At 45.2% G+C, this 142429-nt stretch overlaps 10 protein-coding genes across 13 annotated transcripts; 4 read left to right on the top strand and 6 right to left on the bottom strand.

The window, feature by feature from the left end:
• Nucleotides 1-42713: 42713 nt before the first annotated feature.
• Nucleotides 42714-46077, bottom strand: emx2 (empty spiracles homeobox 2; the record flags this gene model as incomplete). Its single annotated transcript, XM_079730996.1, has 3 exons — nucleotides 42714-42881; nucleotides 44234-44418; nucleotides 45684-46077. The coding sequence occupies 3 exons, from the start codon at nucleotides 46075-46077 to the stop codon at nucleotides 42714-42716; spliced, it is 747 nt and encodes a 248-aa protein (XP_079587122.1).
• Nucleotides 46078-48354: 2277 nt separating this feature from the next.
• Nucleotides 48355-61388, bottom strand: eif3s10 (eukaryotic translation initiation factor 3, subunit 10 (theta)). 3 transcript variants are annotated; one of them, XM_079729442.1, is made up of 22 exons: nucleotides 61238-61388; nucleotides 60602-60792; nucleotides 60372-60508; nucleotides 59989-60152; nucleotides 59649-59848; nucleotides 59319-59527; nucleotides 58801-58972; nucleotides 58577-58681; nucleotides 58370-58468; nucleotides 58143-58259; nucleotides 57635-57820; nucleotides 56929-57276; nucleotides 56125-56229; nucleotides 55907-56020; nucleotides 55626-55748; nucleotides 55154-55307; nucleotides 54379-54563; nucleotides 53520-53644; nucleotides 52687-53051; nucleotides 51328-51463; nucleotides 50141-50319; nucleotides 48355-49288 (listed from the first exon to the last, which is right to left on the bottom strand). In XM_079729442.1, exons 1-22 carry the CDS (start codon nucleotides 61284-61286, stop codon nucleotides 49056-49058), a joined length of 3696 nt encoding a protein of 1231 aa, XP_079585568.1. In that variant the 5' UTR covers nucleotides 61287-61388; the 3' UTR covers nucleotides 48355-49055. The 3 variants fall into 3 exon arrangements, with proteins under 3 accessions (XP_079585568.1, XP_079585570.1, XP_079585569.1); XM_079729444.1 differs by having other exon boundaries at nucleotides 51328-51451; XM_079729443.1 differs by having other exon boundaries at nucleotides 53520-53641.
• Nucleotides 61389-62166: 778 nt separating this feature from the next.
• Nucleotides 62167-66024, top strand: dennd10 (DENN domain containing 10). The gene is made up of 10 exons (XM_079731093.1): nucleotides 62167-62319; nucleotides 62421-62475; nucleotides 62733-62929; nucleotides 63041-63120; nucleotides 63207-63355; nucleotides 63471-63582; nucleotides 63711-63811; nucleotides 64389-64496; nucleotides 64868-64962; nucleotides 65354-66024. Exons 2-10 carry the CDS (start codon nucleotides 62430-62432, stop codon nucleotides 65519-65521), a joined length of 1056 nt encoding a protein of 351 aa, XP_079587219.1. The 5' UTR covers nucleotides 62167-62319; nucleotides 62421-62429; the 3' UTR covers nucleotides 65522-66024.
• Nucleotides 66025-66178: 154 nt separating this feature from the next.
• Nucleotides 66179-69357, bottom strand: sfxn4 (sideroflexin 4). Its single transcript, XM_079731025.1, has 14 exons — nucleotides 69217-69357; nucleotides 68963-69028; nucleotides 68828-68884; nucleotides 68711-68737; nucleotides 68286-68340; nucleotides 68151-68176; nucleotides 67970-68023; nucleotides 67821-67883; nucleotides 67464-67532; nucleotides 67205-67295; nucleotides 66972-67087; nucleotides 66807-66892; nucleotides 66484-66601; nucleotides 66179-66400 (listed from the first exon to the last, which is right to left on the bottom strand). The coding sequence occupies exons 1-14, from the start codon at nucleotides 69253-69255 to the stop codon at nucleotides 66323-66325; spliced, it is 945 nt and encodes a 314-aa protein (XP_079587151.1). The 5' UTR covers nucleotides 69256-69357; the 3' UTR covers nucleotides 66179-66322.
• A 264-nt stretch (nucleotides 69358-69621) lies between these two features.
• prdx3 (peroxiredoxin 3) lies at nucleotides 69622-72112 on the top strand. The gene is made up of 7 exons (XM_079729884.1): nucleotides 69622-69662; nucleotides 69983-70055; nucleotides 70361-70502; nucleotides 70713-70848; nucleotides 71020-71123; nucleotides 71452-71617; nucleotides 71945-72112. The coding sequence occupies exons 1-7, from the start codon at nucleotides 69627-69629 to the stop codon at nucleotides 71993-71995; spliced, it is 708 nt and encodes a 235-aa protein (XP_079586010.1). The 5' UTR covers nucleotides 69622-69626; the 3' UTR covers nucleotides 71996-72112.
• Nucleotides 72113-72188: 76 nt separating this feature from the next.
• Nucleotides 72189-84261, bottom strand: tm9sf3 (transmembrane 9 superfamily member 3). 2 transcript variants are annotated; one of them, XM_079729109.1, is made up of 15 exons: nucleotides 84092-84261; nucleotides 82950-83145; nucleotides 82748-82870; nucleotides 81662-81822; nucleotides 79343-79420; nucleotides 78825-78968; nucleotides 77649-77815; nucleotides 77448-77542; nucleotides 77165-77295; nucleotides 76899-77038; nucleotides 76273-76341; nucleotides 76000-76146; nucleotides 75407-75490; nucleotides 74218-74294; nucleotides 72189-73918 (listed from the first exon to the last, which is right to left on the bottom strand). In XM_079729109.1, exons 1-15 carry the CDS (start codon nucleotides 84182-84184, stop codon nucleotides 73851-73853), a joined length of 1773 nt encoding a protein of 590 aa, XP_079585235.1. In that variant the 5' UTR covers nucleotides 84185-84261; the 3' UTR covers nucleotides 72189-73850. The 2 variants fall into 2 exon arrangements, with proteins under 2 accessions (XP_079585235.1, XP_079585236.1); XM_079729110.1 differs by having other exon boundaries at nucleotides 78837-78968.
• A 3770-nt stretch (nucleotides 84262-88031) lies between these two features.
• Nucleotides 88032-92632, bottom strand: LOC307091896 (protein ABHD12B). The gene is made up of 13 exons (XM_079758742.1): nucleotides 92317-92632; nucleotides 91979-92097; nucleotides 91744-91849; nucleotides 91525-91644; nucleotides 91400-91430; nucleotides 91265-91310; nucleotides 90540-90669; nucleotides 89191-89228; nucleotides 89030-89109; nucleotides 88853-88926; nucleotides 88528-88606; nucleotides 88317-88438; nucleotides 88032-88223 (listed from the first exon to the last, which is right to left on the bottom strand). Exons 1-13 carry the CDS (start codon nucleotides 92415-92417, stop codon nucleotides 88190-88192), a joined length of 1080 nt encoding a protein of 359 aa, XP_079614868.1. The 5' UTR covers nucleotides 92418-92632; the 3' UTR covers nucleotides 88032-88189.
• Nucleotides 92633-93652: 1020 nt separating this feature from the next.
• mocos (molybdenum cofactor sulfurase) lies at nucleotides 93653-99399 on the bottom strand (the record flags this gene model as incomplete). Its single annotated transcript, XM_079758993.1, has 15 exons — nucleotides 93653-93763; nucleotides 93965-94069; nucleotides 94222-94363; nucleotides 94482-94575; nucleotides 94748-94872; nucleotides 95209-95296; nucleotides 95407-95569; nucleotides 96313-96714; nucleotides 96816-96932; nucleotides 97495-97694; nucleotides 97825-97901; nucleotides 98112-98771; nucleotides 98880-98946; nucleotides 99120-99209; nucleotides 99288-99399. The coding sequence occupies 15 exons, from the start codon at nucleotides 99397-99399 to the stop codon at nucleotides 93653-93655; spliced, it is 2553 nt and encodes an 850-aa protein (XP_079615119.1).
• Nucleotides 99400-105668: 6269 nt separating this feature from the next.
• LOC307071638 (poly(rC)-binding protein 3) lies at nucleotides 105669-112038 on the top strand (the record flags this gene model as incomplete). Its single annotated transcript, XM_079730687.1, has 12 exons — nucleotides 105669-105749; nucleotides 105908-105931; nucleotides 106200-106232; nucleotides 106338-106454; nucleotides 106639-106770; nucleotides 107115-107243; nucleotides 107628-107714; nucleotides 108538-108588; nucleotides 109053-109128; nucleotides 110368-110420; nucleotides 111179-111348; nucleotides 111699-112038. 12 exons carry the CDS (start codon nucleotides 105669-105671, stop codon nucleotides 112036-112038), a joined length of 1293 nt encoding a protein of 430 aa, XP_079586813.1.
• Nucleotides 112039-122598: 10560 nt separating this feature from the next.
• On the top strand, nucleotides 122599-136979 carry vwc2 (von Willebrand factor C domain containing 2; the record flags this gene model as incomplete). The annotated part of the gene is made up of 3 exons (XM_079729018.1): nucleotides 122599-123258; nucleotides 125046-125175; nucleotides 136828-136979. 3 exons carry the CDS (start codon nucleotides 122599-122601, stop codon nucleotides 136977-136979), a joined length of 942 nt encoding a protein of 313 aa, XP_079585144.1.
• Nucleotides 136980-142429: the final 5450 nt, after the last annotated feature.

Raw genomic sequence — 142429 nt, 5'->3', positions numbered from 1 at the left:
TTTTTAATCTAGGGGTCAGCGTGCGTCTCCATGTCTCCCCCCCCCCCCCCCCCCATGTTACAGGACACAACCTCCAGCACCAGAACCACTTACTCTACCACCACCGACACCGCCCCCCCAGCAGAAATGTATCAGGGGTAAGATTGTGTTGCAGTAATGCTGAGTTTTGAAATTTTGCAGACCAAATGCTTCTTTATGTTTTTGTGGCTATCTGGTTCCCTCATCAGTGCATCAGGGGGGGGGGGGGGGGGTAGGGTTAGGGACGGTGAGTAATCTTGCTCCTGCACGCCTCTCCTCGCTCTAGCCTCGCCGTAATGATGGCGAGGCTCCGGCTGCTAAGCCAACCCTGTGCTACAGGCTACGGTGATAATTACGGTATTAATTAATGTTGTCCAGGCAAGGCAGACTAAAAGAGATCCCATTGGGGCTAATAATTAATGTTTTCTTATTCTTCTAGCTCTTACCCTCCCTTTCTTTTCCTGCTCTCTCTTCTCCTCCTCTCAAACACACACACACACACACACACACACACACACACACACACACACACACACACACACACATACACACACAAACCCCTCCCTTTCTGCTAAATCATTAGCAACACACGTTGACGCCGCCAAACTCTAAAGAAGAGGAATAGTGGCGTCTGGAATATGTTTGCCGATAAGACACAGTGGACCGCACTCAGTGGTGTTTCAGCTTCATAGGATGTTTATTTCGATGGTGAAACGCACGGCATCGTGCCGCTCAGTTACCAGTCATCTGTTGGGATTCAGGGTTCTGATAACAACCGCTAATTATCCTCAATTAAATTGAATTATAACACGGCCCGTGACGAGGCTAAGTGTGTCCAACACAATGAAATCCAATGATAGGTGCTCCTTAAAACACCAATGCCATGTATGCTAATAGATGCTTAATATTTACCGGCCTGTTAAAAAAAAAAAAAAGAAACGAAACAGACAACCCAAAACCCAAACCCTGACTGACTGTTGTGGTGGCTTCTCCGAGATCAAGGAATGCACTCAATGTTTTCAACGTCTCTCTGGTCTATCCACTGCGCTGCGGCTCCTTAAAGCAGATGGCAGCCGTGTTAGTGTGGAACCTCGCGGTGCAGCAACGTCTGCTTAATTTGCCTCGTTAAGTCGCCCGCCAGGCTAAAGCAGTAATGTGCTATGGAACCCAAAAGCCCTGTGACTCAGTCTGTGCGCACCGACTGCCAAAAGCAGCCAAGAGGAGAAGAGACAACCATATTATAAACAGGCATCATGCGGCAGCTCACAGTGCCGCTATGAAGTCGTCCACCTTCAGGAAACGGGATAATTACAGGCTGCATTATGCTGTGTGGCGTCATGTCAGAAACTGGATGGGGACGGCGCAGAGCAGATGAATGCCCCGGTACAGCAGGGGATTCATTCGTGAAATGATGATGATACTGCGTGATCCTTTTAATGGCAGATATGGGGATTTTTTCCTGTTTTCACAACCTGGTATTTAGCACATATCTCAGCTACTCTGCTTCACACTAAGATATGTGAGTCCTGAATGGGTGAACGCTGACAAAAATATGGCAACGTGTTCTGGGAAATATAAGGAAGAGATTTTTATATTTTGTTGGAATCTGGAAAAATGCATGTTCCATTTTTTCCTTTTTCCTTTCATTCTTGATTTCTTTCTTTCTTTCTTTCTCTCGTTCTGAAAAAAACCTAATCAAGGAATTGAGAATTCCTTGTAAAAGCCTTTATCCTGTTTTGGAAAAAAATGATTGAAGGTCATTCAAACACTAACAACCTGTTCTGCAGAGATTATGAGCCGCTGTATTACCAGGCTTCATTACAAGTCCTTTAAGGTTGGATCTGGCGCGTTACAGAGCCCGCGTTACCGAAACATCCTCCCAGCTGTCCTCTCCCAACTCTATTTACTATGAGTCTTAATTGGACCCACAGCCAAGGCACCAGGAGAAAAACAATGGCCAGTCCTGCGCTAAACTCCTGCGAGGATAGGGGGGAGTTGGCCTGGGGAGGGCTTGGCTGGGCTTTGGCAAACAGGCAGGGAATTAGGACCTTGTAGTGGCTCTACTTTGTTAATCGTCTTGACAGGGTTATTTGACCATCTGCCTTAATTACAGGTACCGGCACACTCAGCAGCTAATGCTTAGGTGTCAACCGTGTGGAGGTGCAAATTAGTTTCCACTTGAGAGGAACCAGGGAGTGCCACAAATCAAACTAATGGCCTCAATTGTCCTCCGGCGTCAGGTGCAATCAACTGAAGTGTCTGTGTTAATCAATTTTAAGGACTTTTGTTTTAGAAAATAAAAATAAACACTACTTCCTGTGTCCCTTTCAAACTGCTGCTTAGTTTCATTGATTGTATGTTGTGTAACGCCAAAGACGCAACAGCACCCATGGACGTCTCGTTATGTGTGTGTGTCAAGATACATGGGGTTTGGTGAAACACCTCAGACAGGACAGCCCCACCATGTTGGTATTTCAACGGAAAGGTTTATGAGGCCTATAGGGCAAACAAACAGACTGCATTCCTGGCGGGCCTAGTTTTTGCAACACACCGGCAGTAAGCTTTTATGGAATGAGTTCCTGTGGGTGATTCTAAAGTAGGGGGCGATGATCCTCCTTCAGTTGGTCTTGGCCGCGTTGTAAAAAGCCCAGGTCAAAACGAAGACTCAGACGGTTAGTCAGTTCGGACAGTTTTTTGGCCTTTGACATTGAAGAACCCCTTGGCGTTACCTCCCTTAACATCTGCAGCTGTTACGACACCAGGGAAGTCCACAGATTTCCCTTTACTCTCCTCACTCCAGTTCACCTCATGGGTGTTACCGCCCTTAAAACCGCTAAACTAATCAACTTTTATTTGTATTCTTTTTATTTTTCCCAAAGAAATACCTGTCGTCTGTGGCTTTGGTGTACACTTTCCCGAAACTTTGTCGAGCGTGAGGTGGAATTGAGTCAGGTCTTCGGGGCGTAAGGTCTCGAACACGGCCGTCATTAGCGGGGAAATCAGATTTTGGTTTCTTTCAGACCCCCTTCGGTCCTCTTCACATAAACAGGTCTGAGTGCTGACATGCGATCCCTCTAACTCACACAGGGCCCGTCATCCTGACAAAGCAGGGGAAGGAAGGTAATCAGGACGAGGGAGTCTCGTGGATAACACATTAGACTACACCGGATCAACTTCAAGGAAATACACAGCCAGTCCTTTTTGGCTGGGCTCATTTACTATTTATGCCAATTGGTCGTTTTTTTTCCCTGTTAGACGGCGAGAAAAAGATGTACAAAAAGAAAATCCTGTTTAATCATCTGCACTCTTAACAGGGAGAGAAATCAAAAGGGGGAGGATCTTGTTTTTTGGCAAACGCGTACTATTAATGTGTTTTTATCCAGGCTAAACGGCTGTCTTTATGATCTCCCTTTACGGGAGCTTGGTGTTCTATCAGCCAGGCAATAACTGTCATTAATTAGTCTGATAAATTACGTCCAAAACAATGACTTGTTTAAATGGTCCAATTTAGCTCCAATCCTGAAAGAGATATTACATCAAAAGCCATCCGTAAAGAGGCACACTGCCTCCCTGAAAGCATTTTAAAGGTTGTGATTTCCTCAGATGATACAGCCGTACCTTTTAATGAAATTCTAATTAGTAATTTCATGGACTTTGTTGCTAACCGTATCTGATTAGTGCACATTTTCACAGTCTACTTTAATTAAACGCACTTACGGCAAAGTTTCAAACACAACCCACTCAAAGATGGAGTGTGGGAAAATGTGTACACAGAAATGCGTCACAAACTCACTTTGATAATAAATATTTCGAATATCCGAATGGTTTTGAATATGAGTTGCGTATAAATGATGCCAAACATGCCTTTGAACAAAGAAATTATTGTTCTTATTGCCTAACATAACTTTTGATTCCTACAGTATAATGTTAAATAGATAATACGGTTAGTGCCCTCATGTTCATGCATATGCACACATGTATATTGTTAAACAATGTGCAAAGCACGGGGCCATTACGCCGTTTCTCGCAACGCTGTTTTTAATGGGATTTCTGCTCGTTTTTCCCATCCTATTTTTGTCAGAGTCAATTAGCCAGCCTCTGCCGGGAGACTTTGGAGACCGCAGAGCCGCGGGACATAATCTGATTTCACTTCCATTCAAATTATTTCCCACTCCGAGATCTAATCCTGATTCCACAGAGTGAACCCTGACCCCTCGGATCGACCGGACCAGAGTTGGTATTTAACGCTCAATGTTGGAGTCTTCAGCCTCACACTGGAGTGCTTTTGACACAACCCGCGCCCCGCTGAGACTCCCCCGTATACTGCCCCCACCTCCGCCAGCCCCCCCTCTCAGGACCCTAACCGCACAAGTGTTTCCATGGTGGCGAAACCGCTCCAATCTGACTGACTGACATCCCTGGTGTCAGGCACACAAGGAAAGAAAAAGCTGCACAAAGCGTGACAGACCACCTTGGCCCCTACCTTCCATATCTCTGCGTTTTCTAACATGGAGTCCACCCTGTCAACTCACATGCCGGAGCCGTAATTTAGCCTAATAATTACCAGACATCACCACAATGAAACATCAGTGTCTGAACTTCTTTGGACCAAACTGAATTTTAATACGTTCGGAAAAGGTTGGCCGGAGGCGGGGACCCCGTGCGCTGGGAAAGGCGAGGGGAACATGTGGGAACACTTTGGGAAGTGATAAATGATTTGGAATCCACAGCGTCCCCGAAAATGGAAATTAGGGCGAACAGGTGTTAAATGGGAACCACCGCTGCATTTTGAACAGGGAGAAAACGTCCCCTGGTCTTTGGGGCCAGTCAGGTCCGTGGGGGGGGGAAGGCGGGGCTGGATGGAGGTGGAGGTGGAGATGGAGAGGTGGGGTTTGCTGGTGAGTGGTCGTGGCCTGAGGCATGGTGTGCTGAGGCCCCATGTGTCTGACCTCCCCCTCTGAAGAAATAACCAATCACTTGTGTCAGCTGTTCCGGGGGAGAAGCCCCCACCCACCCTATCACTGCAACCCCGCTGCAAGGCACCACTTCACCGGGGCGCAGGAATTGCATTTAATTTTTTATCACTTTTGCTTTTATTTGCCTTTAGAGATAGCGTGTTTAAACTAATTTTTAGCCTTAATAGACTTTGCATGGGAGGTATTTGAGCAGGAGACTAAGATAACAGCCCCTGCTCATACATTCTCATCACCCCTGGCATTATTGCTAATTTGTATGGGTGCCGTCTTTAACATGGATAATTGCCATAAATTGGAGCTTTATTCACAGTGGGTCAGGAAATGACCAAGTTTAACAGCCATCAAGACAGGAAGACTAATTTTCCCCAATGTTGTGTGTTACTAGAACCACAATTTCAGGCCAGGGGAACTTGGCTGCAATGTAGTGCCTATGATTTCATTTACATCATGCTGTGGTGTCTGATCACCTTAGGGAGCCATTTTAAATGTGATGAGTCATTAACATTGTCAGAGATAATGAATGAATAACAGAAAAGTCAGGTCAGTGGTACTAGGTTTTCAGAAACTATGCCAATGCAAGTGGTGGACAGACGGACGGATAAGGTTCCACCTTGGATTGACAATGATTTTTCTTCCATTTGAGCCCACTATACCATCACACCACATGTGCACAGGCTTGCGCTGGATGAAGTTACGGGCATACACGCAAACAGAGACACACGTGCATAAGCATGCCCAGACACATAGTTTGCATCCGCTGGATTCCACCGTTTTGTATCGTTTCCTAGATAAACGTCTTTTCTTCCACTCTCCCTGTCAATCTGTCTTTTCGCCGTTTAATGTTAACGGAAATATTCCGTATTTTCTCAGACACAGCTGAATTAACCGTGTTTTTTTTCTATTGCAATGCTCAGATTGTTTTGCCCCAGCTGTTAAAACAGGAGAAGTCAACATTAGGTCTGTTTGGTTCTCTCTGGTGATGTTGACGATGTGTTATTTATACATTAACGTAGCTGGAAAAAATCCCAGCATGCATCAGTATCAGGCAGCCATATATTGAGGCAGAGAACAGACAGCTGCTGGGGAAGTTTGATGTCAGATGTCTATAGACTAGGTGCTCACAGAACAGGCAACCTGCCCAGATGGACTTTAATCCTATCTATACATCAACATAAGTTAACCATTTCATTAACCCCGCTGTGCAAACCATAGCTGTGGGAAGGCTAACCAACGCCATTGTTTTGCCATGACACCATCGTATGGGAGTTTAATTGGCTGTTCCATTAATAACACAAGCCAAACTAATTTAGCAGAACCTGTCCTCTTTTAAACCGCGAGAACAAAGAGTAGGAGGGTGGAAATCAATCTTAGCTTTGTGCCTGAGCCGCTGACCCGTTCACGCTTTGAAGATTGTTGCCGTAAAAAAAAGAGAAGAAGTTATTTGACTACAAACAGAGCCTACCTTCCCCATTCCAGCTGCATAATCAGGCATAATAAGTGACTGCAAAGGTCCACTTAATGTATTTCTAACACTGGAGACCTGCTAATCCTGTCAGGGGGAATGAAATGGAAGGGGTGGGGCAGGGAGGGGGGTGGAGGAGGAGGAGGGGTAGTGATGTTGGGGTGGCATGATGAAGCTCAAGCCATGGAGCAGAGTATTTAACTCCATAACCATGCAGGCAAATGCCTGGGCGCCTTTCACACAAAAAGAGAAAAGGGAGAGAGAGAATAAGCCCAGCTTCATATTTCAGCCCAAAGTGGGGATCCATTTTTCCGCTTTAGTGGCCATCAAGGAACAGTGGGAATAACAACAACAGCAGCGGTAGCAGCCCTGGCAGTGAGAGCCGCTCTCGCTGGGCTGAGTCCTCGTAAACCAGCGCCATTATCGGTCTCTTTATGGGCCCTTTAAAACATGAATGCCAGGTGGCCCTCCCCGATCGGACCTGGGCGGCCGCTTAGGTGTACATTAGCTCCCCTCTCTCTTTTCATGGAGGCCACCGTTTGTCACAAGCCCTACACTGAGAATTGTTGATACTCCTCCTTGTCAATTATCCATTTTAGGCGGGAATAAACGGTTTAAAACACTCTGAAGCAAGTCGTTTTCCGGCATTATGTTTCCAAGATTATGCCGCTCCATGCAATTATGAGACCGGTTCATAATATTTATGTTTACGATATTTTACAATCTGTTATTCTTTTTTTAATTAATTGCCTTCAGGTTGAACATAATTAAACACGCTGTCGGGCATAACTAGAGAAAACTATGTTTGCTTCTGTGTGTCTGTGTGTGTTTGAGTGTGTGTGTGTGTGTGGCACAAACAAAGAATTCTGAATCAACAAACGCCCCAGCCCATCTGATATCACATTTTTCCCCGGCTGTTTGTCAAAACACCTTTTATGGCGCTCGCATGAAAATTCAGGGGGGCCTATTAACACTTCAAGCATATAATCACATCTTGGTAATGAGTGATTAATTAAGCAAGGGGCATCTATTGCCCCGCTAAACAGCCTCATAAACAATTGACAGGAGATTTGCGATTTTTGACTCCCTGACACCATTAAACAAATCAATATTAGGTTTTGCAGACATGCTCTACGGCTGGCACTCTCTCTCTCTCTCTCTCTCTCTCTCTCTCTCCCTCTCCCTCTCCCTCTCTCTCTCTCTCTCTCTCTCTCTCTCTCTCTCTCTCTCCCTCTCTCTCTCTCTCTCTCTCTCTCTCTCTCTCTCTCTCTCTCTCTCTCTCTGCTCTCTCTCCCTGGTCTCTCTCTGGTCTTTGCCAATCAACCCTGTGGAATACTAATGAGGGAATTAGCCGACTCGTATTCCACATGTGTCCCATCAAACAGATCCTTATCACACAGCTCTCATTTGCATGGATGAAGACTCCGCTTTGTAGGTAAAGATTTTACAATATGTCACTCATTGTACCACCTCCACCACCACCACCACCACCACCACCACCACCTCCACCACCATAGACTACCCACCACTTGTGTTTGTCACTTTTAAAAAAGCCAAACCCACATAAATACGCAAATACAAATCAAACATACACACACAAAAACTAACATCAGCTGGATAAACAAATACTTCATTTGGCCCATTTATTCTTTTTGCCCTGGGAAGAAACCATTGGAGAATTTTTACGATGGATTTGCGTGTGCCGTGCCCGGAATAATGACACGTTTTCCTTGGTTTGTTTGTTTTCTCCCAGCGTCCACGTTGCATTTTGAGATGCCTCTGGTGCTGTTTGCTTGAGACTTAGATGCCGTCGGTTGGCACAGCACTCCTTCTGGAGTGGTGGCGTAATCTTGTTTGATGAATATTGCACTTGGAGAGCTTAATGATGTTTGCCGTTGAAATTACAATTGTGAGTCTTTGGAGCCGTGCGTTTCCACTGGAGTGCTGTCCAATCAAATCGAGTCGTGGCCAGCACCACTGGGACTGACGTGGAACAAACACCTCTTTACCACCGCGATAGCACGGGGGGGGGGGGGGGGACAGTGTTATTTTTCTTTCATTAGCAATGTCCTTCCTGACCTAATCTTCGTCCCTTACCATAGTGCATCTTATTCTCTTGACGGCGAGTCAAGATCCCATTGTGATATAGGGTGCCCGCCTAAAATAATAGATAGCTAGGGGAACACACCTTGTCTTCGCTGAAGAAGAAGAAGAAGAAGAAAAGGAAGTGAGTGACAGCGGGCTAGGCTGTCGTCTCAGCGCTGTGTGTGTGTGTGTGTGTGTGTGTGTGTGTGTGTGTGTGTGTGTGTGTGTGTGTGTGTGTGTGTGTGGCCGCGGGGCACTGAGTTAATGCTGGAGATTGACTCTTAATTGCAGCGGGGTTCGCTCATCTTTTCTCATTAACGAGCCAGAGCTGGAGCCTGGAGATTTCCTCATCACTCACACACACACACAGACACAGACACACACACACACACGCACAGACACACACACAGACAGACAGACACACACACACACACACACACACACACACACACACTCTCATTCACCAGCACCGGGTTAAGTGCTGTTCTGATTATTGGCTTCCCAGCGAGCTGGATTCCCTTTCCATGGCCGCTGTCCACCACAGGCTGAGCACACCCAGCCGGACTGGAGGGCCGCGCTCAGGCAAGGTTGAAAGGGGACAGTGTTGTGTGTGTGTGTGTGTGTGTGTTGGAGGAGGAGGAGGAGGCGGAGGAGGAGGAGGTGGGAAGGGGTCACGGGGTCTCTGAAGTGGGGCAGTCACATGTGAGCTGTGAGTCCAAAAAAAGGCACAACTCCCAAAAAGGGGGCAGGAGGGATGGAATAAAAGCCCCTGTGCCCGGTTCCCAGCGACCTCACCAGGCGGACCAATCGCACCATTTATAGGATCATATTTCATTTGCGTTTAGTCCAACCGCCGGATCAAAAGACCGCCCTTAATTCGAGTGCTTCACCAATGGAAAGTGAGTGTTTCCTGACGGATACAGATGTTGGGGGGAGGGGGTGGGGTGAGGCGGAGTGCAGCAGCACAGTGAAAGCGCAGGGCTGTAATGTTGTGTGAGGTGGTCCGTCTGTCTGTGTGTCTGTCTCTCTGTGGTTCAGGAGGCCGGGTTGGGGGGGGGGGGCTAACCTCTACCTTTAGAATGGACCAGCGGCTCCCCATGATGCATAACCAGCAGGGCTTAGGCAGCACAAAGCAGCAGACTGTTTGGGGGACGACTAAAACGTGCTCCTCCGGGGCTCATTGAAAAATGATTGCCGATTAAGTGTTTGAAGTCTGCCAAAGACGAGTGTGCGTTTTTCAGTGGGATGGCGATGAAACTCTATCTTTCCTGCTTATGCAGGCAATTTTCCTTCCCTCTCTCTCTCTCTCTCTCTCTCTCTCTCCCCCCCCCCCACTAACTGTACCACGATGTGTGTTCTCTCGTCGCGCCTGGAGAGGAGGTTGCCAAACTCATTTCACCTCTTCGACCCCGGTTTGACGGGAAGCCAGACAACCAAAAGTGATAAGAGTGAATTAAGCTGTGACTCTCCAGCGGGAGTGTTATAATACTGCCAGAGAGGGAGGCATTGATTTCCCTATGAGAACAACAGGTGAGCTCAGGGAAAATAACTAGGAATTCACCCCTAAATAGCTAATACTGGGCCCTTAAAGATAAAATTGTGCTTATGGAACTAAAGGGGATTAGGTTCCATAACTCAATTCACGTGTGATAAATGGGGTCAGGACCTGGTACGATATTTAGAACGGCGTAATAGTGGTAATTTCGAGGAAGCACTATTTGGACAACAATTGGGAATGAGCTTTTTTTGTTGGTGTGTATCTAACCTGACTTATTATATTTTCGGCCCAGAATCCAGCAAAAAACATATTATAATATGTGCTTCTCATTCTTTTGTTCTATGATATTTGTCTTAATATCAGTGAGGTTCACTTATTATGTTCCAAGGAGCAGTGAACTGATGTCGGAACAAGCCATCCAAAAGGCCTGTGGAACTCGGCCTGCCCTAATTCATTGAGCCCCTAAGAAGACTAATACTCTGAACTGAACCGTAGGAAATCATTTGCGCAAGAGACAATGTTGGGGTTCGGGGGGGGCGATGACAAACGTAGCTTAGCGTTTACCCGGTTGCACATCAATTGGCCGCACCGTGGGGCTTTGAACCCGCGACGCTGGCCCGATGTATTATCATGTTACACTCATTTGTTTTCATTATTGCATCAAAGAAGAACTGGTCATGCAGCGGCCATTTTCCCCTTTAAAGGGGGGGGGCTTGGAAAACAAATGTGACTCTGGAGTCACACCGAGGTTAGGAAAACAATAAGGAATCTGCACTTTAATAAAGGGTTAGAGTCACATTCTTGCCGTCCTGTCTAAAGAGAGCAATAGCCACTGAAGTTCAGAAAAAGGAAAGAGCCACATTCTTTGGAGGCCTGTCGCGGCTCTTTACCACGAGTAGGGCGCTACGTGGCTATACCCACGGGGTCCTCCGCCGTCTCTGTTGGTAAACGGACGGAGACGTTTTGTTAAACCGGGTAAGCAGAGCCTCGGCGGGTACGTTAAGTAGTCTCGGCTCGGAGCCGGAGGCCAAGGGGTGAAGGGAGAGCCCGGTCCCGCGCCGACAGGTGGAGGTAAGCCGAGCTCCGTACCACCCAAGGAGAGGATGAACTTGAGACGAGTCCATCACCGTCCTGCGGGGGCGGAGGTCAGCAGACGGCCGTGCCCGGCGGCCGAGATGGGCCCAGCGGCGGAGGCGGAGCACCTCTTCCCCAGGATGAAATGGAACCAAGAGCGGTCCAGGTCAGCCACAATTAGGACTCATAAAATATAATCAAAACCTCCGAGGCCCTGCCTCCAGCACTCGGGTGGTCAGGACGGAACAGAGGCCATCTTTGTGCGGTGGGAGTGCTTTTACTCAAGCGTGAAAACAGACACACCTTGTTCCGATGGCCGGAGAAATATCTCTCAATCAAGTGAACTCGCTTCACTTGAATACTTGGGAAAACAACCCCTGCACAGGTAGTTCCACCGCGGCAAGGCGCTCATAAAAGAGGGGGAAGGAATTGATTAACTCGCTTGAACCTTGTCAGGTGCACCTCCTTAAGTGTCACAGTCTATGTATAGGCCCGCATCCACAATATAGGAGACACGGGTCTTTTGTCGCTAATCTGTCTAAGACATCGGAATATGGCCATAACGGTTTGCTGGCCTGGGGCCTCGTGGTTTTCCAGCAGCATCTCTATCTAAGGCAGATTTATTGTTTGTTTTGGAAATCCGGTAATTAAGGCAGCTGCAAATTTGTATTTCTGTTGTCTGAGGCCTCTGGGCAGGATTAACAGCATTTAGCATTGTAGACTGTACCCAGCCCCCTTTAAAAAAAAAAGCAAGATAAAAAAACATGGATAGATGAGCTTGTGGCCTGGAAAAAAAAGAAGACAAATCTGTTGATGTAAGCATTAATTGGTCGAAAATGAATACATCTTAAATGAATCATCAGGACACTGCTGAATTGAGACATGTGTTACATGGTTGCAGCCATAGCTACATCCTTTTTGTATTTCCCATGAATAGTATGTTCAACAGAAAACAAGTCCATCCAGTGACTTATTTTCGGGACGTCTCGCCATTTCCTGCACTTCTAATGTGACAAAGCAGCATAATTCAGTCGAGTTTTAAGAGCAACAGCGACAACAATGCCTGGGTGGGACTTTTGAGCTTGACACACAACTGACAGACGACGCCAACAGGTATTTGGAATGGCTCTGCTCCTTGACACTCATTACTCTGAATTACATGAGCACGTCAAGCTCCGGCATATTTCCCAGTTCTCCCCTAAACTTTGAACAAAGCGTTACAGTATAACTCGACACTCCTCGCACCCTCACACGTTGCCATATTGGCCCGAGGCAGACGCCGCGGGGGACGTCCCAACCGCTTGTTTTATTACACATGCCTATCAAGACTCACGTCGCCAAGTTCTGTGCTCTTGACCCGACACGATAAGAGCAGCGCTGCACTGACTCGCTCACCGATGGGAAGTTTCCTCTTTATCGGCTACTTTCAGATCTCATACGGCTTTAGAACAATTAGACAAGCCGTTGTGTCCGAACAGACGTTGATGCTGTGTTTACTGTGTATGTTACACAAAGAAAGTTCAAATGTTTGCCTCAGGGCTCAAAGGCGTTATCAACACCTCACGATGTGCATACTCGAGATGGTGCAACTTCACTGACGTGATGAGTGATTGAGCTTTTTCTACCGCAGACGTCAACACAAAACCTGTTGTCTGCCGCTCCACTTCCTTAACGATATCTTGTGAGGTGTTTTCAGTTGTTTTGGGGAAATCGAGGGTGTTGTACGGTCCTCTCAGTTTTGTGAACCACACGGTAAACAATCAGAATGGTTGCTTTCAGATGGTTTTCGATGTCAGTCTCTGTCATCATCTCTGTCATACATGGAAGATTTGAAAGTGAACCTATCATTCAGTATGCTTCAATGCTACTTGTTTTTGTGAGACCCTTTGAAGCGTAATAAATGTGTGCTGGCAGACAGCATACAGGTTATTCTGGATTACAATTTTAGCATGCCTTAATAGTCAGGATGAACTAAGGGTGGGGGGGACACAGCCTTGTAAATTCCAACTGCAGCCAGAGTAAAACAATTGAGAGCAACTTTAGGAACGGTATAAGCCCATTCACCATTCACATCATTTAGGCTTTATCCATAGTTTGAACAATTCATTCATCATTCGACTTACTGTAATAGGTGTAATATAATATCTTCCATTCAGTGTAGTTTGGCAATCCAACCATCTGGATGAAGAGGAAGGATCTGTAATACGAGGCCTTTCTAGCAGACAGGCGTACACAGTGGATGTTCTGGCTATTGTCACAGACTGATGGGTCTGATCAGGTGAACTCCTTAATAAGGGTTAAGGACTTACTTTGACAGTTCTACATTGTCAGATCCTTAGTCATCACCTATCGTTAACTCTTGAGACTCAATTAGATAAAGAATTCACATTAGTTGCCTACTCTTAGAGAACAGTTATTACGTGACACGACTCGTGGCTATGTTTGCTTTAACCTCAGGAACATGATCTGCTGCCTTGTGCCTCATAGCTCCTGTAAAACCCACATGAACCAGACTACATATCTTTTTTATTGAGTAAATGGAGGAACAAAAAACAACCTTGCATATGTTATTCACATACAAGCCTGTGAGAGCAGCTACATCGAAGCATACCAAATAGATACAGCAGACGCACTAAACTAGCCTGCTGAACTTTTAAATGTTTATCGTCCGTAACGTGTAACAAGTGAGGCCTGCTAAACTGAAGAGTGGCTCACACACTGTGGATTGAGTCAGGGTTTTATGTTTCATGGAAATGTTTTTAATGTTGAGAACTGCTTGAAGGTCTCAATTCCTGGTCCTGACCTTAGATAGTTCTCCCCTGTTCTTTTTTTTTTTTTTTGCCAATCTTTATGTCAAATGTAGAAAAAAAACATGTTTCACAGCTGTTTGACATTGTGGCGGCTGGTGTGGGGAACTGGTTTTTCACACAGAACCAGTGAGTGACATGACTAACCACAAGCTCATTCTCACTCTCCTGACCCGTAATTTCTCTAACTACTAAAGTTAGAATTTCTGACATGCACACACACACACACAAGATGGCTACAATTAATACCAATATGTGTTGAAAAAGGCAAGGCAGATTTAGGTAGCGATTTGATTTTGGACCCTTAAAAAGATACCTTTTAGCATAACATCTGGAACGCTTGTTGTCATGGTACTGGTCTTTGACATCAGGGCTTTGAGGGTCGGCCTAAGGTTCCACAACACAGTCCGACCTTGTAAGCTGCCTAATGCTGCTGTAAGTGGCTTTTAAGATCGTCTGTTCTTCTTCTGTGAAGAGCTTCATTCAAGGTTTCATGGAGATCATTTAAGCTCCGTGCTGGACATTGCCAAAGGTAACGTGACGCCTCCGGAGTTTGGCCCTTTTGGTTTGCATAGCAGGAATGCATTTAGTATCAGGGACACTCTATTTACCATGGGCTATCTATTGACGTTCGCATCTGGGATCAATGTTCAAATTTCTTTCGCACATTCTTAAAATCAGGAAAATCTTTTTTTTTTTCCACCAGTTCAAAACCTGAGACAATATTCTTTGAATCTATGCATAATATTTCCATTAAACCATACACTACTGCACACTCTTGTTTCATTCCCCCAGTGGGTAAACGTTTACGAGTGGCACAGCAGCGCGGTGAATCTGCTAAAGGTATGACAGAATGTGTGTGTGAGGTGAATCTGCTAAGGTATGACAGAATGTGTGTGTGAGGCTGAACGTTTATTTTCCCTCCTCTGCGTTCCCCCCCGCTTCGTCGTAAGCTATTTTCTGCTCCAGTGCAAATCCTAATTGATCGAGCTCAATCTTAGCTTTACATTACATGGGGGAGATGACATCATTTGATACCGATAGTTTGCGCCGCTCGCTAATGTTGTTTTGCCGGCTTTTATGGCAACACCCTGTCACGTCAAGACAACGGGGCTGGCAATGTGTACACGGACAAAAAGTGTATAAATGTTTAGACAATCATTATTCTAATTTAAAAATGTTCAGCTTGACTTAACGTTAGAAGAGTGCCAGTCGTTGGCTGGCGGTGACTCTGGGGGGGGGGAGAAACTGGGCGGGGGGGCAAGAGCTCAATGCACACAGGCTTCAGGACACAGCGATCAAATATGAAGAGACAATGGTGCAATTTAGGAGAAAGCCCAGGATAAGCACCTCTCTCCACCTCAAACACAAATCTGAACAGTCTCATTTATACACCTGAGTGAGCGTGTGTGTGTGTATGTGTGTGTGTGAGCGTGCATGTGTGAGTGAGTGTGTGCGTTCTGGTGAAAGCACGTTTCCTTTCCCTTATTCCATCCGTTCCTCTCTTCTTTTTGGTAACGTTAATATAAATGTACTGTTACAGCAAGCAGCTTTTTTATTTTGTCCTCGCATGAGTCATATTGGGTCACTCTACACGCCCATCTTTTCAACATCCAACAATCACAAAATCAGCACTGTAGTCTGGAAGTTTCTTCTTCCATGTGTTGCTTTCGAGGGCAACGGTAGTATCCCAGAGGGTTTTTAACTAAACCTATAGAGTCAACACTACCCCTTCAACCTACCCCCCCCCATCTCTCTTTCTTCCACACCCCCAAGCTAAAACAACAGCTCACATACTTGCTAATAAACACCAGGTCAGCACCTGTGGTGGCAGGTGATTTACTTGCCCTGAACAGGGCAAGTGAGTAGTTCGGTGGAGAAGTGTGTCTGTGTGTGTGTGTGTGTGTGTGTGTGTGTGTGTGTGTGTGTGTGTGTGTGTGTGTGTGTGTGTGTGTGTGTGTGTGTTTGGAGCCCTCGGGCCCTGGAAGTCAAAGCCCCCGCCTGCTGTAAAACACTAACCAGCCAGCCTGAACTGCTTTTTCATCTGACTCAACCGCCACCCGGTCAAGAGACAACTGCATCATTCCTAAGCACCACCGCGGGCTCATAAACAGCCCCAGAGGGAAGCCTTGTGAACACGCCCCCCTCCCCCTTCCTGTGTGAGCCCCTCACCCCCCCATGGACCCAGTACCGTTGCTGTGGCGCTCCGCTCCAGAGATCAGCGTGATTAGCACCTGATCTTCCACGGCCTTCCAGGTGGACGGAGAGAAGCGTTTACGGATGTTGTCTGACGAGACCTGACGACGGCCAAATGATGGAGGGACAGGAAATTAAAACATTCCTGCGATGCCGATCTATCGGTAAAAGTTGTTTCTTTTAAATCTGCAGTGGCCCCCACACTCTGAGTGGGTCGATATCAAAAAATGCTTTTTTATATTTTGGTTCAGATACAAGTTCCTGCCAGCTCGCTTGTGGTAGATTGTATCTAGCGTTATTCCAATATCGTACAAAACACTGAGGAAACACGTCTTGTTCCCTTACCCTTGTGTGTGCGCGCGCACACAAGGGTAAGGGAACAAGACATGTTTCCTCAAATACACACAGAAGCTTTTTAATCTTGGAATATAATGCTTAGCATTACGAAAAAGGAGTGGAGATTCAAGAAAGAGCCTTTGTTAGTTGATGTTTTCTATGAATGTATTCTTTAATTTGCCAACTACAGGAAGTCTTTAGTATTGTGGATATTACTTTAATAAAACATGGGAAGTATGTTTCATATTGTATAGGAATATAGTATATGTTTGAATATGACCCTATTACTTATACTTGTCACTAAGTATATAATTATCATCATTTGATTGTACTGCGTCAGAGAAGAAAGGAACATAACGACAATTGGCATCTTATCACTGTGATATGTGTACAGCGCTTCTATAAATAAACACATCTCTAGGATGACATAATCCCGAACAATAAAGTGTACGTTTCAAAGAAAATGGAATTGGATTCCATTGATCAAACGACGTCGTGTGACTGCAGAGCGCGGCTGTCGACCAGACTTTGACACGTTCCTAACACCAGCCGTTCTCAGGGCTCGTCTGCGTCTCTGGAACCGTAAGCGGGTGTGAAGTGAGACTGTGCAGAACACCGCTGCTGTGACCACAGCCTCTTAAGACGGTAGCCTTCCTCGCATGAAGAAATGCATAACGCGCAGACCCTGATTCCCACACATTGACCTACGGTGGAGGAGAAATACTACAGGTGTGCTGCTTCAGATCGGCCAGCGTATGGTAGCAGTTAGCAGGCGGAGGCCATGCTGTGGTGGCGAGCTGGCTGCTCTCGTTAACGGGGACAGCAGCAGCAGGTGGGCTGGGTCACTGGGTGACGGGGGGGGGACGTCGATGGATAACCATTTGTTCAAGTCTTTCAGCACTCCCCACCATGCGTCGCCGTGAACTTAGGAAACAGAGTGTGCTCCGTCCGATGGCAGTGCAGCTGGGATTGTGTATCCTACTGTTTCCATCACGCCGCTGTTACCTCGCCCTGACCCCAAACACATCGGAGGTGAATGGCGAGGGGCGGCGAGGGCTGAGCTTGTTTGTTATTCTTGAGCCCGCGTGGACTACCGCGGCAGTGTCCGTTACTTGATTAGGACAATCAATATCCGACCCTGCGTAGGGAAGAATGTATACAGCAATTTATGTTCACCTCTTGGTTTTTTGTAGTTTTTTTTCTCTGGAAAGTAAGGAACTGGACTTGTGTGTCATATTCCCACCCAGCGAAGCTCAACATGTGTTTTTATTTTATTGTATGTTCTTATTGGGACACCGATTCATTCATTCATCCATCATCACACCATAAGTACCAATCACTATAGAAAAAATGACCAAAAAGTTGAATTTATTATTTTGTCTGTCTGTCTATTCTAAGTGTATACAAATCGTAGCAGTGTATACTTGTCTACAAAACCTCCTTGTCTACATAACCTGCATAATAAGGCTGTCGAATAAACGTTATAAACAATCCCATCATGTGTCAAATATATAATGCACCATGCATCTTTTCTGTTCTCCCCTAAACATACTGGTATTTGTATGTGTGTGTGTGTGTGTGTATGTGTGTGTGTGTGTGTGTGTGTGTGTGTGTGTGTGTGCGTGTGCGTGTGCGAGTATGTGTGTGTGTTTTTGTGTGTGGCATATGTCTGTGTTTGCACGTCTATGCGTGTGTTTGCGTGCGTATGCGTGCAAGTGTGTGTGTGTGTGTGTGTGTGTGTGTGTGTGTGTGTGGGCCTCACTTCTGAAAGGTGAGTCTTTTCCATTTGCCTCCTCCTGACGAGCAGACAGGACGGGTTCAAAGGGAGACACTCTGACACGGGGAGTGATAGCTGTGCCCGCTCTTTATCTGCAGCGGCCGCATTAGCACGTAAATGAGGCCGCACTTTGGGTTTACGAAGCGGGGAGCCCGCGCAGTGTAAACAGGAGTTGTACTGTTATCATTACTGGACAGATTGCCGACATACTAACACCTCTGATTCATTAGCATTCAAAAGGAGGGCTAAGTGTTTGACACTGACTCTGTTTATACACATTTTCCTAATACTTCTAGGGATTGTATGGAAGAAATAAATAGTGTACACGTTATAAAGTCCCCGTTATATCTTCTGCCGAGCAAAGTTATACGTCTTAATCGGATGATATTCACTAATTGGGAAAGCACTGAGTTAGGTGTTAGATTTTACTTTGTACGTTATCAATTCACTCATTCACAAACTTTCCAACAACAATCAGAGTGTTTACAGTGCTTAAACGGGAACTATGCAGGCTGTCCGTGAGTAGTCTCGAGGACCCGGCTTTCCTGGTGGCGAGTGTTATCGGACGCGCGGTTCCCCGACTAATTAGCGGAAGTGCTATGTTTGGTGAATGCAGCTCGCTAGCCCATGCTAGCTGTGTGTGTGTGTGTGTGTGTGTGTGTGTGTGTGTGTGTGTGTGTGTTTGCGCGTGTGTGCGCGCGCACGCTGGAGTGTGTTCGCCGACCGGCGGCTCTCCCGAATACCTCCATTGTGAGTCGGGCTTATCACATGGAAGAGGGAACTGGCAGCCTCTTAAAAGGTATTATACATGTGCCTCTCCTTCCCCTTCCCATCTCTGTGTGTGACGGCAGCTCTTGGGATGAAAGGGGGGGGGGGGGAACGCGCTTGGAAAAAAGAGGCATCGTTTCCCTGACATGAGGAAGTCTTTGTTTCTATTCTCTCCGTCCCCAAGTCTCTCCAGGAATCCTAATTTCCAGCATTCACCCACCTATCGGCAGATAAAAGCCTGGCTGAAGAGGTGGAGGGACGGGGGCAGGGGGGGGGGGGTGGTCTCTCAATGGAGACAGCTTGTAGCCGGTCTGCATTAGGGACCGCCACAAAGCAGGGAGTGACAAGAGGTTGGAGCGCAGGTTTCTACAACCGGCGCTTTGAATTGGGAGGGAGGGAGGAGGGGGGTTTGGGGTTCGGGGGGCGGGGGGGTCGCTGTGTAAAGCTCCTTATAGGTTCCGCCTCCTTTTTCCTCCACCCGACATCGTTGCGGACACTTGGCCCCCAGCCCCTGGGACGAACCCGGCCTGGGGGATTCTGGGGGGTGTAGTTCAGGGGGAAAGATTCTGAAGAGGGTTTTGAACCGTGCCTGTGAAAGACAGACCATATTTGTTTGCGTGTGTGTGTGTGTGTGTGTGTGTGTGTGTGTGTTTGTGTAGAAAGGGAGAGTTTTATGTCCAGGATCATGGAAGGCCAGGCGTGGTGAGCGGCAATTTGGGCGACGAACACCATGGGGCGTACATCGGGTCACAAGGTGTCAGAACGGGCGAGCATAAGGTCTATACGGGCCCCTAGGGGAAAGGGAGGTGTTAAGTTATAATGACGCACACACACACACACACACACACACACACACACACCTCCACATCACACACACGCACACACCATCCAAAAGGGGAGTGGGGCCCTTTCTAAAAAAGAGGAAGAGGGAGGAATGGCGCTGAATGCAGGAAAGGGCTGGATTAATCAGCACATTAAGGGCTTGCTCAGGATTGGAAATAATTATGGGGTCTGACAAGGTGCAGAGGTGCCAGAGCCAGCTCCTTTCAGGATTGCATTTTAAAAAGCAGTTTAAAAAAGCCCTCAGATGTTGGCATTATCTTGCGTGACCAAATTAGGAGCAAATGAGAAAAGTTTATCTGGCATTTTGGAGTATTGAAAGGGCTTAGGCTTTATATATTATACAGTGTGTGTGTGTGTGTGTGTGTGTGTGTGTGTGTGTGTGTGTGTGTGTGTTCGTGCGTGCGTGTAAGAGCACATGTCTTTATATGCAAACTCATGCAGATGCGTATTCTGCAAAGCGTGCACAGGCTACGGGAATTGTGGGTAAATCCATTTTTACAAAAAAAAAGAACACGGCAAAGGTTTAGATTAAAAGTGGGTGTTTTTTTGTTTTTTTTATGCAAAACTTTGAGGGGGGGGGGGGATTAATTCACCCGGGTGCTTGAAACTATCACCCTGTGTGCCTAAAAATGAAAAGGAGATGTCTTAGCACTCAGACGGTAACGAGGCAGACGGTAAACTGATTACTGTTGACCACCCATGAAAAGCTTGAAGCGGGAGGAGGTTTGGGGTGGTGGTGGGCAAAGGGAGAACGGGGGAAGGGGGGGGATGATTTAATAAGCGTCGTGTTTTCAGCCTTTCAGAATTAATCCTCTGTAATTTCTCGGGGAAAGTGATTGGGCGTGCGTAACACTTATCGTTCTATATTCCCCGCACTTCACACAGCATCTGCCACACAGCCGCGGATGTCTGCGTCGTTCTGAGCTGTATCAAGGTAGAGATAAAGATAAGCCCCAAACACTATCGCTCATCCGTTTATTTCCTTTCACGTAGAGGGAGCGTCCCACAGGCGGACTAATAACCATACAATTTAGCGTTAGATAAAAATTAAAATGATATTTAACTGGAGAAAAAAAATGTATATCTTTCTATCGGTCTGTCTTTCTGTCTGTCTGTCTCTCAGTCTGTCCATGCCATTCATTATTTGAATTGCGAGTGATGAGGTTTGTTTCTGCATTAATTTGTTTACTATACATTTGACGCGGCCTGTTGGTTATAACCCTTTGCTCTGACCTAGCTGCTGCCGTGGATAAGGACGAGTTCAAGAAGTCAAAGCCCCGACCTTAGCAACAATGCCCCAACAACGTCTTAAAAAAAACACCCAAGCATGTTCACTTGCACCGCGAGGTCAACTGCCTCTTCTCCACTTCCTCCAGACTCGTCAAGTCTGAAACGAAATAAAGAGAATTCTTGTTTTCCAGGAAGGGTTTGTGTCCAGATTGCATTGTAGAACACATCCAAACTGATTAGCTTCAGCCATCGCATGTGTCGTCGTGGCGATACGCAGACAATAGCCTTGAAGGGGGGGAAGCCACGCAGGGACATCAAAAGAGCCTTGGTGTGGAATGCCAAACGTTTGGTGGGCTGTTTGATCTTTAAAGCCCCCTCGATCAGATACGTACCCCTGGATAGAGATCTCCCATTATGGCCATTATTCTCCCCCAACACAGTAGCTCTCCAGGTAATGGCAACACACTCGACAGCAGGCTGAAGGGGCTCCCTGGTGGCAATCCTCCTCCGAGATCTCTGTTGTGCCGTGGTCGCAAAGAGCCGCAAAACTTAGGGAACTCACTCAGGGGACACAAGAATGCCGGGGTCGGTGTTACGACGCAGGGCTGCTTGTCGTTGGGGCCGGTCTATGAGTGTTTTTTTCACTAATCAGGGGTTTGGCTTCTCCACGTAATGACAACGAGCGCGACTTGGAAAATAGGTGGTTTCGCCGATACGATCAGTGTTGTGATGGACCCAATTTTTTACTAATTCTACGAGTAATGTATGAAAACACGATATTACCAAAAAGGCAAGTAAATTGAAAAAATTAATAGGAATGCGATGATCATAATTGCCTTGAAATTAGAGTCATATTTCACAGTCTAGGTGGCAGAAATTGACATAGGTTACAGATTTTAGCTGTTTATTTACCAGTTGAGTGAATGATTGCACTCATAGATTGCATGTAATTTTCACATTTTCATATACCATATCCGTGAAATTGCTCATTGTGGCTTCAAGATGCTGAAGATAATCCAACCAAGGTGTAAAATGAATATGATCTGGATTACTAAATAACGCTCAAGCTCTGCCAATGTAAATTGAATGCTATTGTACATCTGTGTGTGTGTGGGTGTGTGTGTGTGTGTGTGTGTGTGTGTGTGTGTGTGCCTGTGTGTGTGAGTGAGTGTGTATGTGTGTGTGCCTGTGTGTGTGTGTGTGTGTGTGTGTGTGTGTGTGCCTGTGTGTGTGAGTGAGTGTGTATGCGTGTGTGCCTGTGTGCCTGTGTGTGTGTGTGTGTGTGTGTGTGTGTGTGTGTGCATGCACCATGCGTGCATTGTGTGCGACCGTGTATGTTTGCACATGGGCGTGGATGCATCTGGTAGAGGCTGTGTGTGAGGGACTCCTCTGGCCTGTAGCCTGTGGGTGTAAATGTCTAAACCCCCACATTTATACCAAATCCAACAGGATATTTACCACATGTAAATGCTTACATCACATCAAACTCTAATTTCCCCAAATTCATTGCTGAGTACCCTGAGTCTCTGGTTCTCTGCCTGCAGGGCGTCGGCCGGGCAGCGCAGCTGTCCCCGACGTCACAGAACGTTCCGGAGAGATTGGAGCGTCACTAGTGGGGAAACCAATGGGCCCTTTCCTTGTTCCTTCATCCACCAGCTCCTTTTCTTTCAGGGGCGAGTAGATGGACGATAAAACTCAATGCATCTTTATTCTTTATTATTCGGGGGGGGGGTGGTTGGTTGTTCTTGGAAGGGGCGTGTTTGGTGCCCTGCTCCGTTCGCCCCGAGGCTGTGACACACTTTACAATAAGTGGCTAGTCATTAGGCCCAGCTCACCCTCCACTTCCTCCCTGTGCAGAGAGGACCCCACCTGAACCCAACCCTCCCTGGCCCCCACCAGCCCGGCCTCGGGGGCCTGCTGGAGGAAGGCCTTCCGGCCCTCCTCTCTCGCCCGCTTCAAAGGTTGTTTACGCTCCTGGAGATATTTATGGGCCTCGCTCGCTACGAGTAGAGTTTGGTAGAGGGCTGCAGACGTGACCACGCTGAGACCAGGTACGCCCTACACACACCTATACTATACACACACACACACACACAGACCTATACACACACACACACACAGACCTATACACACGCACACACACACACACACACCTATACTATACACACACACACACAGACCTATACACACACACACACACACAGACCTATACACACGCACACACACACACACACACCTATACACACACACACACACACACACACCTATACTATACACACACACACACACACACCTATACACACACACACACACACAGACACACACCTATACTATACACACACACACACAGACCTATACACACACGCACACACACACATGCACACATGCAGACACACGTATACACATATACACACACACACACACACACACAGACCTTTACACACACACACACACACACACACACACATTTAGGCACACATTGATAAATAAACTCACTTACAAAAATATCAATGGCGAAGACGTGGACATAACGTGCATTGCCTGTTTTTATATTGATAATTGATACTGCTTTTTAATAAAAAAGACATGCACGCATGCACTTGATGAGTGGAATCAATACACAGCATTGGATCAATTAGGTAAGGGTAGCAGTGGAGGAAGAAGGAGTTGCTCATAGGACACAGAAACAGGAAACGTTAACTATGGAAAGTTGACAGATAATAGTAGTGCTAACACCCTATTTGCTATTCGTTTCACACAGTGTTCGCTATGACGCAACGCCAAAAAAGCAGTTTAACAAGCTCACCTTGTAGCCTTCTCCAGCCAACGCTAATGGCTTTCACAACAACCCAGGACTCTTGTTTACTACCGAATAAACTCAAAAACACCAACGCTGTTAATAGCCAAAAAAGCAACACAAAAAATTGGGTGTCAAATTGGAGCTCACTGGATATGGATCACCTCCACAGTCGGAACCCTCGCCAGAGAAGAACGTGTCACGCAGACACAGGGCCTCATGGGTAGTGACAGCGGGCTACAGGCTTTTTTCTCGCCTCCTCTTTTTCGCCGTGTTAGGTCGCTGATGACCGGTGAAAGTTGGGCTGCACTCGGAGGAGGCAATCAGGACACAGTCCGGCGTTATAATGAGGAGTTGGGCAAAGCCTTGGAGGAAAAAAACACAGACACCGCCATGGCAACTCGGAGCCACTTAACGTCCGTACTCCCTGCAGAGCTGCTGCAATACATCACAATTGGCCCGGACCTCCGTGTGGCGAAATATCCTGGCAACAGTGTCTCACATCCGTTGACACCAGTTAGCGGTCTGCCACCAACTCCAAACAGAGAGCCATTCCAAAAAACACATCCAATGGCCCGCAGATGAGAAGGGAAAAAAGAACACCGATCCATTTCCTGGACTACGGTGGATGTTGATTGGTGCTAAGGTTTTCCATAGTATTCGTGGGTACTGGCTTGCTATCTTTAACTCTTTATCCTCAACTAGGTATAGAGATTTAGTAGAATTTATCTGAGAAGGCATGTTGGTATGTTTTCAACGTCAATAGGTACACAATTGCACAGCGGTGCAGGAAATAATATGTGTGTGTGCGTGCGTGTGTGTGTGTGCGTGTGTGTGTGTGTGTGTGTGTGTGTGTAAATGTGTGTTTATAAAGCAGTCCCAATTGGCCCTAAACATGAAGTGTTTATCCGCAAGAGCCTTTTGCAAAAACCTTTTTGGTGCATTCTCCAATAACAAGCCATTATAAAGCATCAATATGTGTGACCCGTGTAATTCAGCCTGCTTTATTCTCCTGCATCTCCCCAACGGAAAGCTGCACTTCAGCAACAAATACCTGCATGCATATACAGGCCTATTCTGTTGAGTTGTTACACTGCGGCCGTCTCACCCAATGCCCTGTTGGTGTTTGAACGGTGCCTAATTAGAATGGCAGAAGGGGTCTAGCTGGAATGTTTGATACCACCAAACATGAAAAGAAATCCGTGCACCTACGCACAAACATACAAAGGCACACACATGTACACACATTCAGACACACATACACACACACACACACACACACACACACGTACACGCCTTCAGACAGACATTCAGACACACACATACACACACAAACACACGCGCACACACACGCATACGCACGCACGTACACGCACACACACACACACACACACACACACACACACACACACATATATACATAAACCCCCATACATATTGTATAAATGGCCTGGCGGCGGAGAGGGACTGCCGAACATATGGAAAAGGGTTTTCATGTATAAATTCAAAAGCATTAGATTCCAAAGCACACTTCCAGCCCCCCTCAAAACAAAACATTCCACGCTGGAGTCCGGTGGTCCTGGGGAAGAGGGTCTTTTGCGCATTGTGTTTGGCGTTCTCCGACAGTTAAAGGTAATGCATCTAGCAGGAAACGTCAGGGCAATCACATTTCAAATGCAGAACTCCTCAAAAGAGCGTTTGGGACAAGTTCAGGATTAACTCGTTCACAGAGAGGAACACGCATCTAGAACACGCATCCATCTGTGAGCTCGGCCTTTCGTCTGGGAAAAGAAAACATATTGTCCCCGTCCGGCTAATAATTCACAGACCGGCGTTCCCACGGACGGATGCCTCAGTCCCAGCCGGGACCGTCGGGGGGCGTAGCACGCAAGGTCTGGAACGTTCTGTTGCACCACGGTGTGTGTGTGTGTGTGTGAGTGGCCGCAGCTACCTTCAGATGCATCCTGGGAGCGTGTCAATGTTCTCTGTATGATACAACAGAATGCATTATGGGAGTTTTTGTTGGTGACATTCTGCCATAATGAGAGGATCGAAGGGAGTTGTGGTACCGTAAAATCCTAATTCAATGTAAAAATAACTAATTCGATGTAAAAAAATATAACCTAGGCTTATAAAAACAATGTTTCGCCACGTCTGGTTTGAGAAACGCTTTGGCATTTCCCAACACAATAATGTCCCCATATAATGACTAATCATTTCAAAATTAATTACTAAACAATTACCAAAACAACCTTTCTACCAACACAATAAGTAACATATTAATGCTCCTATGCTTCCAAAGTGGAGGCGGTCATTGTTTTGTGACATCACGATGTACAAACTCTAGAGTATCCCCCTAAAGCCCCACTCCTCACCCAGAGGAGAAGGGGGATACCTCTGCCAAGCATGTGCACACACATACACGTGTACAGTGTGTGTGTGTGTGTGTGTGTGTATTTATGCAGCATGCATGCAGATGGGAGACAATATTTGCCTGCATTCAAGAACAAAGGCAATTTCATGTCCGCATATGAGCTACACATACATACATATGAACAGATGCATACGGAAACACACACCCACACATATGGGCGCGTGCACAGATATACATACACACATATGGAAACACACACACACATGCGAAAACACATGCACAAACATAGGCAGACAGAAACACACACACACACACACCCCCACACATATGGGCACGTGCACAGATATACATACACACACACATATGGAAACACACACGCACACATACGAAAACACATGCACAAACATAGGCACACAGAAACACACACACACACAGGAAATCCGTTTTCACTGTGCAAAAACACCCACACACACTCACTCACAGAGTGAATCATGCTCCAGCTGATTCATGCCCCTCTGTCGGAGTCCAGGGGAGAAACATGCTCACGGACGATCCCTCCTCGCTCGCCCTCCCTGGTCCATCCAGATGTGCAGATGTGCTCCCGGCAGCGTCTGGGCTGTGAGGGGAGACAGACTGCGACAGCGCCAGATGAAGCACAGAGGAGGCCCGCAATGATTCCTGTTCCAATATCTTCTCCTTTTTTTTTCACCGCCGCGTTTTACTGGGGGCCACTACTTGGGAACACAGAGATATGTGCATTCAATACTTGGGGTGTTTCTCGCAGTGAATACAATCAAATAATGATTGTTGAATGTTAACTAAACTGTAGCCATCACCGCCTCGGACAGGGTTGCTGTATTTGCTTGTGTGCATTGAATGGAACATCCTGCTGTTGTACAGTAAAAACCGGTTTTGTTCCCTGGCTCTGAATGCTATTGCTTTAGCTGTTTTCTTTGGTGAGGGGACGCTTGTTGTATCCGTGTGTTTGCTGGTTCATTTCCACGGTGATCACGCGGAGCCCGGTCGTGTGGCGACCGGGTTGTGCTTTACGGGTCCCATGCAGGCGTTCGATGCTGCACTGGTTTTATAGTGCTGCGATTGAGCCCAGAGGCCAAAGAGGGAGACTCTTGAGTGCCGGTGCGTCAGATTTCTCTCCAGGAGGATTATGGGAGAGCTTTAATACATACACACACGCCGGTGGAAAATAACGAAAGGAGACGGCGGTGAACGAAGCGCTGAGTGGCTCGAAGACGTTTTAATGTTTCAACTTTCAGTTTTGTTTGATTGATTTATTTTGACACGGACTAAAGCGCGTATAAAACTCTTTGTCGGATATCGGGACAGAACATTGGAGAGAGAAATTGGAAATCTGTCCGAAAGCAGAGAACATAAGAGTGGAAATCACTGTTGTTTTATAGACAGTGTGGAACGTCCACAACAGCTGTGTAGTACGCTGTTCGTGTTTAGAAAATCCCAAACAAATTATTTTCTAATTCCTCAAACAAACAAGCACTTTATCCCTCTCCTTGAAAAAAAACGAACCTGAAAGAGAAAAAGCGCCAAAGGTAACGAGACAAATCAATGCCATCTTCCTGCGGTGGCGGTGAACGCATACAATGAGCCTCCAGTGAAAACAAAACAAGGGGAAAAGTAGAAAAAAGCACCGATCACGCCCCTGCAATTGGCCCCATCCCCGTTGACAAATGGAGGTCTGGGAGAAAAGCTTCTCTGAGTGAGCTGTAACTTGCGGCAGCCCCTCGCAGGTGTGGGTGATCTTTCATCCTCCCGGCCCACGCCTCCTCGCCTCCCCCTCCAACCACCACCACCACATCTCCACCTTTGCGTCCTATCTCTGGCCTTCATCAAAAGTGAAACGTGGTGCCCTGGGTTCAAATGAAGTCCTCTCTGACACACCAGAGGCCTCCTCCTCTCCCCCCTCCCTCTCTCCTCTCCCTCTCCTCACCCCTTTCCAACTCCACTCACACATCTCCTACAAGAGGGGAAATTAGGGCTAGTGTAGCAGATCTTACACCCCAGATCACTCCCTCCTCGCCCCCCCAACCTCCACCCCACCCACGCTTATCTCTGCCTTCGGGCAAAATGCAGCCTCTCTCCTGAGTCCGCTTCCAATCGCTCTCACAGACACGCACGCAAGTACGCACACACACGCACGCACACGCATGCCTTAGAACACGCGCACAAACACACACATACACGCACGCACACAAACCCACAGATACAAACACACACACTTTGCGGCTTATATAAGTGAGTCATTGTTGTGTTTCTAACAGGTTCTCGGTGGATTGAAGAGGCTTACAAACCGTTGCTGTTACTCTGTCAGCGCGTCTTTGTTTCACTTGCGTCGAAGAACAACAACGATTGGTTAATGTTTCTCCTGATTGGGTATTCAACTTTTTGTTTATAATAAACCGTCGCTTCCCTTGGGGCCCAGAATCCAAGTCTGACTTTGAAGTTAACCACGTTTGACCGGCATCGAGAGCATTTTTCGTCGGTTAGTGTTTCCTGTAAATGTAAATGTCCAAATGTGTGCCGTTCGAAAAAATATAAAGAAGTCGGTTCAAGAAGGGAATCTCTTAAGACCTCTATGTCGTCTAAAGACTTCTGTAATTATTACCGTTGGAGCAATTATGTACGATGGACCTCTAGCAACGTGCCCAAACACCCCGTGGTCGGAGGGGGTTGAGCCCCATCATTTGTCTCTCTTGTCAGTTTCCTGTTTTCTTCAGCGACTCCCCCCTTGACCTGGCAGGCAGGCCTGCCCAGGAAACACTTTCCCCCTCTCCCGTGTTGGGTGCTGGGTGGAGGGTTAGGGTGGTGGGGGGGACAGAGGGAAGGGTGGGGGGGTGCAGGTCTGGAGGAGATCCAAGCTAATGTGACCCATGGTTCAGGTCAGCGAGCTGCTCAGCGGGTCTAGCCCAACACACGGGGGGGTTGTTTTGCTAAACCCGTGGAGAGAGAGGTGCCCTCGTGAGTCAACACTTTGACTTCAGAGCGCTGCGGCACGCCGGGTTGGAACCCGTGAAACCGCACGGCGCACGGCACCGTGGGCTGGCCTGCAACCAGCGCACTCCCTTTTTCCTCCCTTCTCTCTCTCTCCCCTCTCTCTCTTTACTCCCGCTTCCCCCGAGCCCCTGGCCGCGAAGGTGAAATGTGAAAAGAAGAGGTTTTACAACCCCGGGTTGGATTAGGATCCATGAATTCATGGGAGCATGGCTGTCAAATAACAATTTCCATTGAATCGCCTCCACGCTCTCCAACAGATCACACAGTTCTGTTTAGGGCCGAGACCCACTAAGTGCTCTTCCAAATAACAGGAGAGAATTGGCTCCTAAACGCGTCCATCTGGGTCCACTTAACTATCTTCTATGACATACTTTCACAAAGAAGGCTTCACCCTGATCTCATCACAACCATGGGGTGCCGAGAAAGGTTGGATATGACGTGTTGGTTGTCATCCAACCCAAAGGGTGCTCAGGGGGTTGGTCATTACAGTGCGCCTCTGCTGTCCAGGTGTCAAGTCCTTTGAAAAAGTGAGCGTCAAACTAACCCATATCTGTTGTTCCGGTTTGACGGAGTGCTTGTAATGGCGAAAGGGGAGAAACCGTTCCCTTCACCTCACGGAGGCCTTTGAGGAGGTTTGAAGTCCTTGTAGGACTGGTGGGAACACTAAAACATCTCGTAACGCAGAGGATCAGAGGCCTACTTTTGATTGAGGCGGTGAAGTGCCGTTTGTGTCAATCTTTATAGGTTCCTGATGGCGTTTCACACAATGGGGCTCAAATGACGTTTTTTGGAAAGGCAGGGTTACCCGACACCAGTAGGAGACGAATTCCTACGACCTTGTACGGCTCGTCCCGCAGTGGCTTCAACACCTGTGTGGAAAAACTGGCCTGTTCTCTTGCTGAGGTCACAAACCCTGTAGCTTTGACTGTAGCTTTGACTGCAGTCAAGTTGAACCCTTTCAATCTCATCAGAGCTCGCCCTGCGCTCCTTGGGTCACTGGTAAAAAAAAGGTTCTGACGGTGACTGTAAACAAAGGCTCTAATCTGTGGTCCCAGTCTCCGCAGTGACCAGTCTCAGTAGCTTAATTATCGGTCTAATTTGTTTCAGCGCTCACTATCCTCCCCGGGATAATTACGCATATGTAGTGCACCCCTAGCTTAGTGAGGTTACCGTGAGTCGCTACGCGTAATAAAGGTTCACTGACCTCATGGAGCAGAGAAAGAGGAAGAGAAAGAAGAAAATGTGTTATTCCCCACCTCCTCCTCTTCCTCCTCCTCCTCTTCCTCCTCCCCCTCCCCCTCCCCCATCCCTTCCTCCCTGGAGGTTATCACTACCGAGGTTGTCCGTAAAGGCGGCTGGTCGCACAGCGAGGATGTGGCGCCGTTTCCCCGTTCTGCCGCCGAAAGGTGTCGGCGGCAGAAGGCTAGAAACGGTGACAGTTCAAACAGCTGGGGTGAGGACTCCATCGCGGCTTTACCCCGCTGAGCACACCGAACGGTGTCAAGATCAAATCAGAGAGTGCCCTTATCTGATGGGTGTCACCTGCCCGCTGTTCCCCGCCGCCGCTGCCGCCTCAGCCTCTCTCCCTAGTGTCCTCAAAGTCGCACTTCCGTCTCTGCCACTTTTCACACGCCAAAGTGTGTGAGTTGGAAGTCAGGTTGGATACGGGGCTCGGCGTCGAGACCCACGGCAAACGTCTTGATCTAATTTGGATCCCGCCGAGATAGAGCCCATCGTACACATGGATGATTTAATGCACGCGGTTGCGTATGAAAGCCTACGCATTCCCGCTCATGATTGAATATATAGTCCGTGTCTAAAGATCACTTATGTATTGGCTGGAACCTCTTCCAGTCGCTTGCTAAGTATCTGGCAGGATTTCATTTTTTTTCTACTGGAGGTTAAGAAAGGAAACCATCTTATCTGTGACTTGGGGGATTTATTAGTGCGAAAAAGATAATTGCTACCCATAGGCCATTGGGGCCTGATTTACAACCACTAATATTTAGGATTCCTAGAGCCCGTGTGCAGCTCTTTATCTCCAGTCCTGCCTGCAGCACTGGGAGCAGAGAGGTCAGCGTGAAGGATGAAAAATGGGCCGGGCGAAGACTCCACTCAGAGCAATTTGGCTAAAGACTAATGTGAGAGGAAGTAGCCCACGCACATAAAGAGAAAAAAGTGCTGTCGTCCTTGTAGGTCTGGCCTGAAGCTGACAGGCACCTGCTCTGTTAAACCAGCACACAGACACACACACTCAGTCTGGAACGAGATTCCTCTTGTTGATATTAGTTGAGAAAATCGTAATAGACAGGAAGAATAAATAACCGAATAGCGTGTAAACCTGGTAAACCGTTGAGGAAGTCCTATAGCGCAAAGACAGCCGAATATCTGCTGCTGCCAAACCTGCCGTAGACGGTAAAGACTGTGACAAATGTGAGGTTCTCATGCTCGCTGCCCGGTTTCCAGGGGCCTCGCCCAGAACTGACCACTGGCTCTGGAGTTTGCAACAACAACATGACATTTAAGGTCAGAGTCAGAGTCAATAGTCAAAAGGCTGCTCTTGTGTGTGTGTGTGTGTGTGTGTGTGTGTGTGTGTGTGTGTTTGTGTGTGTGTGTGTGTGTGTGTGTCAGTGCAGATGGTGTCTGTGGATTCTACAGCTATGCCCCCGGTGCACCTGCACCAGTCAGAGCGCCGTGCGTCGGGGCATCGTGCGTGGAGCGCCGTGCGTGGAGCGCCGTGCGTGGAGCGCCGTGCGTGGAGCGCCGTGCGTCGGGGCGCCGTGCGTGGAGCGCCGTTCCCCGCGGAGGTCACGCTTTGGTCACGCTGCCGACGTGATGGTATTACCTCAGCGCCGGTCACCCTGTTCTCGGGGGGGTTATCATTCTTTTGTTTTATTCTGGTTGGGTGAGGGCCGCTGGAAGGCGCAACAGGAAATGAAGACTGGGCCCTGTCTGTCCGCGCTGATCCACCGGGCGGGAGGCAGCCGGGCTTCTGTTCAGAACACTCACATGTGAGGTCACGGGTTCAAAGCCCAGGTGTTGTCCCTCGCAGCAACGCACGTTCGGCCCATCAGCGGTGTCAATTATTATTTTTCCGGGGGGGGGGGGGGGGGGGGTTTCACAGAGAGGGGAGAATGCTAGAGTTGAAGCCTGGGATCAAAGAGAGCCATGGTCCGATAACAGGTCGTACTCCGTATCTGTGGAAGGGATCCCTTTGTGGAACTATCCAGTTTAGCCCTGTCCTCTCCCCTGCTTCTATAGGAAGTGGTGATTGCATCTTTTAGAATCTCTTTCTTATTTGTTGTTTTATAGAAAAAAGCTAAAATATGTATTCTTGGTTGTTTTTTTGTTCGCAGACACATACGCTCAGCAATACGGCTGCATTGAGCATGTGCACTTGCCCCCGATTATAAGAGGAACATCCTGCCAAACCTTTTGGTTCCCCTTCTGCGGTGATTTAATTTGACTCACTAAAGAGACGTCACTTTGTCCAGAGACCGCGTTCATCCCGCAGATTCACCGCCCAATGACGCTAATCTTTTTCGCCAGAGCTGAAATCTCGCGCAAGTACGATAAGCCGAGATAAACATGGTTAATTGAGGCCAGGTGAACTTCCGTTATCGCCGCTACAGTCAACCAATCTGAAGTAAAAGATAATTAGCATGGAGATGTCCCCCCCCCCCAGCCGGAGTCCACACATCAGATCTGATCTCGGTGTGCGCCACAGATATCCAGCACATCAAAAACACACACGTGCAGATTGTACAGTCGTAACGTACGTTATATTGTGGAGCAGGAACGAGCGAAGGACTATTATATGTGGCCCGGAGTAAAACTTAAGGAAATATCACACACCATTCTTGTTCTTACATTCTGCTCTTGCTATCCAGTCCCATATGCTTTACAGTATTTTCCAGTGCATATTGGTAGTATGCATCAAGGAAAACCTTTCATGAAACATTCTTCTGAAACAAGGAGTGCTTTAAACAAGAGAGAAAAAGAGGAATGGATGGAGGGAGGGAAAGGTTGTGAAGAGAGTGAAAATCCCTCCTCTTCCTTTGTGTGGCCCCATGGCACAGTATGAAAGGTGCTCTCTCTCTCCCCCCCCGCCTCTCTCTCTCTCCCTCTCTCTCTCCCCCGTGTGTGTGTCTCTCTCTCTCTCTCTTTCCCTCTCTCTCTTCCCTGTCTCTCTCTCTCTCGCTCTCTCTCTCCCTCTCTCTCTCTCCCTCTCTCTCTCCCCCCGTCTCTCTCTCTCTCTCTCTCTCCCCCCGTCTCTCTCTCTCTCTCCCTCTCTCTCTCCCTCTCTCTCTCCCTCTCTCTCTCCCCAGTCTCTCTCTCTCTCCCCCGTGTCTCTTTCTCTCTCTCTCCCTCTCTCTCTCTCCCCCGTCTCTCTCTCTCTCTCTCTCTCTCTCTCTCTCTCTCTCTCCCCGTGTCTCTCTCTCCCCCATGTCTCTCTCTCTCTCTCTCCCCCGTGTCTCTCTCTCTCTCTCCCTCTCCCCCCTCGTGTCTCTCTCTCTCTCTCCCCCCCGTGTCTCTCTCTCTCTCTCTCCCTCTCTCTCTCTCTCCCCCGTGTCTCTCTCTCTCACTCTCTCTCTCTCACCCCCGTATCTCTCTCTCCCCCCCCCCCCCCCCCGTATCTCTCTCTCTCTCTCTCTCTCTCTGGCCATGCAGGCGACCCTCTGCTCCCCAGTGCCTGACCACCACTAACACCCATGAGAAACCACGTCCTAATTACTCGTTCAGCCTGACAGAATCTCCTTAATTACAAACTTCATTAGCTCCCAGGACTTTGTTTTTCTCCAGAAAAAGGAGGGTGTGTGTGCGTGTGTGTGTGTGTGTGTGTGTGTGTGTGTGTGTGTGTGTGTGTGTGTGAGGGCGATAGGGGGTGGGGGCGGGGCCGGCAAGGGGTCGAGATTCAGCACCTCTGTCCTCAGTACATTTTTTTTTCCTTTCTTTCTTTCTCTTTTTTTCCCCCCTCCATTTTTTTTTCTTTTTTTTTCATGCCAAAGAGATGCTAAGACCCCGGTCGAGATCTAATTAGATTCATGGTGAGAATCACACACATTTTAACTAGCCTCTGAGGCTACCCGTTAAAAGGACAGCGGGAGCTACGCTACCAGCGCCACCGAGAATTAAATGGAGTCTGCTGCGGCCTTTCAAGTGTCAAGCGCTCTGATTGGCTGCCGTCCGCGCTTCCAAAGACCAGTACACAGACCTACGCGCTCCTACTTAAGGAACCCTGCGGTCCTGATACGGCCCCCGTCCTATATGAAGGAGTCAGAGGTTAGTGTATAACATGATGGATCCTAGTCGGCGCTTTATGTCATTATCATTGTTGTTCCAGTGGTCGCGTAAATGACCGTGTGTTTCAGTGTACCAGACTTTAGTTAACAAGTTAACTTATAGATATATTGCGTATTGCAATGTTGGATGTAACTTTATTTTCTTGTTTTGACAGCGTTCCATGGGAAGGTAGTGAATCAGACATGGTACGCCCCACATTGGGTGTTAATGGTTTACTTGAGAAGCCCAATCCTACTAGTACTGGCACTGGCTTGGAAGATTAAACGTCCAGCCACAGTCAATTGTGTCAAGTTAGTTATATATACAATGCACAGAACAGACCCTGGCAATGCCCAATATCGCGATATTGATAAGTTATAATTCATTTGTTTTTATGCATACAAAAACAAACAACCATTGTAATGACTGATAATTAATAGGTAGAAGTTTATATTGTTGAACTTCCATAAAACAAGTTGAACAAGTCTTCTCAGTTCTGACCACATGAGCACTACATAATGCAGCCTTTAAAAGAACGACAAACCATGAAACATATTATGAATTGATATTACGAAAATCCAGATCATGTATTTTTCCCTGTCCACACCACTGATTTCAAATCAATTTCGATTCCATATCAATGTGATGGCTAGCTCTAGCATAGCCTACTTTCTGCTTCTAGCGAACCGTTTTTTTAACCATTACAGGTTAGGTGGAAGCTAGCCAACATCAAAGTCCCAGAGTCCAGCCACTGCAGAAGTAATCATTTTTCATGTTTAAACGGAAACATTAAACCCTTTCCAGTTAAGTTATGCTTGTTACCTCCTCTTGAGAAGTCCATTTTAGATTGTTGAGGAAATGTTCTCTAGCAAATGATGTTCCCTTCCCTCGGAACACTCTGTGGGAGATGAGTGACTAGGAGAGAATGATTAGCAGCTTCAATCTGAGGTAGGAGAGGGATGGGGGGGTTACTGATTTTGCGGAGGCCCCATGGTGTTCGCTGATCAGTAATAGATGTCATATCCAGGATCATCAACACAAATCATTTATCATAACAGATCATTTACACCGTCTGGGATGAAACACAGTCCTAAAGTGTGTGTTTAGAGAGTGTAGAGACACAAACCTAAATACCTTCATTCGCTCTGCAATTCTTTTGCTTGATATGAAAGATAACATTAACATCTTGGTTAGGTCGCAATAAATGTGTCAACCAAATCAACATACACGTACACTTTGTTGTGGTTCATCAAGCAAAGGGAAGTTGGCACACATGCACCCAGACAAAGTCATCATAATCATGTAACTATTTGTTCTTGTGCTCCAACTGATTGCAATCTCTGGCCCACATAGCTGTGGTGCATATGCAGGAGTTCATGCAAGACCATGGCTATTATGACGGCTTGATGTGAACTGGCGTTGTGGTTAGTCTCATGAACTGTAGGACTGAAAGTCTACTAGTACTACTATTAGAGTACAGCTATATTGGCCCTCTCACAAGTATGCTGCATCATGCCATTCAATAGTTCACCGACATTGGCTGAGATAGTGCCAATTGGATGAATAACTACATATCATGATGTACTGGTATTAGCAGTTTTAGAATCTCTCAATTGTTAATTGGGAATGACCAAGAGCAAAATTTGAATAAGAATTTCAACAACTAAGTATCCACGGTCCACAATTTCAACATTAAAGATTTAGTTGTTTGCTTTTCTTTGTTTATTTGTTGTTGCCTCTTGCTAGTTAAAGTTACCCTTACCTGGGCCTAGTCTTTATAATAATGGTAATAATAATTAATAACAAGTTATTATGGGACAGCTGTTTTAAGCAAACCAATACTAAACCAGCAATTGTAGTATAGCATTTATAAAACTGAAAATGACTATTCACAGGCACCTTCTCTCACAGTCACTATTCATATCACACATTCAAACATGAGCATACTTCAAGAATGTAAGTCCATTTCATATTCTGCGAAATAAACTGAGCCCAGTTCTCGAAAAAAAGCATTTCAAGTCCGTATTTTAATGCAAAAAAACAGCGTGAACACCTCCAGCAGAGCGAGGGGGGCACCCTGCCTGGCCCCCAGCGAGGCAGCACTCCTGGACAGTCATGAACGGGGGCCACAGCCAGCCAGACGCTGGCTCCTGTCCTCCTCTCTCCCCCACTGCTCTCCTCTCCACTAGAGCCGCCAAGAGGGGGAGACACTGCAACATGCACCGTCCCAGCGGCCTGCCAACAACAAGAGGCCGGCCGGCGGGGGGGGAACAGGTGCCCATAGTTTCACCTGTCTGCGGGGGGGACTCGCGCCCCGACAGGATATACATTTCACCTCTAATCGTTGCCACGTTTGCAGCACATGGAGGAGACGTGAGACCGGCTTGTGTGCGGGGAGGAGGAGGGATGTGTCGCCATCACGGACGTGGCACACCAGATAAACGATACACCAAACATTTTTTTATATGTTTGCCTTATTAGCGGCAGGTTATTGTGTGTGCACGCCTGCTGCCGTGCGTGTTAATGTGCGTGCGCGGATGCATGTGTGCATGTGTGTGCACAATGCATGCATGCGTAGTTTTAACATGGAGCTCTCGAGAACAACTCCCCGTGCAGGCATGTGTTTATGTGCATGCATGTGTGTGCGCATGTGTGTGTGTGTGTGTGTGTGTGTGTGTGTGTGTGTGCGCCTGCATACGTGTGTTGCTTTAACATGGGAGTTCTCCAGCACAGACCTCTGAGTGAACCCGGGTCCCCACGACCTCTTGAACTGGACAGGGCCCCTGCAGCAGGTGAAAGTGAAAGCTCATAAAACCTGTGCATTATTGTCCAAAGTACCTGCTGGATCTCCCATGGCCACTGGTGGGGAGCTGGAAAGACCCGTATCATGGCTGGAAATGTGGGAGGGGATTCTCAGGTCAGGAGACACAGAAAGAGTTCAGCGGGCACATGGGATATATTTAGGGAGGCCGATGTTTGTTTTATTTAGGGAGCGAATTGAGGATTTTCCAAACTGCAGGGGCCCTGAGGTATTTGATCAGGTGTACAGTCCGCCACATGCTACCCATTAGTGTACTGAGGAGAACGCAGGTTGCAGATATAACCTATCAAATGTTCACTGTTTCAAGTTGGAGACTTCAGAGGTTCTGTTGCCCTTCTGAAGTGTTTGTAGGCATTGGGGGGGGGGGAGGGGGGGTTGTCAGTAGAGCAAGCAAGATTCGAGCCCTACCCGGGTAAATCTTGAAGCGAATGCTAACGTAGAATATTATAGTAAAGCATACAGCAATTAATTTGATTTATAGAGTAGAACAGTGTTGTTTTATTTACTATTGAGGAAGGAAGAAAGAACCTTGCCTTTAGATCTGAGGTGTTTTTGAACCCTGTTTTAATGAAGGTAGGCTATGTATGAATATTTAATTAAGAAATGGCCATTTTATCAATGCAGGCCAGAACATGGCTTTCACTTAAAAAGCCTTCAACGCTGCCTGGGTCGGCTGCGCAAATAATCGTGTTGCATAAGTGTAACCTTTAATGTGATTCATCAGCTCCAAAATCTAGCATTTATGTACCACCTTCAATACAATTGGCCGCATTTGGTCTGATTGGATTTAAGATGCAAAAAGCCAATGCGTTAATTGTGGCATCTCTTTAAAGAAACGGAGTCGGGTATAGGTCTGATGAAAGAAATTACAACTCTACAAATGAAGACGTGATATAGGCATACAGGCCTGTCTAGCAATATACATATTTGCTAGCACTATACAAAATATGGGTCATCAATAAAGGGAATTATTTAATAATAAAAAATCCACTGAATCGTAATTATCAAAAAGTTCCTGCATTTAAGTAAACATGAAATGCGTATTGTAGGCTATGGTGCAGAATTGAAAATTATGAGACCTATATTATAAACTATTAGTTAGGCTATCATTTCTTTATAGACGGAAAAATACGCGGCGCTATAAGCCCACTTAACCCACTTAGGCCTGATCCACATGCATTCATGTTTAGAGTGTGTGTAGAAAACCTAACTCGGGTGTAATATACTATAGGGCTGGCTATAGACCTACAATTAATATTCGAGTTACATTGAACATCTCTTTCAATTCATAAAAGATCAAATACGATAGGGCCAAAGTCTGTTATTAGGTCTTTATGGGGGACGGTTACAAAGTGCTTTCATAGTTTGTTAATCCGTAACAAGAAAAGCTCCTTGTTACAATTGCCAATCATCAATGGTCGTGTGGTCTGCGCACATGATGGTCAAACGGCCCGTCCCGCCCGGGTTATTAATAATAAAGACAGAAACTCCATCCGGGCCACCAATGTTTAATGTATTATTATGTAAGCTATTTGGAGGGTGATTATATGGTAATTGCTCATTAGTCTTGTATATTTATCGCTGTACCTTATGTCAAGGCCAAGGGAATTGTGTAGGGTTCATTCTCTCGTTTCAAGGATCAATTTCAAATGCAATTTGTGAAACGGGGAGATCAAGTTGTTGGTGACGTCACCTTCCGACAGCCCAGCGCGAGGCTGAGACACATGTGGCATATTTAAAACGTTTTTAACTTGACATGATTCAATTTGGCAAACAAAAAAAATTGAAATGATAGGCTTCTGTATAGGCCTAGGTTGGGACCATCGCCTGTAGCCGCTGGCGTAGGCTATGCGGTTCCCCCTCGGTGCAGCCCGACAGGGAGATGGAGCAGAAGTCTCTCTGAGTCGATCCTAACGCACGCCACAAAGTAGCCTTTTCACCAACTGAAACACTCCAACATTCCCTTGAACCATCATCTGCAGTGTGGATGGGAACTATTCAGTGATAACGTGTTGTGCCTTCGATCGAGTTGCTGGCATAAGCATTCACATGACGCTGTACAGCGCACGTAATTATACCAACTAATTGCAGATTAGAGGTTTTGGGTCAATGAGGTCATTTGATATGATGGACTCGGATACTCTGCTCGGATAATCATTTCATGTGCTATACGATCACCAAAAAGGGCTTGAATAACTTCAGGTCCGCATGTGAACAGTGTGGGCCTATCCACCCCTAAAAGCGACATAATCTAGGATTATAAACTTGGCCACTAATCTATTGTCTCGTTTAATTTCCTCAGCCACCAATCCTGAAACCGTGTTGATTGATGGCTTCCTTGCTCTCAACACGTCTGGAAGCGCAGAGTTTAAGGTTAAGATAAGCGGGTCACTGTTGTGAGGCCCTTGACGCTCGTTGCTGCATAAAATCCCGTCCGTCGTATTTAAACCTCACATCCACATTTAATTATTATTCTTATTTTTAGGTTACCCTTTAGTATTCCCCATGTTTCACATAGGCCAAAATCAAATCACACACCCATACTGGGCTGCCCAAACTTGGGTTGGCTTTGTTTCTGCAGACGCTCCGACCAATGCCGGCTCCGACACTGGCTCAGTGTTTGATTTGAATTGACCATAAAACCTATAGGGCGACAACGTTTAAGCCTCAAACCGACTCCATGGAACCAACATTAAGTGGACGACAAGAATAACACTCTTGTGCTAAACATTAGGTTAACAGAACCATAAAGTCATGAGTCAGTGAAAATAATGTTTTTCAATTTGCCCGCACCACAAACCCATAGATGAAGGATTTATACTATTTTTGAATAAAGGTTCTTGTTATGTTTATGCCTTGCCTTGAAGCATTGTAATAATGGAAAAAATATTACGGGTAAAAAAATAAAATAGGCCTACACAGAAAATGTATATCCATGCACAAACAACCAACAAAGTAAAGCCAACATTTAGCAGAAGTATTAAACGAGGGTCTGTTAATAAGGGATCCGCTCCCCGCTGCTCCGACGCGGCGCACTGAACGGAAAGTGCGCCAAATTTGTTGTGCCGCGGATCAAGGCTCACCGCCTTCACTGCACTTTCTTTATCTTAATTCCGACTTGAAAAGATATAATTATCTAGTTTGAACAGGACCGCTATCAAATCCTTCTTTAGGCTGGGTGGGGAGAAGCTGGAGTGGATTGGGAGCGCTGAGCCGCTCGGTGTTGCGGGAGATAGGAGTAATGAAGTTGTGGAGTCCGGAGATACAAAGGGCATTAACCTCATTAGCATGAAACCTTTTCTTCTAACTATTGTGGGACCCTTTCAGTCCTCTAATCCCCCTATTTCAAAGCTGGGTTTGTAATAAAGCTTTTAGGGTTTTTTTCCAGAGCTAATGGTATTCTCTAAAGATTTTTTATTGCGGTTATAGTGTATAGATAGATAGGAAATTCCCTATAGTTTTTATAAGAGCCCCGTCCCGCCAGCGCCCACCCCAACCCGGGTTTACACACGCGCACCAACGAGAAAACAATAATTAAAAAAAACATATTTCGATGCGTGACAAATGTTCTGAATGTCTCCTGAAAAAAAGGAAAAATCCTCGATGAATGAGCTTTGAGTACAAAATGAATATTCAGCCTATGTTAAGGTGTATTTATTAGTTTTAATTAAGGAGTTAATTTGCTTAACATAATAATAATTAACAGTGTGCATCTATATTATTAGTATCACCTATAGCACTATTTAGCCGATACTCCAATATAGTGCAACCGTTTGGCTGTTCAATTAAAGCACGAATTAGACAAGACAAGGTTTCAACAAAGATCCTATTTTGTGGCACATTGCAACCTTTCCTTATCGCATCGTGAGGGGTAGTCAGATTGTACTAAATTATGTCCAGCCGAACCCTTTGGATGCATGGATTAAGAGATTAGAGCGGACCGCTGGGCAATGCATCCCCTTTCCCCCTCATATTACCCGCATGATAATTGCCTAAACTGATTTGCACTTTCACAAAAGCTTGTAGGACCCTTTGTGGTTGGAGCAGGCTAGACGTTAGCTCTGGAAAAAAATAAAACCAACCCTGTCTATCAGAACGAGAAACAAACGCCCCCTAAAAATACAGAAACCCCCAGACTTCAGGCACAGGTCTAAACGATGACAGTGACTTTAGATTGGTGGACTTTTATATCTGACTGTTTTAGGACACTCGTTTGTTTGGGGATTAAAATTTAAGAGCTGAATTTGGCTGTATCTTTCGTTGTAAGAATACCGCACACAGACTGATGGACGCTTTAAAAGTCGCTTAACAATCGAGACCCTCCTGAAATCAAAAGCCCTATATGCTCAAGCTGCGCGCAACATATTGATAAAACTTTATTGACAAAATATTGACAATTACATACTTCTTGGAAGTATACTTTGTGTTAAAATTGTAGCAAACTTAACACATACACAAATTATTTACATTCTGTAAAAGAAGGTTGAACAGAAACATTAACTTTTAGTATTTCTGTACATGGAATAGGCTCAGTGCTTGGAGTTTTCTCGCCTCGGGGGCCAAAGCTCTCAGTTAGTCCTTGGGGCCACTTTCACGGGAGGATCGAGTCCTGCCGGTCGGCCCGGGCCAGAATCACGGATTGGTAAAGCTTTAGGTTAAAGGAATGACCGTATACCTTTTTCATTGACGTACTGTAATCTGTGGTGTGATAAACTTTCATAAAGTTTTTGAATTGTCATTTTCTGTTCTCTTTTCTTTAAAACACTATAACGCAGCACTGCTACTTCATGTTTTCACAATCACTTTTACACGAGAATTATTAATTAAAGACTGCACACTTTGTAAAAAGGAAAAAGCACAACATCTCTCAGTTTGAAAATAGAGTAAAAACAAAACTGTTTTTTGAGAAGTTTGTCAATTTAAAACAACTACCAGAGGGAAACTTCTACCATGCAGTTCAAGTTTTACAAAAAAAAAAAAACTGTTTTGTGTTTTGGTTTTTTGAGTGAAAACGTTTTTAAAAACCTTCAGAAGTGCAAATGTCCAATGTGAATTGGAGTACAAATTTGGGTTTGTTGACGGGGGTAGTGTGTAGTGGTGGGAGGGTGCGTGGGAAGGGGGGTCAGGGAGGTGGATCGATCACTGTGATGGCCTACGGTGGGAAGGGCCCCTCCCGCGGGCACAGCCCAGCCACCGGTAGGACCTCTCGCCCGCAGCTGCCGACCTCCGCACGTTTGAATTCTGACATTGGCTTTGTACCCTCGCACTGTCTTTTCCCAGCATCTATATCCATGTCATCCTTCACGATGCTGCTTGTCCCAGGTCAAAGTTTGTCCTCTTTTTAATCGTCCGAAGTGACGTCTATTTCCTCCGGACTGCCCTGTTTGGTGGCCAGTCTCCAGCGGTTGATGTGATGCGTTCCCTTCTTCTTCTGCTGCGACTCTGAGCCCTCCTCTTCCAACTTCTGCCGTTTGAACTTTGTTCTTCGGTTCTGGAACCACACTTTTACCTGAACAACAACAACAACAACAACAACAACAACACAGAAACGAACACCGTGTCATTATTGGATATAAAAAAACGCGCGCAACATAAAACCAACACCAATTAATGCATATTAAACAGCGCGCATAGATGTGCGCTATAGTCCAGTGTGCTTACACGGACTAATGTCCTAATATTCAAGCAGGCCTAGAGAATACAAGATCTCAGTGAGCTTGTGCACATTTAGATTTCACAAATGACACCAAAACAACACAGAACACTATGAACAACACGCAGCCACAGGCCTGCGCGTAAAAACACAATACTGGCCACCGCGACGTGCGCTAAACGTGCGCTAAAAGTGCGCCTACTGGTCTACCCAAACGTGACGCTGATCGATGGGGCTGATGTACTGTACTGGCTACGTGAGTGAAAGGGGAAAAAAGCGTTTAGGTCTAGTTTTCAGTTGTCCATTGAGGCTTAATTTTCAGCACGTTTAAAGATGTTGACACATATGACAATGGCCTGGGACATTAGGCCTGCATCATCCAGGCCGATCAACGCTCTGTGGGCTTTGTTAACAGCGCCCCGAAGGTCTTCGTAGCAACTCAGTTGTATTTAATATGCCTTCTCTGGGCTAATTGAAGTAGGCGATGGTTCATTTCTCCCTTCAGCGGCTGTATGGGCCCCCGTCTCTGAGAGAGTCGCTGCTGACACGGGGGACAATAGACGGGGACAGGGTCCACAGAAGCGCCGCTTCAAACGCGCTCTTAAATATGAGCTCTACGGAGAATCCATTGAACCTCCGTCTTGTTCTTTGTATGGCGAGTCCCATAAAACGGTTAACTGGTTAATCACCCTCCATTTTGAACAGAAACATCCTCCTTAGTGCAGAGCAGCCCCTGTTTAGAGCACGGCAGGCCTGATCCACCGGCTGTGAGCTTCAGTCCCACTAAAGTCAGCGACCAACAACGTGAAGGCCAATAGGTCGTAGGTGCGATTTTTTAAAATCCAATTCCTATTTTTAATCCATTTTAAAGGTTAAGCTCTTTCACTAGGCTATTTCAAAACAAAAAAATGATTCATTCATTAATTAAACACAAAAAAAGGTAAAAAAAATTATGTTCAGGTTCGGTTCTTTGGGAAAATATTTTCTTAATAACAAGAAACATAAAGTAAAATAATACGCATTGCCAAACTGTTTTTTTCCTGGGTCACTACGGCCCATGACGACATTAAAGGCCTACACACACAATCACCTCTGCAACGACAACAGGCCGAGACGTGGACAACAAGCGGCCTTCTCTAAAACACAATATCACACACATTTACGCATGAAGACGGGTGACCGAACGAAGCTTTGGGCGACTCTCTCACCTGAGTTTCTGTGAGGCTGAGGCTGTGCGCGAGCTGTTTCCGTTCAGCCCCCACTACGTAGTGATTCTTCTCGAACGCGTGCTCCAGCCGGAGGAGCTGCGACGGGGAGAAGGCTGTGCGGATTCTTTTGGGTTTTCTCGCCAGTGCATTGTGCAAAAGGAAGCTTTCTGGACTTGTTTCGTTACCTGAAAACGACCAAGGTTTTATTCATTAGCATCATGTGTGTGTTCTCATGTTGCCCGACGAGACACTATAGCTGCCGACGTGCACAAACACACACGCGCGCGCGCGCACACACACTCACACACACACACACACACACACACACACACACACACACACACACACACACACACACACACACACACACACACACCATGTCCAGCCGCAGCAAAACCGAGGAAATAATCGGAGATCATTCGTGTAGAATCACACAACGTCAACACTTTTTTAAATTGGGTTTTAAAAATAAATGATGAAAGCGATACATCATTTATTTGGACTAACACACTCGGCCTCCACCTTGGTTGATAAAAGACATGCCCTTTTTAAATATAAATGTGTCTCCTCTAACTAAAAAACCCTCCGTGCAGGTATACGAGCGTGCAGACAAACGTGGTAAAACTAGAGATGTTCATTATTTTTAAATAATCGATAGTAGGCTATAGTAAATAAATACATTGGCTGATGATGGCATAGGCCTAAAACCCAGTGTGCCGCCACTGGGTAAATATAACCAGACTGTCCAGAGTATTAAAACATTTGAGATCAGGATCATCTTACTAGACATTTATTGTCAGTATTCTCATTATTTTACCAGACGGAAATCGTTGCCTGGAAAATAATTGGCCTAGAAATTCTTCGGATGAGAATCGGCCTTTTAAAAGGAATATATGTTTTAATACGCACACACATCAGGGTTATTGGTGGGTGTGAATTCCATTTAAAAATTGGTTTCATACTATTTAGCAATAATTGTAAATTTACGTTAGGGGTGAAGCCCATTTCGCTATAAGGAAAAATGTAATAAAACGTTTATAATTTAGAAAACTACCATAGGCCTACAAATAGGAAACAAAAATTATTTCGATAGTCCCGTGGACATCCCAAATTGCGTTTCTAATCAAATGACGATTATGCCTTATTAGACCAATTTATGTTTTTGAATTGCATTTGACTAAATGCATTGAACGTTTTTTATTTATGAAAATGTCAACTCAAATTTAATTCTATGGATGGTTTCTGTGCCATTTGACCTGGCAAGAAATAAAGAGACCTAATACAATGCAGGTTACATGAAATCGACCATCACTACGTTTCAATTTATATTTAGCCTACTCCAGGCCTAATTTAATTCCAACCTCGCTTTTAAAAAACCAACAGTGCATGAACAGTAAGCATCGAACATTCGATTATGTGTAAATAACACGCAAAAAACCCGCAAACATACCTTGGAATCGGTGGCCCAAGTATCTATATCTATGTATCAACCAGGGGTAGAAAGTGGACGGGTCCCTTTGCTGGCTGGCGAAAAGGGGGTGAGGGCTGCTGTGAGGCGAGGAGAGAGGGTGGCCAGACAGGGCGTGGGGAGGGGGCACGGAGTGCACCGGTACACCCGAGTTTGTAGGATGCGATACCGCCTCGGCGAACACCAAGTCCGGGTTCGAGTAGACGCCCCGGCCGCCGGAGTGAAAGCCGTTCAGGAAGGGGTTCATCTGGCCGGGGTTTGCATAGCTCAGAGCGGAGGGTCGGATGGGCTCCTCAGACCTCGACACCGGTAGCGGATTATCCTTCGCCACCAAAGACTCGATGGTGAAACACCTCTTGGGTGTGGGTTGAAACATGGTTTGATGGTCCAGATTCCCCAGCTTAAGTTGGGAGTGTTGCAGTCGTTCCTCGTTGAAATACTCCACCGCCACACGAACACACGCGCTCACCCGCGAGAGGAAAGTTTCTCAGCAGCACAAGTTGGGAAGGAAAACGCGACGATACAGAAAGCCCCAAAAACAAGCAAATCGCAGTAAAAGTGGGACTACTCCAGACAATCCATGGATGTGATCGTTTCCCCCGTACCGGTTGTGCAGCCGATTTGTTAGTTCATGAGCCTAATTAGTGCTGGAGTCCCATAAACAGCTTCCTCTGAAGCCTGTAATGGCATGGTGATTGGTCGCTTCTACTCCCCTTAAGGTTGAGGGAAGAGGCTTTAAGTGCGTCAATAGAAACGCGCACGGAGAGGCGGACTCGCGCAAAAAGGGAACGGATTCGTTCAGAAGCCCATCTTCACAACATTTCACCTACTCAGCTGAACCAGTAGAAAAGCTACTCGAGGTACTTACGTTTGCATTTATGTCCAACGATAAGGCCTATGAGACTCCGACTTGGAGGAGAGGGGGGGGGCATGTAGGGTTAGTGTAGGCTATACGACTTCTTCTAATTATGAGGGCTATAAACAACAATATTTCGGTATTTCTGTGTTCCTCTATCTGAGGACAAATAGCATACACAGCAGGGCCAATCAGCCCCAGGATAATTTGCACCCATTTGTTTTTCCGTCATTTCTCCAAGCTTCATGTTTTTGGAACAGCACTGTCCAGACCTCTTTATTCTCTGTTTTATATGTTTTCAAGATATATTTACTAAATTGGAGAGAATGTTTTATGTGTTTGTTTGTTTTTTACAAACTGGACGTTATCCGTTTTACCACAATGTAGCAAAATCGAGTTTGACATTATTTTATATAATAGGCCAACATCAAACATACAGCAATATACGCAGTATAGCCCCATGTCATGCGGTTGATATGTCAGAACCGAGACACACACAATGCTGGGCCTATACATTGTTAAATTACAGGTTGATTCTTTTATTATCGGGACTTTGAATGTCGTCATGTGTAATTGTATTTTTTTAATTTCTCAATGCTATTTTGGATTCATCTGTAGGTCGGCAAAAATTAAAACGACCTTGAAATATTTGTTTAATGCTACAATACAAGTGTATCCTTAATTTCTGTGTTTATGCTTGACCAGGTGTCTTACATTGTGGAGTTATTTAAACGCAGCTGGAATTAAAGACTGCAACACTAAATTGTACTTGACAAATTTTCATTGTGTGTTGCTAGAAAACCTTCACAGACTAATATAACAATCATTAACTCAAATGAATAATAACAGGAGTAGCCTAATTAATAGGCGTGGTTTGTTGGATTGTTTTTGCCGTCGTGCAAAACCAAATATCTTACAGACCTTCCCTATGCCAGGTGTTCAGACTTTGCATAGGGCATATTATATTATATTATCGTAGAATATCTGACATGTCAATATAATGCGATTCGGACCTGTAACAAATATGAAATAGTAGAGCTTATAAATGTAAAAAATAATAAAAGTTTGTAAAATATATGTATGCATTCATTATCTTTGCGCCATTATAATCCAATTATATATAAATATATACATATATATATATATATATAACATATATATTCTGATAGGCAAAAAAGGCGGCTTCCTAGAAATTAGGCTTATCAGTTTTAAGTCGGTGACCATCAACACCGTTGGAGAAAATAAAATGCTGAACGTGTTTATTTGTTTTAAAGAAATCATAAATTATCCGTTTTTTCTTTTCAATTGAACATTTTTGTAATTATTTTTACAATTATAAAAATGCAAATAGGCCTACAAATGCCGTCAGTAGCCTCGGGGTTTATCTGGCAAGTTCAATATCAGCCATGTGAAGGCGATTTGAGATTTCTAGGGGATTTTTAGACCCTTAATAAAAATGTATGCATTTATAGCATATTGATGGATCTAATATAATCAAATTTAAGTTGACAACTCGTCTTTGTTAGGCTGAGAAGGTATCATATGCATCTAATGACTAGATCATTGCCTTTACAAGTCGTAGTCCTTCGTCCATGGCGTTCTAGCGACATCCAGTGGACACAAGATCGAAGTGCACTGCAATTTTACAATGCTGCTTAAATCGTCGAATCAAAAAAAAATCACCGCCAAAGGTTCGGGCAAATTAGTAACTTTAATGCAGACGTAAAGCCACTTATATTCAGATAATTATATAAACTGCACAAAAAAGTCTTAAAAAAATGCAGAACTTGGACAAAATTGGTGAGCAAACCGCTTTATTAATAAAGGCTTCATCATGTACACATTCAATCTCGTCATACAGTTGAATGCTACAAGATTGAACCGATCCACGGATTTGGAGAATTCTTTTAAAGTCTAACCATGCACATCAAAATGGAAAACCCAGTTAAAGAGTTTATGAAGTTCACAAGATGACAGGCAATATAGTAATTCAGATTAGAAACTTGGTGTTGTACTTATTCAATCACCAGAAAGGTACTACAATTCCAGTTGTAACAGGTCCATAGTGGAAACAAGTTAAACCATTATAGCGCTACAATGTTATTTCAATGTGTGGTGTATTTGAATCCAATTAAATAATCATTCTGCGCAATGACACTCCAACACACCGGGGGGCAGTCAGCCACACACAAGATTGGCCACTCGGCTACAAACTCACAGGTGAAGCAACTGATGTAATGGCGGGTTGCACAACCATACTCTCACAGGAAAGCTGAAACTTGCACTCTTCATCATCTGCTTATTATATATATATATATATGTATAGATATATATATTGAGAGAGAAATCAAAGAAAAACATCTGGAATTACTAATGCCTATAATAATTGTACCACTCAAAGTAATCATAATGAGAATGGGGTTGTACAAAAGCTTTGCCGCCAGTGTGCCCGGGGGGTCGTCTGTGAGCAGCGACCGGCCGCCCTGTGGCTCAGCGACTCAGCGGCGGACGGTGGTCCAGCCGTCGTCGTCCTCGGGGGCCTCCTCCTTCTTGACGGGGCGCTGGGGCTCCTTCTCAGCGGCGGGGGCGGCGGCGGCGGCGGCGGGAGCCGGAGCGGCGGCGCTGCTGCGCCAGGCGGCCTTCTCCCCCTCGGCCTCGCGCACCGCCTCGCGCTCCCTAGGCTTCTCCCGCTCCTCTCGCTTGTCGTCTCCGCCGCGCCGCCACAGGCTCCCTGGGGAGGCGCACAGCACAGGGTGAGCTCTGACCCTAGGGCCTTTAGCGCGCGAGGAGCCGCTGCCGGGACAACACTGCACACCCGAGAGCCATTTTGAAATCGTTTTGTAAGAAAACTAAACAAAAATGTTCCACCAGTCATTCGGACGTGCTGAAGGTGGATTCATAAACTACCCCCCCACTGCGGATAGTCTGACTCTAAAGAGGTCAAAGAGACCTTTAAGACCAGAGAGGGTCCACGTGCAAGGGTCCTCAGAATCAGTCCTCACGCCGTGGCAGATGGGGTCTATACCTTCAGGGATTCACAGCGGCTTACGAATGGAAACGGTGACATCCAGTGGTCACTTGTGGTAACACAGCCCTTTCTGGTCACGTTCAAAACCCAGTGGGACGTGGTGAGGGGAACTGACGAGAGCTAAGAAGTGTATGTTGCTGTACAACCACAGACTGGAATCCTAGTCCTGACGACAAAACGAGTGAACCCTACACTTTGCAACCTGGTACACTCAAGTCAGTCAGAAACAGGCAGTTTTAAAAAAGGCTTTGAAACAATGGCTAGGTCGCCAATCTTAGGCATGTCTTAAATATGATCATCGTCACGTGTGTGACTATTATGTAGTTGTGTTAATTATTTGAATGATTGGCGTGTGATTTGCTGCTTCTTGCCCTCTTCTCCTGCCCCAAAGGCACCACAGTGGAAACAAGCCTTCGGGCTTTATCCCGTCATCCCTGACTATTGATGTATTTTAATGTATGACACAGAGGGCTGTTTATATTTGATATCAAAACGGTCAAATATCAATCAATCAATCAATCAATCAATCAATCAAGCCATGAGCGCTGCGCTCACCCTCGTCGTCTCTGGCCGCCGGCCTCATCTCGCGGTCCCGACGCAGCTCATCACGGCGTGGCTCGATGACGCGGCGTTCCTGGCGTTCCTGGCGTTCCTCGCGCTCCGGCTCCTCGTTGCGGCCCCTCCAGCTGCTGGTCTCCTCGGTGCCCCCCCGCCTCCAGGCGCTGGCCTCCTCTCTGGAGGACACCAGGGGAACCTCGGAGTTAGCACTGAACCAGACTGGGACCGTTCAAAGGCTGAGTCAGGTGTTGGGGGGCGTCTCTTCTGTTGGTGTTGAAGAGAGATCCCAGACCAACAGAGCCAGCTCGCCCCCCCCCCCCGTCAGTGTTTCGTGCATCCAGTAAAAACCATCATGAACGCAGATCAAACCCCCACAAAACCCACCCCTTGTCGGTGATTGGTTGGAATACTATTTATTTTGGTGTCGAGTGGTTGGTAGTACCATTTGTTTTTGTGTACGATCTCAGTGCGCAGTCTGCCTACAGAGAAACGTTCTTTTGACGGCCTGCTTACGGATCGTGAGGAATCGTGAGGAAAGATCAGATGAATGAGAACATTAATGTTTCGGCCTAGCATCGCTGATGCAACCTTTACGGCTCAGGAACCCTTTGCAGGATTGGATTAATTAGGTGATTAGAGTGCGACACTTTGAGCCTACAATATTAAACTCTTTTCAGAATATACAGATTCTGAGATTTTGAATTTGGGGGTTTTCATAAATTGTAAGCCATAATCATCAAAATGATAACAAATAAAGGCTTGAAATATCTGACTTTGCATTGAATGAGTCTATATAATTTACATTAGCTTCACCTTTTAAGTTGAATTACTGAAATATTGAACTTTTGCACGATATTCTAAATGTTCCAGTTCCACCTTTAGGCCCGCATAAGGTTAGACCTCGTGCTATTTGCACACCCTCTCAGCAGAAGACATTTTTTCATTTACATTTTAATTTATTTAACCCGGAAAACACATTCAGGGGAAAACCCTCCTTTGCAAAGGTGCCGAGGGTACAGTGAAGGTTAATACATCGGCTAAAAACAAATAAAGTAAATAATACAACAGAGTAAAGTAAAACAATACAATGTATCAGCATCAATTTGGATACGAGACCTTCCCAATGGGGAAAGGGGGTTCCATCAAGGGCGGGGCCTACCTTGGCGGAGGTGGGCGGGGCCTACCTTGGCGGAGGTGGGCGGCGCTCTCTGGGCTTCTCCTCAGCCTCGGTGGTGTCGTCGGCGCCCCCGTCGCGTGGCGGTCCCCAGCTCTCCTCCCGGGCCTTCTCCCGCTCCCGCCAGCCGCCTCCTGAAGGTACAACTACAACCGTAAGTCCACCGTACACCGAGAACTACAACCGTAAGTCCACCGAGAACTACAGCCGTAAGTCCACCGAGAACTACAGCCGTAAGTCGACCGTACACCGAGAACTACAACCGTAAGTCCACCGTACACCGAGAACTACAACCGTAAGTCCACCGAGAACTACAGCCGTAAGTCCACCGAGAACTACAGCCGTAAGTCGACCGTACACCGAGAACTACAACCGTAAGTCCACCGTACACCGAGAACTACAACCGTAAGTCCACCGAGAACTACAGCCGTAAGTCGACCGTACACCGAGAACTACAACCGTAAGTCCACCGAGAACTACAGCCGTAAGTCGACCGTACACCGAGAACTACAACCGTAAGTCCACCGTACACCGAGAACTACAACCGTAAGTCCACCGAGAACTACAACCGTAAGTCCACCGTACACCGAGAACTACAACCGTAAGTCCACCGAGAACTACAGCCGTAAGTCCACCGAGAACTACAGCCGTAAGTCGACCGTACACCGAGAACTACAACCGTAAGTCCACCGTACACCGAGAACTACAACCGTAAGTCCACCGAGAACTACAGCCGTAAGTCCACCGAGAACTACAGCCGTAAGTCGACCGTACACCGAGAACTACAACCGTAAGTCCACCGTACACCGAGAACTACAACCTTAAGTCCACCGAGAACTACAGCCGCAAGTCGACCGTACACCGAGAACTACAACCGTAAGTCCACCGAGAACTACAGCCGTAAGTCCACCGAGAACTACAGCCGTAAGTCCACCGAGAACTACAGCCGTAAGTCCACCGTACACCGAGAACTACAACCGTAAGTCCACCGAGAACTACAGCCGTAAGTCCACCGAGAACTACAGCCGTAAGTCCACCGAGAACTACAGCCGTACACCGAGAACCAACAACGTTTTCCCATTGTTTGTTTAAAAGGATCCCCATTAGCTGTCACCAAAGTGGGATGAGCAAGTCTTCCTAAGGGTCCAGGGAAAGACAGAAGTGTGAACGTGTGTCCCATGAGCAGCCTCTAGTGGTTCGGGGTGTAGCTACCGCTATAGCGGTAGACTTAACAGACGACATGGCGTTGTATGACGGGAATTTCTGAACAACAGAAATTCCCTTCATGGGAAAACCTACATCCCGTATATTTCCCGAGTGACTAATGTGCAGTAGCTAAGCGCCGGCTCCTCTCTCGCCCTGCCCCTACCAGGTTTCCCCAGGGGCTTCCAGGGCGTGTCGTCGCCGCCCCTCCTGCCGCCCCGCTCCTCGTCGGCTCCCCTCCGGGGGCCCCAGTCGTCGTCCCGGCGGGGCCTGGAGTCGTCGGCTCCCCGGCGGGGGCCCCGGTCGTCCTCGAAGGCCCGGCGGGGGGGGCCCCGGTCGTCGTCGAAGCCTCTCCTGGCGGGGCGGTCGTCCTCCGTGGCCGCGGCCCTCCAGGGCCCGCGCTCCTCGTCCAGCACCCTGCGGGGTGGCGCCCGCTCCTCGTCGAAGCCGCGGCGCAGCCCGCGGTCGTCGGCGCCGCGCCGCAGGGGCCGGTCTTCCCGCTCCTCGTCACGGCCTTCCGGCTTCCTTTCCCTGGGGGGCAGAGAGCCGACAGGTCATTGATCGGACCCAAATCATTAGAACGTGATCAGCAAATCTCAAAGGCCGCAATTAAAAATACAATACACCTTTATTTATTTTTTTGTGATTTGTTACCGTTACTGACGGGAGATCAGTAAGATCTATATATATATATATTTTTTACAATTCAATAGTTAAATAAAGATGTTATAATATCAATTCATCTCAACACATCGGCCTGGCCTAAAGGAAAGCGCCGTTTATATGTTGACTGCTTCCAGTGTTGTGTTGGTCATACTACAGAATGATTCATCGCTTTTTTAGTGAATAATACAGAACATAAGGAACTTAATAAATAAAACAAAACAAAAAAATAAATAAAATAAAATCGCATATTAAATCGCAATATTGGTCAAAAATAAATCGCAATTCAATTATTCCCCCTGATGGTTCAGCCCTACTGACGAGGGATCAGCGCACCTGTCGGGAGCCGCACGGCGCCACTCCGAGTCTCCGCCGCCGGCCGCCTCCGTTCGTTTCCTCCATCCTCCGCTTCCGCCGCCGCCGGCCGCGCTGCCACTCTCCTCTTTGTCGCCCCAGTCCTGCTGGAAGAAAAGCGGTGAAACCCGGAGCCAACGTGGTGATTGACTAGCCTGGAAATCCAGAGCCACATCTAGAGAGCTGCAGGGTCCGGCAACGAGTGATGAGAAGGGCCCACCTCGAGGGGCGGCACCGGGCATGCATGTGAAAATATCACCGCACCCAACGGGATAACACTACGACCAATCAGAAGAATACAAGGGGTGGCGTATCCAGACCAGCAGAGATAACCAGTAGATAAGACTCTTGCCGTTTCCGGTCGGTAAAACAGCAACGCTTTTGGCCCAGATACACCGATGCGATTGGTCAATGTTCTGGGCCAGGGGAATCTGGGAGTGAGTATGTTGCTCGTTCCCAGAGTGACTTGCTGAGCAAATTCAAATTGTGCTCTTGTGAGAACTCTGGGTTTCCAGGGTCGTGATTGACACCAACGACACTCATTTTAAAGCCCGCCAGGAAAGGGGACACGTCTTAAAAGGTCCCATGGCACGCCACCAGGTGTGGTGGGATTAGCCGCTACAAGCCGTTTTGGAAATCTGCCCCTTATGACATCACAGGTGGTCGTGTCCCCCTAGATGTGCGCTGGATAGATCAGCCTCCGAGCCGACCTTAGCAAACGGTGCTCGTCTACCCGTCACACGTCTGGGTGGACACGCCCACCTGTGAAGTCATAAGGCTCATCACCCCCCCCCCCCCCCGGTGGCACGTCATGGGACCTTTAACACGAGGCGGGGCGAACCTTGGAGGCGGGCTTATCCTCCGGAAGGCGCCTCTCCTCCTCGCGGCGGTGCTCGCGCTCCTCGATCTCCTGCTGCCGGGCGCGCTGCTTCCTCTCCTGCTCCTCTAGCTTCTGCAGCTTCTCCTGGTACTCGCGCTCCTCCTCCTCCCGCTGCTCCTGCTCGATGCGCTCGCGCTCCTCCCGTTCTGGGGGGCGGGGGGGGGGGAGAAAGACTCGATGAGTTTGGCCGGTAGAAACAAAAAGGACGACTCGGGAGTGGTTGCCGTCGTTAACACGTGACTCGTCAGGGAGAGTCCAAACGCAAAGAATTAAAAACTAATGTCTTATCAATTTCTGTCCGGCCACTTTCATTTTAAAAAGAACGATGGCCCTGTAGTCTCCGTCGTTAGACCACAGAAATATAAAACCCTGCAACAAAAAAAGTCGCAATATTAACTGATTAAAGCTATGGTAGGCCCTTTATTTTAAATTCATATTTGTTTAAATGTTCTTAACAGCTTTTGTACAACCCCATTCTCATTATGATCACTTTGAGTGCTTATAGGCATTACATCCCGACAGCCACCCGTGGGCCTTCGCGGCTACCTGCACTCTGCCTGTGCTCTCAGACCTAATGCTAAAGCTGACGGGTCACTGCCCCGTTAAGGGGTACTCGTTAAGGTTCGCTACCTTCAGGATCTAGCAGCCTCTGGATCTTCCCAACGCGGGCCGCTTGCCCGTTAGGTGGGTGATCCCGAGCGGCCTGCAGGGGGCAGTAGGGGTCCCGGGCGCTCACCTTTCTTGAGAGACTCCTCGTGGATGCGCTGGGCCTCCTCCTCCTGCTGCCGGTAGTAGGCGGTGCGGCGGTCCTCCTTGCGTTGCCGCTTCCGGTCTTCCAGACGCTTCTTCTTCTCCTCCACCACGCGCTCCTGGAATGCCGCGAGTTTTTCCTTCAGAGGGAAAAAAAGAGGCTTTGTTTAAATTGATGACCTTGTTCGGCAAGCTATACACCAGGAGGCTGTGGGGGGGGACACGAATGTGTTTTTCGTAGGCGGAATCCGGGAAAATCATGAATATTAATGAGGGGATAGCCAGAGATTATCCAATCACGTTGGTTTAAATCCCTGACCACGTGACCGCAGGGAAGATAAGTTAAATTGTAATCTATATTAAAACTAACGTTAAATCAAACGCATTTCTCTGATAGGGTTAGGAGTCAGCACGCGAGTTTGACTGACAGGCTGCCTGTCCAATCCTGGGGCCCCTACCTCGTAGATGAAGCTGCGTGCTGCGGTGATCTTGGACACAAAGTTCTCCTTGTCCTCCATCATCCTGGACATGCGCTGCTTGTGCTCCAGAGCCTTCTCCCGCTCCACCTTCATGTTGCTGATCTGAGGAGGGAGAACGCGCGTCGCCAAGGTTACTACAGGCTCACGGCCGCCCGTCAGGCGCCGCCTGACGGGCGGCCGTGAGCCTGTAGTAACCGCGCGTCGCCGCGGTTACTACAGGCTCACGGCCGGGCCCCCCGCCTCTCTGTGAGGAGTCGTACCCGCTCCTCCTCCTGCAGCTCCCACAGCTCCATGTCCTTGATGCGCTGCTCTTCGTAGGCCTGCTTGATGAGGGGGATCTCCTCCAGCCGCTTGGCCCGCTCGAAGTAGTCGATCTAGGCGGAGCAGAGCACACGGTGTTTAAGGTTTCCCCGCGGCGCTCCGAGCAGCTCCAAGCGGTCCAGGGGAGGGGTGTACGGCGGCGGCGGCCGCAGCCTACCTTCTTCTCCTGGTTCTTCAGACGCTCTTGCAGCTCCCTCTTCTCTTTCTCCAGCTGCTCCACCTGTTTGGCCATGATGAAGTCGGGGTCCAGCTCCTCCAGATCCTGTTATGCGGTAGACACGTTAGTTTGATGCCAGTCCGCTGGTCGAATATACACAAAGCACAAATGTACGCCTCCTTGTGTTTTGATTCCTGAAGCTACTCTGCAGCCTGTCCAGTAGTTAAATCTGCGTTATCCTTGTGCAGCACTTTGAATTGACCAAAATTTTTATTACTAGCATACATCTGCTAAATGAGTAGATGTAAATGAGAGAGTTCACCTCTGGGGGAGTTCACCTCGACTCGGCATAGAAACCAATGCACAGCCACCATTGAATGTTGTACGTCCTGGCACTTGTACATTGCACTTATTCAAGGTACTTAATTGTGTAGCATCTACAGTAGCTGCTATCGATGCTTTACACGGGGAATGGGTTAGCCTAGCGATTGTAATACTTGCACTTGGTTCTATGAACGTCTTTACTGTACCGACAGCGATATATTGTGTCACTTCTTATGACAAATGCACTTATTGTAAGTCGCTTTGGATAAAAGCGTCTGCTAAATGCCCTAAATGTAAACGCACAGAAGAGTTTGTGGCGGACTTTTATAAGGGAAAGCCCTTTTTAACGATTGCACTACTGGTCAGATGTACACTGCACTTCGTTGCACTGGTTGTCCTTACGTGTGCAACGCAAATAAAGTTGAATCTATCTAATCAACAACGCCGCCCCCCCGACAGGCCCGTTCAAAGGGACTCCACCTCTATGTCGATGTCCTTGAAGGCCTTGGCGCCCAGCTCCGTCTTCTTGATCTGCTCCAGGCGCTCCCGCACCGTCTTCTTCTTGATCTGCTCGTGCTCCTGCATGATGCGCTCCTTCTCGCGCTCCTTGGCCTCCTGCCGCAGGCGCTCCTCCTCCGCCTTGCGCACCTTCTGCTGCTCCGCCTCGCGCTGCTCCAGCTCCTCCTTCTCCCGCTGGATGTTCAGGCTCTCCAGGCGCTCCTTCCGCTCCTCGATGGTCTGCCGCCGGGCCAGGATGCGCTGGTGGTCCTTGCGGCCGTTCTTCAGGTAGGCGGCGATGGCCAGCTGGCTCTGCTCCTCGCGCTCCGTCTGGAGGGGGGCGCAGAGAGAGGCCAGTCAGGCAGAGGCAATGGCAATAAGCCGTAGGGGCTTTACTGTGTAACCCCTGACTACTGATGTATTTTAATGTATGGCACAGAGCGCTGTTCATATTTTATATCAAAATGGTCGACTAAATATCCATCACATGTAGAGTGTGTCGATTTAGACGTTTGGGAACCTCTGGTCGAGTTTCCCGGTCTTTTAACAAACTAACGCAAGGCGAGCAAAAGAGGAGTTGAAAAAGGATGAGCGACGTTCTTGTCTTACAAAGGGCCCCAGCGAGGGAACACGCTGTGCGTTAACAGTGGATAAGCCAGAGTCCTGGAGGGGGGGGGGGGGCACCCACCAGGATGGAGGCAGGCCTGATGATCTGGATGGCCTTGGCTAGGGAGGAGGACATGGCAGTGAGCTGGTTCCGGATCTGCTCCGAGGGCATGTTCTGCAGGAAGGGCCCGACCGGAGAGTCCTCTTTGGTCGAGTAGTTCAGGTCCGACCCGAAGCTCAGAGTTCGAGTGGAGTGGTCGATACGAACCTGGAGTCCAATAAAGGGATATCGTTTTTATTAGGGGTAGAACAGAACGCAAAAGTCAAGGTTCAGTACTAATGTTAAGGTCCACTGGGGAACACTAGACCATGGACTAGAGACAGCTGTATACATTAACGAATAAGTGTACCGTTTTTCTTGACAAAGTCACATAACTAAGCCTGATAAAAAGGAAAAAGAACAATAGTATTCCATCCATTATTGGGGTAAGATTGTAAAAACATCAAAACAAAACATTTGTCTTATCGTTGGTTTGTAAAACATGTTTAATATACAAGTACAGTGCACCTCTGCTTCGACCGGAGCGTACCTGCAGGTCACAGTGGCGGGCGGCGTCCACGATGGAACGCTCCAGCTGGAAGGCGTCCACAAAGGGAACCAGGGAGGCCAGGCGGCTGAACTCGATGCTTTGGTAGATCTGGGCCACCTGGTGTGCATGGCGAAGAACAGCAGATGTGGTTAGGCTGTGTACGGTCGAGATGGGACATGTAACAAGGTTTTCTTGGTGGAATAGGTACAGTGGTGGCGGAAGGTTACCTGCTGCAAGAGCCTGAGGATGGTGTTACTCTGCAGATGAGGAACATACTGCTGAAGGTCAGACTCCTTCTCTGCCTGGTCCCTCACCCAGTTCAACACCTGTGTGGAAGACAACCGCACTCAATGACAGCCCGCGATGATCCAAAGACTCGAGTAGAGGACAGGTTTAGAAGGGACGTTTCGCTTCTACCAACTCAGGCTACCCACCTTGGTGACTCTTCCGCTCAGCTTCAGGGGGTGGAAGTCCATCTCCAGCCAGTTGTACAGCTCTTTCACCTCTGGTAGGATGTACTGCAGCAGGTTGAACCTCACCTGTTTCACCAAAAGTGAACAGATTAACATTCAGCCCATAATACGCATTCAGTGCATAGGCCGGGCGGTCCCAGAGTGCTGTCGACCGTCGTGCACTTGTGTGGCGGAGGACAGCGCACCATGTCGTTGATGAGGCTCAGGCGGGTTGGGGGGGACTGGAGCCCCAGCAGGGTGGCCAGTCGGCGGTGTTTCTCCACGATGATGCCGTCCATGTCCAGCAGCCGAGCGATGTCGGTGCGCTCGGGGGTGATGGGAATGGACAGCGTGGCCAGGAGGACTCTGGTGGACATCCTGACCGTGGGGAACATTCAGGGCTTTAGTTGACTCAGTCCATGGTGGGACAACAGGTATGCAGACCATACATCCCCGAAAATATCTTTAGGATTGTGGATGCTCCAAAAATTACCCCGATATCGTTATTTATAAAATACTAGTTATTTTTGCATATTTAGTGTTGACGTACAATTTGACCTCATCTTGAGGTTTTACCCAATCCAATATAAAAAGTCATACGCACAAACTATGGCATTGAGGATATTCAGAAGTTTTTTCTCCCTCAGATTTATGAGTTCCTTCCTGTGAATTTTAGTTCGTAAAAGTGCTGGATGACGACGCCCTAGATGTGATGGATGGTTACCTCTGCATCTCCTCTTGGGTGAGATTCTTGCGCATCTCCCGGGAGAGGTGGTAGAGGCGGTGGAGGGTGCAGGCGTGGAAGAGAGCGTTTCCGGACTTCCAGAAGACAGTGGACACCTTGTTGTAGTAGTTGGCCATCAGCTGGGGCTTCGGGGGCTTCTTGGAGAGGGCAAAGAGCCCGTGGATGTCCTCCACAGCCTTGAAGGCCTCCTAACCCAGGGAAGAAACAAGCAGAATCAGTGACACATCCTCAATCCTCTTTACGGGGGGTAAATGATAGTGCGTGTTGGGATTTATTGGTGGTTATACAATACAAGTATGGAGGACCGACCTGCCACAGCTCCATGCTGATGGCGCTGTCGAGCTGGACCAGACGAGTCTCCAGGTGCATGGACTGGCTCTCGGGGTTGTTGAGGTTGATGGCGGTGCTCTGGTTGTGGTGGCGCTGGATCTGGCCCAGGTGCATGCGCAGGTTGTCGCAGAGCTTGCGGAACTCGGCCTTGCGGGTGTACTGCAGGCAGAACTTGAAGGCTGGGGGGGGGAAAAAAATAAAATAAATCACACGCTTGTTTACACATCGGATTGCCGATTAGAAGTGAACATTTCACAACCCTATGAAGGGACTGAATGTTAACCGCAGAGGTGTTTGTGTGTTCGGCGGGCGGGTCTACCTTGCTGGGCGATGTCATGGTAGAGGCGCTCCACCTTGGAGTTGTTCCTCAGCAGATCCAGACACTGCCTGTAGGACTCCCACAGGAACTTCACCCAGGGGGTGAGCAGCAGACGGTCGGTACGGTCCTGGGTGTCCTCTCCACTGACGGCACTCAGGAGCACACTGAAGGCACGCAAGCACAGTGTTAACATGACCCCCCGGGAAATACACAATGAGACTAAAGCTCCCATAGGTAAACCATGTGAAATATATAAAAGATGACGTTTTTAATCCATCACAGTACTAAGCACACAGTAGTAATCTAGTGAATTTCAATGGCTTCATTTTAGCCTTTGATACAATTAATAAATGGCTACTCTGCACATGATCCGTTAGGCTCACCTCTCAGGGGTCTGGATGTTATCCAGGTCCTCGATGTCCAGGACCATCTGCTGAGACTCCCCCTTGGCAGTCTCAGTCTTCTCCTCGGCAAGCTTCAGGTACGCCCTAACCACATCCTCAAGAGACTTGATGTTCACCTACAGCCACGAAAAAAAAAAGTAAGTCCTTGCGTGTAATCATAGCCACCCAGATAACAAACTTTCAAATTTGCCATGTTGTCTCCTTCAAACCTGCTGGCAGATGTTCTTGTACTGGTACAAGCCCTCCTTTGCCAGGTGGCTCTTGCGGAGGTCCACGCAGAGCTCCAGGTACTTGAGCATGATGGGCTCGTGGATCTTCTGCCATGTTCGATGCTTCTTGCTTTTGATGACATCGTAGAGAACGTCCAAGGCTGGCTGCTTCTTGCCAACCTCCAAGAACTCTGCAAAAAGGCACGGTGGTTAGTTGATCATCCGTATGCTACAGCGAGACCGCGGAGGTTACCCGGGGGGAGTAGGACATATGGGAACGTCATCGTCATGTCAGCGTAGGATACCGCGTATCTTACAAAGAACCCGGGACAATGACAGGCGCGTAAAGTTGCCCTTATTAAACCAAAACAGCTGAAGGGCAGCTCATTGGTTCTGTAATTGAGATTAAGCTAAATGAGGAAGGCTACTGACGTTCACATTCGCCACTATTGCATTGCTAACCGCTGTGTGGCAGCACTCTGTGTGCAATATGGCCTCCACGCCATTCCAACGAATGCTAGCACCTAGCTAGCCGCCGCTGAAAGCGACGCGCTGCTACAGCGAGGATGCTATCGTCAGCTAACCTAGCGTAAATGACCGGTGTCTTCATAGTTCTACAACAGGGTCCATGCTTACCGTTTGCTCGTTTGAGAGCATTCTCCGGGCGTTGAAAATAGGCCGGCATTTCTGTGGCGTATTAGCGAAACTTAGGATCGGCTGACTTTGGTGAATTTTTACCAATTTCACCAGTCCATCCGGGCCAGGCAGTAACCCGCTTCAACACGGAGTCGAGAAAGGAAAAACCTCGTGAACGGCCTAGCTAGGGTTGCCAGATGAAAAGGCAGAAGCCCCCTAATACAGCGTTGCACAAGTGCATCTTTATCGTTACAATACACATTCATATATTGCATTGTTCTGAATGGATATATTTGCAATAATGACATACATACCACCTTTGGCGAAGCATACACAGTGTTTGTGTTTTTTGGGGGGCGAATGCAACGTTATTTTCATTCATTACAAATATTAATCAGGATTATATATATTTACATTCCCAACCCTCTTTTGTTCATATGAAGACCTACTGATAGAATCAAACACAGGTGGTTTTGTTTATAGAAATTGAAAAGGCAAAGAAATAAAGACAACTTCCAACATTGAAATTGAACTGTGCTCTATTATTGCATTTATTATTTTTGCTATACATTTGTTAACAAATAACAGTACATATATAGGCCAATATTTATATTTATTTATTTGTATTTATTAATTAACTTTTTATTTTACTTTAATGAAGTAGTATAATTTGAGATAATGGTTTGTGTCGATTTATTAGATCAACTTTGTCAAAATCGTATCTTATCTGTATATGATATATGTATATCTGTATATTATCTTTTTTTCTTCGGCAACGGAAGAAAATATTACTCATTATTACTTATCTTGTGACCGACCACAATACTGGCAACCCGGTATGAATGTATATTGCGCATGTGCAACAATGCCATCCCTGTGACTGGTTGCGACCATCCTGTCTCCTCCCAGCGAACATCTCGACTAAGGAAAACGGAAGGGACCTGCATAAGTAAGCAAAGTCTGCTGACAGTTACAGGACAAGATAACTTCCCTTGTTCAAGTTCATGTACATTAGGTGGTGAGCAGGCAGATATATTGATCAATCACCGCAGTTATATATTGTGAATTGGCCGAAGGACAAGGTAAACTACCTTTGCACTGCACTCATATTTACTGAATAAGGTGCAGGATCTCTGCTGACACCCTCAAGTATCTAACAAGGTATGGTTGTCAATTATTCCAGGTATGGAATATGGCATCATCTGAAGCACACCTTATGCTAAGCGTCGGACTAATCGGTAAGTAGATCTCATCTTAGTCCAATATGTTTCTTCTGTTTAGCTTGCTTAAACGTGCAATAACGTTAGCTCGGCGCCTTGGCATGTCAAATGAAATCACATGATAGCATTGTGATCAACAACACACGTGAGTGACTCCTGGTTTACAAGGTTGTTTCCCAACATTTCAGGCCCAACTTTATGTTAAGATAGGTGATATGGTCACAAATCTTCCAAAAGCTCCCAATGCTTACTTGGTTTTATTTTGTTAACACAAGAGAAAGACGCGAATGGAGACACGTTGTGGGTGTGGTGTTACCCCTCTATCACCGCGGAAGTGAGACAGATCCTCCTCAGCAAGTGCTGCCTGACCCAGGAGGGTGTTGACCTCCACTCCTTTGTATTCGGCCAATTCCGCCGGACCTGGTACTATATTACCACAGTGGAAATACAGGAACCGACTGCCCTAAAGAAGGTAGGGGCACTAATAATTACAAGATACACTCTTATTGCAGCTGTTAATGAGTTCATCTGATGTCTGTTGGCTGAACACATCTTTAATTTGGTGTGTGCATTTCCTCCTTAGGTTACACATTTCTCACTAGTTGTCACCGCGAAAGACTTCAACCCTGAGAAATACGCTGCTTTGAGTAGAGTGTTATGCAGGTAAAGTGTAGACTCAGTATACCTCTGTTTGCATGTTGGCCAGAAGAGGATTGTGCGGTCACAGCGTTTTTATTTCCCCTCTGCAGATTGTATATCAAACATGGCAGTCCAGTGAAAATGATGGAGAGTTACATTTCAGTTCTAACAAAGGGAATTTGCCAAAGCGATGAAAATGGCTCATTTCTTATCAAGAATTATGATGTCAGGCGGGCCTATTTAGCAGGTTCCCTCAAAGGTAAAATATACAATAATTGATTGTTTCTGCCCATGTGTGAATGATCTGAGAGTCAAGATAATGACTTGATATCCAGATCATTCAGTTATGGTTCCCACTATGTTCCTATGTTAAGATGTAGTGGCCCAGTTTGGAATGGAGTCCATTATCCTGTATACAGCCCTCATGCTGAAGAAAAGAATCGTTGTGCATCATCCTCGAATCGAAGCGCTGTTGGAGTTTACGAGGTAACTATTTGTTATGGAATAAAGGGAAAATGGAAGGACTGGTTTGAAATCGGTTGCCTTGCCTATCTTGTGGGTGGGTGGGTGGGTGGGGGAAAATCATCACTATCAAATTATTCTGTCTTCCCCAGAGCGTTGCCTGCCTTTACATGGCATAGGAAAGACTGGTCGATCTTGCACCCCTACATGCACCTGAGAGAGGTGGAGCTGGACGACCTCAGGAAGTGCCCAGGTGAGGAAGCCCACAGACTGGGGCGTCAACTGGGTCTGGCAGCTGCCCCGCCTTGACCTGTGGTGGGTCAATGTTTTTGAAGTGCACATCATATGAAATTATGAAGAAAAATAAAAGAAACGGGGCAATTTTTTTTTTTTACCATGTTTTAAAATGTACATTTTAAAGTCAAATTATAAAGTAAATTAGTTTTAAAACAGATTTTTATTTTATTTTTTTATTTAATGATCTACTTTTGAGGGACTTCTTTCATTTAGTTTTGTCGCATGCCAACATGTCCATGCATACACTATAAAATACACATCACAAATACCTTGCCTTGGTTCAAGCATTAAACAATGCCTGATCATGCATTTACTCAAGCGGTGAAAAGGTGATGGAAAAATCACTGATAGTGGGTGTTTTTTTTTTTTGCCAACATCCCCAATGAAACAGGCCCGGACAGGTTTTCAATATGCCTTTTGACAACAATGGTGGTCTTGGGCGTTTCATTGGCGATGAAAAAGGGCTTTCTGCTTGTCTATTACTCCGTAAAGACTGAGGTTATTTTCAAACCAACATGTTGTGTGTTCTCTAGGATATGTGGCAGGGTTCACCAACCCAGAGGTCGGCAACATGGCAGATCTATTTGATGTGTATGTGAACCTCCCAGACAGCACAATCACTGTGTCTCCCGACGCCAAAGGTTTGTTGAACATCAAATGTAAAGTTTTGAGTTTAACACTTAAGGGCTGATTATGGTCCCACGTTCACGCAACGCAAGGGTGTTACTGACCCGTGACGTCCTTGCGGACCCTCCTTGCGTCCACCGCAAGGGCCGGACGTGCGCCTCCCAAAAATTTGAACCATTCGTCGAGGCGACGCAGCAAGGGCTGCGATTGGTCCGCTCACTAAAACCCGACTCAGAGCCATAAAGGTTCACGACTGCGTAGAAGCGTCTGCGTAGTCATTGCGTTGCGTGAACTTGGAACCATAATCAGCCCTTAACACTTAGAATCTTCAAGTAAACCAGGGTTTAAAACGGTCCTCCTTCATTTTTCCCCTCTGCTGCCACAGAGGCCATGGCTATGGGGAAGGTTCATAAAGACATCGGTCAGCTTATTGTCCAATCAGCGGAAGATGCTGAGCGAACAGATGCTCAGGTGATCAAGGTAAGAATGTACGGAGGGAATCAAACATGAAATGACAGCTGGAAATGTTATTGTTGCGGAGATGGCCCTCTGCGCGATCGCTGTTGTTTTTTCGTTAATTTCATGTTAAACAAAAAAAACACTAACCATGAAGTCATAAAGTTCACCTTTGGATTCTACTCCTCAACCTCACGGCCTACATTAACATTAATTATTTGACTGTCAGGCATCATAAGATAGATACACTTTTAGTTTTGTGTAGTAAAGTTAAAGAGGCAACTCTCAAAGAAAAAAAGCAGAGCTCTTGTTTCTTTTGAGTCTGCTCAACCCCTGAAGTGGTGCAATCGTTTTCTATATTCTGTTTTGTTGCGTTTCTCAACTTTTATTTTTACTTTCCATTTTTAATTCACAGGACATTTCTACCAAGACTAAAGAGATACTTGCTAGCTTGATGGCCCTGGCGGACGAGAGTGAAAATTCTAAAATAACGGTAGAAGGTTTGAAGAAACATCACTTCCCCCCCGCCACAGAGAACTTCCTGTTTCACCTGGCGGCCGCTGAGAGGCTCTTAAGGATATGACTTCTGCCTACCTGCAAACATACTTATCACGGGACGGGACTTCCTCACTGTCTAGGGATTATCCTGAGGACTCACTGAATGCACCTAGGCTTCTAAACAGTGCCATTATCAACAACATGAGCGGGATTAAATGCTATTACTGTTCAAAAGAAAGTTATGAAAGGAATATTTCAGTTGGGAGAATTAGTTTTCAATCTTCTGTTTTTACTAATAACTTTTGTTCCACCCAAGTACAGGCAATATAATGTATTTTTCTTCTCAATCACAATTTTCCTTTTGGTTTAGGCCTGACTTCTTGACTGTACTGTAATATATGCTAAATGCACCCAGGGATGAACAGTTAGTTTTGTTGACATTTCTGCATAATCATTTTTACTTTGAAGATCCAAATGCCCAAAATTGTATTTTTGTGTCTAAATATTTTTATATTAGTCTGTGTTGTGCAATAATATGTAGTTTACATTTGGAAACAAATGTATTTATGAATTAATTTTTCTTAGCAAAAAGAATTGCACTCCATGCATCCATTAAATACATTTATCAAAACAATGAGTGGATTTTAATACAAATATTTGTTTAATTTAAGCTAAGAAGCACAATAATTGCCCAGGTTGTGCTATATATTCTTCATGTCTCTCCAAGATATTACCCTTCCATTTGTCGTTTAAAACACCAACAGCATCAGATACTCCTGGACAGGAAGCGATAAAGCAGAACGACAATGGGACTGATGGTTTCAATGTCTTGGTGTGCGAGGTTATCTGGAGTCAATGGGTAAAGCCACAGGGGTCCAACGCCTCCTCAGAGCCCCCTGTGGTAGAACAGCTTGCCATCGACAGTGGCCGCCTGCAGCTCCTTCTCCAACTTGTCCTTTTGAATCTGCAGAATAGGGAGGACATGAGAGGTGTGGTGTCTCCGACCCCTGGTGGAGTATGGAAGGGAGAGGGAAGATGAAGCCTTACCGTTCCCAGCTGGGGGAAGATGCTGAAGGACAGTGGAATCATCATTCCGAAGACCATTGCCGTGCTCACGTGGCGAAGAGGTGCTCTGAGCATGGAGTTCTGGTTGAACAATCTCGTCCTGTAAACCAACACTGATTAGCTGGAATTTTCAACTTTAATATAATATCAATCATGTCTTCACAGATAAATCTAAATGAAACCCTTCTCCAAGTCATGAAACATTCAGAGGAAAAATGTTGTGTAGCAACAGGTGTGCTTCACAGATCAAATGTGTCCAAAGAGAGGCTGGAAGGGCACTGCCACCATGGGGAGGACAGACTTACTTCCCCGTGAGGTACACCAGAAGGTTAGGAACAGCGGCCGATGCACCCAACAGGACTGCTCTTGACCACGCAGTGTCCCTTATAGCCTGGATGCAAGAGTCAAAAGCATGTTAAATGCACTGCGTCACATATTTGAAACGGGAGGGAGAGGGTTTGAATCCTTACTTTGTCTCCAGCTGCTCGAGAGATTCCTACAGAAGCGCCGTTGGAATCAAACACCTGGATTCCATTATCAGACTCTTCACTCCTGATGGTAAACACGCTGAAGAAGCCCAGGGCAGCTGGGGAAGGTTTCACAACTTAATGTGAGCTGGTTTCATTTAGAAAAGCGCAGTTAACAATGGGCCTGAGTTTGAGTTTCATGCAAGAGTAGATGGTTAAACAAACAAATGACCTGCCTGAGAGAGGAACCGGCACGATCGACCTGAAGAAGAACAGCAAGGATTGGCTGCCGATGGCAAATCTTTGGATTAAAATGAATGGAAGTGCCTGGATAATGAAGATTTTTATTTCATTTATTGCATTATTCTTTTAATATGTGCAATATACAACAAAAGTACACCATGTTATGGGATATCACGTTGCAATGGGGAAAAAATATATGCAGTTTGGTTGACGATCGAAATGCAATGTCCATAGAAAACAAGCAGTACCCACCCCTGCACATGTTGTGTAGGAAACCGACCCTCCGATCAAAAGAGCCTGTTTCAACGACATCTTCTTGGCCTGCCGGTGAGAGATAATGAATGAAAAGGCAGATAATGCAAACGAACCCACAGGAGATCAGCTCAGCAGGCCTATCTCCTGCAATTCCTCAAATAATGCAACTGTCCAACGGGCTGGCAATGGGGTTTATCGCATAGACGGCAGACACCCTTGTCACTTTGCAGAGGTCTTTACCGCCTACACATGGTGTAGACCTGTTTTAAGCATACAACTGTGTCTTTTGTTTGAATATGTTCATATTTTGGCATAAATCAGTAACAAAACTGTAAAAAAAAAAAGAGCGATTACCTTTTCTGAAGAAGAATTTCTATGGACATGGTTAAATCCAGCCATGTAACTCTGCAACAAAAACTGTAGAAAAGAGGGTTTATTTTAGAATCATCTGAGGATTATTTGGACATATTTTTTTGTTATGTTTGGTTAAATGGGATTTCTACCTGACAAAAAAGAGCAGACTTGACACTGCTGTGGGGCAGCAAGCTGGCAACGACCTGGGAAAAAGTTGTGTTTTACTGCCAATGTTAATAGTACTACCCATCTATGTAAATTAATAGAACATATTTTTATTTGAATAATATAATAATATAGATTCAGCACTATTAATATACATTTTCTTACCAAAGGAGCCGATACAGGCAATAATGCTAGAAAACATTTTGAAAAAAGATAGTTAAAATAGCATTGTTAGCAGCACTAAATGAAAAGATCATGTAAAGTTTCAGTAGGCATTAAAAAGATAGTTGGGTTATCTACCTGGAGGTCGGAATGCAAATGGCAGCACAGCCCCAGAGTCAGCATGAACAGAGGACTGTTGGAGAAACAAAACTAGACAGTTTACTGAATGTCTTACCAGGAGAGAGGGTTGAGGTCCCATTATAATAGATTCATCCACAACCATCCCTTTGTCATGATTGGATAGAGTCTCACTTTTTTCTGAGATTTTCCTCGAAATGACAACATCATTGTTGTTTTCACTATTTTGGGCCATTTAGGAAATAGTTTTTCCACATACAATCTCCTCCTCTTGACAGGAAATCAAATCAACCTTATTGTATTAATTCTATTTTTTTTCTTAATACCAATAGGACTTGGTAGATCTGTTGGTAGTATCAAGTCCACATCACTTGAATTGCAATCTACGCATACAATTCTTACTTCAGTGTTGTCATTCCACTTACAAGAGATAAGGTCCACGCACTTCCATCCTATCATAGGACAAAATAACAATATTTAGCATACAGGTTTTAATTAACTATGATGTATTTAAAAGATTGGGGGTTGACCATGTTCCTTACCTTTTCATTTATTTTCTCAACACTGCTAACAGTGACACGGGCGTTCTTTATTTCAGCCTAAGCGAAATTAAACATTAGAGAATACCTGGACTTCAGTGATAAAACACTACGGTCATTAAAACGTCTGCTACTTACTTTTGAGGAGAGCAAGGAACTTGGATCAAGGAGGTTAGCCCATATTTTAAGTCGACTAAGGAACATCTGAAAAAGAGTTCAGATGTACATTTTAAAGGAATATCACAAGCAATATTGACAGTGTGATTGATAGGGTGATAGGATGATTGATAAAGACAAGGGAGCCTCATTGAAGCATCCCATATCGTTATGAAATCAATGAATGATGCTCAGTGCAGGCTCTATGGGATGCAGTACTTTGCTTTGCACATTACCTGCCCCTCACTTTTCCAGTACTGCAGGTTGGGATCCATTTCAACCCGTTTATTGCAGATTATTTACGTTGAATGATATTAAGTATACAATACTATGACATATTATCCCAAGATTCTCCCATGCTTTAAGGTCAAGTTATATTTACAAAATCGCTTCCGCCTTGTGGGACGGGCCTGTTCATGCGTTGCTGTGTAGCGTTATTCTGCGCCAATTTTGCGCATACCTTGCCATACTATATTTTCGCCTCCCATGCCGTGAAAATGTTTTAAAACACACCATTTTATAAATAACGATTTTAATTTAACAAAATACACAAATCTTTTGCGTTGGAATATGTTATAGACAACATGCGCAGATAATCAACGTAAAAGCTTACTGAGCACACCGGCTGTCAGTGTCATCATCCAAAATGGCAGCCACCATAGGAAGACTGTTGAAGACCTCTGTAAGTGGACACGGTTTAATTAAGACTTGTTGTCCATGTTTGTCATTTTTTAATATATATTTTACTCACAAATAGGGTCAGTCGTTCGGTTTAGTGCGACAACATTTTGAATGAATTATAGTCATGTCTAGGCGCTTTCTACGCACTTTAATTGGAGACGCGCATGACATGTCATATGCAATACCCTGCAAGTGTAGAAGTCATTGAGAAGTTTGTTAGTTAGAATCATTTAATGATATACTTTTGAATGGCAGGGGAAATCTATATCTCTTCACTGGGGAATTCAATATCACAAATTGAACTATGATCCGTGTGTGTAGGCAAGACTCGCAGCGGGAGGACTTTCCAGAACGGCCAACTGCACTGCCCTGCAAAGAGGCTGTTTCTCCACCAGTATGTACCATGTTCAGTCCAAGCCCACCTTCAATGATGCCTTTATACATTTCTGCTCAAGAGGTTGATATTTAGGCCTAATAGTGTGAGTTATATTTTGAATTTGGAATAATTATAATTTGTTTAGAATTTTGGCAAATACATTTCATTGGGTCTACTCACGGTATTTCTGTACACTTTCTGAACTTTGCTTTCAATGTGTTCTTTACTGACGAGCTAATTCAACTTTTGCACAGTAACCAGGAGGAACCAGAGCCGATGGTTGCAAAGGTTGGCTAAATATTATCCTTAACTGACCCTCTCAGGCACAGCCAGATTTGCTGTGGCGGTCACTCATCCCGCACCGGCCTTTAAAGGCACAGCCGTCCACAATGGAGAATTCAAGGAGATGAGCCTGGATGACTTCAAGGGCAAATACCTTGTCCTCTTCTTCTACCCACTGGATTTGTGAGTAGCAGGACTTTCCTCTCATAAATGCCCTCATCGCATCATTGTAAATTACCTAATGTTACACAGTAGGTAGGCCTCACGATGCATATGATTATTTTTTTAACCAAATATTGAATTGCTTATTAAACAGGTCTTGTGCTATGCTATGGTAATATGTATGACACAGTGAGTCTTTGAACTCAAACTTCTTTTTAATCGACTTTGCAGCACCTTTGTATGTCCGACTGAGATCATCGCGTTCAGTGACAAAGCCAGCGAGTTCCACGATGTCAACTGTGAAGTTGTGGGCGTGTCTGTGGACTCTCATTTCTCCCACCTGGCGTGGATGAACACTCCACGCAAGGTACGTTGACCCACTTAATATTCACTGAATAACCGACACATTGACTTAAGGTGTGTTTGTACTTGTGGTGCCCTATTCTAGTTGTCATGAAAAGAGTCATGGAATCCCTTTGATCGGTTGTATACATTTATTTTTAGTTGGTCTCTTGTCTAACCCTTTCATCCCTATTAGGCCGGGGGTTTGGGTCACCTCCACATCCCTCTTCTTGCTGATCTGACCAAACAGATTTCCCGGGATTACGGCGTCCTACTGGAGGGTCCCGGTATCGCACTAAGGCATGTCCCTACTTCAGCCTCATGGTCCTCAGTGGGATCGTTACAGCTCACACAAATGTATTCGTGCTGTTGTGAATCAACATTACCTTTTATGTTCACACATTTTAACATACGTTTTAAAAAAAAATGTAATTCAAGTTTTGAGGAGGTAAAAGCGATCAGTTTAACATAGTTCTAAAAGTGGTCTGAAGGAGAACACAAAAATATTACGATAATGTTTCTTTAATATATTTTTAACTGACATTACTTTGTCAATGTCAAAGTGATACAAAAAGTGTGTATATGTTCGATTCATGTCAATGTTAATAGTGGTTCTGCGTTCCTCCAGGGGACTGTTCCTCATCGACCCCCAGGGCGTGGTGAAGCACATGAGCGTGAACGACCTACCGGTGGGCCGATCTGTCGAGGAGACCCTCCGTCTGGTCAAGGCCTTCCAGTTCGTGGAGACTCACGGAGAAGTCTGCCCAGCCAGCTGGACTCCAAAGTCCCCAACGGTGAGCCCCATCCTCATGAACAGATTCCCATTCAAGTCAATGTGGGAATACTCACCCCCATTACAACTGAGTAAAGCCTCTTCGTGTATCAGGCCGGTGTTACCATAAGCAATGCTTACAGGATTAACAATTCCTTGACACCGACTTAGTTTTACTTTTCTTTTGATTTATGATTTCTTTCATGTTTGACTTCTTGAAATTGACCCAAAAAATGATATTGGTAGCGTGATAATGCCCCATGAAATGTCATTTAACTCAAATCTATGAACCCCTCTACTTAATCCATGAGACGCCCAAACAAGTGAAACTGTTTCTCTTCCATTGCAGATCAAGCCAACCCCTGAAGGGTCAAAGGAGTACTTTGAGAAAGTTAACTAAATAAATGTGTCAAAAGTTCCCTAATTTGGCATATCCTCATCTACAAAAACCGTAATGTACCCTGTCATAGATCAAGTGTCATTTGTCCTTATTTCATGCTTAGTTCAGTAATAAATATTTCAGTGTAATTGAGAGATGCCTCCTTCATTGACCATCATTCTACATAACAGTAACAAAGCCACACTTACATAACCCCTGTACATAAACATGTTTATTTTGTTTTTACAGCAAGTTAATATGCAGATTTTAAATGTCTTAAAAGACATTGGTACACAACGAGGTGCCAAAGAAATCAACTTAAGTGAAGAGGGGGGGATGTTAAATAAAAAAAAAAAAATCAAAGGCATTATCAATTTTCATACATGTAAGGTACATACTGTATTTACAGTTGGGACGCATTTGAAACACTCTGCATCTGGTAATGAAAACATCAAGTGTACATTAATTTCACTCTGTACAATATGTTTACAGGAGGGAGACAAACTACTGCTCCCAGTCCTTTGGACATTCACAAAGATGTTTTTGGGTTAGGCAACGAAACGTGTGTGTGGGGCGGCTTTCCAGAGGTTTGAGAGTCTTCTTAAAGCTTATAAAATTATATGTAAAACACAAACAAGAGGAGACGCCCTTTCTGCAGGCTTTTCTGAACCTCTTTATACTGTTCATCCTCCAAAATAACAAACCCCAAACGCATAGCTGTCTCGGGTCAGAGATGCTCAGATCAAACCAAACAGCGCGGAACAAAGTAGTGTATGATGAGCGCATCGTTAGGTGGAGACTTCATGCAATTTCAGGCAGGATGTAACAGCGCCACCAGCCCGACCCCAAGCACCAAACACTAAACTAAAAGAGGAACTGTCCAGAACAGAATGATTGGTTTAAAAAAGAAAAGAACCCTGTAGTAAATCTGTACAACGAAAATACATTTGGGATCTACATCTAAAAAGGTACATTATGGTTATATACACTTTTCCCACCTATCCATATATTATCTTTACAAGTAGACTTCATTCAAACCCAAACACTAAGAAAACAGACTACGTAGGGGAAATGGAACTACATCAAAACACCCATTTCAAACAATCTGTGTTGAAGCGTACCTCAAGTGTTGGGTCAGTTCATCTTCTGTTTAATCATTTGTTTTGAGCAGGTGGAAAAAAAAAAAAAGAAACTACAGCAGGACTAAAATAACTTCCCTCAAAAACGGATGAGATATTGAATCGGAGTCTGCATTGTCAAAAGAACGTACGGTGTGTTGGGACGGTATCGAGAGCTCCTTGAGGTTGGATGCATGGCGTTTCTCTGCTGTGGGCATACCATCTTTTACCAACCTTTGCATGTACTCCCCCGTCGTTTATAGTAAGGGCGTGAGGAGACCGAAAAACAATAGTAGCCATATTCAGTGTGACTCAGTAATACAAAATAGCATCAAGTCCGAGCACAGACACAAACCTCCCTCTCCAATGTTCTAGTACAATAGAACAAAGGCTTTCCATGCACTTAGGCCTCTTCACTGAAGAGAGCGAGACTAATCCATCAATAATAAAGATCTATGTTCTCAGGTCTCAGGAGGGACTGGAAGGAGAAATCACCATATCCGTAAACATCTGCCCCAACATTTGTTTCAAATCGTTTGATTAAAAACAGAACCAATGTTTCACGCCTTGCCATCTGCCCGTGTTCACCTGTGTTGCGGCATTGAAACTCATTCTGGAAAGAAGAAATTTGGGGAAAAGAAGACATTGTACAAAGTGAGATTATATGAAATCTCTTTGCAAAAAGAAAGGGAGAAAAAAAAAAGAATGACTTGTGCCCGCCGCCTCGGTCAGAATGCCCGTGGTCAGATCTCCCGGTCCTAATCGATTTTCACGTTTGTGTAGATCTTCCTCACGAAGGCACTTGTTCCGACATAGCCAACGGCACCTGCGAGAAGAGTGATCCCTCAGTAAATAAAGCATAAATAAAGCTTCTCCACCTAAAAGGTGGAGAAGCTGTACTCTGTCCATTCCAATAGCCTTGTCCATTCCCATCATCTCAGCAGTTATCAAGCCCTTTAGCATGGGATGGTAACCTTAGATACTCCCGTGTCAAATCATTGACAGAACTACAACAATATCCCCTCCAACCTTTTGATAAACCCACGACGGACCACAGAAATCCTTGTGATTCGTACACAGAGGGTCAAGGACCTTGACTGTTCCTTGAACGTCCCGGCCACTCACCGCACATGATTCCCAGGGAGGTGCTGAACACCGCCATGTAGCCAAAGTAGAAGGAGGTCTGGAAAAGCCCGTACATTCTGAAACAGTCAAACCAAATCGATGAGTTAGTTTTGAATAGTATATAGGATGTTCCTTACGACTGAGCCGTCGAGTATTGCAACGACTAGTCGGGAATAAAGAAAAGGGATCGGTTCAAATTGAGCCACTTGCAATCTAAGAGGCTTGTTGATGTTAAATGTACGATTTTTACATAGCAAACTTAAATGAGGCTGATAAGTAAGGCATTTACATTATTGCAATGGGTTCTCATGTAGCAAATGGGATACGCGTCACACCAGTCAAACTGTTAAGTACGGGTACAACAACTAGGCCTATGTGTTAGCAGTGAAACGGTGGACTGTGTTGAGTACTTCAGTGGGAGTGGTACTTGTCTGTACATCCATGGTTATTTATCTATAGGCCTATAATTAATAACAGGTATTTAAATGGGGCCTTGGAAAGACCAACTGACTGCGAACGCCAGGGCACACGACTGCAGTCACCGTGTGAAGAGCGCAGTTTAGAATTATGAACCAGATTAGATTCAATAATTCAATTAATGATTAAATGTTCGGTGAAACTACACCTTTGTTTAGGCCTATTAAAAGCCTGGTCTAATTATACTAGTTTTAAAGTTTATAAAATCACATGTAAAATAAGAACCGTTGGTTCCCTTTCAGCAGGCTTTTCCGGTCCTCTAAGGTTCATCCTTAAAGAACAACAACTTGGTGTCTCAGGTTTAGAGATGCTCACAGAGAAGAAATTAAAGCAAAGTATGATGAGCAGCAAGTTAGCTGGAAACATCATGCAATTTCAGGCAGGAAATAACAGCCTCCAATGTTAGTCGTTATAGCCTGCCTGAAATGCCCCCAAAAAAAAAAAAAGTCCAGAACGATTGATAAAAGTAGAAAGATTCTGTACAACGAAAGTACATCTTAAAAAAACAAGAAAATCCTCATCCTATCTGCATAGTTATTGGAAATGTGCATTGCCGTGATTTATTCAAATCGGCAGAAGTGGTTTCTCAGAGAAAACAATTAAATCAACTTTTAACCAACTGCAATTTCTGCTATCGAGCAACGACTATTTTATCTACAGCAATCTCCAAGAAGATAAGTTGAAATTGCCTGGGGAAGGTGGGTGGACTCACTTTGTTTTGAAGAAGTAGTAGTAAAAGGAGTACATGTAAACATATACAGCGGTAGATGCTGCAGACAGGAAGCTGGTCCATTGCCTATGAAGAGAAACATGAATAATAATAATAATTAATCAGATGAGTTCTACAGGGGGCATGGAACAGCCCAACCAGGGATGGACTAGAGGCCTTCCTGCGCATGTCCTTTCCATTAGGCCTGCACGATTCCGGGAAAAATATGAATCACGATCTTTTAGCTTAGAATTGATATCACGATTCTCTGCCACGTTTTTTTTCTCACGATATGTAATTTTTATTGCACACATGAACCATAACCAAAAAAAAAATAGCAATACCAAACATAGTTTTTTGGCACCTCTAGCACGTTGGGTTTCATATGGCCCTTTATAACTGATTAAAGTGCAGTATCAAAAACTGAGAAATTTAGAAATTAAAAAATATATATATAATAAATCGAATTAATTTAAACATTTAATCCACAGAGGTGTGAATCGAGATCACGATTTTATAAGGATTTGTCGTGCAGGCCTAATTTCCATCGTTCGTAAACAAATCAAGCCAACGTATTGGCCGTGGCGGCGCCTCACCATCTGTAGTCCTCGGCGTTGAGCAGGAAGTAGGTACACACAATGGTGACGCAGACCGTCACAATGCACAGGATCACCAGCACCAGCATCATGAAGCCGTACACGTAGTAGATCTTGTAGGCCCAAAAAGATGTGAAGATAAAATACCTAGGGGGAAGGAATCGAGGAGGCCGACAGAGCACAGAGGAGTGAGGGGGATTTCATTACACACAGACAAACGGACCCAAAGACACACACACCGTCTGGTACACAGAGCACATACACAAGGCTTACATTTCAATGAAAATGGAGCCGAACGGCAGGATGCCTCCAAGGCAGACGATGACCGCTGGCTCCATGAACCTAGGAGAGCACATTGTAATTAGTCACATCATTTGACTTTAATGCAACAAGAAAATAAATAAAAAGTACTTCAAGAGCATTTGGACAGATACTATATACGGATACTATTTGTATATATGCGCATGTCTTAACACTAAACCAAATACAGCCCAAATCATCCTCTACCATCTCAACCAGTGTCTGCCAAAGTTAAGCTATGAGGCCCGTTAAAGGTATAATACTTTTGTTGTTATATTGTTCATCATTTCTTATATTGCACCGTGACCGCCGATACCGGCACAATTTCCTTTTTACTTGAAGTTCAAACCTGTCTATAGTTACGGTTTTACATACTACAAGGGGAAGAATGCTGGCGCGCCATGCAAAACTGGTATGAACACGCCTCGCTGTAAAATACCTTTTTCTGTAGCCATTATAGTGCACTGCATGCCGCACATACAACAGAGATAACTCAAGGTGACACCCTTCTCTGACCACGGCGGGAGTGTGTCTTGATGCTTCGGCTGCAGGTGGAGAGGTGCTGCTTCACAACCACACTACATCCAAGCCCCACTCACCACTTCTTCTCGGGGATGGGTCTGGGCACAGCGTTCACCCGGCAGGGGAAGTTAGGCTGGCCGGACAGATTCCTCCCCAGAATGGTTCCCACCAGGTTTAGCGGCAGAATGACGAAGAAGCAGATGCAACAGACGGCGACCTGGACAGAGAGAAGCAAAACAAGACGCATTGCATTCACGTCCGACTCGGAGCTCTCTGCCTCGGGGGTTTGTTCCTGGAGTGAGGCCGGGGCCAGGCTTCTAAATCACAGAGGAGAGCAGCTCACCATGGTGCCGAAGGGGATGGCTCTGGACGCGTGGTAGTACATGGCGATGAAGTTGATGAAGAAGGCAGTGCCGCAGACCATCGCGGGGATCAGGAAAGCCCCGATAAACATCTGCTTGATCCATCTCCTGCCTGAGCAGCCAAAAATCAATAGCACACCGTTTGATATAAAGGCACACCAGAAGCACGAAATGGCCTAGTTAATTTGGTAGAGAACGAATGACTCGGTGAAACAGGAAGTAGTGAGAAGAGTTCAGGAAGAAGAGAGAAGGGTTTACAACTACCTCCTTGCTTTGCATACAGACTTCCCCCAAAGTAGCCGTTGACGGGAGAGGTTGCAGCGTACACGAAAATGGCTGTGCTTAGCATGGATCCTCTCCTGCAGAGAAACAGCCCATAAACGTCTCAGAGTGGGCGACTCGAGAACCCCAAACGTCATGGCGATAGGACCAACGCTATGCATCCCTGAGCCCCTGGCCACTCACTCCGTGTACAGGTCCTCGATCATGGCCACGATGATGACGATGAAGGACACGGAGAAGATCTGGCAGCCGGAGCCGATCAGGGAGGAGAAGAGCATGGGGTGGCTGGAGGGCCGGAACACGTCCCCGTGGACCTGCTTCCAGCCGTACTCGTCGCCCAGGTCGCGGTCCTGGAACCAGGCGGAACACAACATTAAGAACAGCAGTGCCCTAACGTCTGAGCTGATGGGGAGCAGGGTTGATGGGGCCTGGTTACAAGTGGATGACTGCTACAAAACAGGCTGCACATGAAGCAAACTGAAACTGCGGCATGGCATGGACAACACGCTGAAGCCCTTTCAAGGGCTACCGAGTTTCCATGGTGAAGCATGGATGGTTCATTTGTAAAGCTTCACTGTCGTCAGTCACTCAGGGAGAAGAACAGTGCCAGTGTTCTGTCCCATGCTTGGCCAGTGGCAAAGCATGGGCAAAGCCTGAGTGTGCTTGTGGGCGTGTCTTATTTTCCCTCTATCTTCCCAGGTCACGCCCCTCCTTTGTTCCTCATTGGACGGCCAGACCGCCAATCCAAATCAGCTACGTTATAAAAACTCCACATCCCAGGAAGTCTCTCTGGACTTTGTTTGCCTAAGCTACGTGTCAGAGGCTGCAGCTGAAGTGATTGTCTGTTTAGCCGTGTGCTACCAGCTCTCCATGTTGTCCTCCCAGGGAAGGGCCCTAGGTTAGCTGACGGTACCCTTTACACCGCCCACACACGTAGATAACCCTCGTCTAGAAACACTACATGGGATACCTTCCGGGTACAGTTGCTAGCTAGTCTAGTCAGTGTTGTTACTTTGTTCGTTAGGCCGTGCGTTTCAGTAGTAGTTTTGTCGAGTAGCTTTTATTTTTCCCCTTCTCTCATTTGTGGTCCAACTACATTATTAATAGAAAAACAAAGGGGAAGGAAATTCCCTTCAAGGATATTGTCCTGGAATCAAACTTTAACGCAACACATACAGATCAATGAATATCTGCAACGGATGTACTATAAACCATGAAGTACTTCCTTACTGTAATCTAGCAATCACTTTAAGTGCCTTTGAGTGCCTAAGATTAATGTGGAATATTAAACCAAAGCATTTCGTGTTGGAAGTGACGAATTTCAGCATTAAAAATAGGAATTAAAAAGCGCAAACTGACAAGTATGTTTACCATGTCATCCATTTCCTCTTCTTTGCTGTATCTGGCGTAATCCTTCCGCAGCGTCCTCATCAGAATCATGGACACCAAGCCCACCAGGAAGATGACCATCATGAAGGAGTTGAAGATGGAGAACCAGTGAATCTGAAAGCAGAGCAACCCCCTCAAACTCCATTCACTAAGTCTAGATTTTGCATGTGTATCACACATGCAAAATCGGCAACATTTTCTTTATCGCTGGAAACTACTAAAACCAGTTACTCCCTAAATTAAATACATTTTTGGCATTTCTTAGCCGGCAATAAGTGATCAAAGCACTTTTCACACTAGATTCAGCTAAAGTAGGTTCAGTGCATTCATTCATAAAGTGCTGGGGAGAATTCTGTTGGATAGCAGCAACAGTAATAGGGCGGAAAACAAATCACATTCTTACAGAAAAAGCAGACTGTCTGGTAGTAAAATGTACTCATATTTTGAAGAAATGCCCACTAACGCTGCAATAACCAAAGACCACTTACTCTGTGCTGAAAGAAGGAAGGATCAAGGTACTTGTCGAACCGGTCTTCAAACTTAACGTCCGACTTCTTCCACTTGACCTGCAGTGGGTTCAACAATCAGCAATGTTCTGCCTTGCACTTCTATGGTCATTAAGCTTAATTGATGATTCAGATTAAATTAACCAGAAGCTAGCCATTTGTCTTTTTAATACCGTAACAAAACCTATGGTGGCATACCAGTGCGAAAAATCGGGAGCAAAATTGACTGTGCGCGTTGCGTACTTTCACTGCACTCACGGGCGGTATTTCTCTGCTTGCGGGCGCGATTAATGAGGCCCCTGTGCGTACAACTGTTGTCTAAGCTCTTGAGTGTTTTCTTGCACACTCTTGATATTTATTCTGCTTGCGCGGTTGTTTTCCTTTGAAACTTGGTGGGCAGAGCCAGCTATGGCCGGTGTGTCCCTAAATTGATTGGTTACATGTTGCCGTATACGTCAAAGCACCGCTTGGATTCCTTGGAAGACTTTTTAGGGAGTATATCAAATATTAAACAGACCAGGAAATAAACGTTAAAAATACTGAGTTAAGAGTTATTTGCCATAATTTAAATAGTTTATCAAATTATAAAAGGAAACTACATGAATTGTAAGCATTGCATCGCTGTAGTTAGTGTAATGCAGTTATTAATGTAATGATAATATATGATCGTCTAATGAAATATATAACAATTGGTGTGGTCACTGTATGTATGTATGTATGTATGTATGTATGTATGTATGTATGTATGTGTATATATATATATATATATATATATATATATATATATATATATATATATATATATATATATATATATATATATATATATATATATATATATATATATATATATATATATATATATACACACACACACACACACACACACACACACACACACACACACACACACCTGTCTTCAATAGAGAAAATTATAAAGAAAGCCTTCCACATAGGGCTGCAACAACGAATAGATAAAATCGATTACTAAAATAATTACTAAATTAATACGTCACTCGTAAGCGTGGCACTGTTTACAGCCAGCCGCCGACAAGTTGGTTCATGGTTCCTGCACGCCCACAGCGCGCTTTAATGTGAGCGACCACAGCTTGTATTTTGGTCATATCCTAACACTGGACTGTAGGCCTATATAAAAGTGTTGTACCTTCACTGTCTTTGGGTTAAAAAAAACTCCTTCAACTCAGTATCCGTCTAGTCCAACCAAAAGCTCTGTCAGCTGCTGCTGCTGCAGACGGTGTGCAGACGGCCTCGAGCCAGCACCACGTGCATCAACAGTCATTCAAAGCAGCGGTAGTAATCACACAACTGGACGGTGTAGAAAGTCCCGTCAGTTAAAAATAGTAATCCAGTTTTTAAATCCATGTTAAAATCGGCAGGATATAGAGCTAGTTAGCTTAAAAAAAAAAAGTAGTTAACAGTGTCAAATGTGACGTGTTCAGGTCGGCTCAGTAATATGATTGATGTTTTCAAATGCAACACAAAAAAGAAGAAATTTGAAATTTTGGCGAAAACTTGTTTTCCCAGCAAAATAAAATAGATGTAAAGATGGAATTATAACCTGTTTAACGTCCTATCTTGAGCTATGATCATCTTATCAGCAAATAAAGCAATAATACAAGTTATATTTCAACAAAATAATAGAAAAGTATCAATAGTGGTATCAATAAAGACTTGGATCGTTAAGGAGTCTCGAAAATGGTATCAATATCAATAAAAATGACGGTCTCCTGTCATCTGAGAGAAATTAAGTTGATTTTATTTATTTTTAACAGTATTAACCGGTTAAAGATCTTTAAACGGTTAACCATCGACATCCCTTATATACTGTGTATTTATAAATGTATATCATACTTTTTTTTTGTGTTATCCCAGTTGTGTTTTTTTATCATTTAATATTGCTTTTAATAGTTCCGGGACGTTGGAGCAATAACCTGGTGTTTTGACACTTCAGTCTGCACTGTGAATTTGAAGTAATGTTCAGTTTTTGAATAAGATGCGGCAATTTCAAATGTTTTTTTTTATCCAATTCATCGAAAAAAATAATCGACCGATTAATCGATTATTAAAATAATCGGTAGTTGCAGTCCTACTTCCACAGCCAATTCTTGGGATTCAGAGAAGGCAAGTCGTCTACGCACTGTTCTGCGCACGGGAAAAGACAATTTTACCTGCGAATTTCTACAGTGGTATGCCGCCGTTGAAACACATCATTAAAACAATATTTTGTAAGGTGGTTTATCATTGTCAATCCCAGAGGAATGAATAGTATTCATTACTCACAGAATAGGACATAGCGATTCTGGTGTTTGGCACCAGTTTGACTTTGCCTTCGCTCGTCAGGTTGACGTCCACAATTCGGTTGCCATTAAAGCCGATCTCCAGCTTCTTGTACGTCCACAGGTAATGGTCCTCTCCATTTTCATCGGCCTCACCAACAATACCTGATCAACGAGACACAGATCACGCTTTTAAAATGCCAGAGGTAATGGGGTCATTGGTTGCAAGCAATACCATTCCTGTTTGGTAGGTGTCATGTTATGTGAATCTGTGGACTGGCCATAGAATCAGCAATAAATAGATATTCATACACCTTCAAGCCAACGTGCATTCAGGTATGTTGCTCTGCTATTAGACATTGCAGAAGGAAAATTTAAGTCTACTCCCTACATTATTTTCAGCACTTGTGGTATTAAAGCCACCATAAATACAAGAAACCGGATACAGGGTTGAAGTCCATATTTAGTTATTCTAAATAAACAGATTTACATTGTGTTTGACGTATGTAGTGAGTTATAAAAGAGCCCTTGCCCCACCCTTTGTTCAAATTACTATCAGGTAATAGTTGCACTGTTGGATTTGCTCTGGGAGTGGCAGAAAAGAAAGGCATATGACAAGCCATGTGAACTTTTAACAGTCACCAGTCACTTTTCAACAGCTTATTATGTTACTATTATACAGCACTAAGCACAATTCTTATAAAAATGTAACTTATCTCAAGAATTTACACTCCAAAGATTTAACAGTTTTGGCTCTTATTTCAACTTACAGTAATCTATTCAAGCAAGGAGGCAATTGGCCCGATATACAATGATTGACAACTGGTTAATCCACTAGCATCAGGTTAAACAAGTGTTCTAGGAGGCATGAGGTGTCAAACGTATACACGTTTCCTGCTTCTAGTCAAACAAGTATAAAAGAGATGCAAACTAATTGACAATACACACAAATTTAGTGCATGCATGCTGTCCTTTTTAATGATTCACAGATGCAGGCATACAAAAACCCTATCAATCGCTCCAAGCTACAATAAAAGCTTTGAGCAATTAATAAACTACCAATACTGTCTGAGCAATACGTATCACTTACCCCAGATGGGAAGGTCATCGATGTACATCTGGTACCAGTAGTGATTGTTTATGGCATAAACAAAGGCATCCCTTTTGGCTTTGTCCAGCTCAATGTCACAGTATGAGGTTTGCATGACTTCATCTACAAAAAGAAGAGAGCACCAAATCAACGTTGAGATCATTCAAATTTAGAACGGTGGCAAAGTGTTACAGTTAAATACCTTTGAACTTTATGTCTAGTCCGCTGAACTCCAGCTCCACTCCTTGCAAAGCTTCTCCAAGAGTCTCGTGGTAATGACTGATGGTCTTCTTGGTGCCCACACAGAAGGGCAAGGAGAAATACTTGTATGTCTCTTGTCGGTTATGGTAAGGCCCCACCGTATTCATCCATAACACCACCTCCTCCTTGTCTGTGTACTGTAGAAAGAAATGGAGCATTTGATCACTTTGCTGTTGGTTATGGCTGAATAACCAAAGAGTTTAACCAATAATTTATTTTCTAGAAAAATGGAGTCGTGCCAAATGATAAACAATTCAAGTTTAGGCAGGGATGAAGTGCAACCTAGAGATCAGGGCGAACTATTGGAGACAGATGAGAGCTTGGTTCCGTTGACAACGCAACACTCAGTTGCGTTGTTTATTTCAATATATATTTATTTGGTAGGTTTAGAAAAGAAATAATAGACTTTGTAGACTTGTGTAAATCGTTCACTACAGTTCAGTCCACAATCAAATGGATAAAATAAAAATAGCCATACTAAGCGACATCTGAAAGCACCACCTGGAATGAGATTTATGTGACACGAAACAAGCTTCGCCATAAGCATCAGCTGCAGAAAGCAATTCACTTAATTTAAACGGTGGAAGACCAGACTTTTTTCAAGAAAGAATCACCACGAAAAGGCCCTGAACCGGCTTGAGAACAGGAAACAAAGATCGTTCACACATGCACCACACCATAGGATACCAATGCCATTAGAAAGGCAACCAAATAATTAACCATAGTTAAATGTCAAACGTAAATGCAGTTTATCTGCAAAACTGGGCTCGGGTCTGCAGCTTCCGAACTGACTGGGGGTCGCTAGGTGGCTAGGGTTAGCTAGCTAGCACTAGCAAGCAGAAAGATGTCCGCTAAGTAACGATGAAATGTTAACGCGAGCATTAAACGGTCAGAATACAGACCACCAAAACCCCAGGCTGCCACAAGAGTTAATGAGTTGTCACCAGTTTAATATCGTTATTGTTGATTGTCTCTCGCTATGCAGGCTACTGTTAGCGTGTCTCACACTAAGCAGACACGTCCATTATTTTCAATACAAGCAGGGCAGCTCTTTCCCTCCCTCCGGCCTCAGAGACGTCTTACCGTATGCTCGTGTTCATCTGCCTCCGCAGATAATAGTGAACACTCTATTACGAAAAGCACCGCCACTGCAATCTTCCACCTGGAAGACCCCATTATTTTCGGCAAAAGAATAGCGAAAAGACAGGGATGTTAGCTTTGCACGGCTATCCCACCTCCTTCCTGGTTGTATGACAGAAGCGATTTTTTAAGGGACGCTCTCGTACGCATATGGCGTAAAGGAACCTGTGCGCATTCATCGCACAGGCGTGTGATTGACTCGGGGACGTCACGTGGAGCCGTCCCTCCACTCACGTTCAGCAGCGTTGGCTGCAGCGATGATTAACACAACCGCTTCCAAATCGTCCGCAACCTTCAGCCACGTCATCCGACTGCCAAGAGAGGAGCTGCGCCTTCACCTTTGACAGGGGAATTCATGGGATACATTATCCTCATAACGTTGAATTGTGCTTGTAAAAGTACATTTGTTTAAAATAAATTGAAAGAAAAACGTTTAACTCCAACATTTGTGCTGCGCAGTTGTGGATATCTGTGTTTTAGTTGTAGACTGAATGTGTTGTTTATCTTACGCAAATAGTCAATACTAATCGAATAATGATCACTGACTATATATATATATATATATATATATATATATATAATATGTAATCGATATCATATATGCCTATTGTTTTCAAAGTCTACCAGATGAATCTATCTGAGGTGTAGAATAAGGTACACAAGTGCGTTAGTTTCGTGGCAATAGGAACAAGGATTTAGCATTTTTGTTAATATAACAAAAATGTAACAACTATTGTATGAACCTCATAAAGTAAAATAGTGCTTGTAAAAGTACATTAAGTTCATTTAAATACGGTTAAACAGTTCAAAATGAAAAATCATGAAATGTTAAAAATGAAATAGTTTATACGTCTTTGGTAAAAAATAAATAAATAAAATACTCTTACAACTGATAAATACTAATTGTAACGTTCACATTTATCATAAATCATTGGGCATACTTACTTAACCAGGTATGACTATGTTCATTACACCCAAATCTCCAGTAGAGGGAAACAAACACTGCTTTATTTTTTGATTATTTGACCGTGGCGGAAACATATTCATTATCACTTTATATCACTATTAACATTACATTTAATGTTGACCTCCATTGTCCCGGAATCAGAGGCCTTTCTTGAGATCTTTACAACGTCCTTTAGCATGCATGGCTTCAGTTAGTTTACACAAATAGGATCATTGTTATCTTCCACAGATCGATGTAATTAAGTTGTCTAGTGCAAATCATATCACAGGCTACCTTGCGCCATTAATCTGTCAGCTGGGTTTTTCAGCCACTCTGCAAGGGGAGAGGAAATGTAATCAATTATTACCCGGGAGATAACCTTGGAATAATTATTGTAATGAGACGTCTTGGAACAATTTACATTGGAATCATTCAAAAAATGGCAAAAGGTATGGCAATGCCCTCTTTCTCTTTTTTTCTAAAAGGTTGTGCCTCATCGCACGGTACAACGTTGATTGAATTCCCTGCTTGAGTACCAGCTTCTAGTTGTTTCTTACCCAGTTCCGAGATTGTGTCCCCAGATGACAACAACCTGCTTTGACCCGACGGTAACGCAAGACAGCGTCCGTGGTCAAGTCTCTCGCCGTTGGCTCTCCAGTGGAGTCACAGTACCCTTATTAGTTCCAACAAAACATAACCCGTGAAACAACAACAATGAACCTGCTAGATTGTCTGATTTGTATTCAAACTTGATTTTGCTTTTTTCTCAATAGAACAAACTGATCCAGAGAAAAACAAATCCCAAGTTTATTGGGCCATGGTTGGATGAGTAATACTCTCTCTAGGTCTAATTAAGAACATAAATCTTAACTTAACAAAACAGCACAATCTTGAATTTTCAAAATAGAATCTGTTATTTTTCCCCATCTTATTAGATGATTGAATAGATCCAATAGTAATACGACATGGGAGTGTAAACCAAGCTCTGTAATCCATTGACAAGACACTGTAAACGATTAAACTCAGTTGACACATAAGCTTTGCTTATTATTTTGGTATTTTTGAATTATTTTGTAATTCCTTTTTATTTCATTTTTATAAAACACTATTTTGTGAGGATGGTGACGTACGTTCACCAGTCCCAGGTGATTCTGGGCTGCCTTGTTTTATATATATATATATATATAATTTTTTTTTTAATATATATATATATATATAAAATGGTATATATATATACCATCAGTCACATATACACCAGTCAGCATAACATAAATATTCCATACAGATTTTGATTTAACACATTTAATTGTAACGTCTTTGTTCTACCAAGATAAATGAAAACTGGATTTCCATCGTTCAGGGATCTGTGGCACCATGTAGAATACTTCCCTGGGGCCTTTCTCCATTTATTCCTTTGGACAGTATGCCCTCAGGAGCAATGGCAGTAAAAATAATACAATAGAGCCTGCAAATAGAACTTTTTCAATCCTTACTTGAAATGGTGGGAGCATGTTCCATTTGGCCATAGACTTGGGAACACACAATGAGCTAAGGGAGATTTATTCCTCAGTGGTAAGGTGCATGTTGATGGTGTGTGGAGTACCGATGTGGTCCCAGACTCCCAGAATAATCCATCTCATTTCAACTTGTTTTGGTGGGATTTGTTGACTCGTCTGTTGATCCCCAAGGCCAATTTACCGCGGAATCATTCAAATGATAAACAAATGGCAAAGCCCACTTTCTGATCACCATGGGATGGTGTCTCAAGCACACAAGTTTGATTGAATTTCCTGCTAGACTACCAGGTATGATGTTGAATTCTACTCTCCAGAATTGTAAGTGTAGTCAGAATTGTTATAACTATAGCTGTTCTTTAGATTTGTGAACTATGGAAGCACATTATGTTGAAAACCAGCAGCTTTCATTGCTGAATTGAGCAAGAGGGATGTCTCTCACGAACCGCCTCGTCTCAAATCCTTGCGTTTGAGTCGAGATTGCTGTGTGTAGGAATTATGTTTCTTTCAAATCCACTCTTGATCCGAATCAGTGGCGGCAGAGCTTCAGAGCAGGTCACACACCAGACGAGCCAATAGTAGACGCGTACAGCAGATGGAGAACGCACCTCGGGTGATTCCAGTTTAATAGAATTCCAGTACATGAAACTAAAAAGCTGGTTTTGTACATTGTGCAAGAAATGTTGCGTTACCACAAGGGTAACGTTTCTCCATCTTTTAAAAGTTTACGTTAATCAAAGCAGGAGAAGTACACAAACGGTCGCACCTGATAGAAATAGTCCTGGTCTTCCACGTGGCCTCCTCTCAGTTAGAGCGGAGGAGGCCAAACAGAAGACCTCATGGCCAAAGAAGCACTGAAACCCCTGATTCACAAGTTTCACCCCACAACGCTTGCTTTCGTAGAGGTGCTAGAAATGGAAATCGGAGGGGCCTTGGAGTTCCCCCACCTTCCTTTGAGACTCAGACGAGTCTTCAAACTCTGCAAGCGGTCTTTAGGAGAGCAGGCAACGCCAATTTCAAAAGGAAGTTAGCCTGGCCTGTCAGGTCCCCCAGCTGTGCTGTTCTGGAACATTTGTATCTGAGCCAAAGGTTGGCAATAATGGATATACTACGGTGTGGCATGCCTTCTACAAGCTGATGGCTTATAACGACACATGCCTCAAACCTTCCATTATATTAATCCATGAAACAGTGTGACATACTGCATCCCCTGTTCCTGTATTAATATTGCTGTATTTTAAGTGTTAAGCATCCTTTATATGTATGTATATGTCTCTAATGTAAATAAAAGAAAAGAAAAGGAAAGAGGCAGGCCTTTTACTGTTTGTGTGAAACCATCTCATTGCAAAGCTCAGAGACCTGGGTTATTTTCTACCAAATTATTATTATTAATATTAATTTACCAATACATATACATATTTATTTGTAAGTATTGTGAACAATTCATCAGCACCAATACTGTTTTACAGATATGTTATGTCAATCAAACAAAGTCATTGGAATTATATTAACATAATAAAATTGATATCCTCTCAATTTATGTGACGCGTAAATTTAGGTCATCGTTGATTCTGAAGATCTTCACGACATTTCCTCTGTTGTAACCACAAAGTTCCTGTTGTGAACACAGTCAACATGTTATGGAATCATTTCGATTTGCCAACCAAACCTCTCATCTAACACTTGTGTATAGTGAAATGTTTCTCACCTGATGATGGCGGGCAGGCGAGGGTCTTTATATAATCCATTATGCAGATACCCTAGAGAGCTTTCAAACGTTACCATCCTGACTCGTTCGTCATCCTGGACACTTAATGCTGCCTGATACATCTGGAACAGAAACCCAGCATTCACACACAACAACGACAACAATAATATTACTGTTATTGTACCAGTTGTTATATACTGGCTCTTCTTACCTGTTGAGCATTACGAAGCGTAGTTAAATGATCATCCTCTGAATGAAGAAACAGAAGCGGGCTTCTTATTTTCTTTACACTGCAACATTATGAGAGCAAGCCATTTGTTGTTACTGGTAGTCAGGAACCCCATAGCCCCTCACCCACGCCAACTCAGCCAGCCAAGCTGAGCTATTTCATTTCAGGCAGCTGCACGGCCAGATACAGTGTACTGAATTTTTGAAATCTGGAAGTCTCTTGCCAAACCAGTAGGAAGGTCTCAATGCTACACATTGCAACTCTGAAGTGATGATACATATTTTTTGGATGTGTCACCAATACATACTTCTCGTCATTAGGGAAGATCAGGTTAGGGTCCAATTCGTCCCGCAATATAAACCTTTTAATCGTCTGTGAATACTGTGGATTTTAGAAAAGATGAGGTGAGATATGCAGTGAAATTGGTCTGACATGGAAATCCATTACAGGAATAGGCAGAGCAAGGAGAGTTTAAAAATATTACCCTGTAGAAGGGATTTTGAGGCATTGCCATCCGTGCATTTTTAAATGCACCTTCAAGGATCACCCCGTCAACTAGCACACCTTTAAAAAATATAGATGAATACTGTGTCAGTTTGATCTTCCAAAGATGAACTAAGTTGTTTAGTGCAAATCATATCATACCTTGCTCCATTAATTTGACAGCTGTGTTTGTAGCCACTCTGCAAGGGGAGAGGAAATGTAATCACTTTTCAATTAATACCCGACAATGAATCGTATCATTAATATTTTTATGAGATGTCTTGGAAAAATTGACCTTGGAATCATTCAAATTACTCCTGTCATTAAAAGGGGATGTGTCAGTTCAACTTTGATTGCATTTCCTGCTTCCCTAGCCAGGTTTGGAGTTTAATTCTACCCTCAAGTATTGTAAGTATAGTCAGAATTTTTATTTCTTCAGATATGTGAACTATAGGTTGGTATTTCTAGTCGCAGAAAATATGTATTCATATAAAAATAACCTTATTTTATGGATTACAACTCAACACATCTGCAAGTTTCAAATCTGCGATTCCCTCAAAATCTCCCTGAAAATATTAAAATACTCAAAAATCCAGATGTGGTTGGCTAGTTCACAGACCTGAACAGTAGGTGGAGCTGTACATCGGGGGAAAAAACTCTATATACAAAAAAACAGCAGCTTTACGTTGCTAATTTGAGCAAGGGGTCTTTCTGTTTCCAAACCATCTTGACTGTAATCCGTGTTTAAGGCGCAGTGTGTAGAATTGAGTGGCATCCAGCAGTGAGGTTGCAGATTGAAACCAACTGAATACCCCCACTCACCCCTCCCTTTCCAACGTTGCAGGCGAATCTAAGGTGGCCCGTGCTGACCTGAATGTGTAAAAGGCTCTTTATGGTTCCACGTTCACGCAAGGACAAGGGGGTTACGGACCCCTTACGTCCTTACGGACCCTCCTTGTGTCCTTGTGTTTTTCTCAAACGTTCTTTAGTCTTTAAAAATATAGTTCATAGATAAGATAGTTTATAGATCATCTTGAGGTCAACATAGTTATTTATCCTATTTTGTCACCACTACTAAAATAAGACTGTAATATGCATAAAACAGGAGTTAAATCCTATGTTTTTGCCGGTCTTTGACAACCAGTTTGTACATTTCCCACACCGCTCTGAGCGCCTGTGGCTTAGTGTGCGTGATTGTGTTTGTTTGCGTCAGAAAGAGGGCACTTATGCAGTAATTGTGCTTATACTTGCATCTATAGTACTCTTCGGATACTTATATTAAAATGCCTGAAGCTTACTCACGGCAGCATTGGATGTTGACGCTGAAATACAAATTGATTTATTCTCAAATAAGTTTACACATGAGAATCATGTTGGATTTTCAAACTGATTCACAAAATGACACATCTTCAACTCCAAATACCAACCAACAAGTTCACAAATCTTGACAGTAAACAGTTACAATAATCAGTGACAATAATTCTGGTAACCAGCTTCTAGTTCTTTCTTACCCGCTTCCAAGAGAGTGTCCCCAGATGAGCACCCGGCTGCCTCCGCTATACTCTTTGGCCCAGCGGTGCAGCCAGACAGTGTCCTTGGTAAGGACTTCCTCCGTGGGCTTTCCAGTCGAGTCACCGAACCCTGAAAGAATACCAACAGATGGTGTTTCAACTCATCAGGGATTTGACTTAGCTATGGCTTAACTTAACATATGAAACCTGTACATCTTGCGCCTGTACTATGCCACTGTTATCAACGGGCATGGACACAAAGGCCTGACGCAATTGGACAGACCTACAGCCAATCAAATCTAAGAAGCGTGTGACCCATCAGTAGCAGCCATCTTGGTTGTTTCTAAAAATGACCCAACAGTGCATCCCATAGGGTGTTTGTCTGTACAGCCAATAAAGCGGCCCCATATTAGATAAACTGTTGTGATTGGACCGACCAAGGCCAGGTCTGCTGTATATCTGTCTGAACAGGAGGGGGGCCGGATGCATTTGCTAGAGCAAATAAAACATGAGCTCCCAGATTCATATTGTTCCCAGGCTATGTACTTTTTCTCCACAGACCAAATTAATTCCGAGACCTGAATCAATGGAGCACACCCATTGATTCAGAGAACTGAGCAAATGGATAGTTGGGTTTAATTCTAGACACATACGATTTAATGTCTGCAGTGAAAAATAAAATTAACATATCATTGAGTTTACAGGCCTATGAGACATGGACCAACCTCTGTAATCCACTGACAACACATGGCAACCAATGGAACTCAATACCTGTTGAGACAAAATAATGTTCAATGAATTCCTTTCACATTTTCCATAGCTATAAAATCCTATTTCATGATTTCACGGTGGTTACTCACGTTGACCACTCCAATGCGATGCTTGGCTGCTCTGTTTGAATGCAAACACATTTCAGTGAGAACCGACTACTAGTTAGTAGTAGTTACTAATTCTATTGCTGTTACAATACAAACAAACCTTGTACCTTGTCTGTGTTCCACCATGTAGATAAATGATAACTGGACTTCCATCTTTCAGAGATCTCTGGTACCATGCAGAGTCCTTCCCTTGAGCTTCTTTCCACTTATCATCCGGGACAGTGTGCCTTGAGGAACAATCATAGTAATAATACAACAATAGAGCTCGCATTAGTCAGCACTTCAAACCCCTTCCTTGAAATGTAGCCTTGGGCTTGCAAACACACCATACGCCAAGGGAGATTCCTTCTTCAGGTTCAATGAACATGTTGATGGTGTGATTTAGTGCCAGTTCAGCCGGATGACTGAGATCAAAAACAAATGGTGCTCTGACTGAAAATAGATCAAGGTAAAAGTTAGCCCATATAAATTAGTCAACAAAGGATTAATGGAGATACGTTTACAGGGTACTTTTGCATGGGTGGACTGGATTTGAACAGTGATTTCCAGGAGTTAACTTACTTCGATGATAATATACACGCTGCCTTATTATTTCAGGAAGCTCCTCCAAGATAGGCATCATAATAAAAATAGCACAAAGTGCAAATGCGCCACTTTTTACCCAAAACCACAATTTTGATCTGCAGGGAGAGACCGAAGGGTATGTGAAAGAGGGTCAGAGGGAACATGGTTGTTTATTACCAGGGGGAAAACCAGTGGGCATCGATATTACATAAGGGTCTTAGAGCTCATCAGCCATTTGTAAGGCCATACTTTATGTTTGTTATATTGAATAAGCTGCAGTTATACAATAATGGTTATGATTTGAATGATCACAACTTTGTCAGAGTAAAACTTACGCCAGCCCCTTCTCTTCCTGGCAAACGGTTGTTTTCGTCTGCATGCGAGAGGATGAGGACACATTCTCGCCATCAGAATGTTCAGTAACTCTTTTCCTCATTGTACTTAGTAATTACTAAGTAAGTAGAGTTAGTATGTGCAGGGAATATGAAATGACTTCAGCCTCCACTCCAACGCGTATCTGGAGTGTCTCTTACCAGAGGGGGAATACAATATAGCGAAAAAAAAATACCATGCATTGCATCGCTATCCGGGTCATTTCCAGTCTTTACTTCCTATGAGCAGCCGACTCCCTGAAAAGCATGACTGTGACAAATTATATGCCCGAAACATGTACACATCTTTATTGTTTTACTATTTTAGTCATACCCTTGGATTTCAGACTGAAAGGGATGTTCCTTAGACTTGTGTCCCTCTTACTCGCCGCTAAACCCATGTATCAGAAAGTCCCGCCCTCTCTCTCGCCAATAACGGCGAGCTCGTAAGTCCGCCCTTTCCGGTAGACCCCCATGGGACCTCTGAGATCGTAAAATATGAATGGGTTTCAATGGAGAGAAGTTAATTATTTTCTGGTCCCAGTTTTATATGCCCTGGATTACACATATGTTGTTTGTGGATTTAAACTATAATTTTTGGGGGCATCCCGTTCAACAGGTTCCAGAATTTCCCACCGGGATAATGAAACTGTAAACGGCCTACACGGGCAGTGCCCATTGCACACAAAACCTTTAAGAAACTGTGATGCATTTATTTGCCTCCTGTGAATTATACAAGGACAGTAATGAGCTATTTCTTCCTTCTCAGAGACACACAAAGCGTAAACAAAAATGGAATTCCCATGAAAACTGACATATCTGTTGCAGGCATAAAGAAATATGTGGAACATTCTGCGACAGCTCAATACAAATACTTTTATGTTTGTTCGATAATTGTTGATCGGCAAAACCTTTTTTAGAAGTTTATTTCTGAATTCAACTTAGTACGTGATTTGACAATGTAAAAATAGCCTACATGTCCTAATATGACTTCATTCAGAAGTCAACTAGACCTTTTGACTGTCAATGGTTTGAACTAGCTGTAATGATTGACTAGTGATGATAAAAATCATGAATTCAATCAGTTGTGCGGAGTGTTTTTATAACCACCTACGAAGTGAGAGGGACTTGTGTGTGCATGGTCAACGATTTAGTTTCTGTGACTTGACAAAACAAGTGGCTAGAATTAGCAAAATGTACATGCAAAGAAACCCTTATTTCCTAGGACTCTGCCAGGAGGAGAAAGTTTCAAGTGTTTACAGTGGAAATACATATGCAAATAAATATTCGGACAACACAATCACAAGGAGGGATCCAAGGTTCTGTGCAGTACAGCAGAGCCGACAGAGAGAGCCCGAGCTGAGGGGGAGTCTCCCTGAACCTCACGGCTAAGGTACACTCCAAAGGTCAGCTAGAGAAATAAAGAAATCACACAAGCACACACACACACACACACACACACACACACACACACACACACACACACACACACACACACACACACACACACACACACACACATTATGCAAAAGCCATTATCTATAGATGCACGCCGTGCACAACCACATTGTGCACACGGCTGTAAAAGCAAGTAGGGACGGTTTGGAACAACCTTCCCCGAGCGGCAGGCTGAGAGAGCCAGAAGAGGAGCCTTGCTCTTAGCCCCGGTGTCCTGGTCCACGCAGATCATCTGGCACCTTCCACATCGACCTCCAACCTGATGTTTAAGAAGCACATAAACGCACTATGAAAGCCCTTGTTGTATTGGATTCACCTTTTGTGTTTTTCGTCATGTATCCCTGCAGCCCCACAACCAATCGATTCATTCCGTCATTCATTCATTAAATGCAATCAGATGCGTCAGCTCACAAGAAATTGAGCGTTTCCGATGATCAGCTGTGACCAAGAATCCTCTTCAAATGGCTCCACTCCAGCGACGACCAAATTGGCTCGAAAGCGGCTGATGAGATCCTGTCTCTCGAGAGGCTGGCTGTCTTCCGAGGATTCCTGTCTGTTCCACGGCGATACAGTGGACACAGAACGGGGAAGACGGCATATCCATTTCCGTTTGTTGTTAATCTCAGAGCATCGAAAAAAGTTGCCTTATTTTGTGTTAAAACCAAATTGACCTGCTTCGAATCTGTTCCTGGATGAGGTCCACGCTGGCCTGGTTGATCAGGAGATATTGAGCTTCATTCACAAGGGAGAGCGCAGCGGTGGAGGCTGCTGACAGGGCAATAGCATGCATTACCACAGTGCTTCGATGCAGTCCAGTCCTTCCCTTATTTCACTTTAGTACATCACAGTGGTTTTAAAGGAATGGAATAAATTGCACCACAAGAAAAACTAAATAAAAACATAAAATGTAGTGGATCTGACACCAAGCTTTCGATACCTGTGTCCAATCTTTTCTGCCCTCCTCGGATAGAATCAGGACTTTGTCGTATCAGACGGCAGGGCTGTCCCAGGAAGTCGGAGAGCCACGCCGCGGCTTCGTCCCCGGAGTCCACTGTCTCCACCCTGGAAGAGGAGAAGGTCGGTGAATATTGTGTCCCAGATTCTATGAGGATCATTTGGCCTTTAGATGATCACAGGGCTTTCCAGGGCACAACATGTACTTTCAGAACGTCATTAGATAGTCCCTTTACCTTGGACTTGTGTCAGAAAAGTTTGGCAGAAAAGAGCAATAAATACTGCACTTATTATGTAAATAATTCTGCTCTCTCTATTCTTCAGAGCAAATTCAGCAAACGGAAAGCTAAATTGCTTCAAGTCAGTTGAAAGACTGTGATGCTGTGTGATGTTATGTCACAAATATTATATCAAATACTACAAATTTAGAAAAGGCCAACTAACCTGTCACTACAAACTTTGCTTTGACACACCCTTTGACTTGTCCTCAACGTAGCTGCGCTTTCCAGCGGTACCGAAAGGTTATCCATCCCTACAGGCAGAGTTCAATCACACAGCATTGAGGGACAGGAGCAGAGGCGTGGCAGTGGTTTGTTTGTCAAACGTTTCGTGCCGGGGTACGACCCCGATGCACGCCCTGACCTGGTGCGCTCAGCGACAGCTGCCCCAGGGAGAGATGGACCCGCGGTAGGATCTGGCACAAGCGCGGCTCCCTCTTCTGGCTCAGACACACCCCGTGGCCGTTGACCACCATCCAGCTCCGGTCGAACAGCAGCCCGGAGGCTCCCAGCGGCCAGTCGCACACCTGGGAAACAAAAAGGACGAAATGAAAGGATAGATGGTAGAAAATCGTTGAAACTCCGTGCTGTTCGTGGCATTCCTATAATGAAATACATCCATCTTCACTCCGATCCTGACAGGACGGGAGAAACATCATTTCGGGACTGGAGACTTCGCCGCAGCATCATCCGCGGGTCTTCGCCGTAGCTCGGCGGTTGGTTAATGGAGCCAGCAGCAGAAACTGCTGATAGATGCACGGTTATGATTGTACTGTTACAGCCATCAGTGTCTTGGATGGCAACGTTGGAGGCCCATCCTACGTCCCGCACATAATATTATGTCACACATCGTAAAGCCTCTACAGCACATAACATATACACTGCTCTAGCAGTGTATATGTTGTTGTCACAAAGGTCAGGATCCTATACGTGAAGGGTTATTACATGCTTAGAACCTAATTTATACAATGTGATCAGGTGGGTCTCATTTTGGGTCAAAAGCGGATGGGGCCAGCAGCGGATTGGATTAAGGAGGTGGCTTCATGTATGTAAGGGAGGGGCGGGTCATTGAGAATAAGGACGTGGCGTCAATGATTACTTTCAATTATGTAGTGGTATATCTTACACTGGCAACGTGAAAATGCACTGCATGTATAACTTATACACACAACTAACTTATAAGCACATGATAGTCAATCGATAGTTAATATTGTGTAAATATTACAGTTTCACGTGTTGGCATTCTGTGAGAGATGTGGTGGACACAGACCTCAAATGCCGCACACGACTTGACGGGGTAGATGTAGATGTGGGTCAGTATGTAGGGGTTCTTCGGGAGGGTCGTGTCTACACCGCTACTGGGTCGTACACATCCCACCAGTGATGGTCCTGCTGGTCTGCGCGTCTCAACCTCCTGCTCAATGCCGCCATTGGCCGGCGGTTTGATTAAACGTTTCCGGTGTGAGTTTCCACACGGCCCGGTCTTTGTTTGTCGTAGGTTTTCGAGCCTCACTCGGTCCACTCGGGGTGGCTTTTCGACAAAGCAGTCCACAACGAAGCTCAGGAAGGTCTGACAGTCGTCGAAGGTCGACATGTAGCCAAAGGAGACGCGCACGGAGCCTGTGGGCTTGCCGTCCACCAGGTCTATGCTGTCCCCACACACATGGCCGGCCTGGCACGAGAAGAGAAGACAATCACATTTACAACCACATTTGATTTTTTTGGAAAATTGGACTTCCATTGCACCCGAAATCCTATTTTGGTTTTTCTCACCTTGAGATTGTTCTTCACCTCTTGATCGGTGATATCCAGGAAGTGCTGGCAGGCCCCGGTGTTGCAGAAGCATCCCGTGCGCAAATGTATGTTGTAAAGACTGGCCAGTTTATCCACCTGAAGTCCGTATAAACATGAGCCCATTCGATTCTTAATAAGCATTGAGTATTCAAACACACATAATACCCATCATCCCCAAAAGTAAACACACATCCGAACCCAGACAAATAATCAATACTTCCAGCTAACCTCAATCGAACGACTTTATCGGACGTTGAATCACAAAGCCACATCATGAGACTGCCGCAAATTTTGTGTGTATAGGAGCATTACAAAGTTAGACATTGTGTTTGTGGTAATGGTCTTTGGGTCAACGGTTAGGAATGAATCTTTAAATATTCTGTCATTATGGGAAGACGGTGTTGTTTGAAACTGCCAGTGTTTTTCATGCAAGACATGGAAAAACAACGTTTTTTTTAGCCTTTGTTTTGGTATGTTCACGTTGTCTTGAGTCAACCCGATATTAAAAAAGATTATGCATTCTAGTGCAGAATACAAGCCCTATTGAATGGAAAACGTGTATTGTTGATATTAGTACGGCAACGGCGTAACAGAGTGTATTTTGCATTATTGATTTTATTTTGACAGGGGAAAAAATAATAAAATGAACAAACTGCACCTGGGAGTACCCAATTATGTGTCCACAGCCGTCCAGCAGGTTGAAGTTGAGGATGGCCCCCTGTGTGTCTGGACTGTCAAACTGGCCTTGGGTGTACATCCGAGCCACGGGATGCCCGTTACCATGGCAAAGGCAGGAGAGCAGCATGTGAGTGTAGCGTGCTAGGCCAAAGGCGTGCGGCTGGATTTGGTCCATTCCTCCTGAAGACAGCGGATGCAGAGAGGGGGCTGTTTGAGTATCCTCGACGCCGATTATAAACACACTTCAAGGCCTGTTCGTGTTTACAAATCCATTTCCCTCCTCCCATCGGTCCAGCTTCCTTCTTATTACCTGTGATCCTCTGCAGGGCATCAAAGCTGTGGCTCAGGGCGATAATGTCCAAGAAAGAAACACTGCCATCTTCAAACCTTCAATTTGTAGAAATCAAAAAAACGAATTATAATAATAAAATGTTTAAAATACGTTAATAAACACTTGAATGCATTCAAAACAAATAAAAACGGAAACGATGTTGCCGTAGCTAAGAGCTACCCATATGGTGTAGCCGCGTGTGCGTGTGCGTGTGCGTGCGTGCGCGTGTGCGTGTGTGTGTGTGTTTACTTTCTAATTCTCATCACCTGTCACAGACGTTCGCTGTGGGCACAAAGTAATCTTCCCCAGCCAGGTAGCCAGCTGCTGTCCCCCCGCCGAAATAGCTCTTCTCCAGGCAGGCCGCAGCCTGGTTACGAACCAGCAGCGCCCCCAGGCCTGTGGGGAAGCCAAACATCTTGTAGAAGGAGAGCGGGACAAAGTCTGCAGCGCAGCTCTGCAGGTTCAGCGCGGAGCAGCCCACGTGCGCGGCAGCGTCCAGCAGGACGAACCAGCGGCCGCGGTGGTCGCACGCCGGGTAGAGGCGCCTGGCCCGGATGCCCCGCACGTGACCCAGGGGGTACTTCCTGCCAGAGAAGTTGCTCTGTGCGGGGTAACAGAACAGGTGTGGCGTCTGACAGGCACCGGGACCGTCACGACCCCCCGCGCCCTCCGCTCCGTCCCTCGCCCGGCCTTCTACCTCCCGGGGGGACACTGGGATTGGGAGAGCCCCCTGCGCTGAGGCCGGGCCGCGGATGCCGACCACGGAGGTGTGATTGTCGGTCAGATAGCAGAATAGACTGCCTGGCTCGGTGGCAGTCGGGGCGCTCCACGGAAAGGCCTCAGACACTAACTTGAGGGCCGCTGTGCTTCCGGAGGTGAAGATGACGGAGTATTCCTCAGGGGTGGTGTTGAAGTGCTGCAGTATCCTGTCAGGGGGGCGGGGGGGGCGTATCATGTGACTGTTTGCATACTTAACCCAGTGCAAGTGCAATGCAAATAAATTTTGTGATCTGGTAAGCAGGCTGTAGTCCTACCTGTATCTGACATGGTCAACTGTGTCTTGGGTTAATCTACTGCTGGGGTTGTGGCTGTGGGGGTTTCCTGTGTGGTAAATATGGTAAACATGTTAAAGATCAAGTCAATCTGAAATAGTGTGTGTGGGGGTATCCACTGCTAGCCACGTATTTTGGGTAACGTCATTGTTTCGCATGGGAAAATATTTAATAACATAGTGTGGTATGAAGAGTACATGACTACAACTCAACTTTTCTTACCATATACGTTCTTTGAAATGTCGAGGCAAAACTCCCTCACCGCTGATTCGGGATACAGGGTTGCGCCTGCGTGGTCCAGGTAAGTGACTCCTATATGGAAAACACCAGACAGACTTTAAACACGCAGAGTCCCCCAGCACAGGCTCCACTTTACAGCACGCCAATTACCTTTAATCCTGGTAAACTCCGTTTTGATCACGTCTTCCAAGTTTACTGAATAACCACTGGGACTGCAAATGTCCCTGAAAGTCTCAAGAGAGCAGAGATTTCTGAACTCCATTGCACACATTATTGCCGCTTCGCAAGTGGAACTTCTTCAGCCGTTTGAAGAGAGTGTGTCAGGCCAACTCGGTCCGGTCAATGTTCATGTTGACACAACGACGAAGCCCGGGTTGTACCAAGACCATGTCGAAACCGTTTTCCTCGCATGCTTCCTTGAATCAATGATGGGCAATAGGTTGCGTAAATGGACAACTTTTAACATATGCAGCCTATGCCTCTACACTGGGGTAGACTTCAACCTGCTGTGTTCCGTGCTGCAGTGTATGTTGTGGATAAACACCATACACTATAACACTTAAACAAAATGCGAGAGGTCGACAAGGACAAGGAGCAAAACCTGAGTTGGTGTGCAATGAGTTCCTGATCTGGCATCAGGCTTCAGGTTATATTCCGAAACGGTGTGGCTTCCACCAACATGCACTGACGGTGCACTACAATCACAACACTTTATGCATCGCACTGTGATACCTCCGTGTCCCCATCCCAGTTCCCCATCAATAAGCAATTCCTCTGAATTCTCAGTAAAGTGTAAAGGAGTTACATCTTAAACATGACAGTAATATCATATGTAGGGTGGTAAAATACTATGTGATTAAAATCAACTTTATTAATTAAACTGATTAAAAACAGAGATAATAAACGGTAATAAATAATGAACCACACGATGAGCCATGTATAATCAAAGAAAGATATGACTACACAGGCACAATGACAATCTACTAAGACAATAAGCATGCATTCCAACAATTGACAACAACGGGTTGTTGTGGTCGTGTAATACATTCACAAAGCAGGCAGTGTTTGACTAAGTGTAGTATTAACTAGTTAACTTTAACCTTTAAGTTAGTGTAGGCAAAGTGAGAGACAGACGGTGTAAATGAGGGACACGGGAATGCCCCTCCGGATGTAGCCCTTTGTTGACCTTTCCTTCATATGGGCCAGATAATGGCTCCTTTACCCATGTGGTACATAGATTAATTCAGCGTTTGACATTTAGCTTTAATTGTGACAATACTTAGTTAACCTTAACATATAACGGTATAGAGGTCATTGAATATGGAGAGATAACGGCTTCAGTTGTTACCTGTCACCCTAGGACCAGATCTGATCAAAACATGAGTTAAGGAGCTCCCAGCAAAGGATTGCAATAAAAGACAAATGGAATTCTCTTGGAATAGGGCCCTGAGCTGCCTTTTCCTTGCCTTTTCCACACTGGTTTCAAACATGCGGGCCAGATATGACTTATACTTCTTTCAAACCTCAGTCACTTACTCCCATATGTACCGTACGGATTGCCTACCATCGCCCGATGGTAGTGTATGAAAAAACAGAGGAGAGAATAGTAGCACAAGTCTTGAGTACCAGATATGGAGCAATCATAATACTATGCAAACTAATTCCCCTTTTCAAAATCGCCCAATCAACTCTGCATATTTTCAATTTCGAACACATACTTTCCAATTATTTATTCCTGATAAGATATTTTCCACTAATGTAAGTGATCGTTGATGTTAAATTTGTGGATGTCCTTTACAACTGCCTTTGTAACATTTATAATAACATAATTACTTTAAATTAACGGTGTCCCTCTGTGGGTAATCAATGTATTCTAATCCGGGTTTAAATATAATCCCAAATGGTGTAATCCTTTGTACAAAAGATGGAACCACATAATGTTGTCTCACATGGCTAACAGTATTTTAGTAAAAGACCAAAGAAAAAAAGAATTTGGGCCTACCAAAATAACGCATTTGCACACATGCACACACACACACACACACACACAGACACACACACACTAACTCAGACACACATAGAGACACAGTTCCCTGAATCTATGATTCCAAGCATACTGTACGTAACCACCATCAACTGCTTAACAAATTGAGTGTCTAATGAAGGGTATTGATTATAGACCCCTATAGTGACAGCTTCTGTTTGGGCTCTTCTTGGGTCCGGGGGTCATCTTCTGCCAGCCATGGCACCACAGCAGCCAGCATTGTCTGCGTGCAACGCAGTGAAAAGTAATTAAATATGCCACTTATGCTTGGCTGAACCATTCCCCTTTACAATGTGGGAGGCAGACTGAATACATGTTTCTGTGCAGAAGGGGTTGTATTGTATCCGCGATGGCCTCATTAAGGGCTGGGGCCGAAGGCCTTGACGTTGGGGGAGGGGTCGTGTTGGGGAGAGAGGGGCCAGAGCACCCCATGAAGACATTGTGCTGAACAAAACTGAACACCTCAGACATCACAGTGTCCCCCCCCCCTCCCCCAGCTTTTTCTTCTCAATTAGTGCCCAAGGCTGTCTGGTGCAAAATAAATGAGGATTTTTACACAGAGGGATTTATTCTTAAAAAAATTAAAGGGGAAAGCAGACTTTGTTGAAACAGGAAGTTCATTGAGAACCTGGTGATCAGCACAGCGGTCGTGCTGGGTTGTTCGTCACACAGTTACACTTGATCTTTCTTCTTGCCTTCCAAAAGTTCACATCCTTTTCTTCCCTGTGATCACCCAGCAGTGCTTCCCTTGAAGCAGTGCATCGATTGCAGCCTCTTTTTCGTTTGTTTTTTCTTTAAAGGCACCTCTGAATGTGCGTTTGTCTGTTTGTGTGTGTGTGTGCTGTAAAGTGTAACTGTAGCCCGGTCATCCATGCTGGCCGGCGCCCAGACCAGAGAGAGTCTCCGTCGCCCTGCCCTCCGGCCCCGGGCGCCGGCTGAGCCGCCCGCAGAGGAAACGCCTCCTGCCTGGAGCTGACAGGGAGCATTAAGGCGAGGGACGCAGGTTCACTTGCCCTGTGTAGGGGCTTAGCACCGGGGCTAAGCTGAGGGACTAATAGCAAAGCCAGCCTTGCTCCAGCCGTTCTGAGGGCATTTGGGAGCCATCTGGCCACACTCGGTGGCAGAAGCCAACAACAAAAGAGGGGGCAAACCGTTCGCAGCGAGCGACGGACTGAAAGGTGAAGAACATTCGCTCAGAAGATACAGCAGCCAGGAGAGGCTGAGAAGGAGACGAGAAGTTGAGAAGGAGGAGGAGGTTGGTACTTTTTATGCTTCTCATTCTTGGTGTATTACAGGCCCCTGCAGCCACATTCAAGATTTAAAGGATGAGACGCCTAACTGCTCCTGTTTCGTTGGTGATAGACCAGAATAGGATTCTTATATATATATAAATGTGTAATTCTTCTGCAAGATATGAGCAATGCGTTGCTTTATTATGGGGTCATTGTGAATTTGGTATAGTCCAAAAATGTGGTTGAAAGGGTGGCTGGGCCGACAGCCACTAGAGAGGGACATATTTGTCCCTCTCTAGTTTGCACTAGTAAATGAATGAATGAATGCTCCATATACATTTCCACTGTATTTTCTACTTAAATGTGTGTAGTTCACATTTGGAGATGATAGTACTCTTCCATTCAGGTCACCATGGCTATGCCGAATCTAAAATTAGATATGAACACATTTTTCCAGTTATCAATGGTACCATTGATAACTGGAAAAATGTGGTCATGTCTAATTTAACTGAATTACATCGCTATGTATCATGCTCTAATAGTAGATTATTTCCTGAAATGGATTGGTTTTGTTATGCCCAACAAGAAATCGTATGGATAGACAAATAATAAATGTTTACACGCTGTGCTTCCTAAGGGCCTTGATACAATAACAGAGAACTAAACTAATGGGGTATTAGTATTATTAGATATTATTTGCCAAAATATATTCACGGAAAACTCTTTCTTTGTTCAGCTCAGGGTTATTGTCCTACTTATTGCCAGAGTGTGTGTCTCCTTGCATTGCATCAAGTGTGTTCAGTGTGGTCATCGTGGGGGTAATGTTTGGTGGTCCTTGTTTTGTTCGGAAGTCTTGAGCGAATGCTGACGTGCCAGGGGTGACAGAAATGGGTCAAAAGGGTTTTAGTATTATCTAAACAAATCCTGCTCTATAGGATTAGGCCACCACGGCAATGTTAGGGTGAGGGTTGCCTTCACCCTAACCTTGTACTGATACAAACACACAGACAGACATACAGCCAGACAGCCAGACATGCATTCAGTGGGGGTGAATGCCACAGAGTAGCAACAGGAAGTTAGGAAGTACTTGTGATTAGGATTCTGTGGTGTATTAGTAACAGCAATGTACTAACATCTTGGAATGAATGTCATATTTGTTCACACACCCACCCACCCACACACACATACAAAGACACACACACACACTCACGCACACACACACACACACACACACACACACACACACACATAAACGCTCATAAACACACACAAACGCACACACTAACACACAAACAAACACATGCTCAAACACACAAACACACACAGGCACACAACTCTCTTCTAGTTATTGGCTATAACTGGATTGTCATCATTGCACAGAGGGTGAGAGAGTGTACAATAAAATGCAGTCTGGCGGATAGCAGTGTGGGCAATGTCAAGGTACAGTTAAATCAGAGGATATTGACCAGGTGCAAATGGCCTTGTACATATCTTCCATTTCATTCTCCGTCGCAATTTACTAATTTAAAAAGCATGTTATTAATATTTTATTTGACCATGGCTAAATGTCATCCGTCTGCTACAAAGAAAGGACATCCTACACAGCTCTTAATTGTATTGCCATTTATTAAATATAATCACATGGGCCATGCTTTGGGCACCTTGGTGGTCGGTTTTTTAGATGTGGAATGGGGACGGGGAATTCATTGTTCATTGGTTTGCTTGAGTATTTTATAGAGTTAAAGGTCAGATATGATACCATTACATGAAAGATAGAGCACAGTGCGATTGGATTGGTTTGAGGATTAGATGGCCACACCTCGGTGCCCTCCACCAATGGCGTATCCCCCAGATTGCATCATCTCGGTTCCTGGAAGAATTTGTGTATTTCGTGATCGGCTATAAATTCTCTGGCTAATTTGGGAAGAAGTCGATTCAGCCGAATTAGAATATCAAGACGCAATGAATGTAGTCATAAATCCAGAAAGAAATTAATCCAGACCAACACAGTTTTCTATTTTATTTGTTTATTTTCCAATAATCATATGCAAATTGAAAGTTTTGGTTTGGCAGAGTCTGCTTTAACACCATTTCTTATTGACCCCATAGTATATAAATGTTTAAAAGCTTCCTGCTAACCCTTTAATGTAATAGGGCTTGTACATCAGAATTCCTCATGAAAAATTGAGAGGAATCAGCACAGTTGTGGTCCTGTGTAACCCTACATCAACACACATTTTGCCACATTTCACTGGAGAAACCCTGTCACAGTTTCCCCATAATGACAAATAATTTCACGATTAATTATTAACAATGACGAAAAAGCACTAACATAATACCTTACATTCCAATGCTCATGTGCTTCAAAAATGGCGAAGGCCTTTGCGTGTGACGTTGCGATGTAAAGCCCTTTAAGTAACGCAGCCATCTGTTGAACGAGTTCACTAACGGCAGCAACCCCTCAACACTTACAACCACAGACCCTGTCCTTCGTCTTAATCCCTGAAACATGGTGTCATTCAGACAGTGAGACCTCTGTGTGGTTGATGTTGTTATATCCGGAAGCAGTTCTCACTTGCTCCCCGTTTCCTTGGGGAACAGTGTCTTTCTTTATGTCTGAGGTCAGGGAGTCGCTGTCGCCGAACATATAACACGGGTACTTCTTTCACACACCGACAACACCGCCCCCGCAGATAGACGAAAGTAATCAAACACGTGTGAGATGTGAAATGGATGGTTGGTACCTATAGGCTGAGGAAAATAGCTTGCTCTCAATAAAAAAAAAAATTAGGATCATATTTTGTTCCATTGCCTCAGTATCGAGGGTCATCACAGAGTCACACGTAGCGCTGGTAACTCCATATGGAAATCATAGCTCGCTGGGTCTCCGACCACACACAGCAACACACCATGAACACATTGAAACACAGAGAGCCTCACTTTATGAGAAGTGGAGGGAACACGCTCCCTCTTTTGACAAAACAAACCTTTCAGTGTGCGAGTGTCATGGGAGCATGTTAATGCAGTACGACTCCCCAAGGGCACACAGAGTGTCCTCAAATCCCCCCACCTGGAATACGCAACGTGGAAGAGAACGTTGCTTCCCCTTCGCAGGGGGTGATTGCATCAAGATGCTAATGTATTGAGCCTCAAGTGAGCCGTACTCTAAACTCTGGTGATGGCGGCGGTTCATTTCTCGGCTCTGTGTCCCGCTCTTTGCAGAGGGTTAACGCTAACGACTGAGAAACACAGGAGATGTCTGATTTGGAGGAGCTGCAGGGATCGGAGGCGGGCCCGAACGTCACCCTCACCCTGAGGCTCTTAATGCATGGGAAGGTTTGTGCAAACGTTTAGTTTCAATCTGTCTATTTTATGAATGACTGAATGACTCATTCTAAATGGGTAGAATCCCATCAGCGGCTCAGATAATAAGACGTGCCTTTTTCTGTGCTGCCGTATAATCATGCTTTTTGCAATCTCATCTCTATTCACAGGAAGTGGGCAGCATCATTGGAAAGGTACTGGAATTTGATTATTCTGTCTAACCCTGTTGTTGTCACAGTTCTTGAGAATACTTGGATCATCTGGTTTACACAAAGGATGACTGTCGATACAATTTGACTGTCAAACAACTGTCTAATAATTGTGATTAAATGAATTCATTATTTGTCAAACTTACATTCATTGGCTGGTGAAAAGCCGCCCTCGTTCATTATTATCATATCGACATCATAAATGACATGGTGCCATGAAGCGTCTGATTTATGTCTTCTTCAATTCTTTCAGAAAGGAGAAACGGTGAAGAAGATGAGAGAGGAGGCATGTTCATTATCCGGCAATAGGCACCAATTACACCAAAATAAAATATTATTAATATTATAATATTCCAAGTCAGGCGTTTTAATTGGTTCATTGTTATTCCAGAGTGGAGCTCGAATCAACATCTCTGAAGGGTCGTCCCCGGAGAGGATCGTCACCATCACAGGCCCCACTGAGGGCCTCTTCAGGGCCTTCTCCATGATCGCCGAGAGGTTCGAGGAGGTCTGTGGCAGAACATCTAAACAGCCCTCGTTACACTCCTGAACAAACACAGGATTCACCCCGTGGCTTAAGACTGGATTTTGCTCAAGCATGACTTAAGCACAAATTGCTAGACGAAAGTGAACTCTGCGCAAGCCCTCTGAAAGCCCTGTGCTCTCTCCCCCCCTCCGGAACTCTCCCACAGGATATTACTGCGGCGATGACAAACAGCAATGTGACGAGCAAGCCGCCTGTCACCCTGCGCTTGGTGATCCCTGGGAGTCAGTGCGGCTCCCTGATTGGCAAAGGAGGCTCCAAGATCAAGGAGATCAGAGAGGTATGCACAGCTCCTCGTTTCTCCTGTCTGTCATCCGACTTTATATTTCCTTGTGGATGGATTTATTGATTTATGACTTTCCCCAAACAAAAACATCTACGGTGACAGAATACCATCCTCGACTTTAGCTCCCCATCCAAATGCGTTTGTTTTCTTGAAATAATAATGATTTTGTTTTTAAATAATTATGTCCTTAAATACGTCGGGACATCACTTTCCTTCATGCCTAAATCAGTCATAGGTCATATCAATTGATGCCAACAAGGCTTTCTTGCCCCTTATGTTCGATGTGTTTTTTCCCCATCCCTCCCCTTGTGCGTTCTGCTCCTGGGGCAATGTTGCAGACCACGGGTGCCCAGGTGCAAGTGGCAGGAGACATGCTGCCCGACTCAACAGAGAGGGCTGTCACCATCTCCGGGGCTCCGCAGGCCATCACCCAGTGTGTGCGACACATCTGCTCCGTCATGCTGGAGGTAACAGGATGTCCCCACAAAATGTACTCCTCCTCCCTTTTATAATCACCGCAGGGTGAAAGATTTGTCCAAACCCCATACCAGCAACGACCACACCACAGGGTCTGTGCAGTAGCAAATTGCGTGAATGTTGATTCGTTTTGTTGTTTGTTGTATTAACTGTTTTGCCTATGAAACACTCTCTCTTCGAAAGAACGTTCTTTAAAAGCTATCCCTTTTTTGGGGAAATGTCCTATGACATTTAGTCAACTCTCCCTTTATGGAAACAAAAATATGAAGTCAATAAGCATGTAATCCCTTACCTGCTAAAATAGCTGGGGCTGCGTTTTTTCCCCTCCGTAATTTACAGCAGTATATAAAATGTGGGTTAATTTCATCCTCCAGTCCCCCCCAAAGGGAGCTACTATTCCATATCGTCCTAAGGGGTTGGCTGGGGGCCATGCGGTACTATCTCAGCAGCACGGCGCACCAGTAAGTATCCCTGCACTCTTCCATCAGGTTCCTAAGAGCTCATAATCCCCAGGATCTCTGTCAACGCGAATATCAATTAGATGCGTTGGCTGTGTGGTGACTAACAGAATGTCATATATGTATTCACCACCAGAGGGACACCGTCCTATTTTCTGTAGTACAACAGAAACACAAGTTCTGCTGACTTCTGGCAATAAAAAGATAAATAGAGGTTTAAAAAAAACAACAACCAATCAATTCTAAATTTGAACCACAGCTACAAGGAAATAAGATGATGTGTCTGGCTTCTGATGTACGCTACTGTGTCCATATAATGTCTAACAACGTGTAGGCATTCTAAGCCTTACACGTAACCAGTGAGACACCTCCTCATATTATGTACATAAAGTCTACCATAATAAGGAAATGTTAAGCAACACGGTAAATAGATACAAATGTAATATACATAGAAACATATTAGATATAGTGAAATCCACTGCTGCAGCATTCTTATGATATTGCAGGATTTATATTAAGCTGATTGAGGCTAAATCAAGATTTACGGCACAAAGCAGCCGGCAGAAAGCATAACCGTAATGAAACGTACAGAATGGTTGACCTGTTCACAAATGCTGGCGTGCTGTATTGCTAGACTTGTGAAGTGGGGGGTATTTGATTGATGTCAAACTCAGCACTAGATTTCGTTGTAACACTTTTTGTGGCACTACAAATCTCCCAGAAACAAAATGAAACGAAACGAGAGGAGCAAAACGGTTCTGAATGAGAAAAAATCAATGTCATCATAACAGCAATTCATTCTTTATTTCTTTTGTGTGTGTCTCAGGCATTTGCAATCCCAGGTCATCCAGGGCAGTATGCCTTCCCCCATCAAGATGTAAGTGTGTTTGGTGGAGCGCTCCCCTCTGCATCTGTCCCTGATGACCTAGTCCTGCCCATTCCTCCCGAGTTACCACCACACCCTCTGTGTCCCTCTTACTCAGCAAGAATGACCGATGAACTCCCCGTTCTGCTGACGTTACTAACACTAACAAGCCGCAGCTGCACGCTCTGATTGATCACATATCTAGTCACAGACACCACCACACTGACCCTCTAAGGATAAAGAACAATCAGCCCCTTACGCACCACCGTAGACAACACACCACTGTGCTTTTCACCGTGAACTGCCACAATAACTTGATTCTTTCGGAGAAAATCTGAAATCTGCACATCTCTCCGCAGTGACACAATCATCAATCTCGTTTGTGACCCTCTGATTGGCTCTTGGTTGTAGTTTTCGGGCGCCTCTGAAATAATCCAGTTTGATTGGTTAGCTCTAACTTCCTTCCTACCCTGCAGTTGACCAAGCTTCACCAGTTGGCTATGCAGCATATCCCCCTCCCTTCCCTTGGGCAGAGCAACCCTACCTTCCCTGGTACGTACCCAAGGATCCCTGGGGAAGTCCATGTCTCCCTGTCTCTCTCTCTCTCTCTCTCTCTCTCTCTCTCTCTCTCTCCCCCTCCTCCCCCCTAGCCAACCTCTCTCTCACTCTCTCTATCTCTCTCTCTCTCTCTCTCTCTCTCTCTCCCCCTCCTCCCCCCTAGCCAACCTCTCTCTCACTCTCTCTATCTCTCTCTCTCTCTCTCTCTCTCTCTCTCTCTCTCTCTCTCTCTCTGTCTCTCTCTCTGTCTTTCTCTCCAAACATATGCTTCCTTTTAAAATCACACCATCACTGAACCCCTTCTGTCCAAGGACGTCCAAGTCTGTTTACATTGTCACAATAACAATTCTGCCTCCTGTGGGTTTATACGATTATGCAAATAGCGTTTATTTTTATAAACATAGGTAACCTCTAGATAATTGTCTTATTACCCCCTTGGAGCTGTCTTAGTGTTGATAGTAAATAGCATATCACATACCCTTACATTGATGCTGCTATTGCATCTGAGAGCATACAAAGTAGCTTGTAGAGACCCAAGCTTTGAGAGGAACATTGTATTATCCTCTGCAGTTATTTCCTATATCAATGATAAGAGCATGGCAAATTGTAAATAGAAAAAAGAAAGCAGTTTGAAATAGAAATGTGCTACAAATTGAAATAATATTTTCAATTTCGCACTTCGTTAAAAAACCCAAATTGACGATGCCGTCTGCCCGATTCCCTTCATAAATCCTGAAATGTCCCTTTCCCCTCCCTTTCCCTCTTCAACATGTTTCCCTTAATTCTAACATCGTCATGGTGCCCCCCCCCCTCTCCCATTCCCAGCCTCAAACATCCCATCGCTACATCCAACAACTAATTCAACTTCCTATGACTACTAACTACAAGACAGCACTGTGCATTATCTAAGCAACACAAGAGAGCTTGTCTTAATCCTGAGATGTAATTTAGATAAGCTGTTTGTGGTGCACATGCAGTAGGCTGTACACAAGAGCTGTGTTTTGCTATCAAAGTGCCCAATTGGTCTTTGTGTATTGAGCCCTGTTGTGTGTGTTCATGTATACTATGGTTCTCTGCTATGATATTTTTGCTACTTATCAAATGCATGTTCTTTAGTCATCATCCCGAGGGCATCAGGGGATTGAGAGCCACAGAAAGATAAACCCAGTCAGGGCGAACAATGAAATCCATTAGCCGAACACAGGTGTTACTTTTCACTGTCTCGCTTTTCAGGATTCGATGCTTCCGCCCCGACTAGTTCACAGGAGCTGGCCATACCGAACGATGTGAGTGACCATCCCTTCTGAGTTCCATTTAGACGCACATCCCCATGAAACCCCTTAATGGTACAATCTCTTCCTGTGAAGCTCGAACATGCACTCCCGGGTAATGAAACAAGTCCTGCTGTCCGTAGATTCATAAACAAAAACAGTCCAACACAGGCCCAGTGTGCTATTAAGCTCTGCAGATTTCCTTTTAGAAACAAATAACACTTAATGGGGCATTAAAAAGGGAATATTTACAGATTGCCTTTACAGATTAAAGCTGCACCAAAGAATGTCTCTTTAGGTGTTTATGATAATTTAACAGTGTATAATAGTTTCAATAATATACAACAATAGCATCTTATTATAACGTTTGCAATTTGGTATGCAGTGTAGGTTTGCAATTAAAAAGACAGCATTCAAGCATTAATTCAAGGTGGTGTTGAATGTCACAGTGACAGTATAAATCTATTTCTACTGATTATTTAATCTCTTTTGAACATGATTAAATAAATGCTGTCATTCATTAACACCCAACAGGCTCCCATTTAATATGGTGTATGAATGCAAATGTCAATGTTTGCATTTCATGTTTTTTAAAATGGTGGCAAAAAAAAACCAGTAGCGCTTGTAAGTCATATTAATGTTTCACAGCAATATGTGCCCTCATTACGGTTTGATTCATAGGTCTAATCCAGGCACTGGGGCAACTGTCTAATTGTCTGGTTTGTAAATAGTGTGTCGAACCAGGCTTATTTTTACTCTCCCGCTCTACCCAGTTCATTGGCTGCATAATTGGAAGACAAGGCAGCAAGATCAATGAGATTCGCCAGGTCTCTGGAGCCCACATTAAGATCGCCAGCACAGCTGATGGCTCACCCATGCGGCAAGTCACGATCACAGGCTCCCCGACCAGCATCAGTGTGGCTCAGTATCTTATCAACGCCAGGTAAGCCCCCCCGCTCTCCGCCTGGCCTCGCATCACAAACCACACTTAAAGTAGCCTTGTTCTCGGTCGGGCTAGGCTTGAGTTAGCTGCTAGTCACTGCTCCTTTTCTACTTGATAGCATGGCGTTCCATATTTTCACTTCTTTTATTTTTTAACACATAACATTCCTCCATTAATTCACTTGTTTTCTCCTACCTCTCCCCTTTTTTTTTGTCTCACACCCTTTTTCTCTCCACTGTCTCCCACCTCCATCGCCCCCCTCTTCTCCAACACCCCCCCAATTCCCTCCCTCTCACCTCCCACCCCCCCCTCCCGTGCTTCGCCTGCTGTCCGCCGGCCCTCCCCTGCAGCTTAGAGATGGCTAAGTACACCATGCAGGCCGCCTCGTCCATGGCCCCGATGGACCTCAACATGAGCTTTCCCCAGTCCGCCCAGGTGGCCGTCTCCTCGCCTAGCTCTATGGCCATGCTGGGCGCGCCGCCCTCCTCAGCCATTAACGTCCCCTCCCCCTCTGCGCTAGCTGCCATGCAGAGCCAGCACTACGCCGTGCCCGTGTCCAGCCTGCTTGGCATGAAATCTGTCCCTGTCCTCACCATGCACCCGGCCGCCGCCTCCAGCCTAGCGCAGAGCCTCTCCCACTACACGGCTAAGATGCCCAAGTCTGAAAGGCAGAAGTTTGCACCCTATTAATTGTTAGCCATGGATTGATGAGGGGGGGGGGGGCGCTCTCTGGTCATCAATTGTCGATGACGTGAATAAGTGGACATTTGCTCTGAATATTTATATTCCGTGTATAGGCGACCAGCTCACACTGCCCTACTAACCCTACCGCAGACGGTGTTTTCTAATTCCTCGTGAATCTTAGCAACTGTAAGGATCTCAGGTTGATTTACATGCTGTTGCTGATGCTACATCAGGAGGCTACCTACTGCTAACTGTAACAGCTGGGGTGTTGTAGTTCTGCGATGCCGATGTGCTATAAGCGGCATGTGATGATCTCAGGACTGTAGACAGAGCCTCGCTAGTTATTTGCTCTGCGTTAGATAATCAGTTTGATATTCAGGTTGTGTTCTGGGTGTCGGTGTGTTCTCTTCTCCCTGTTTCTGCATGGGATTACTGTCGGATACTCTCGTCCCATGACCAAAAATATAAAGGTTAGGCTAACTTGAAATGTGAAATTACCATCGGTATGAATGGCATATGCTATATGTCACATCATAAGGGACTGAAGCCCCATTTGGAGCGGATTATAACTTCATGTCTAAAGGAAGCGGTGAAACATTTCCTTTCAAACTGTTTTAATAGATTAATGTTCTGTTATGGTCCTTTTCTACCATAATGTTACAATTTTTGAGTTGTGTTTTTCTTCTTAGTCATGTGATGATTTGATGTCTTGATGTGGGATCTGGTTTTAAGTTTAATCTCCCAATCGTGTGTATTCTTGTTATATTCCCTCTTTCCTTCACTAGGCTCTCGTCAATGGTAACAGGCTTGGGTGTTCTGTATTAAGTTCAGATGGGATTGTCCTAAGGCCACATCATTGGATTGTAGAGGATTAGACTCGTCATGGTAACCCTGTTGTCTAGCCTCACTAAATCATGTCATTGGTTCTGTTCTGATAAATTAAAAGCAAGTAAGCAATTTCAAGTTCTTAAGTAAGACGGTAGGTAAGTAAGTTAGTAAGTCAGTTGATAAGTAAGCATACTTACTTACTTTGTTATTTAAAAAAATATAAATAAACATCTGTGTTTGGTGCTGGTGTTTTAATTTCTGTATGTGGGTGAACTCATATTGTAAGTTTTGAAAAATAAAATAAAGACTTTTTGATAAAAAAATTATAAATGTAATGTTTTTTCATGAGTTGCATTCAAAGCATTATCATGCGTATACAACGATTCACAATTGTTGCATTAAATCCAAGGGAACTTGCATATTCATGGTTTTGTTTTTATTGCTCAGATTTATGTCCTGTTTTCATCCATGCGACCGTAACCCAACATTGTTTTTGTTTTAAACTGTTCATTCATCTTAATGTCAATATCTCAGGAACTGACACATTTGTGATCTAGCCTATTCGTCAAATCAACCTTGCTCTAGGAACTATATTTGATTCTCCGGATCAACGTTTCTAGGGCTGATGTTCATCTTTGGTTTGATTTGGATGGTTCTCATTGCCTGCAACTCTTTCCCTATTCTGCTAGCTGCAAAACGTTGTAAATACCTAAATATAAAACATGACCACAATAACTGGACTATTTCCATTTTTTCAATAGACCTGCTTGTTGTACTATTCTGTGTTTTCCAAATTTACAAAACCACAGAGACAAAACCATGCCAGCAATTATAACAAACTAAACGGGGTCTTCTGTAACAACGATCCTGATGTTCAGTTGTGGAGATGTGTAACTTAGGCCTACAGGTCTACTTTTAGCCTGATCTACTTTATAAATCCACCTAGAGAGTCGAAGTCCCCGGACACCAGGAGGCGTATTCAATACATCACAGGAATAACATCAAACTGTTCCATGCTCTGCCTCTAATGGCCATGTAGCCTGCTGATAAGCCGTCACTTTCCGCACTTGCTGCTCACTCCATTTTACCCATGTCCGGCGATTTCAATGGATTTTATATTCTAAAACCTAGAAGTAGCCGAGATGGAGCTGTAAACGGACTATTCCTACCATCGAGGGTAAAATGTTGAAGAAGGTTGAATCAATAGTTAATGGGGGTGGTGGAATCGTCATGACATTGAAGAATGTCGTTTCAACGTCGGGGGAGTCTGAACAGTTGCACAAAGTCTTGCTCATGTGTGCGGATGAAGGACCATGGCCACGGTGACGGCGGCTCTGAGTTCGCAGCCAGCGGTAGGCCAACTTCTGTATTCATGGTTTCGGAGGTCGGAGACACGCCCTGACTTTCAGTTTATTGTTATATTATACTGCAGATCACCACTTATTATTGATCAGCCAAAGTGAAACGTCATCAGATGCCATCTGACGTAATTTGGATTTAGTTAGACGTGCAAATGAGCGAAATTAAGTAATTATAACAGAAATAGGCCTATACCGTATATAAAAATAAAAATAAACCGCAACACCAAACAGTGCAACAATGTCAACATGCTTCCATCGATGCTTGGCTTCGGTTTCAAAGCTGCAACAGCGCCATCTCGTGGCGAGAAGGCGCTATCAATTCCCGAGGACCAGCGGCTACTTGCAAGTGACGTAGAAGCGCTACTGTTTTTTTTTTGTCACCCTTTTACGAAAAAAGTGCCAATGTAGACGGCAGGAACCTCGGCATCGGATGCACGTCGAGCTCCCTCGCTACGTGGACCAACGGGGCGGACAGAAAGGACTGAATGCGTTTCACTTGTAGCTGGTAAAGTTGAGCTGGGGAGACATATGACCCGCAGCGAGCATCCTCCCGGCTGTCTGGAGCGTCAGTTTGCCGCTCTTCAGCAGAGCTAATTTGTTGCTCTCGTGTTCGGGTTCCTTGCCGACGACTGTGGACCGGGTTTGATTTCAGCCAAGCCGATAATAAAGGGATCAGGGAAGACACGGACACAATCAAGGTAAAATGCAGTACTTTGTTGTGCACTCCTTTATTATTTGAGTGGAATATTGCAAACATATTGAAATATTTTCCGTCTAGCGGTTAATCTTAAAGTTGAACCCCGATGTATCGACAGGTACCATGGCGATTTGGCACCCTTCATATTGTTTTTAAAGCATTACACTTGTTTTAATTCTGTATTGGATACATGCCTAATGACACAGCGCGGCTGAGCGTAGAGGAGTAGAAAATGCATGGCTATTCTAACAAGATATTAACGAGGCACTCTTATAGACTGTCTAAATAGACTGTCGTTGTTAAGAGACAACGTAATAGGCCCAATGTGTTCGCGTGTAAAGATCTTATAATCATGCAACATAACCCCTGGCATGAGTGTAATAACATGAGTGAATTGAGTTTGACACCGTCTAGACATGGCTAAAGTAAAGCAAAGACCTCGACATCTCTGTTTCAAATAACAATAATGATAATGATCATAGTACTACTACCAATAATAATGATAAGAAGAATATAATTATTATTATTTATTATTATTAATGATAATAATAATAATAATAAAAGTCACAATAATAAACAAACATAATAATGGCTAATATGAACAATACTATATGAAGTAAAGCATTCAACCAGACGTATGACACAGTTCAGGTGGTGGCGTGACACTCAGGGAGCAGGAACAGTGACAGTTGTGAATGAAACGCTGGTAATACACCGCTTTCCCAGAAAACCTTGATGGATTTAGGCCACAAGTAAGTTCTACACTCGTAAGATAAAATTCAATAAGACAGGCCTCAAGCAATCTTTTTTCAGTGAATGACGGGGAAAGAAATACTCTCCTTTTTCTCATTGGTGCAATTAGAGGGCACAATTTCACACAGTTTAGCGCTGTGTCCTGTTTTCAAGTTGAGCATCATTAAATCAATGCCTTCTCAACCTTGTCAAATCCCACCAGCTCCCACCGTCTGAACCCTTTAAATCCCATCTTCCTCGAGCTGCTCTGAGCTGAAGTCAACCAATACTGGACTTACGTAAATGTTAAATGTTGTGAGGATGATATCGCTGGGCCACCAGAATGATAAATATAATATATTATTCATCAACATACGTACTCTCTCTTACAGATTAGACTCATTACAAGGACAGGTTTGGGCTGATGTCACGTTTGAACACCAGTCAACAGAAAGCAGCATATGAAGCAGCTGCCTGGGGAGAATGCCTGAAGCCATGCCTTCAAGGCCTCGCTTTGGTCATGCTCTTTTCCTTATAAATGTGTTTTCATTTAATTGTATTGATTATTTAGGCCGTTTAATGTGCAGTTTTTATTGTCTGCAATCGGTCCAGCTATAAAAACCAGACACCAAATATAACATGCGTCTGTCTTGAGATCAGAGTACAGGTACATTTTGTCATGCATGACATGGAACATGTAACACATGTAACATCCCCCCACTGAAGGACAGTGACACAGTCACACAAAGGAACAGGGCTGGCTAGCCGACACTGTCCTGCTTCATAATGACATCTCATCCTTGGCAATTCAATCTCAAAGCAAAGTAAAACCTGTACCAGTACAAGGTTCACATCCTGAGCACTGCGGGAGCACCCGTGGCGATTCCGCCCCACAAGCTGAAGAAAAGACTCGCAGGAATACATTCGATTAATCAGCACCCACTGTAAAGGAGAGCAGGTTTTAAATTTGGATTTGGAGGTGGTTTGAGATTAGCAGTGGATAAATCCCAGCTGTTGTAGCGTAATGGTACAAGAGGCTATGGTTAATGGCCTGAGACATTTACAAGACTTTGAGTGATTTACCTGTCTAATGATGCAAATGACTATCTTGGCAAAGGTGCCACATTCCTTCTTTCATCGCCCGAAATTGTTCGTCAGCACTCACTGGCTTGTCAGATTAACAAGCCACACAGTCATCGGTCTTTTAATTGCAGAGCATAGACTACTTAAGTTAGCATTTGCCACCGTTGGCCATGTTTAGTTGTCGCCATTTCCTTTTGCCACTGCAACTTGATTTGTTCAGTATGCAAATATGTATGTCATGTATTGATTTTCAATAAAATGGCATTCCTAGGAGGAACCAATAGAGGGCCTTACAGGGAACTGTAGCAAGGGATGTGCTTGTAAAGATGCCGGATTGTGTTTGACTGGGATAAAGCTGGGATTGCTGTCCGCCCTGATTTCCATACTGTTAAAATTGTCAGTGTTAAGTCTCTAAAATAACTCACCCAGAATGAATGATATGCAACATTTCTGGCTGAAATATTCATCTTAGTATCTATTAGGACTAGACAAGGTTAGGCATTTATTTGATATGTACTTAATTTCTACTCAAATGATAATCATCTATGGGACCACTCCAGAATAAATATGCAATTTATATTTAATGCCTAGCACAATTAAAAGTAATATCTCTCATGTCTAACAGATTGTTAAAACAACATTAGCCACATAATTATTATGATCCTGCTTGCCAAGTCCATAGCAAGATAATTGAATTAATGAGGTTTCTTAACGTACACTATTGGCCAGGGAGTAACTTAAAGGAACTCAGCAGCTTAATGTGAATGCTCTGTTGGCACTGATATGAATCACACAAAATAAAAACATCTAGACTTGGTTCATAACATCTTAAGAATGACCTGTCGAGGTGTTTAATCGCATTAATTACATATTTCCATTGGAGTCGGACCACAGTGTTGGAATGGCAGGTATTCAGTTGTATATCATTACATGTAAAATATTATTGATTATTAGCAATAAGGATTTTAAGGAAGGCATATTTCATGATCCACAACTGGCAGCTTACAGTTTTAAAATAAATAGCTCCTACTACCCCAGAAAAGTCGTATTTACCGGTGTACCAGTTATGTCCGACTTCAAAATGTGTAGAACTATATTGAATTGAGGCTGCCAGAGGTCAAAATTGCCTTTGTAACAGCCACATGAACCCACATACACACACACATCACTGTATTGTTAGAGAAAACATTAGATTTTTATGGTCAGTCGGACCATAAAGACCTGTTTTGATGTGGCATGCTATAAACGTCAGCTTCCATGAGTGCAACCAGATGAGATACCTTGAAAGGAAAGGAAAGATCCAATGAGGCAACATGTGGAATGCTCTCATTACCAACCCAGCTGTCCAAAACAGCCCAATTCCCTGGTACACATTACCCATTACCCACGTGCACACTGCCATGCTTTGTCTGGCAATGCAGTTAACATAGAACGTGAACAGATTATGTATTTTTCACACTATGTTGTTTGTGAGCTCGAAACATAACCCAATAGATCTCAGTAAAAAACACAGCATAGTCTAGCAATTGTGTGGCTAAATGTACAACAACATGTGTATGTTTAGAATATGGGTCTTCATTTGCAGGAAACACCAGACCAGGAGTAGTTGTTCTGTACAATGTGCTTTGCACACATCGGGCCCAGGGAATGATCACAGCCTTTTCTAATTAAGAACACTCTGTTTGGTTGCTAAGAATCTCCTCAGGCCATCAGTCCTGTGCTTCTCTGTATCGATAGCTGGCTGTGGATTCTGCTCTGATAATAAACACGGGGAGGTTCAGAGAATGGAGCCAAAGTGAAACTGAAGCAAAGGCTGCTAGAGCGTGGAAAACACAGCAACACAACAGCTGTTTGTGTGGTCGTTGCGTATTTTATAGAGCTTCATATTGGTGGCCGCCTACAGGGTCCTTCTACATGTTCGGGTTGGTCAATGTTGTCCTTTGCCTGCCAACCCTTGCCGTTATTAACCAATTCATACCACAACCACACATATTCAAGCATACATTTTTTATTAGCATAACAATTTCAGAAATGTAAGCTCCTTCTAAAGTGGTGCTTCAGAAGCTCATCTATGATTATGCAACTTGCAACGCCCACTCTTCTCGAAACTAACCATTTGTTTGCGCTAGGCCAACTCGATGTCCTTTGCAATTAGCGAGAAATAGTGAGTGCGGTAAAATACAAAGTCACAGGCAGAACCAAAATCAACATTTCGCAGGCAGCCACTCCAACTCCATCGTTGTCTGCTATCATTTATCACCATCGGTCAAATGCAAGCTCGGCTTATCGTTAGTTTTCATGGTGTTGCATGATGCTCCAAAAGTGTGTGTGTGTGTGTGTGTGTGTGTGTGTGTGTGTGTGTGTGTGTGTGTGTGTGTGTGTGTGTGTGTGTGTGTGTGTGTGTGTGTGTGCGTGTGTGTGTGCGTGCGTGTGTGTGTGGGGGGTTTAAACACCCCTCTACACCACGCTTCTCCCGCCATGGTTCATCCCAGACTAGCCATGAACCCCAACCCAAGTCTGTTGATAAGATAAGATGGTTTCTTTATTCATCAAACAATTCTGGATGTCAGTTGAATGGAATCGTTTTTATTTGAATTCACATGAATTTCATTCAGTACTGAACTTTTTTTGTTGGATTATCCATACTAGCAATCTGGTGATCAAACCATCCCCTTTTCAATTTCACCTTTTTATTGTCACACTGACACAGAACATATATTATACCGTTCTGGGTTTTAATAAAACATACCTTTCTCTCTTGAGGAATCATAAAACACGTTCCACTAGGACGCTACTCTATACCATTATCCACGACTTTTTTTAAGGGTGCATTTTCTTCTTCTCGACAATCTGTCAGAAAAGCAAACTGTCGACCCTGGGCAGAAACATGTCCTCCTTGGCAGATGTAATAACACAATAGCTCAGCCTCACCGGCGACGCTGTGGGAAAACCAAGTCTATTATTTGACATACAGCCCACTGGTCTCTATTAATTCCTGCCCTCTAGTACAGCTGCAACTTTTCAGCCTATTGCTGGGAAACATTGTGTTCAATTTGGATTTCGATCCAAAACTCCAGCAGAGGGTAATCCTTCAAATAAACCATATTTGGTAAAATATGGTTTATTACCATTAGTATGGGATATTGCAGCAAAGTCCAGGAAAGACATCATTTCCAATTAAGACAACATGTATTCGCAAACAAGACCTTAACTACATCCAGGTGGGCTAAGACAATCAATCAATTCTAGTGCGTATCGATCCACAAAGAGGCCAATATCGAGTTGGATGGATGTTTGTTTGGATGCTTCTGTACGGATCGAGGAAAATAAAAAGCGGAGATAAGGATAAATGTTGAGACGGACTGATGGTGCATCCCAGTTTAGCCCACAAGAGACAAGGCACCAACATGCACACCCAGGGCAACTCAGCAGCAGTGTGTGAAAGCAGCAGCCGTGACAACAGCTGTTAAGGTGGGGAGGCTGAAGCTGAGGAAACCCAAATGAGGTTATTTTGCTAATGAGACCTTGGCTCATCTCTCTCTCAAGCCATCTCCATCCATCTCTCTCTCTCCCTCTCTGTCCCTCTCTCCCCCTGTCTTGTGCTATTTCACTCTCTTGCTTTAACACTTCCTCTGTCTGACGCTCTAGCGTGCACTCTCTCTGTTCTCTCTGTTGTCTCTCTGGCTCTCTCTGTTCTCTCTCTGGTTCTCTCTGTTCTCTCTGTTCTCTCTCTCTCTGGCTCTCTCTGTTCTCTCTCTCTGGGTCTCTCTCTGTTCTCTCTCTCTCTGGCTCTCTCTCTGAGTCTCTCTGGCTGTCTCTCTGGCTCTCTCTGGGTCTCTCTGGGTCTCTCTCTGGGTCTCTCAGGCTCTCTCTCTTGGTCTCTCTCTGGCTGTCTCTCTGGCTCTCTCTCTGGCTCTCTCTGGGTCTCTCTGGGTCTCTCTCTGGGTCTCTCTCTGGCTCTCTCTCTGGGTCTCTCTGGCTCTCTCTCTGGGTCTCTATCTGGCTGTCTCTCTGGATCTCTCTGGGTCTCTCTGGGTCTCTCTCTGGGTCTCTCTCTTGCTCTCTCTCTGGCTCTCTCTGGCTCTCTCTGGCTCTCTCTCTGGGTCTCTCTCTGGGTCTCTCTCTGGCTCTCTCTGGCTCTCTCTCTGGGTCTCTCTCTGGGTCTCTCTCTGGCTCTCTCTCTGGGTCTCTCTGGGTTTCTCTAGTTCTCTCTCTGGCTCTCTCTAGTTTTCTCTATAATTTTCTCTTGTTCTGCCCCTCTCCCTTATTCCCATATTTTGTCACTATGAATCTTTCCGTCTTCTCTATCCGTCTGTATTTCTCAGCTGAGAGTTGCAGCTCTATCTGTATGCAACTCGTTCCGCTGCCTTCCTCCGTACCATGGCTGCTCCAAGGATTCTGTCTCTAACACAGCAAGCCAACTATTATAGTATGGCCATATAACAGCCATTTGCCATCGCTCGATTTTTCTACTACTACTTTCACTGCTATTAATTCTTCTTTTTCCACAGCAAATACAATATATTTTTGTAACAGAAAATTAAATTAAGAATTGTTGTTTTTTTCACAGCTATGTTGTCCACCGCATTTTGTCGTGAAATGATTACCGAAATGTCTCAAATTATCTTTCAAACCTCTCACATTGTCTTGGATTTCCCATCAACACATTTACCAGCGAGCTGACTTCAGACAGCTCCTGCATCGGTCTTTGGATAAGATCTGTTCGTTGAAGTTTACAAATCAGCCGAAGCTGTGCAGACAGAAACATTATTGATCCCTCTGAACTGAGCAGCTCCATTCGGAGCTGGTCGCTTCCAGGCTTCTTCTAAGCACAGCTACACATGTCCACATGGCCGTCACACAACATAAGTGTGCGTCCGTGATACATGAGTGCAACTAGGCCACAGACGGCTCCGCACAGCCGCCAGGTGTCTGATTGGGAGAAGGCCATTGAAATTCTAGGAACTTCTACAGATCAGGTGAACAAAAGAAAGCTCCACAGTGCAGTATCAAGTGCCGTGGAAATGCTAATCGTGACCCCTTACACGTCCCCGTTTCCAAGTGTCTTCTAATGGGTTGGCACATTAGTAATGTTCACCCTGTAGATCTGCCACTCATTTACATTCTACACTACTATTTTTCTAACAAAGGCTGGGATTACTCGTTTTAAAATCCAACCAGAGCACACTACACAAAGTTTGTTTGAACTTGACCTAACTCAATGTCGATTGTTTTGTATTCATATTTTTTTTCTATAACCTCTGATAAATTATCCATGCCTTGCATGGAGCGATACTCAGTTTCGAATCAGTTCCTGCTTTTTAAAATTCGATGAAACTCCTGTTAAAAAGGCACCGATCTGCAGTAGAAAAGGAAACCGACAAATATGTTATTCACACTTTTCTTCAGAAAAATCATTTTTCTCTCCGGTCCGCAACGACTGGAAGCAATTGATGCAAGGAAGTCTTCCGGTGTGTAGCTGCATTGATTGCTTGACACAGTCCCGCAAAAACACCCTACTCTGACAATCCAATTCACTGACGCTACATGCTTCCGCGAGGAACTACAGGGTGTTTGCTCGGCACGCTCTGAAGTCAGTCCCGCGTTCAATTTTTTTGGAAGCGTTCGAAACGGGAACGGAACAAAGGCGATGTCAACGACGCGTGACATGTAACGACATATAGCGCTCTCACTGTCCCCTTCTCTCGTCCTTACAGATGGATCCGCTTGCACCGGGGATGTGAAGAGTGTCATGTGAGCCAACACCAGTTACCCACCTAGCTGGTGGAGGAGGAGGGAAGGAGGAGGAGGAGGAGGAGGAGGAGGGAGGCGGGGGTGGTGGCTGGGGGCTCAAGGGGGAGAGTGATGCTGCAGGCGGTTGCCATGACAGCAGAGGTTATATTTGCTCTGTGGTTCCTAGCGAGCGTGGCGCGGGGCGGTCCCATAGCGCCGCTGCCGCTGCGCAGGGGCCCCCTGGAGCTCGTGCTGACCCAGGGGCCCCGCGGGGACCGGGCCGCGCCCGCCACCCCAGACCCCCTCCGGGACGCGGAGCACCAGCTGGGGCTCCAGGAGCTCACGGCGCTGGGGCTCCGGCAGGAGGCGAACGCCAGCAGCGCGGCGCCGGCACCCAACCCGGGCCCCCAGAGGAAGGGAGGCAGGGCGGCGACGACGCAGGAGCCGCCCTGGAGCGAGCGGGACAACCAGATCGACGAGGGCCCCACGGGGGACCGCGTGGACCTCTCCCAGGAGGCCATCGACGAGTACGCCTACCCGGACTACCGTGGCAAGGGCTGCGTGGACGAGAGCGGCTTCGTGTTCGCCATCGGGGAGCAGTTCACGCCGGGGCCCTCGGCGTGCCCGTGCCTGTGCACGGACGAGGGCCCGCTGTGCAGTAAGCCCGAGTGTCCCCGGATGCACCCGCGCTGTGTCAGGGTGGACACCAGCCAGTGCTGCCCGCAGTGCAGGGAGAGGAAGAACAACTGCGAGTTCAGAGGCAAGGTGTACGGCTCTCTGGAGGAGTTCAAGGTGAGGCCGTTGAACTCACTCACTCACTCCTGACATGTGCCCAAATCATCAGGGAAAGTGCTGACAGCACAGTGCCACACCGCCACTGCACTAGTACAATTTAATGGCAGCGCAGCATGGGCACCTTGCTATTGCCAATGTTGTCCTAAAGGGACACTGGGCGAGCAACAGAGCATGCCATTTGTTGCAGACAAAAAGCCTCTATAAGCCCTCTCTACTAGAGATGCAATTTACAGACATCCTGAATTTGTATGCGGCAAGTTTTTTCTTACCTGCATTACTCGCTGTGCAACTTTGGTGTGTGTGTGTTTGTGTGTGTGTGCGTGTGTGTGTGAGCGTGTGTGTGTGTGTGTGTGAGTGTGAGTGTGTGTATGGGTGTTTGGGTGTGTGCATGTGTCTGCGTGTGTCAGTTCAGCTGTGGATTGAGATGCTGCTAAAACGATGAGGGAAGATAAAGATCTTTAATGTTTCATTATTCAACGCCCTTTCAAGGGGCCCACAATGAGTGGGGTGTCTGGCCTGTTATGAACAGAATACATTACTGGTACCAGCATTTATATCCTTATTCTGTTAGAACGAGTCCACCTGGAGTTAAGGGCTGATAAATGGCTGGCACGCTGCCATCCCCAAGTCTTTCTTTTTTGTCTCTAAAGTCTCGTCTTGCGACTTAATAAACCAAGAAACCAAGGAGAAGGTCTCTCGACTTTAGCTGGAGCCAAAAGAAGCAATTTCCGTACCATTCCAGAGTGCAGGGCATGCGTTGCCCAGCAAGCCACAGCAACAGGAACAAGCGTTCATCTGACATATTTATTTATTCATTTTCTGTAATGGCTGATTGCGGCGTTCCAGGGGGTTACTGTAAATACTGCTTGGCCCCAGCTTTCACAGTGTCTAGCCATGCAAAGCCACTGCACACCTCTGCAATCTACAGCCAGACAGGCTGTGCGAACAGCCAAGCCAGGCTGTAGCCTGGGTGCAAACGGCCAGCAATGGAAAAATAAGAAAATAGCCAACGATGGATGGGCTTATCTTATCAGTATCATTAACCATTATATAATGCATCGTATCATGTATCATTATATCATTATGTCACCGTTTGATTGTCCAGTTCGAGCTTCTATCAAGCGCTGCAAACCTAAGTAATCATCTGTACTCCATTGAGGCACAAGAAATTGGATGCAACTTTCCTTTCATTTCCCTTTCTATTGATTTCCCTGTTTCCCCTGATTGTGCGCTGAAGTTAATTTCTAGACTAGGCTGTCCCCTAAAGTGAAGCGGCTCCAATAAAAGCCCTAGGAAGGATGTTGTCCCAGTTGATGGACTTCTCCATCCCTCAACCTCTCTTTACATTTTCTCTGTCATTAGGTAGCTGGACGGAGAGACGGTGTGTGTGTGTGTGCATTCATGCACGTGTGTGTCTTTGTGTGTGTGTGTGTGTGTGTGTGTGTATGTGTGTCTTTGTGTCTTTGTGTGTGTGTGTGTGTGTGTTGGGGCTGTGATTAAATAGCTAGACAAACAGACAGTGTATAATCATGCTTGTGTGTGTCTGCGTGTGTGTGTTTGTGTGTGTCTGTGCGTGTGTGTTTGTGTGTGTCTGCGTGCGTGTGTGCGTGTGTGTGTGTGTGTGTGAAGGGTCCAGAGGGAAACGTAGCAATTTAGAAAAAGGCCTTCATTAGAAATACAAAGCAATGCATATGGATTCCTTCAAGTTGATTCCTGTGTTTGCGAGTGTGCTAAGGGCTCATGTTGTGTGGTGAGAGTAACTCCCCCTGCTCCCTCCTCCTCAGGTGTCTCCGTGCGAGAAATGCCGCTGCGAGCCCAGTGGGGAGGTGCTGTGCTCGCTGTCGGCCTGCCCGCAGACGGAGTGCGTGGACCCCCAGTACGAGCCCGAGCAGTGCTGCCCCATCTGCAAGAGCGGTGAGTCCCCTGCAAGAGCAGCTCCCCCTGCCCTCCCGTCCCCCCCCTAGACCTAGCCTGGGTGCCCCCCCACCCGTTCTGCCGGCGACCTGAAGTCGCCCTCCGGCAGCAGGGTCCGAAGAAGAGCAATACACTCCTTTCTGCTTCCGATACGGTTTTTGCGGGAGCCAATCGCCAAGCTGGCATTTCCCCCCCTGGCGCGCTATTGGCTGGTTTAACACGATGACGACAGGGAAGCGACGGCGAGCAGCCAATCGCGTACAGAGTCAGTTGAACTAGGCCCGTCGATCACGCCTCCCGTGCTGAAGAACTTGACAGCAGCTTCTTAAGACCAACGTGCAATCTACGATGGAGCCTGGTCTGGCAACAGCCAGGCTCCCCTCGACCCCCACCCGGGCTGAACCGTCTCTGAGCCGGTTCCTCTGCTCTGTGTCTCTCCTGCCGGGGCCGGGTCAGTCCTGCCTGCCTGCTGCTGCCTCACTGCTGATCTGGCTGCAGCAAAGCGGGGTGGACTCATTCGTCACTGTCGTGGGAGGCGGGGGCGGGGGGAGGCAGCGATGCATAAACGCTCAACCGTGGGCAAATTTTTCCACACTCATATAAATCTCGGGAGAATGGGAGGAGAGGCGCAGCGGAGAGGTTAAGGGCATGACTAGCCCTCTTCATACTCTCAGCCGGCTCGCTGGGGCCCCCAGGAGCGGCGGCGTCTCACGTTGTGGTCGTGCTTTGAGCGCAGCGCATGAGGAGGTGAAGCAGTGCCTCATGTACTCAGATAAAAAGATCACGACTCGCACCCAGACCCTGCTCCCCCCTTCAAAACAAAGTGGCTGTTGAGTCAGAGTCTTGTTTCCCTAATGGACAGGGCTGTTGGGCATCAGTCCGTGTTCGCCGACAAGCCTGTATCTATAGCTGCTTGTTGTCACGGCGACATCATTCGAGGCAGGAGCTGCATGCCAGTGAGCTCCTGTCAGGGTCGTGGGCGTGGGCCCCCAAAGTAGTCTGCGATGGTTCTGGACAACGTGCCCCGGATTCTGTCCCTGTGTGACTCTAATGCGGCGTGGCACGGTCAGCCCCCCCCCCCGTCCTCCTCGCGCCTCACGCTAAACAAGAACGATGACTGGCGATATGTATCTGGATCGGGATCTGAAACTACTCCATTCACCCCCCGCCCCCACCCGGTTGTGGTGTTTTTCAAAACAAATGCGCTTTAAATCATTCATGAATCACTGTTATAACTCTCACGCCCGGCTCCGCAGGCGAGCGAGAGGCGTCCCGTATTCACGGCCCGCTCTGCGCCCCCCCCCCTGCCCCTCGGCGGCCTCGTGGATTTCCTCGCTGCGTTAATTCATCCGGACTGATTTTAATGAAGGACTCACCAACTAACAGGTGACTTTTTAAAGATGCAGACAGAGCGGGCCAAGACGCTAAACGACTAAACTAAATCAAACTCGGCTGAAGGTTTTGCTGTTAGTTACCGTCCCCATGCGCTCATTAAAATGCATTTTTGTTCACTGTCACCCGGCAGTTCTGCCTTCGCCCTGTTATCTGAGGCCATCCAGTGCCACTGTAGTTAGTACACAGCCAGAGTGTTGTAAGTGCTTTCTGCAGAGTGTGGCTCGTGCTCCACAACCCCCTGCTTTCATACCCCGTAGATTCTCCGTGCCCATCAATCTGTAGACAAGGCATAGATATGCACGGGCAGCGCTCTGCAGCTGGCAGGCACGCGGCCCGCGCACAGTGAGTGCGCATGTTTATTCAAAAGTCTCGACAAAGCCATGCGCTCTTTCAGGCAATAAGGATCGGGGCGGGTTTAAAGATTGCATCAGTCTCCGTATTACCATAAGGTTACCGCACGTTGATGTGTGATGAGTAGAACAGCGTGCGCACACCATTCACAGTATTTCACGGCCCAATAAAAGGACTTTTATCCGTGGGGAATCGTTTCGGTTCGTCTTGTTGAATTTGGTATGCATTTAAAAAACCCGTCCTTCTGCCTTCCCCTTTTTCTATGCATGCGTGCCGCTGATATTTACTCAAAATTCTGATGTTTGTTTTTCCTTATTGTTGCCATCATCATCAATTCAGCATATGACTGCTGGGAATATTAACAATATTAATGAACTGGCCTTTTACCTTGTGCTATAAATTGCACTCCTTTGGTGCCCATTAAGACAAACTAGTGTTAAGGTCCAATCAATCACATGGATACCACAAGCAATATGAAATTACAGATTCACAGCATATCCTTCTTCCGCAATATTTTCACGTAAAAGTGGTAATTAGTGCGGGACAAGTTTGGTTTTGATCCGAAGTGACCATACTTCCTAGACAGCTGTGTGTTAGCTAGTAATAGACGGAGAATGGATGCTATGCTTTCTGTTGAAATGCTAATCATGTCATATGGACAAGTTGTCTTCACCGCTAACACGCTTTTCAGCTGCCAAGTAGGGTACCTTAATTAGATTCAAATGGCGATATTTGCATAGTTTCTTAATACCGAATAATTTGAAAATTGTAAGGATCTTTGAGTGGCTCTGATATTGTTTGTATAATGTAATTATCCTGAGCCTAACCTGCAGGTTGGATAACAGCTTCTGCCAAAATACTAAATGTTAATGTCGGTGAATAATAAATGGAAATAAGTCAAAGCCAAAGCAAGGCACCTATTTATATATATATATATGTTTCTATGTATCCATATATAGATATACAGTCGATTTAGATATTGGACCATCCAAACACAAAGCCCATACAGAGTACTTTAAAGGCGGGAATCACATTGTAAAGTTATTTAAAGGACAATCAATGTAACACAATAAAACACATTCAAAAGATTACTACAAACTAGAATAATAAGAAGGTGCAGAATAAATAAGCCACTGCAGACATAACTTCGAATAAAATGCTGTGGCAAACAGAAAAGTTTTGAGCCCTGATTTAAAAGTAGGTTCTGGGAGTTTGCTCCAGATATGTGGTGCATAAAAACTCAAAGCAGCTTTACCATGCTTGGCTTGAACCCGGGAACAGTAAGCAGCCTAGCCCCTGGTGAACTGAGAGCTCTGTTGCGTTCTGTGTTTAGAACACAGAAGCGTATCAGAGAGGAATTCTGAACAGAAACCAATTAGCGCTTTATACACAATTAGTATAATTTGAATTCAATTATCTGGCAAACACCAGCTTGAATATGGAATGTTAATAATTTTTTATATGTTGTCTTAGCGGTTAATCTTTATTCATGTTGGGTTATTTACCTATTTACTGGAAACATAGAGCAAACCAATGCTTGTCATGGCACTACCAATTTCCAACAGAATGGAATTAATCTTGGTTCAAATTACGTAATGAAGGTTGTTGATGATCTGACATGCCAGCAGATGTTGTTTGACACGGCGCCATATGGTAGGACCTCCTCCAAATGTGGAAACATCGAGTTTGACATCAAAGCCCAACTGCCGTTCCAGCTTTGGGGACCATGTTGTTGTCACACTTTCACTTAGAAATCCTTATAATTGAGAGAGTAAAGCTGTTACTTTATCAGCAAACACTAATCCAATCAAAACATGCATTACACCGAGCAGAGAGAAGGAAAAACCCCGCTGAGATCAGATAACATAATCTTGTATATCGTTTCCATACAAAACAGCAACAAAAAGATTGACAGCCAAACCGAAGCAGACTAAATATATCTTGCATATGTTTCTGATTGTTTCATATTCATACCTTCCATATATGATAATACGTTAAGCTTATTATTCAACAAGTCGTCTCAGCTGTCACTAGCTGTTAGTGTCAGCTCCCAGGTAAAATACCGCTCTGCCTCAATCGCTCCTATACCAGCGCCTATATTCTATTAAACTATTCAGAGGTCTGGGAGGTTTCATCTAATTATGAACAGAAATTAGCCTCGGCTTTGGCAAGAGCGTGCAAGATCGGGAGTCGTGGTTCGGGAGTGTGTTGATCAGCCTCAATGCATGCAGACACTTGAGGATGAGCCAAGAGAGAGAGAGAGAAGGAGAGCGAGAGAGAGAGGGGGGGGGGGGGGGGGGGGGGAGAGGGGGGGAGAGAGAAAGAGAGAGAGGGAGAGAGGGTTAAAGAGAGAGAGAGGGTGAGAGAGAGAGAGAGAGAGGGGGAGAGAGAGAGAGAGAGAGAGAGAGAGAGAGAGAGAGAGAGAGAGAGAGAGAGAGAGAGAGAGAGAGTGAGAGAGATGAAAGTGAGTGCTATCGCTACCATCCGCCCCAGACAGTTGTTCATGAATATCAAAGAACATCTGTGAATGGGGTCCCTTGGTTGGGAAATTAGAAGAAGCAGCTCACCCCTCTTTTTTTTTTTAAAGGCTTATTAACTTAAAACAATGCAACGTATTGCAGTTGAATTAGTTTGTTTCATAAGCTTTTTTCTCTTTTTTTGTGAAACCTCACAGTAATTAATTCAAATCATTTAAAGTGTTAAATCAAAGGCTGTTTTTGTTTTTATCTGTCCGATTAAGGGCGTCGATGGTCTCGGGCCTCGAGTGTTTCACTTCTAAACGCCCTCCTTTTATTCTCCCAAACAAAAAAACATGAATTACGTTCCATTTTGAAGACAACAAAAAAATCCCAATCAGTTTGTTTTCCTGTTGTTTTCGGTGTTCCGGCCGGCCCCCATGTTATTTGAGTTGTTTTGATGTCGGGCACTTTGTTACTTCTATCGAACGGTTGCAATTAGGGTCCCCAAGATGTCACACTCTATTTTTCCAAGCGCCTGCATCGACTCCTGCCCCCACCATCAGCCACCTCCGTCCTGACCTCAGCCCTCACAGGCTATTGCCTTGGCAACACACAGGGAAGGTAGGAGTCCGCTAGAAAGGCCGTGACGCGAGGGGTCAGCGCTAAACAGAGAGCACTGTGATAAGAGTCCTTAACGGGAGCCCAAATCAGCTCTTATAGAGCGCTACGACCTGCGCGCCCAGCCGAATGGAGGCTGATTCATATCATCAAGGAAGTGATTTACAATAAGCCTTTTGAGACCAGGCCGTTTTCTTTAGCAACCAAAAAATGAAACTTTTCTTTAAATGTGGAGCTGCCTTGGTATTAAAGCATCATTTGTCCATTCGGAGTGGCTGCTGATTCCTTCATTCCTTATGATAAGAAGGATTTGCTAGATGTTTACCAAAGGTGACGATGCTACTTTTTAAACATTTCCTGTGTGTCTCAGCCCTGACAATGGCTCTGAATCGGCTTCATTACGCAGTAGACCCTTGCCTCGTCGTTACAACCCTTTGACTTTGATTTTATGACTTTGACAATGTGGTATTCAGAGCATGAATCGTAAATACACTGTTTTGGGCATCTCAATTAGCTTCAGGAGAACCCGGCAGATTAGCAGGCATGTTGCTCGAAAGAGGAAGAACCCTGATAGTATTAACTAAATGTAGCTTCACCATATTAAGAAGGTATTCTTGGAACCGTTGTCTGGTGATCTAGAATTACGGTTTGGTTCAGTAAGTAGAAAAACAACACAGAAACATTACACCCACTTTCATGTGTTTCACCCGGAATTATTTTAGCAGTAGAATTTAGAGGTGGACTTTTTCCATTTCCAGTCCTTCCACCTGTCAAGGGCTGGAGAAGGGCAGAGTCCAGATGGGAGGAATATTATTTCAAAAGTGTGCAAAAAACGGTCTACATTTTACCTTAATACCATTCTTTAATAAAGGAGCCAACATTGATTAATTTAACAATATTACCTACGAAGGAGAGTGTCATTCCCTGACGTTCGTTGATTTATCACACATGACATTAAAATATTATCTTGATAAAATTAAAAATGAGTACTCTCATGAAGAGTAGGCCTGCAGTCCAGCTTATTTGAGATATTTTCTTCGATAATAATGAATGACATTTCACAATGCTTCTGTTACCATCCCTAAGGGAGTCACGCACAATATCTGCATTCTCTTTGAAAGCACAGCTTTTTTTAGAAGTCACTTTGTTTTGGCGTGGCATTTCACAGACTGCACCCTACAAACCTCTACCATTTTGAAAGTGACATGAAATAATACCGGTCTTGGTCTGTCATCATAAGACTTGTAACGGTCAATTTTGACAGCCTGCCCATGAATGCCATGCGTTTTAGCCAGAAGATAAGACAGTGCTCTGCGTAATTATGGGATGTTTGTGGGCCTTGCGGGTCACAGTTATGCCTCAAAATTCCCCAGCCTTCCATTAGCCATGGACAATATGAAGGATGTGTCAATTAGACGTTTTGCACCCTTTAGCATGCTTCTGCGTTGGCTTTTCCCTGAAAGGTTAATCGGAAATGCACAGTAACATTAATTGCATAATAAACATTTGGCCCCACACCATAAACAGAAGCAATGTTCTGTTGGCATTTCCAGTTTTTAACTGGATATATAGTGACATCTTTGGAAGCAGCTCTCCCACAGAACTGAGAGAAAACACTGGAGAAACGATAGAAGTAGTGAGTAACTAAGGCTTTGTTCTCACTGCGAGCCTTAGTATTCAATTGGGATCATTTTTTTCAGATCTGATTTCCTTTTCATTTTCCGAGCGGCTCAATTCGTTAAAACAAATGTGTTCTTTTTTCAAAACTACAACATCAAGTTACATTGCTGCGTGGATGTCAGTTGGCTTTCTGATCCACTCTTCTGCAGAGCCTCTGCGCGGCCTAAATGTCTCTGAGGACACGCAACATAGAATAAGAGAGCCTACAAACAAGATGGTTTGAACATTGTGTAAGGTTTTGATGAAATTGCAAGGCAGGACTAGCACTATTCAAGAGAAAACACAAAGGCACTTTTGTGGGTGACAAAATATCATTAATAATAACACCCAACAATGCTATAATTATTTACTAGTTTCACTGTCTCTTCACCAACAACCTCCATCACAGCTGTCCTGGATGTTTGTATTCACAGAGTGGCTCGAGGGACAAATGTCGATATCTAGAGTGACGTCAAAATAGCATGAATCACGATATGACAGTTGAGGTCCCAGTGCAAGAATTCAGACTTGCATCTGATTTAGGACCACACATAAGAGTGGCCCCTAATCAGAATGGAAAATAACATTCCATGTGATTTGATTTGTTCACACAGGTCTAAAGACATCTGATTACGGCTACTTTTGCTTGCAGTGGGAAGAAACTGAGTAACCCATGATTATCTTCCTTTGAAATATAACATATACAGGTACTGTGTCATTTAGAGAACCATGCAGGTGGCCGGAGAAATCAAAGGGGAAGATGGATTAAGACAATCCTTTGAATTTATAAAGTCACCACTATTCGATCCTCTTGGCTCGGCTTAGCTCAGGAGGTCCAGCGGATTGACTGGTTACCGGAAGGTTGCTGGTTTGATCCCTGGTTCCTCCTAGCTGAGTGTCGATGTGTCCCTGAGCAACCTACCTCCCGAAGAACTGTCTGTCGCCCAGCATGGTGGACTCTGCCGTCTGTGTTCGAATGAACCGTTGTAAGTCTCTTTCGATAAAAGCGTCTGCTAAATGTAAAAATATTCAATCGACTTAAACGAAATTAGAGATGACATGAATACCAGATCTGAGACAGTTTCAGGCAGCTAAAAGGTACAGAGATCAATCCCCCGAATTTGCATTTTTCCTATAGGCAACCTCGAGCAAGAAACCTAATATTATACCTGCTCCATAATTACCAGTATCTAACTCACTGTAATTAATTTACTTTGATTGGAAATATTGGATCTACTCTACTGATAAACGACAATGTAGTTGTAGCATAAGGTAGGAAGTGTTTCACAGTTTGTTAGACCAGCGGAAGAAAAGAGAATTGGTGGGAAACCATTTTTTTATACAGAGTAACTGCAGGCTATTACTGAAGAGGAGCAGGTGAAATGTGCACATTGGAAATGCAACATGCCAGCAATTTGCAGGCCGAAAATAATTGATAGTTAGCTTCCGGCGTGGCTGTAGCCAACATGTCTATGTTGATTAGACCAACCCCAAACCCTCTGCACCATGTGCTCTGTGTTCCGAGCTGGGACACAAGCCGCTCATTTAAATATGTCCACTCCTCCATCTGAGAGAGAAATTATTCATACTGGAAGGGAAAGAGGTTTTTCTCTGCTCCCAGCACCTGGTGTCCGTTCTACCAGTCCCACAGAGCAAGCTCCCTCCCCATGCATTTATCATGACTATATATATATACTGAACAAGTCCATTAAAAGAAGTGATTTCCGCTTTTCCCTGCGTCACCGTGACTAAGTGTCAGGGATAGACGTTGGCTCTCCGGGCTGTTAGCGCTCCGGCGCGGAGTGCCGGGTGATGATCGGAACATGTCCCTGGTCTCTAATGCGGTGCGGTCGGCTAATCCTGCGCTCCGATGGCCACAGGTGCTACAGAGAGCTCTGCTCCTTCAGAGTCTCTCGGGGAAGGTCGACCACCCCCAGCCATACTGCAGAGAGACAGAGAGAGAGAGAGAGTCCCGACCGCTCTTCAGCACCACATGGGGGGTCCGGTCATCCCGGGGGGGGGGGGGGGGGGCTTCTGTCCGCCCTGATGACGTCACCGAACGGCTGCAGAGGGGACGTGGGTGTAATGTGCTACGAAAGCCCAAACCAAAAAAGGGTCGGTGGTTAAATGATAAGCGGCGTAATAGGCCGAGGCCGACGAGGTGGCAGCGAATCGGTGCATTAATTAAAAGAAACAACGGCGTTGGCAGCCTTTAATTAAATCCCCTCGCTCAGCGCGGAAACTCCCCAACTTATTTGGTTAAGACACATGATTACTCTGCCTCTTTGCTTTGCCCGCCGCATCCTGCCACATACGGGACTGTTAATTCCGAGGGTGTTCCTTTAAACGCCCGCTAATGATGATGAACTGCAGCCCGGGCCGCGGAAAGACTCACCATCCACACGGGGAGGGGGGTTGCTGTGCATGCACTCATCGGAAGGCGTATGGATGTGTGCGGTCGTTCTCGTTGATAGATGTGTCCGGCGTCGGTACGTGCGGGGTGCGTCCGTCCAGCTGCAGTCAGAGCCCTGTCTGCCCGTTTATCACCATCTTAATTACGGCCTGCCGCGAGGAGGACCTTGTTAGCCTACGGCGAGCCGGCCATTGTTATGCTACACCTGACCCGGGGGAGCTGCTTCTGCAGGGCAGCGTATGCTTCGCAGGGCGGTGAGGGGAGATAATGGGTGATTTATGGGGGTTCTGTGTTTGGGGAAGTTGTTTGGGGATAGGGAGCACTTGTATTTTTACCGGGATGGTGAACACCAGTGGTAACACCAGGGGTAATAAGGCAGCCAGCCAACATAATGCCACATGGATTCGTTGTAGGCTTAATTTGCGTGGATGGTTCCATTTTCCTAGGATGGTTGGTACTGCAGAAGCTCAGGGATAAGACCGATTTCAATACCTAGTTGTTTAAATATTGAAACTTCCATTACAAATGTTTAATTTCCCTCCATATACTTCCGAAATGAAACACGTATTTTCCGTCGGGTGCGCTTTTGGAACTAATATATAGTTCCCTGTATAAAAGGATTGTCAGTGTGTAACACTAAGCACTATGAGGTCCTATTATAACGTGGCAAAGTACTGTAACAAATGCTTTTTTAATATTCAGTTTCATATCCAGACGAGAGAAACACTGTCAGGGATACGTGCGTTGGAAAGTCTCCAGAGACAACAACAATAACAACAACCCTTTTCACCCCAGCAAACATGTTGTTGGAGAAAAATAGAGTATCAACAAAAACACACACACACACACACACACACACACACACACACACACACACACACACACGATCTAACAGCACTTTTATCAAATGTGGCAAGGGCAAAGATGGGGGCGCACAGACACCCAGAGACTTGGACGGCTCAATCCTTGAACATGAGAATAATGAGACAGACATGATCACATTATCTGGCCCACAACAATTCAACGCCTTTAATCACAGAAATCCCAAGGTGCACCTCTTTCCGTGACGAAGCGATGTGTTGAATGAAGACTGAATGCAGACGATCCTCTGCTACAATAACACGATTCAGGGCCAGACAACTATGCCGCCTAAATATGGTAATAGGTGTGTGTGTGTGTGTGTGTGTGTGTGGGGGGGGGGGGGTTTGATGAGCAGGAAGGAAAGAATGCTGTGTGGTATTCACTGATGATTTCCACCTGTTTAAAACAGTGGTTCGTCCTGGTCGTAAAGAGGAGAAAATAATTAAATCAGAGAGAAATAAGAGGTATTGTTTATTTATGAGAGACCATGTGCACAAATGAAAATAATTGCACAACATTAAGCCTTGGGCTCTTTTATGTCTGCAAGTTCCTGAGACTCACAATGACACACACACAAGCACACACACACACAAACACACTCAATTTAAACCTCCCTGTATTTTTATAAACAGTGCCCAGGGAAGGATTCTCTGGAGGACATAGATGAGCTTTTTTTTCCTCCAATGTTTGTGCTTCACTAAATTGAGTGACACCCTTGATCCCAGTGGGTGTTGGCTGAAACCTGGGGATCCCACAGGGTCACGACGTGTGGGGGTAGTACGGACTTTGATCTCTCTAGTCGCTATTCAACTGTTTAATATGTTCAGCTCTCGCGGTCCTTGCATTAATCTGTCGTATCGGTTTCTAATATACTTGTGTATTTATGTATGATGTGGTGTTGTGTTGTACTGCAGTGCAGGCTGAAGCAAAGTATTGATAATACAACCCCCAGAAATTTGTACTAACCTGCCCAGGGACAACTGATGAGCTCTTTTGCTAACGCTAGCACTTATATTCATTGGTGTGTGGAAGCCAACATGTTGATGAATGTGCACTGTCCCTGGTAAATAAATAAATAAATAAACATCTTATTATTACGCTCACATTTCGGTCCATGTGCATACTAAGATGAATCACCTGCATTAGGCGTAATTGATTGATACAATCGCTATTGATAATGAAACAGCTTGAAGATCATCTTAAGGCCGTTAAACATGATTTTGTGATTGTCCAAACTGCTTCGGCTTATTTTATCCGTTAATGTAAATTCACCATGACAAACGATGTGCGAGGTTAAATCAACTATAATGTGTGTGTGTATGTGTGTGCGTGTGTGGGTGTTTGGGTGTAAATAATCCATGGCCACTCCACTTCCATAGAGAAAACCAGAAGGGCTGATCTGTTGCAGTGATGGATTGAATCATTAAAATGGATGCATGGTCCAAAAATTAAATAGAGAAAGGTTTGCCAACGAAGCCGATAGAATTTCTGTCAGACTCGAACCTCTGCGCACGCGAACAAAGGGACCAGACACCGGCGGACGCTAATTGGGTTCAAAACACAGCGGATGACATAGTTCTTGAAGAGAGCGCAACCCTCTTGCCCATACGCAGTGAACCTTTAGAGAGAAAACCACACAGTCCACCTCAGTCGCAGGGACTGAAGCGTGTATGGTTAGGGCACGGGGCGTGGGGGGGGTGGATCACCGGTGTTAGCCAGTGCCAGGATTTTGTCTGCAGCCGTTTTGTCTGCAGCCGACTATTATTACCCTCGGCTGTTCCCTCCGTCCTCCTGGCCTCTAAAACACACAAACGTAAATCACAACCCCCGTGTCCTTCTGTCTCTCCTTCTGTCTGTCCTTCTGTCTGTCCTTCTGCCCCCCTCCCCCCCCGCCAGGGCCCAACTGCTACGCCGACACGTCCGTGATCCCCGCCGGCCGCGAAGTGAAGATCGACGACTGCACCATCTGCTACTGCACCTACGAGGAAGGCACCTGGCAGATCGAAAGGCAGGCCACCTGCACTACCAACGAGTGCCAGCAGAGCTAGAGACCGACCCGGCCTGGCCCCGGCCCTGGTTTGGCCCTGGTCTAGCCCTGGCCCGTTGGTGACGGTCGGTGACGTTGATGGACCAATCAGAGAAAGAGGGGTGAAGGGGGATTACAGGAATACGTGTGTTTGTACGGAACTTCGGGACCTTTCGACGTTTGCCAGACAACAAGGTCAACCCAACTCTTACACACATACACACACACACACACACACACACACAGACACACACACACACACACACACACACACACACACACACACACACAAAAGCACGCACGCACTCCAGCCTACGACCATCTTGGCATTCACAACTCAGCCCCGCTGTAAGGTTGACACTTTTATGACGGGATTTATAATCTACGTACAGAATATCTATTTATCTATGTATGGCATTATTTATGAATATATATCTTTAATCTCTGGACTAGTGTCAGGATATTTATAACACTGAACTAGTGTCAAGATATTTTTTTATAGGTGCTGTATTTTAATAAATGATGAATGGGGCCTGTTGGTCAGTTTAACAGAATGTATTAGAGAACACCTCCGGCTGTCTTTAGGGCTCTGAAGCTCTCTGTCACTAAGTGTGGTGTCAACACCCAAAACAACGTTATCCGTAAATATTAGGTGTGTTTGTAACAATCTGCATTTAATTACGAACCGGTGGCGTGAGAGGAAGGTAAAAAAGAAAAGGTGCTCATCTGTTTTCAGGTGACTTTTATCTCTAGATGTACCGAGTACCCGTTTGATTTAGTGGTTTGTTTTTTTTACCTAAGTACCTGTGTTTTTGTTTCAAATAAACCTGTGCTCTGTTGGTACTGTCCGGATGGATATCCTGTCCCTGCCTGAGATCAATGGCCCTGAACGCTCCGGTCGCGCATGTCGCTTATGTCCCACATCAGGACAGTACGACAGCCAAGGACGTGGCAAGAACGGGAGCTTGCACCTTCATCTGGTTGTCCGTTAACTAGCTGGTTAGTGGACTGCAACCGTCGGCTGGTCACGGTCGACTAACCCGCTATTCTCATAATGGGAAGCAACAGGCATGGTGAATTGGCTCTTGAAGCATTGCTGATTGGCAGTTATTTTTAAAAGGGTTTATGTTTTTCACAGGGCTTTTTTTGTGTTGCTTTGGAGACCCACATTCATCCTTCAACCACTGCTTGATTGGATACTTCAAATACGATTGGAAGATGATGAGTTTTACTTGAGTAAAAGAAAGAACCAAACTTTTAATAGAAAAATCATTGGACGGCTCAGATAATAATTATTTGAAGTGGTTTTGTTTTCTGGGCTTTTGAAGCTTCAGAACCAGAGGAGAACGATCTATATTTGGCTGTTCCAAATAATTTGCAGACTAAGCTTGTGTGCCGTTCCCAGAAAAGAATTGTTTACACATTAAGCTTAGTGCGAAACCTACCGCTGAATAATGAATGAGCGCGTAAAGTGTCTCACATTGGTGCGAAATAAATTGGGATGCAGAAGATGCTGACGTTACGATAGCAATTAGATGGAAAGAGAGAACCGTTCGCTTCCATCGCTGAGAAGTGACAGAGGGTGTGATTTATGCTCTTTTTGACTGAATTAATAACGACAAGATGAGGCAACCCAATCACATTGATCCCAACCGCTCTTCCCCAAGATGCCGGCGTGGGCAAAGGTCACCTGACTCTTGGACGTCAGCGCAGCTTAATGCAATCCAGCTCCACATCCTCGTGGCACAGAACAGCCCCGCCCTGCGTCTTCATCTGCCATAGAAAGGGGAAGAATATATAATATATATAAATGTAGTGGAGTCATCGGGCGGCTGGTACAAGCGGGGAGATCAAAACAACAATAAATAATTCAAAACCCTGGGAAAAAGAATGCATAGGCCGACGCTTCAATTCAATATTGCAATTCCGAGTCTTCTGTATGAACAATACTCTTCAAACGTGCCTCCGTGCACCTTGAGGCACGGCGAGAAAAATGAACTTCATAAAAATGTGTTTCGTTTGAGATTCTCCCTGTTGCTGTCTCCGGCTCGCCTCCTCTGTCGGTGTCAACCTCGCAGCTCTTAGAGGAGGCTGCTCCCTGACTGGCTCTCGACTGTTGCTCTGTGGCTTTTTCCTTTTCGACACGCCGCCGGCCGCACTGCAGAAAGGCTTTGATCGGGGGGGGGGGGGTAGATCCACCACCACCCCGCCCCCAGCAGGGAGACGTGCCTGGATGCCAGCTGGCAGGATCTAGGTAAATAAATGCACACATAATCTGCACGGCAGCGGCAGGGAAGCAGCACAGTTCACACACACTCACACAGGCACACTAACACACATGTACACACACACACGCACGCGCGCGCGCACACACACACACACACACACACATACACCTATTAACATCTCCTCCTCCATTAAGGGGCTGACTTCCACGACTACTCAGAAAGGCTGTCGGTGCAGGAGGGGTCGAGATTGCCGTGTTGCTGCATCCAAATAGCAAATGTTAGCAATCTGCCACGATTGTTCTCCTTTATCGAAAATATTGCCCAAAAGGTACGAGGACCTCGGCTATGTGCGTGGCACACACACACACACACACACACACAAACACATATATATATATATATATATATATATATATATATATATATATATAAAGTACACCAACGTTTATTTTTTACTTTGAAATTAAATTCCCAGTGTCTCGGTTCCAAACGTGTCCACCGCCCGTAACACCTTGTTAATTGGACACGACTGTCTGAGGAACCGGGGAGAGATTAGCGCGCGCTCCCCTTCCCCTCACCACCGCACCATACAATTAGAAGTGTGTGCCTTGTTCCGGACAACCCACACAGCCACCGCCGGGAGACTGACGGGGGGTCATATAGCACGGATGGAAATTCATTATTTATCATTGGCAATCAGCCAGCTCTGTCCGCTGGATTCGGAGGCCATCGGGTTCTGAAGTCTGCATTTTCGCGGTCAAGAACTCGTAAAGAAGGATATGAAGGCACCATCAGCACACTTTTGTATTGAACGAAATCAAGCACATCATGAAGAAACGTCGGTCACGGTGTATTATATGGCCACAATGCGGATATATCTGTCAGAGAAGCATAAACAAAGCTGGTTCAAACGGAACTTGACAGTAATGAACTACATGGTTAGTCAAAGCAGTAATTCATATGAGCAATAATCTGGTTCTGAGTGGCCCAAGTGTGGTTAAGGTCAGGGTAAGGACCTTGAAGACATTATTGGCCAATCCCATTCGTCAGGAACTGTGAGGGGGGGGGGGGGGGGGGGGGGCGTTGTACAGATGAGGCAAATCAGACTCAACTCAGAGGGCCATGGAACTCTGGTGGAACATTTTACGGATGGGCCTGATCTAAAAAAACGAAACAGAGAAACTTGCCTGAGGCATCACATCAATTGGCTGCAATTTTTGAAAAATGCCTAAACTAACACATCTGTCTAACGGGCCAATCTCTTTGTACCATCCTATTGCATGCTGGCAATGCTGTATTGGCACTGTTTCCCGACATTCAAACAGGAATGGCTCCACATGCTAGTCATCAATTAGCTGCCTGCATACTGGCTCAAAATAAAGGGCCTGCTTAATTCTCTAACAGCGAGTAGTCATTCAGCTGTTGGGGTAATTTCTATCTTGTTATTGTTATTCAATGAATGGAATAATTTGTACTTTATCAGATTAAATCAAATGAGCCCTACAGTTAATTTATGTATTTGGCCATATTTATTGACAAAAAACAACTGTTAAACGTTTCCTGTTTGCCTTTGCTAAAGGATTATTTTTTGATATCAACTGGCTTATGATTCAATTATTTAAAATAAGATAAAATATGCCTTCAGTTGTCAGAGCAGCCACTGCCACGACAATGGAACACAAGACAGGTACAGGTTAGAGTAAAGAACGAAACAAACGTCATTTGAAGACACATTTAAAGAAGAAATCATTTAAATGAGCAGCTGGGACTAGATATCTGCCCCGGATCTGTCAATAAGTAAACACGTACAGTCTTTCAATAAATATCAATATCAATATCTTTCTATCAATATATATATATATATATATATATATATATATATTGATATATATATATATATATATATATTTTTTTTTTTTTTTTTTTTTTTTTCAAATATGCCGCACTTTCACCGCATAAATTGCAGATTTACACGCAAAATATGCGGGGCTTGCATGATTTCATAATCCCTGCATTTTCGTTGCAAATCAGTCACATATATCTTAGCAGAAAGTTGAAAAATTTCCCCGTTGCCATGGGAATTATGAAGTGACGTAATTACGCGACGTGAACGTCATCGAAAAGCTGCATTTTTTTGCAAATTCCCTCAATTTCGTCGCATAAAATTGCATAAATATGCCGCATAGTTCATCGCATTTTTTAAGAAAACGTGCCGCATAATCAAGGATTTTTGGCCGCAACAATCACAAAAAACGCCGCATTTTTCTGGAGGGACTGATATATATGTATATAAAGATGAATGATATCATGACGAAGTGTGCCAGGGGCCTGGTTGTGGAGCCTGATGTCTACTAGCCCAGAGGACTGGCCAAGGTGCTGTGCTGAGGAGGGATGGAGCCTGTGGCAGAACGTGCTCCTTATCTTTGCTCCCTCATCGTAGAAGATAGCGGGAAGGGTTTTCCCAGATAGCATCAAGCCTCATCCCCTACGAAAGCATCTCCAGATTGTTGCCCGGTTTATCGGACCAGGAAACACGTAAGTGTCCACCGACTCCTCCTCCCCCCCTGGGATGGGGACGGGGTTGGCGGAACTCTTCCCGCTCTATCAGTCCACCACCACCTCCCCGGTCTTTCCGACGTGTAGCTGGAGGTGGTGTTCGTCACGCCAGCCTACAGAGATCCCCTCCAGGTCCCGCCACCTCTCCTCGTTGTCATCCAGGGCGCGGCCGACAATGGAGCGGAGTCCCCTGAGAACTTCCTGCAGGTGGCATGCGCTCAAGCTGAGGGCGGCAGTCGGAGGTGCAGAGGGCGAACAGGAGAGGTGACAGCAGAGTTCCTCTGTTGCCGGCGATGCCAGCGCGTCTGACAGGATGCCCTGTTGTCTGACGTAGCGCGGTGTGCGGCTGAGGAGGGAGTCCATTATCCAGGCCACCAGGTCCTCCTGCCTCACTGAGAGCTTCTCAGCTAGCCGGAGCTGTCGGACGTCGTTAAAGGCGCTGGAGACGGTAGAAGGACTTGACTCTGGCGGCGCTGCGCGGCCTCTCCAGATGTGTGTAGTGTGTGCTCTGTGGGGCACGGAGACACTGGCTCGTCCATACTAATGTTTGACTGGTATTCAAGCTGCAGGGAGTCCCGTTTGATTATGTTTAACGTGATAAGCTCTGATGTTCAATCAGTCAGGGGATAAGGGGAGAATGAACATGCACCTTAATGTATTATACACATATTCCACTGCATGTTACCAT

The sequence above is a fragment of the Pollachius pollachius genome (genome assembly GCF_949987615.1).
Source record: "Pollachius pollachius genome assembly, chromosome: 2".
NCBI lineage: Eukaryota > Metazoa > Chordata > Actinopteri > Gadiformes > Gadidae > Pollachius > Pollachius pollachius.
The sequence above is the reverse complement of the archived record's forward strand: the minus strand, read 5'-3'. Positions and strand labels throughout refer to the sequence as shown.

Excerpts from the sequence above, each read along its gene's own strand:
- eif3s10 (XM_079729442.1), bottom strand. The coding sequence starts at position 61,286 with ATGCCGGCCTATTTTCAACGCCCGGAGAATGCTCTCAAACGAGCAAAC. Across the intron at positions 53,645-54,378 it reads AGGATAAGCCCGCCTCCAAG|CAGGACTGGGGCGACAAAGA; the intron begins GTTCGCCCCGCC and ends CTTTTCTTCCAG. Across the intron at positions 53,052-53,519 it reads CGCCGTGCGGCTCCCGACAG|GGAAAGGAAGCCGGAAGGCC; the intron begins GTGCGCTGATCC and ends TCTGCCCCCCAG.
- dennd10 (XM_079731093.1), top strand. The coding sequence starts at position 62,430 with ATGGCATCATCTGAAGCACACCTTATGCTAAGCGTCGGACTAATCG. Across the intron at positions 63,121-63,206 it reads TTGAGTAGAGTGTTATGCAG|ATTGTATATCAAACATGGCA; the intron begins GTAAAGTGTAGA and ends TCCCCTCTGCAG. Across the intron at positions 63,812-64,388 it reads CGACCTCAGGAAGTGCCCAG|GATATGTGGCAGGGTTCACC; the intron begins GTGAGGAAGCCC and ends TGTGTTCTCTAG.
- sfxn4 (XM_079731025.1), bottom strand. The coding sequence starts at position 69,255 with ATGGATCCCAACCTGCAGTACTGGAAAAGTGAGGGGCAG. Across the intron at positions 69,029-69,216 it reads ACTGGAAAAGTGAGGGGCAG|ATGTTCCTTAGTCGACTTAA; the intron begins GTAATGTGCAAA and ends ACTCTTTTTCAG. Across the intron at positions 66,602-66,806 it reads CTGGTGTACCTCACGGGGAA|GACGAGATTGTTCAACCAGA; the intron begins GTAAGTCTGTCC and ends GTTGGTTTACAG.
- prdx3 (XM_079729884.1), top strand. The coding sequence starts at position 69,627 with ATGGCAGCCACCATAGGAAGACTGTTGAAGACCTCT. Across the intron at positions 70,849-71,019 it reads GGATGAACACTCCACGCAAG|GCCGGGGGTTTGGGTCACCT; the intron begins GTACGTTGACCC and ends CATCCCTATTAG. Across the intron at positions 71,618-71,944 it reads GGACTCCAAAGTCCCCAACG|ATCAAGCCAACCCCTGAAGG; the intron begins GTGAGCCCCATC and ends CTTCCATTGCAG.
- tm9sf3 (XM_079729109.1), bottom strand. The coding sequence starts at position 84,184 with ATGGGGTCTTCCAGGTGGAAGATTGCAGTGGCGGTGCTTTTCGTAATA. Across the intron at positions 77,816-78,824 it reads ATGACATGGTAAACATACTT|GACCGCGACCTGGGCGACGA; the intron begins GTCAGTTTGCGC and ends GCCTGGTTCCAG. Across the intron at positions 73,919-74,217 it reads CTCCCTGGGAATCATGTGCG|GTGCCGTTGGCTATGTCGGA; the intron begins GTGAGTGGCCGG and ends CTCTTCTCGCAG.
- LOC307091896 (XM_079758742.1), bottom strand. The coding sequence starts at position 92,417 with ATGAGGAAAAGAGTTACTGAACATTCTGATGGCGAGAATGTGTCCTCA. Across the intron at positions 90,670-91,264 it reads GTTGTCAGTGGATTACAGAG|GGTTCGGTGACTCGACTGGA; the intron begins GTTGGTCCATGT and ends GTATTCTTTCAG. Across the intron at positions 89,229-90,539 it reads GGACACTCTCTTGGAAGCGG|AGTGGCTACAAACACAGCTG; the intron begins GTAAGAAAGAAC and ends CTCCCCTTGCAG.